General features: G+C 42.3%; 2 protein-coding genes across 3 annotated transcripts in view; one reads left to right on the top strand and one right to left on the bottom strand.

Annotated features, from left to right (window-relative positions):
• LOC308087442 (profilin-2-like) overlaps positions 1-7,962 on the bottom strand; it is an 11,591-nt gene extending 3,629 nt beyond the window's left edge. Inside the window, exons 1-2 of one of the 2 annotated variants that reach the window (XM_080431300.1) lie at positions 7,584-7,962; positions 2,409-2,601 (exon numbers count right to left, since the gene is read on the bottom strand). In XM_080431300.1, the coding sequence (XP_080287426.1) occupies positions 2,409-2,601; positions 7,584-7,712 (322 nt within the window). In that variant the 5' untranslated portion in view covers positions 7,713-7,962. The remainder of the gene's footprint in view (positions 1-2,408; positions 2,602-7,583) is intronic. The other variant, XM_080431299.1, reaches the window with a different exon arrangement.
• A 46,575-nt stretch (positions 7,963-54,537) lies between these two features.
• On the top strand, positions 54,538-116,384 carry tsc22d2 (TSC22 domain family 2). The gene is made up of 3 exons (XM_080430799.1): positions 54,538-56,893; positions 111,891-111,942; positions 113,592-116,384. Exons 1-3 carry the CDS (start codon positions 55,374-55,376, stop codon positions 113,922-113,924), a joined length of 1,905 nt encoding a protein of 634 aa, XP_080286925.1. The 5' UTR covers positions 54,538-55,373; the 3' UTR covers positions 113,925-116,384.
• The last annotated feature ends 27,795 nt before the right edge of the window (positions 116,385-144,179 follow it).

The raw sequence follows: 144,179 nt of genomic DNA, 5'->3' as shown, positions 1-144,179 counted from the left end.
TTGATACATCATTGGCTTTCAGTGTGTACCCTGTTCTGGAAAGTTTGACTGAAACTGCAAACGTTGTGCCATTTAAACTGGTTGAAGAAATATTGTGTGCCATCCATGAATTACATGAATACATGAATTAATTAACCAGATGAAACCTAGCGTCCCTATTCTAGGGGGCGAACATTCAGCAAAAATAGCAGATCTACAAGCTCACAACGCGCCGCAACACGACACGTTGTGAGCTTGTAAACTGGCTATTATCTGCGACGATATTTAGTGTAGATGGACAAAAGGAGGGAGCCTAGCCTACTGGTACAGACCCCTGTGGGACTCTGGTGAACTAAGCATTATACTGTAGGGTGTAAATAGTTAATAAGCAAGGAAAATGCGACTTTACCAGCGTGGCTGTTATATTGTCTCTGTCGGGGTGAAACCTCGAAAGTCCAAAACTCTTACTTTTCAGGATTCAAATTCAAAAGTAGCAGATTGACAAGATCAAGACGTGGCGCGAAGCAACGTGTTTCGAGCTTATAGATCTGCTACTTTTGATGCTTTTGTGTGACGCTGCAGTATGATCAAATAGGGCGTTAATTTACAAAAAAAACACAAAAAGCTAGAATATGGAGATAGGAGGTTTCAGCGATATACTTAAATTCACCAACTACTTTCACGTGTCTACCATTTTACAAGGTAGATGTTTAGAATGGAACAGGACATCTAAATAATGTCTGCTGACCTCACGAAATTGGATGGCAATACAGATGCCCTTACCAGCAACAGCAAAGTTTACTCTGGGTGCACTGTGCAGCTGTTAGCTGTTCATTTCCCCACCCTGTTCCACGATCATTCAAGTTGATTTAGTTGTTGTAATTAATTCCAACAGGGTAGAATGAATAAAAGGGTCAAGCCTCATCCTGTACTTGTTACAAATACAATATGCAACATGCCAGCAGCAGAAAAGGATAGGAAAGTGAATGCTTCTACTCACTACTATTTGCCATCAATTAAGCAAGCACACATACAGCAGCATGCTTGTGATACCTCTCCTCAATACATGTGAGAAACTTTGAAAGTGGCACCATGGTAAGTATAATTTAATACTCTACAGGGGGGAAAAAAGAGTAAATGTATGTGAGTTGGGGTGGGGGTAAGATTCACACTGTGAAGAGTTTGGTGTGAGGGTAAGAAGGGGGCATTAAGAACCAAGTAGGAGGCAGGGGGTACATGCAATTCAGGGGCTCAGGGAATTCAGATCAGAAAGTTGAGAGACCCAGGTTAGTGGGGGGAAGACGGAGTCGGAGACCCTGTCACACTGTCACAGACAGTCTCACCTGGACACAGCGGTCGCTGCTAGGTACAGAATGCTGTTTATCAGGGGCCCACATAGGTGAAATGAAAACTGACACAACTCGCAGGCAATTGAGTCCTTAGAAAGGGACTTGAAACTTCATTCTGGTTCTTAAGTGCTGGGTTTTGTGGATAAAATGTGGGGTTTTGGGATCATTTCTTACCCTGTTTGTAGGTCCACTAAAACAACAACAAACTGAACTACAAGGACACTGAAGGACAAATATTTAAGGAGCACAATAAATTGCAGTGTAAGCATACCATCATAATGAATCTAAATGAATTGTGGAAGTATGCCATCGTAATCCAATTCATAACACACTACGGCCCTATGAAGAACAGTAGTTTAAAATGTATGACTGATACTGGCACAGAGGGAAACAGATGTAATGTTTTTCACATGATGTCTTTGATTTGTTACATTGCAGAGAAGATATTGACATTTGAGAGAAGATAATCTATAGATATTAGCTTGACCAAATATTATGCATTTGTGTTAAAAGGAAGCAGCTCCACAGTTTAATCCTCAAGAAGAAACTGTTGGGGAGAGAGGACATTTTATTGGCCAAGAACATTTAAATATTAGGATCTGTGGGCAGCTATTGGACAGTGCCTGTGGAGCAGATAGGGGTTTCGGTGCCTTGCTCAAGGACACTTCAGCACGGTGCCGGGATGAACCCCGATTGAGGCACTGCTGCCCCAAAGGTTAAGGGGAGAACTGATTAGGGATGTATTCAGAGGAATGTAACCCTCATGAACATTAATCTGAATCCGTTGTGCGGCTACACCTACCTGATTTTAAAAGCATTAACGAAACAAGACAACATTTTGGTGTTGTTGTTTTTGTTGTTGTTTTGCCCTTACAGTAACATACAAATTAAACTTTGAACTTTGATTGCGACAACTAATATGTGTCATATATTGAGGAAAGGTGCATTCTATTATCTTATCTATACACACATGCACACATTGCACAGGGCTCCAAGTTGAAATCATACAAGTCTAAATGGCACTATCATCATCATCAAAGCAATTGGCTGCACAAGTTAGCCCAAACATCGAGGCTTTACCTTTGTTGGCTCTGCCTACAGTAACGTTGTATGTTGGCTCTCCTCCTTGACTCTTTGTCCTGATGTCCATCGTCCAGTCGGTGTCGATATTGAGGCTGTCTCTGATGACGGAGCATTTCTTTTGGCCTAAAGTCATCCCGCCCGTGAAGAACGCCTCTCGATCTTTCCCCACTAAGAGGTCAATTTCTTCACTCTGGGGCAGAAAGGGAAACACCATGCAGATGTTAGGATATGTGTGTAGGAAACTAGCTGTTTTGTCTGACCCAGTGGTTCTCAAACTGTGGGTCCCCAAATTATTTTTGGGGGTCCCCAGATGATTTGCTTAATATGCAACATTGTTTTCTCACTCAACAGTAAACAAACCAACATACAGTATAAGTGTGTGTATACAGGGTATCTATTTCTAAAGTGACAATTTAGGGACATTTAAGACCTTTTTAATACCTCTAAAATTATCAAATAAAATAAGACCATTACTGCATCGAAAGTAATCAACAAACTTGTCAAAATAGCCGAACGAAAAAATATTATGAAAATAGACGATCTACAAGCTCACAACACCTCACATTGCAAGACGTTGTGAGCTTGTAGATCGACTATTTTCACACTATCTATCTGTGGAACCAAGTCAAACTTGTCAGGGTGGGGGTCCCCAGTTCAAATATGATTATTTTGGGGGGGTCACGCTCTGAAAAGTCTGAGAACTACTGGTCTAACCGGCTAGGCGGCTACTATTTTGCACTATTTCAAGAGCCCAACAGGAATTTAAAAACAGCGTATAGCATCTCAAAGATGTCTGGTCACCTGCCAATGTGGCGAGTGGTGAAGGCAAATCTACAAGTAGGTACAGTTAAATATAGCTGCCATGCGGCTGGTGTTCATTTACTAGACGTTTCTAAGAACGTTTCTAAGAACTTTCTAAGAAGAAAAGGGGATTCTCAAACTATTTGCGCCTATAGCCTCTGGTTATATCGGATATGTGGGAGGCAAATTGGGCCTCTGACTGCTTTGGCAATGGCCCAAAATGATGAGCAGACAGTTTCATCATCAATCAAAGTTAAGCAATATTTGCACTTTCACTGACCCATAGGGTATAACAGAATCTTGCCATACAAGACAAACAGGCTTACAGACTATCTTGATAAATGGCACCGCTGTTCTGTCAGGCATTAAAATGCTATTACGGTCAAAATTCTGTTGTCAACGACACCTTATGCTGCAAAAATGTGATCTAATCGGCATTGCTGTCTGTTGTGCTCCCTTCTCACACCTCTCTGAGTAACACCATTCACACGTGTTTTGGTGTCTCTATCTCTGCTGCTTTTGTCTTTGCCTTAGTCATTAACCACAGTTACAGACACTGTAAACATAACATTTTAATGTTCAACAATGGAAAAAAAACATGTTTCTATTATGGGCCAGAGAGCATAAAAATAGAAGGTGGGAAACTTACATCATGTAACAAGGGAATTTCATTCTACGGGGGTGCAAACAAAACAAGTGCTAAGAAGCATTTCATCGAGACAACCTAAAAATAGCACAGAATAAATCACTTATTTTGTGCATTATACGCAACATTCCCAACATGCTTCTATTCTATGAGATACTGTGATTTAACAAGATGCAAACAAAACAAGTGCTTAGAAGAAGCAGTCGTTGATCGAGACAACCTAAAAATAGCACTGAACAAATCACTAATTTTGTGCGTTATATACTTTCCCACATGCTTCTATGGTGATACAGGACCATTGAGTGTCTATCTGTACCAAGTAGACCTCTAGACCTACTGCACATATAGAGCTGCTACCTTTAAATGCATTTTAAAATCTGAGGCTTTTCTGTATACTATTTAAATAGTTTTGAGAAAAAACGCTGCTAATTGTCCCAAAGTGACTGCAAAAGATTGCTGCTATTTGTTTCAAAAAAGCTTTATACCCTGTATATAGCATGCATAACGACACAATGTGACATAGCTCTGTTTAACACAATGCTGTACCCCCTCCAACTGTACATACTTTCCCCATTTTCTTAAGCTGTTTTTTATTATATTTTGACACTTGCTTTGGCAATGTAAACGCATGTTTTCTCATGCCAATAAAGCTCCTTTGAATTGAAAAAAAAAAAATGGATACAGTGATTCAACAAGCTAGGGCTGAGAACAAAAGGCGTAGCCCTGCAGAAGAAGTGCACAGTCATACAGCAAAGCAACCCCCAGTCCCTTTTCCTTCCGGGAAAAAGCGGAAAATCTGAAGGAATTCTGCCTAGCGGGCTTGCCTTGCATACTTTATCTGTGCGTCGGTGTCGCGCAGCACCCGAAAATAGCCGATCTACAAGCTCACGGCGCGTCGCTAGGCGACGCGCTGTGAGCTTGTAGATCGGCTATTTTCGGTGCCAAACATAAATCAGAGCCTTTTTAGCCATGATGCTAACCCAACCAGCCAGCACAACACGGTTAGATAAGAAAGAACTCAGTTATCGAGGCCAGGAGAAGCGGGCCCACCGCTAATACACACATTTTTACCGCACTTCTCGTTTATATAATTATTTAGCATAGTATTGTTGTATATTATTGTCATAGTCATTAAATGTTTCGATGATTTGAATACACAGGACCCTAATGGAAACAATGCCATAGTGCTTTCTTGGGGTTAATCCTTATAGCACCCTTTTGTATAGAACTGTACTTTCTGTGCTTTTTTTTGCAAACTGTTTATTAAGTATTCAATCAAGCTTCACGCACGCCATGGTTGGTTTTATGTCAATAATCTAATGATCATGCATGGTTGTAGAACACACCGCATCCCACCGGTCACGGGGGTGAAGCTTCATCTAGACATCACTCGTACGACCGTGTTGCTTGGTGAGAATTACTGACCTATACAAGCTGACAACACGATTTGGGCCTTCTTTACACAACTGTGTACAACAAACATCCCTTTCCAGCTCTTTAAAAAAAATCTGTATATATATATTTTTTTTTTTACAGCAAGTAGGTTTTTGAAAACCAACTGTTTTTCTTTCTTTTTCTGGCTATAGTTCTGTTCAACGGTTAATTTATATACTTTGTCGCTCCACAAAAAATGAGACCATAAAAGAATACGTGCTCACAACAGGCACACTTTCACTTGAAAAAAATAGTTTATATATCAATCAAAAGTAACGGACACACAGAGTGTCAGTCAACCTTCTGTTGACAGCTCAGCATGAAGCTACATCGTGTCAGTCAGTGCGTCTGTGTTACTTTATTTACATGACCGTTATAGCCAACAAAATGGAGGGTTTCGGGAATCACTGGAGTAGCCTAAGTTGCCTTGATAAAAATACATATTTTAATGTGTTTCAAACAGGTGGTGACGTGTAAACAACACCGCACATTGTCCAATACTTTAATATAAAGTTTGCTGTTTGTTTGGTGCAGACAGACAGACTGAGGCGTGCGCGGCGCTCACATCTTCTCCATTAGCGTCAGTAAGAGAAGAAACCTCGCATCTCCACGTTTCAACTTTTTTGTTATTTTCGAAAATCAATGCCCTACTTCATCACTCAAGAGTGTGGCGCAAAAGTAGAGAAAATAGGAGATCTACAAGCTCACAGCGCGTCGCATCGCTACCCCTTGTGAGCTTGTAGATCTGCTATTTTCGAAATATTCGTTTAAAATACCAAAAAAATGAACGGTTTTGACATACGAGGTTTCCGCCCGAGAACAAGCAGCGAAATCAAATGAATCAGAGAGAAAAAGGGGGAGTGGACGCATGATGCCGCCATCTTGGAAAAGTGAAGGGGCGGCAGCAGCCAGCGGCCCGATTCACTAACGACAACTACGGAAGCAGCGTAAGTAAGTAGGCACACATGCGCGCGCGCGCACACACACACACACACACACACACACACACGCACACACACACACACACGCACACACACACACACACACACACACACACACACACACACACACGCACACACGCACGCACGCACGCACGCACACGCACAGAGAACAGGGATGGTCCGTTATAGCTTTACGCAAACTCATTACGCCGTTAGCGTAGCTAATGATGTTCAATCTGGATGACCGGCATGATTTGAGCAGAGCTTCTTCTGAGCTAACGGTGTAGTTGTTACCTAATCAACTCCTTTAGCTCAGCACACTGCCAGACAGGGACACTTTAACGCATTTTATAACGAACAAAGTGAAATAATAAACTGTGTTATTTTTTTGCTCTAAACTAGTAAAAAAAAAAAAACGACAGTATTGTTCTATCTATCTGTCTGAGTCCTGGAGACATGTTGTGATTTACAGAATGGAATGGCAGGCTAACATCGCTAGGTAGCTTGCTCATCATAGCCTAGCTCGAATTACCGTTAGCTTGCGTTAGCGTTATATGCGCTACATTTAATTTAGTGTATAGGAAAAATAATAATTGTATGTACAAAAAAAGAAAATCATGAATTCTATGTCAGCAACAGCCATGGCCACGTCTATGTGAAGACATTAGTAAAGCATGGATAGTGCTGCTGGCTGCTGCTGGATGAAAAGGTGCACAAGTGTCAATGCATCTTGTGTGTGAGTGAGAATACAGGTGTTGTATCGATATGTGTTCCCCGTTTAGATATGTTCCCCCTGTACCATCATGTATCGTTAATAAACATAGCTATATACATAATAGTGTTATTATGCAGAATATCTTTTTCTTCTTATATAAAAACATAAACGTCAAATGGGTTAAAATTGTTGCTGCTCAGTTCATCTCAAATATAAAAGGAAAACATATTATTAAGTGTGTATGTTGTAAATGTACTCGCACATCAGTATTACAATTGTATCGCATAGATTTCGCATTTATTTCGCCTCATGCCGTTATATTCGTTAGCTAGTTATAGGCTGGTTATTGTGTCCATAATAATGCTATTTCCATTCCTTTCCTCCCGTATGGATAGCGGTTTTCTCCGTTCCGTTTCGTTTAACACGGGAAACAAATCTCTACACAACACCGGATAGATAGATAGACCATGTGTACCCCTGCACGGCCGATCGACCGTCTATAAGGGGGTCTGGCAGCCCATTCAACAAGGCCCTGCTGCTGCTGTATAGGCTGCTGGGTGTGCAGATCAAAGCCGCATCCCTGATCCCTCTCCTCCTTCTCCCCAATAACATCCATGATAAAACCCCACACTAACCGTTATGTTGACAAAGGTACCGCCGGGAAACGATGCCCACACGTATTTGGCGTCCGCGTACCCAACAATGGCCGCGTCCTGGCAGCTGCCATCAGCCATCAGGGTGTCCACGTAGGTTTGCCAGGACATATTTAGTGTGTGGATTTAGTTCAAAAGGGTTGGGAAGGAGAAAAAAAGGTCGATCGTCGCGGGTTAAAGTCACAGGTGTTGGCGGAGCGGTGGGTTGTAATTGTATTGTTCTGTCGGGTTGAAAGGCCTCCAGCAGATCCCCGGCTCTACCGTCACGTCCCCGCTTTCTTCTCCGGAGCTCTGGGCAGCAGAGACTAGAAGAGGAGCCCCTGCAATCGGCCAGCGCTTGGGTGTTGTCTGCATCGAATCACTCCGCGGCGCCGCGCACTACAGTCGTTGTTCGGTCCCCGAGCTCGTCCTCCTCAGCAACACGCAATGTGTGTGTGCGGCGGATGGAGAAAATCTGCTGTTAGATCTGAATGTGTGATATACAGAGCCTGAGTGTCTGGGTTTAAAGTGAACTTCTCTCTACGACTTTTGTCTGTTATAGCTGCGATTTCTTTGCCTTACTTTAAAGTTTTAAAAATAAATAAATGTGCGACCATTTCAATTCCAATCATGTTCTCTCTAAAGGAGAGAGGTGTGGGCATACGTCGTCAATTCTTGGATGAGGGATAAGGCAGGCTGTCCCAGTGATTTTTGTCTCCGCCAGGCCGAAAGGCATGGCCGAGACTGTTTTGCACCCTGTCAGACAGCTAATCTCCGGCACAGTTGGCTTGATCGCAGCGGAACTGTGCACACACACATTCCCTGGATGCCAGAGCAGAGCACGTGGGCCTGTTATAGCGCCACCAGATGGCCGATTTTTGCAAAACACATTTCTTGACAGTACTCATACAGATTTTGTCCAAACATCACACAAATCGGTACACAGTATCTCTATAGTCAATCATTAAACGAAACGTGTCTTTCAGATTTTTCATATTCCATCCTGATTGGCTAAGATTGGCGTCCAAAGTTTGCAGGAGTGCTCCGTTTTGAACAAAATGCCTCAAATTATGAACACAGCGTGCGATTTCCATGAAATGTTGCACACACATTCCCACTAGGCCGAGGAAGAAATGCCACTTGAACATTTTCAAATCAGCCTCATGGTGGCGCTATACTTTACTTTACTTTACTTTATTATGGATCCCCATTAGCACTTGCACTAAGCATGGCTATTCTTCCTGGGGTCCGACACACCCAAATACACATCATACATAACGAACATACTACAGATACAAACACAGACAAAGACAATAGTTCACCTACAAAAATTCAGAAATACATTTACAATTTTAAAAAAATTTACATTTCATGATCAAAGGGAGAAAAGGGTTACCCATACATTATTATTATTGTTATTATTTTTACCTTCTTTTTTTTTAAAACATACATTTCATGATAATAACAAACAAGTCAATAAGATGTCAAAGGTTAAACACAAAATCATTAAAGTTCATGAAATATTGGAAGGTACTGTTTTACCATAATTTTGAAACCCTCTTTTGTATTGGCTTGAACAATATAACTCGGCAATGAATTCCACCTTCCAATAGCTCTATACATAACAGTTTTCTGTATAACAGATGTTTTAACTTTGGGAAAATTCAACCTTCCTTCAATTGCATGTCTTGTTTGATATTCATGATGAGTACAATGTTTTAATAACCTTTTATGTAATATTTCTGGAGATTGTGTAACTTTTATGTTTCTGATGAAATTAACTAAACAATAAGTAGCCCTTTGACTAACAGACAACCATCTCAGACTGTCATGCATGTCTTTTACATTAGTTCTATAAGAGCAATTTAACGCACAACGTGCAGCTTTATTTTGAACAACTTGTAGTTTCTTAATATCGATCATTGAGGCACTAGACCAAATAACAAAACAATAATCAAGCTGTGACAGAACTAAAGCGTTTAAGACCTGTTTAATGACATCTGATGGCAGTCCCTTAGAAATTCTTCTTGTAACTGAAACAGCCCTTCCCATTTTGCTCACAGTATTATCAACATGATGGGACCATGATAGAGTGTTGTTGAAAGTAATACCTAAAAGTTTTGTCTCTTGTACCTGATCAATTGGAATGTTGTTTATATTCAAATTCAATTTTGGTTCAAATAACATCTGATACTTTGATCCCATTAATATAGACTTTGTCTTACCAATATTCAGTACAAGTTTATTACTCTTTACCCATTCTGTTACTAACTTTAATTCATTTTCCAAAATATTATTAATCTCATCTGTGGTCATTCCTGCAGCATATATGGTCGAGTCATCTGCATACATCGAAATTTGAGCTTTATGTAGAACTAACGGAAGATCATTTATAAAAATTGAAAACAATAGTGGTCCTAAACAACTTCCCTGAGGGACTCCACAATTAAGCCGACTGATCTTTGAAAAACTACCATTAAAGAAAACTGTCTGCTTTCTGTCACTTAAGTAACTATCCATCCAATTTAATGCAGTGACAGTGAAACCATATTGTTTAAGCTTATCCAGTAACAACAGATGATCTATCAAATCAAACGCTGCACTAAAATCAAGTAAAACAGCCCCCACCAATCTTCCATTATCCATCTCACATTGCCAATCATCGGTCATCTGTGTCAAGGCCGTGCATGTAGAGTGACCAGGCCTGTAGGCATGCTGATATTCTGTATTTAATCCATTCACATCAAAATAAAGTTGTATTTGTTGAAAGATAATTCTCTCCATTACCTTTCCTAAAGCTGGTAACAAGCTTATAGGGCGACTGTTTGTACCAGAAAAAGGTGCAGCTGTATTTTTTGTAAGTGGAATGATTTTAGCTATCTTCCAAGCTTGAGGACAGATGCATTTCTCAATGCTCAAGTTAACAATATGACAAACAGGGACAGCAATGAAATTAGAAACCAAACTAAGAAATTTAACATCTAAATCGTCAACCACTGGTGGTCTATCTTTACATTTATTAAGCAGGCACTCAACTTCATTAACGGTTACTTTTGCTAGTTTAAATTTACAGTTCTTATTATTCATTGAGTTTTTAATTAATGTAGTTGAGGGATTTATACTTGCATGTTGCATATTGCTCCTAAAACAGTTGATCTTAGAATAAAAATAATCATCAAAATAATTAGCAATGTCAACTGGCTTGGTCAAATATTTTCCATCCACTTCAAGATAAGATGGGCAAGATTTTGGTTTTCTGCCCATCATGTCATTTACAACATTCCACATTTTCTTTTTATCATTTTTCACATTTTTAATTTTGTTCTCATAAAACAATTGTTTTTTCTTTTTGTTTTGAGCCGTCACATAATTTCGTAGCTTCTTATAGATTTGCCAATCAGACTCAAAACTTGATAGGATCGCTGCTTGTTTTGCTTCATCTCTCAATCTCATTGCTTCTCTTAATTCATTATCCAACCAGGGTGATTTCAGATTTCTTACTGAGTATTTTCTAATAGGAGCATGTTTTTCAATAATTTGTAAAAATAATGTATTAAAGACTTCAAGTGCATCGTCTGGATTTTCCTTGTCTAATACTTTCTTCCAACACATGTTTTTAATATCATCTGTAAATACATCTTCATTAAATGTTTTCATTGATCTCTTATAAACAATTTTTGGTCCTGATTTGGGCACCTTTGCTTTTCTTATAGCTACTATTAAATTATGATCAGTACACCCGACTGGTATGGATAATGCTTTGGAGCATAAATAATTACAGTTTGTGAATATATGATCAATGCACGTTTCACTTTTACCACCATCTCTCCTTATCCACACTCTTGTTGGTTTTTCCACTATCTGAATTAAATTACATGTTCTAGCAGTTGATTGAAGCTTCTCTTTAAGTGGGCAATTAGATGAGTTCCAGTCAATATTTGTATCACCTAAAAAATAAATTTCATGACCAAGATCACATACTTTGTCTAACATAAAACAAAGTTGGTTAAGATAATCCATATTTGCACTTGGTGGTCTATATACACATCCTATAAGCAGGGGTTTTACATGTGGTAAATTAATTTATCTATAACAGTCCGATTCGTGTTTTTACCTACAACCGCACCGATCTGTGTAAAACTTTGTATTTTGCATTTTTCACATCTGCCTTTTATAGCACCACCAGGAGGCCGACTTATGTAAAACACTTTTTTTTAATTATTACTCCAGATTTTATCCAAATTTCACCCAAATCGGTACACATGATCTCTATAGTCATGTGACCAAGACGGATTGATCTGATTTTTCATATTCCATCCTGATTGGCGAATTCCTAACATTGCTGGCCCACAATAACCTACCTGACCTGGCGGAGACCTCCTTCTTCCTAAGGAGCACATGGGCCTGAATAGAACATTTTAGGAACACAACACACTAAAGGAATGCAACTAAAATGTTAATTCCAGCTCTGCAGCAGAAGTTGCACATATGCTCTTGTCTTTTTTATAACATAGTTTGGTGAATTGAATTTATTTCTAGGTACCTAATATTGCACAGTTAAACCGCTGCCCATAGCCTATCAATCTTGTTGCTCTCAGAGTGATGCTTGTGCAAAACACTGAATCTAGGCATCGACAGATGTCTAGTAGGAACTGTCTTTCGCCGATGTTGACAGAACCCTTTACATTAGTGTGTGTTGGGTTTCCTTTCTGATGAACTGACTGATGACAACAGCAACAACTTGACAACATATGTCTCTTGCAGACATTTCAGGAGCATTTCTCTCTCTCTGTGTGTGTGTGTGTGTGTGTGTGTGTGTGTGTGTGTGTGTGTGTGTGTGTGTGTGTGTGTGTGTGTGTGTGTGTGCGTGCGTGCGTGCGTGCGTGCGTGCGTGCGTGCGTGCGTGCGTGCGTGCGTGCGTGCGTGCGTGCGTGCGTGCGTGCGTGCGTGCGTGCGTGCGTGCGTGCGTGCGTGCGTGCGTGCGTGTATGTGACTCATTCTTTTAACTAGTCTATCACTCTAGAATAGAATAGAATACTTAATTGGCAACAGTTAAAAGCACAGTAACAATTAAATTAAAAGTGCAAATGGATTAAAACACACAAAAAAAAACGCTTGTTTCCGTTATGGTCCATTACAAAACAAACAACATCCAACAGATACTAACAACCATATGAAAACACAATATAAATACTAGTATAGACAGTACAGTAGCCTACACATAGGATGAACATCTTAACACAAGCACACAGAAAGAGTGAGCCATCTGTAGCCAAGGGGCAGCCCATGGATAAGTTCATCTACAATGTCCAATTAGTATTTAAGTGCTGACATGATTTAAGATCAGTTATGCTTCGGAAGGGAATTCAGGGATTTCAGAACTGTTGGCAGAGCATTACACAGAATACTGGCTGTGTAATGAAATGCATTCTTACCCGTGAGCATCCTAAACCAGGTGGGAAAGGTCAAAGGAACTCCCCGATCTTTGCTACTGTCCTCATCCAAGGGGAGAGGCAAAGTTGGCAAAGTATCTTCACATTAGTAACATACATACATACCTCAGATGACATGGAGCAGCCTCACTTTGCCAACCATCCATTGTCTTGTAACCTTTCTAGCCTATAGTCTTAGTCGAGGACAACATGGTGTATGGAAGAAGATAGCTAATATAAGTATAAACCAGTAATAATCCATGGGGTTATTCAGGTGTCATAGCTGTGTTAACACAGGAGAGGTATTATTAGGCCAGTCAAAAACTAATACCTGCAATGGGTCTCTCTGCACAAGTATCTATCTATCTAGCTATCTAAAATGTGTGTGTGTGTGTGTGTGTGTGTGTGTGTGTGTGTGTGTGTGTGTGGTGTGTGTGTGTGTGTGTGTGTGTGTGTGTGTGTGTGTGTGCGTGTGCGTGCGTGCGTGCGTGCGTGCGTGCGTGCGTGCGTGCGTGCGTGCGTGCGTGCGTGCGTGCGTGCGTGCGTGCGTGCGTGCGTGTGTGTGTGCAGTCTGTCAACAAGTATGTACAGAGCGACAGACTCAATCAACAGTGATAGTATATATATATATATATATATATATATATATATATATATATATATATATATATATATATATATATATATATATGCCAATTGGATCCTCAGATCCTCCAGGCTTCATGTCGATGTGTCCCTGAGCAAGGCACTTAACCCCTACCTGCTCCCTGGTGCGCTCACTGCTGCACACTGCTGGGTCAAATGCAAAGAAGGTACATTTCCCCCAGGGATCAATAAATAAATACATTTCTAAGTACATTTACTATGTGTAAGGCTTTTACATGTAATCTTCCCAGTTTACTTATAACGACAGAGTATGTAGAGTTAAGTGTGTTACTCAAGGACATGTTAGGGGACATACACCTGCCAGTGCACTTGATCAAGGCCTTTGGGCCAGCTGGTCCGAGGACACTGCCCAGTAGTTAGGAAGAGTATCGGATGGGTTAAATGCAGAGGACACATTCAAGGTGTTCAAATGTACTTGCAAATTAATGAAACAAAGAACCCATGACCTTGACGTAGCACAGTAGCATAGTTTGTCATTCAACCCGTCCTTGTATGCCTGCTATGGGTAAACCGTTCATAAGTCAGGCCTGCTCTAACTGTATTCCTCTCTTCATCACATCTCATTCTGGCATACTTCTCTCTCCCCTTATCTTCAGTGTGTGGTATCTGATAGTAATTAGCCTCACATAAAAGTCAGAGCATGTGATTTGTTACATTCAGTTTGTATTCCACAGATATCCAAAAGCGAGAGTTTTCTTGAAACCCTTGTTTCATTTGACAGCTTTATCGTTTTGTCTAGAATGTTACAGGGAATAATGGAATTCTAAGTTCTCTCTTTGTGCAGTAAAAGTGCTGAAAAAAAATACTCATTGACCTGAGGAATTGAGCGGGACACAAGCCGTGTCAATCAGCTGGCCACACCCATGTCTTATACTCCCATTGGACACTGCCAGTTTCCATGGCTACCTCTTGTTTTGTATTTGTGTTATGACAAAACAGTACCACTTAGAGCCAAACCACTCAGCCTGTGAGTCAGTCAGTAATATACAAAGAGTAAATCAACAGAAATTATTTTATTTATTTTATGATATAGAAATGGCTTAAATGAACCACTAAGCACCCTTAATGGCGAGCATGCTCTACCATGCTATTGCCTACAAGGTTAAAAATTAATGTTTTCTTGTAGTTTTTAAATGGCTATTTTTGGGTACTTTATTCTTTGGGCATCTCACTCTCTAAAATACTGAGTGTTAATTTAGAGGCAGAGATTAATTTAAAGGTAGTGTAAGAGATGTTTTTTGTTAAAGCAAAGTGTTTTTATTTTTTTCCTCTTTAGTTGAAGCTTTATATTCTGATAGTAGGACATTGCTATATAGATGTTTGTTCAATAACAGGGGTCTCTCCCGTCTATTCAGCTCTTTAGTAAACGCAAAATAATTATTTTATTACTCATTTAATAACCATTTATCAGCTTTAATATTTAAGTGTTCCAGTTCCAATTTTTGACTGATAATGTATTTGTGTCATCACTTCCAATTTCACTTCTTTATCCTGTACCCTGTATGAGTTCTCTCACCTGATTGGATGAAAGCTGAAAATGCATTTTCGGTTCATTAAAGAGCTGGTGAGACAGGAAGACCCCTGTTACAGAACAAACACTCTATAGCAATTATTTATATCAGAATATAGCTCTATTTGAAACACAAAAAGTTACCACAACTTTCTTTAACTGCACAAATGGAAACCAATGGACCTGTAAGGGTAGTTTTAGTGCTTTTCTCTACTTGAACTTTTACGTTTATCAGTGGAGTGAGTTTCGTAATACCCATGGTTCCTCGAAACTCATCAAAATATGTTTGGTGCCTGAACACACCGCAGGCCTGGTAGATATGATGGTATGGTAGTCCGCCTCTTAACAAATCTCAACAGGTACACATCTCACAGCCAAAGGCAGAGAGGGAACATGACCTAATGAAATTAGTTTGAGTAATTAGTTACCTGATTCCAATATGGGTGACTTGTAAACGTTTAGGAGAGAACTGTACTTTAACTCATGACTCATGAGGTATATACCTGGAGAGCAAGGTATAGCAACAGGACAACATTCACAATCACAATCTGTTCTATTACATATGAGCACACACACACACACACACCAGGATCCTGATGTGGTGTTTGGTTTACACGTTGGCACCGTTTGTAATATAGACAGACGTACAGATAACAAAGATAGATAGTCTATCTGTTATCTGCAGGATATTTACAACTACAGTGTATATAGCCTACACCCTGTAATATTACAGAGATCACCTAGTAGATTAAACATTAGACATAAGTCTACTGAAGACTAAAAGCTGTCATTCTTATACTTATGCTGACAATAGGGCGTCAACCCGCTCAGAGAGCGTTAGCTGTCTCTCATTGTTGTACTGTAATCAAGCCTGTCTGTTTTCTTGTGTGTGTGTGTTTGTTAGCAAGATAACTTGAGAGCAGATGTTCATGAAACAATATGGGAATGATCAGTAGTAAAAGAGATTATCTTGATTAATTTTGGGTCAAAAAGTTCAAAGTCACTCATTTTAGAATGCTTTAATCCTTCATATGATACAGAACATTTTCCACAAAAGAATCCCACTGGTTCTTCAAAGGTAGTATCAAGGGCCAGACCACCAGGTTTATGAACAGCTTCCACCCGGCTACCATTAGACTGTTGAACAAGGCATGACCACTGCTTGTCATCCTTGAACTTTTGCTTTCCTCATGGACCTACCTGTGGATTATATTTATACCAGTAAAGCAACCTTTTTTGGACTATGTGTTTGAACTTGACACTTGCCGATACTCTGCACCTTGATCTCATGTACAACGCACAGATACTCTTCTTGCACTAATGTCATGAACAGCATAATACAGCTGCTATGCTCGCGCAGACGCGCACCTTATTTCCAAACCTCATGTACATAATGTTTGGATTGATATGCTATGTGTAAATATATAGATACCTTGCTGGCACTCTTTTTTCATTCCTTCTATTTTACCCTTCCCTTGACCCCCCCCCCCCCCCCTCTTCTTTCTTTTCTTTCTCTTTCTGGAAACAATCAAAACGATGGAGCTTACACAAAAACATTTTACACCTGTAAATCTGTGATTCTGACTCAGTTTTTCTCCTTAAGACATTCAGTACATCACATTTAGTCATGTACTCCGTCTTCCCCTTTCCACTTTCTCTCCATGGTATCATATGATTGAATATGACATAAAATAAAATAAAAAATGCACCTGGGGTGCAAATCCTGCCCGCATCGATATTTCATACATCATCTCTCGATCGTGACCTTGACCGTTGACCATTTTGAACAAAAATGTAATCATATCTTCGGCGTAGCATACTGATCATTCCCTCCAAGTTTTATAAAAATCTGTCCAGATGTTCTTAATGTTATCTTGCCAACAACCAAACAAACATACAACATAGTAACCAGAAATAAAATTAATACAGTGCTGTATGTATGATTTAGCTGTTCTGTCTATATGCATTTTACTACTAGACCTGTGAGGTCCTTAATGAACATGACATAGTACTCTCTATCAGAAAGCCTAACACAATTATTCCCACATTCCACTGAAATGAAACCATCAGAAGACTTAATTAAAAACCTTTCTCCTGAATATTCCCTAGACCCTGACCCACATTATTACTAACTCTGCTAGGCCAACAGCCGGGAGGAGGAGATTATGTTTTCGCCCTGTGTGTGTGTGTTTGTGTGTGTGTGTGTGCGTGCGTGCGTGTGTGTGTGTGTGTGTGTGTGTGTGCAGGGCGGCCCTAGAATCTTGGTGGAGATTGTTTGTGGCTGGGGAGGGGGACACAGAGCAGGGGCAGAGGCCAAGATCGTGACAGCACCCGCCCTCCAAGGGACGGCTTCCAGACATCCACAGGACACCAACAGAGGACGCCGCTCAGGACCACTGGCCTCCGGAAAACGGAGATCCTCAGGAAGGCGGGTGGGGAGGACAGGGGGGGCGGGGGGAGGACTGCAAGGGCTCTGGCACAGGGAGGAGCAGAGGGCACATGCAGCAGGGGAAGGTGCCGACCGGACCGCCAACACCATTCGCCAACACCCCTGGAAGATGTAGGTGCGGCACGCCGGCCAGCCCGATGACTTTGGCAGCGCTGACAGGACTCCAATCCCATGTTGAGATCCGTGGCAAAACGAGTCTGGGCGAAAATCCCCTCTGGTGAAGGACCCGCAGGTTGGCCACCTGGGTCACTCAGACGGGACCAAGGCCAGAACGTCACAAGGGAGTAGGGAGTAGGCACGGAGGAGGACTACAAGGCTCTGGGAGCAGGAACGGAGGCCCTGTGTCACTGGACAGTGGGGGCACTGCGTCATCACCCGGGCAGCCTGGCACTCAAGAAACGGTCCACCTTGCAGGAACCCTGGCAACGGCACTGGTGAGGGCGAGGGACCTGCCAACCGTCACCAATCATCGAGGCGACGCTTCGCATTGTGGACCTCAGAACTTCTGGGCAGAAGTGGAAACCCGCGTCGCAGGACACAGGAAGGGCAGAGGGCGCAAGACCTCCAGGGAAGTCACATGATGCAGGGAAGCGACGAGTCCACGACGTCACTCACACAGTCAGACGGGTATGACACTCCAACAGGAATATGGGGGCAGAACGAGGGCGAGAACACACTGGGCACAAGGGCAGTCACATTAGGGGCAAACACAGAGCAGGGGCAGAGGCCAAGATCGTGACACATTGTTCTTAAATGTGCTGTAAATATACCATAAAGCCCAGTGGTGGACAGTAGCAGTGTACATTTACTTGAATACTGTACTTAAGTGTATCTTTTGAATATTTGTACTTTACTTGAGTATTGTTTTTTTTAAGTATCAGCTGTTGATACTCCAAAAAATGACTTAAGTACAGTACTCAAGTGTACTGTGACTGTCCACCAGGCGCTACGGTGGCGCATTGGTAAAGTCCCTGCCCATCACCACGTTGTGGGTCCGAATCCACCGTGATGCATCTGGCTTTGTAGTCTGTGCAAACACAATTGGCCCGTGTTCAGGGGAGGGAAGCAGAAAGGGGAAGGTGATGCATGTCACCGCATGTGTTCCTACTTTGACCAGGCTGATAATTCTCACCTGTCATTTGAGATACCGTTCACAGTCTATCTCAGTCACAGTAAGGGTTCAGGCTAATTGAGAATCTTGTGAACATTCAGGTAGAACATAGGATCACACTTTTTGATTGCCGGCGAGTTTGTAGTACATCAGATGAAACATGGCTGCTGCTCCTCTTGACAACATCATCACAGAGTTTGACGCCCAATTTACTTCCCTTCTATGAGTCATCTCCTCAACCCTGCTTGGGCTAGTTCCAATCTGTCTAGTGCCAGGAAGGTGTAAGAGCAGACATCTTCATTGGAAATGAATAAAGCTGATCTGCCATCACCAGAGATGACTGAACAGGAGCAGAAGTCACAGGAAGAAAGAAAGGCCAAGCTTTCTCAAGAAGTGTGATCTTCTGGGTGGGAAAACTCACAGGTTTCTCAATTAGTCTGAACAATTTCCGTGACTATGACAGGCTCCAGAGGTGATTTCACCTAGGACACAATTTTTGTTTTTGATTATACAGTGTGTGTGTGTGTGTGTGTGTGTGTGTGTGTGTGTGTGTGTGTGTGTGTGTGTGTGTGTGTGTGTGTGTGTGTGTGCGTGCGTGCGTGCGTGCGTGCGTGCGTGCGTGCGTGCGTGCGTGCGTGCGTGCGTGCGTGCGTGCGTGCGTGCGTGCGTGCGTGCGTGCGTGTTTGTGTGTGTGTGTGTCAGGGGGTGGGGGGTGGGGTGCCCCCGGCCCCCCTAGTGGTTGTGGCCAATATGCCAGTGTGCCGGTCCCGTATGTGTGTGTGTGTGTGTGGGCATGCATGCAGCTAATCTAAAAATAACACTATACCGATCAGCGCCAAACTTTACAAGCGCACTGCTAGTGGGCCAAGGAAGACACTCCACCCCAAATCTGTCTTATCCTCCATCCACATGTTAGTTGTCCTCCTTCAGCATGCACAAGACAGACATTATTACAACAATGGAGTTGCCTTTTACAGAGCTGTAAAATCTTTATCATGTCCTCAGGGCTCTGATAGTGATAACAGTGTTACTCAGCACACAAAAGGTCAACTCTTTGTTTCTTTGGCCGTCAAGTACTTTGAGGCATTATAGGCCCACTTCGACTTACAGTAGGTTTGACAGAAGAATCAGAATCGACTTTATTGTCACATCACAGGTTTACAGGTGCAAGCTCCATCGTTTATAGTTTTCAGGAAAATGGTGGGTGGGGGCAGAGAGAGGGAAAACATGGAGAAAACATTGGAAAGAAACAGGTCAGAAAAAAATCTAATATATATGCATTGAATACATACTGTATAGCATAAAAAGTAGCAGGTATGAACATGAGGTTAGACATAAGGTGCAGGTTAAAAAAGATAGAACGTTGTAGACATAATAGTCTAGGCCTATTGTGCTAGTGACATAGTCCGCATGAGGTTAAAAAAGAATTGGTAGGCCCACATAAGGTAAAACCTTAGGTAATAGTAAAGTGAAAAATTCAAATAGTAAAATTCCTAATATTATAAGGAACACATAAGAAACAATGCAAGGGTCAAAACAATTCAGCAGACTTGATATTTCTGCTGCTTGATATATTGTGTACTCCATCGCATGACTGTGTGGTTTGCAGACAAAAACTATTTTCAAGCTAACAACTTGTTACAGGACAAGCAAGCGACACGTCATACTGTTTGATTTATAGCTGATAAAATGAAATACAGGCCAGATTTTCAATCAACTGAATTGTTTTAATGCATCAATGACAAATCACAGTAGCAGAAAAAGTGATGACCATAGAGCCTCTGAGATCCTGTTGTAAATTCACATAAGGTCATCACAGGTAGTAGGTACAGTATTTCCTGCTGTTCAGCAGAGCTTGAGAGCAGAGCTGCAGTGGCTTGTAGGTGTCAGGTCGTGGCAGAGTGACCATCACTTACAAAGAACCATGTGCTAGTCGTCATTGTTCCTTCTATGAGCAGCAGCACATTAAATATTGAAACAACCCATGAGATAGGAGGAGAGCACTGGTGCTGCTCTGTTCTTAGAAAATGTCTCCCCGCTGCTGACTCTGTCACACAAAACAATGGAAATCAATAATAGACAAGGCTGCATGGGAACAACAAAACATTCAGTGGCTTGAACTGTGCACTGTTTCATTTTGTCGACTTAAAACTATGCCAAATTTTTTTCATCAACTATATTTTTTCACTGAAGAAAACTAAATAAAAACTAAGCTATGATGACTAAAACTGTGACTAAATATACTGACAATTTTGTCAACAAATAAAAACTAGACCAAAATGTTAGAGAGGGACTATTGGAGTAGAGATCCAGCAGAACTAAGACAAGTCATTTTATGCTTCGTTGTTGCACACCAGAAATAGCCGGTCTGCAAGCTCACAACGCGTTGCAGCGTGACGTGTTGTGAGCTTGTAGATCTGCTATTTTCAAAACAATCTTGAAATAAATCTGAAATAAATCTGAAATAAATCTGAAATAAATCTGAAATAAATCTGAAATAAATCTGAAATAAATCTGAAATAAATCTGAAATAAATCTGAAATAAATCTGAAATAAATCTGAAATAAATCAGACTCTGTCACACAAAACAATGGAAATCAATAATAGACAACGCCTGTGAACAACAAATCATTCATAATGTGGCCTGGACTGTGTGAGAGACAGACACACAGTATCATGTGGAATGCATGAGCTTTGAGGGATGTTGTCGACAGAAATCAATTTCACCGGCTGTTCAGGAGACACGTGGGAGTCCTTGCAAATCTCTGAATCCTGGGTGTTTCACAAAGCCGCAATCTCACGAGGGACATCGACTGGTGCCTGAACAGAGCTTGACAAATAACGCTATCATTTAATAATATATCCAGTAGGACAGCCGACACGGAATAATGCACACAGTAATAAGCCTGTCTGCCCACTGTAACCTTTGCCCTCCCCCCCGGGAAAGGTCACTGAATAGATCAAAGGTATAAGGCCATCTGCACTTGCCAGTGGAATGAGTCCTTGTGTGTTACATGTCCAGCAGGCCCTACAATGAGGCAGTCTGTTCGGTGGCAGTCCCTTGGCCTGCAACCCCGCCCCGCTTCTGTGGAATGAATCAACAACCACCATTGAGCACACTCATGACTGCAACGCGTGGATGTAGCACATGCACGCATACACAATTACTAAATATCTTAAAATTCCAATGTGGTTTTTACTACAAATGGCAGCAAACTTCACTTAACTTGACTTCAGTTGCCATTCATATTGCGCGCATGTGCATGTACGCACGCACGCACACACATGTGCACGCGCACACACACACACACACGCACACACACACACGCACACACGCACACACACACACACACACACACACACACACACACACACACACACACACACACACACACACACACACACACACACACACACACACACACACACACTCAATTATATTAACACCCGGAGGCAAAAGTCATAGTAATGCACATATATAAACACACACACAGGGCCATTCCAGGCCATCATGGACAGTTGTAGCATAAACGGGGGAGTGGATGACAGTAACTGACCGTGAGTCTGTGCCAGGAGAAAGCCCCCTCCCCCTCCCCCTCCCCCTCCCTCCTTGCCCCGCCACAGCAGGGAACAACAAGGGGAAGGGGCGGGGCTGTCAGAGCAGTGGGCCGATCTGGATTTCACCACTTCCGCCCATCTGCAGTCATAAAACCCACCTACAGGACATCTGCAGGCCCCCCCCCCCCCCCCCCGCCTGCATAATCTTGTTGCTGCCTGTCGGGCAGAAACGTCTTATCTCCATATTCTAACTTTTTGTGTTTTTTCGTAAATAGTAGCAGATCCGCAAGCCGAGCTTGTAGATCTGCTGCTTTTGCTATTTTTGAATTTGAATCCTGAAAAGTAACAGTTTTGGACATAACGAGGTTTCCACCCGACAGATACGATATAATACCTTTTATCTACTTTTCCAGAAAATGAATGACAACGTCCACTATTCCACTAAGTACTTGTTACTAAAGGTACAGAGCTACTCAACACTGCCACAGTTATGGACTATCTAGTGACTGGGAGCGCCATGGAGGACGGCCGCTTCCGTACTCGCTCCGTAACATCGCAACGTTTTTCCATCTTTTTAGTATTCTTTAGCCTTCTCTTTTTTCCCTACACCGTCGCGTGTCTAAGGAGTTATGACAGACAAGCACTTATGGACATCAGCACAGCGATTACACACAGAATTCCGGACTTTTTTGCCGAAAACCTTCCACCCAGCTGGGTGGGGGGAGGGGTTCCCTTTGTTCCAGCTGGATCAACAACAAACCCAAGGCGACGGAAAAGACCTGGACGACAAGGTACAAGAGCAGGTCTCCTCGTAAGAACAACAAAACGTGGATATAAACCTGCACTGCCTTCAATCCTGCTAGCGAACGTTAGATCTCTGTGTGAATCAAGAACAGTGACCACTATGGACGACCTACTAGTGCGCGTAAAGTATAACAGTGAGACAAGGAACACGTCCATTGTTGTTCTAACAGAGACGTGGCTAACGGAGTTAGCATCTGATTCTTCTATCACTCCTCCTGGCTTCACCGCGTATAGGAAGGACAGAGACCCTGTACTGAGCGGTAAGCAACGTGGGGGGGGAGTTTGTGCCTTGATCAACAACAACTGGTGCAAAGATGTTAAAATCCTAGATAGTCACTGCTCACCAGACCTTGAACTTTTAATCATAGCCTGCCGTCCTTTCTACCTACCACGCGACTTCAGCATTGTGATTGTAGCCGTTGTTTACATTCATCCTGGAGCTAATAAGGACACAGCTATGAGGGAATTACACCAGGCGATCAGTGCACAAGAAAATCGCCACCCGGACTGCGCAGTCATCTGCCTAGGCGACTTCAACCGGACAGACTTAAAAAAGGTCTTTCCCAAATTCCACCAGCATGTCGCCTGCAGTACCCGTGGTGACAATATTCTTGACCACTGCTACACGCCCTTCAAGGATGGATACAAAGCTCTCCGCCGCCCACCGCTAGGAAGCTCTGACCACGACGCCATCCAGCTGCTACCTGCCTACAAACAGAGGCTAAAAAGGGAGCCGGTCGTTGAGAAGGAAATCCGAATCTGGTCTGAGGACACAGACGCTATGCTACAATCCTGCTTCTACCAGACTGACTGGGGGATGTTTAAGAACGCCGCTGGGAATAACATCAACGAACTCTCAGACTCAGTCACTGGCTTTATCAGCAAGTGCATAGATGACATAGTCCCCAAAAAGACAGTTCGGATCTATCCCAATCAGAAACCATGGATGGACAGCGGAGTACGTGCACATCTGCATGAACGGGATGCTGGTTTCAAATCTGGCGACGTGGAAACGCGCAACACGACGCGCGCGGCCCTAAACAGCGCCATCAGGAAGGCGAAAAAGGCCTACACAAAAAAGATGCAAGACAAACTCAGCAATGGCGACATCAGGAGCACATGGCAGGCAGTACACACCTTGACAGACTGCAAAACAAGAACCAGAAGCGAGTTGAACCCGCCTGCCTCCCTCCCCAACGAACTGAACACTTTCTACGGCCGGTTTGAGATCAGCTCCAACCGCGGCAGCCAAGCGGGGCCATCAGCAGCACCAGCAGAGGAGAACCCTCTAACCATCTCGGAGAGAGAAGTGCGTACAGCCTTCACACGGGTCAACATCCACAAGGCAGCCGGACCTGATGGGATTCCAGGCCGGGTCCTTAAGACATGTGCAGACCAGCTGGCGGGTGTCTTCGCTGACATCTTTAACCTCTCCCTCTCCCTGGCTGTGGTCCCTGCAGGGTTCAAAATGTCAACCATTGTGCCCATTCCCAAAAAGGCCAAAGTGACATGCCTGAACGACTGGAGACCTGTTGCTCTCACCCCGATCGTCAGCAAGTGTTTCGAGAAACTGGTGAGGGAATACATCAGCTCCACGCTACCTGCCTCGCTGGATCCGTGGCAGTATGCATACCGCAAAAACAGATCCACCGACGACGCTATTGCCATGGCTCTCCACACCGTCCTCTCGCACATGGACAACAAGCTGCTGAAGGACAAATATGTACGTATGCTGTTCGTGGACTACAGCTCAGCATTCAACACCATTGTCCCAGCAATACTTGACAAAAAGCTCAGACACCTAGGGCTACACCCAAGCATGTGCGACTGGATACAGGACTTCTTGTCCAACCGACATCAGGTGGTGAGAATGGGCAGCATCACATCCGACCCCCTGACCCTCAACACCGGAGCACCCCAGGGATGCGTGCTGAGCCCTCTCCTCTACTCCCTGTACACGTATGACTGCATAGCCACACATGTCTCCAACACCATCATAAAGTACGCGGACGACACGACAGTGATAGGCCGAATCGTCAACAACGACGAGTCTGACTACAGAGAGGAGATCAAATCACTGGCACACTGGTGCCGGGAGAACAACCTCTCTCTTAACGTCGACAAGACCAAAGAACTGATCGTGGACTTCAGGAGGCCGCGGAGAGACCATGCGCCCATCCTCATCGACGGTGCTGCAGTGGAAAGGGTCAGCGAGTTCAAGTTCCTCGGAGTACACATCGAGGAGGACCTCAAATGGGAGACGCACTCCACACACGTGAGGAAAAAGGCTCAGCAGCGACTGTACTGGCTCCGCCGCCTGAAGAAGCTCGGAGTAGGACGTCGCATCCTCAGGCTGTACTACAACAGTTCTGTTGAAGGCATCCTAACAGGCTGTGTCACGGCCTGGTACGGGAACTGCACTGCCCGAGAAAAGATCAGCCTACAACGAGTAGTGCGATCGGCAGAGCGGATAATGGGAATCGAGCTCCCAGCGCTCCAGGAACTGTACAAAAAGCGGTGCGTGGTCAAAGCCAAGCGCATCATCAAGGACAAGCACCACCCAAGTCACAGACTGTTCAACCCCCTACAACGACCGCGACCGGGCAAGGGGCTCTACCGCAGTATCAAGAGTACCACCACCAGGTTTTGGTGTAGTTTCAATCCAGCTGCTGTCAGAATGCTGAATGGGGCATAAGCCTGGATGAGTTCAGCAGCCTGACAGCAGGCGGCGCAGACTTTTCTGGCTCTTCCTGAACACACCTGTGGATTATACCAGGGACAATGACTTGGACTTTAGCCCCCCCTCGGACACACCTGTGGACTACACCAGGTACAAAATGACTTTTTGTTGCACTCCCTCATGGAGCTACTTGCGGATTATACTAGGGTCAGTCCACTCTAGGTGGACACGCACTGACCTTTTGCACCTTAATCCCTTGTATAACGCACTGACTTTTTTTTTGGGTCTTTTTTTATTGTGCTCCTTTTCCTCTAAGCACCTTAACGTCCATTGTCTATCATGCACAGTATAAGTATAACATGCACAGTATACAATACATTGCTGCTATGCTCAGGCACCTTAGTTTAGTTTTTTTTAAGTTTTTATTTATTATCTCAGGTAATTTGTAAATATGTAGATAACTTGTCTGGCCTTCTGTTGCTCTCTTGTTTTGATCTCCTTCCCACCTGCCCCCACCCTCTTCTTCTCCCCCCCCCCTCTTCTTTCTATGGAAACTAACGTTGCGATGGGAACGATGTACAAAAAAGAATTTCACCCACTTTTTACCTTGTAAACCTGTGATGTGACAATAAAACTGATTCTGATTCTGATTCTGATTCTATCTCCACTGCACTCGCTCCTTCGGTCAGCCTTTGTCAACAGCAGGTTCCCTGCTCTCATTAGCAAAGAAATGCACATTGCTGTAATAGTATGCAGAAATGCCTCAGACCTAATCTGTGGGCCACTGTTACCCTGCATTGAACCACTGAAAGCACTCAATACATTGACCTATAACACCACAGCCCTGAGTGAGGTCTACAATCTAGGATGGTATGGTTACTATGCACAGTGAGACCCCCCCACCCTCCTCCACACACGCACGCACGCACGCACGCACGCACGCACGCACGCACGCACGCACGCACGCACGCACGCACGCACGCACACACACACACACACACACACACACACACACACACACACACACACACACACACACACACACACACACACACACACACACACACACACACACGGCTAGCCCTGGTATGATAATGTACAGTCTAGGGATAATGTGCCTCTGTTCTGCAGGGATGAATGGTCATGATTCATTAAATTAGTAATTTTACGATGGCGCCCCCTGCTGAAAATGTTGCTAACCTTTCGCTCCCTGCTACTGCCTTTGTTTACATACTGATTGACTGGCTTGAGGGTACTGCTGCATGAGCTTTATGTTTAGAGTTATGTTTGGTTGAGAAAGAGCCAAAAAAAAAAAAAAATGTACATAGCCACCATTAGAAGGATTCATCTATTCAAGATTGTGTCCTCGATATGAGGAGCAATTGTCCTAACTGGGCCTGTGAAATGTCCTTTAAGAACCTCTTAACAATAAGGCATCAAGCGACTATTTACAGAATCGGGATGCAAGTGTGTAAGCACCATACCATTCTTCAGCCCAGTTTTTACTCAAAGGATTATGACGTTTTCACCTTTTATTGATGACCAAAAACTCAATTGATCGTATTCATTCAAACTAAACATTTTGCTTTTACTTGGGGGTGTGAGTGTGATGTAAGTGAATATTACCAATGGGCATTTGTACTTTAGCACCTTGGGTATGACATGGAACCAACAACGTCTCCAGCTTCATTACCTGCAAAACTCAATGAGTAACACACTCCAGGGTTGTTGGTTCCATTACATTCCCTGTGTAGTTCAATATGAAGAGTCTGATTCTTATGGGGGCGACCCATACTAAAACTATATTCACACCTGGTTTTGTAAGGCACTTAAAAAAATCATCCATGGAATGTCACAATATATTACAAACATATGGCAACTGATTATATCATGATGCACATATATAGGGGCCTACTGCACTCTCTATATAGCCCAACATATAAACTGTTGCAGTTTAACTATGTTAAGCACTTACATTCATCAACAGTGTTGACAGATGGAATTTCCAGGAAAGCTACTGAACTGAACTGTACAGCAGCCTTCAACTTGTTTGTGGCTTTTTTTTTAAATATCGACATACATGTAGAACAGGGGTCTTCAACGACTTGTTTGACAGCACTGTCATCAGTGGATTCATGTTGATGTGTATTTTTCACACATTTAATCACTTCAATACTTAATAAACTTGACCTTTCACTCTGTACGTAGTCTGCTCTTTTCCCCTCAGCCAATCTACAAGTGTAGATAGCCGATCTACAAGCTCACAACGCCTCTCAGTGCAAGGCGTTGTGAGCTTGTAGATCTGCCATTTTTAGCTAAAGTTCTCCTCAGAATAGGGATGCTAGGGTTCAAATGGTTAATGTAAATTAAAAAAAATCATATCACACAAAGATTTGGTGGCCCCCCTGCAGTAACTCTGAGGACCCCCTAGGGTCCCGGACCCCCTGTTGAAGACCCATGATGTAGAAATAGAGGTTTTGATTGATTGATGTACTTTATTTAGTAAGACATGAGAACATCAGTACATGGAAGTACAAATTCACAATACAAGGTCTACTAAACTGGGAGACTCATTAAGCACTGAGCTTGTTTAAGATGAGATCCCCATGCACACAAATCATGATGACATATAAGAGACAGACAGATATACACACTACTATACAGAATGTCATACAATCAGCTTACAGGTTACTGTGGTATGAAGAGTGAAAAAAAAATGTACAAGAGAAGAAAAAGAAATAGGGGGGGTAGGTTAAGACTTAGACAGGGGCCATTTTCGAATTGCAGCCTCCTGAAGGTGTATCTTTAGGGCAGTTTTGAAAGTGAGTAGGGTTTTACACTCCTTTACTCCTTTTGGTTGGGCATTCCACATTTTTGATGAATAGCATGAGAACGAGTTCATTCCCTTTGTTGAGCCAAATCTGGGTTGCACATGATTTGTGGAGCTGCCTCTGGTGTTATGATCGTGGACTTCATTAACATTTAGGAAGTATTTAGACAAATACAGGGGGATCCCAATGTTGTGGTGTATCTTGAAGACCAGGCCCATAGCAAGTTGCTGTACTCTGTCCTCAACCCTAAGCCATCCAATCCTAGCAAAATGAGCAGGGGTTAGATGGGTTTTGTGATTGAGGCCAAGAAGTAGCAAGGTGACAGAGAGAGGGTTCAGTCCTGGAGGGGGAAAAAAATAGCAAATTAGGGGGCACACTCGTGTTGTGTTTGTATTAGCGCTCTTTCAATTACCCAATAAATAAACATATTTTGAAAGCTTTCCAATGGGCCACACACACATGACTATGAAAGAGAGGTTACCCATCGTTTCGGATGGATCGGCTCCCTGCGAGCCACAAAATTGATGCAGGAGTTATGTTTTCCATGCGCTGATTGAAAGTGATTGGACTCCCTTCTACTGCTATGTGTCAACACTTTAATGACTGTTTAAGCAGCCAGCCAGACCCACCTGTACCGATTACACGTGTTCATAAGTCATAACATGATGGAGGTGGGTGCACACATGCACGCGCGCGCACACACACACACACACACACACACACACACACACACACACACACACACACACACACACACACACACACACACACACACACACACACACACACACACACACACACACACACACACACACACACACACACACACACACACACACACACACACACACACACACCTTGCAAGTCTTGCAAGTCAAATGAATAATAAATGAGAGGCAGCAGCAGTGATGTTCACTCTACTACAGCATGGTGTTCAGAACTCTCCCAGCAGCTCCACTCCACTACAGCCTAGTCAAAACATTATGGTCTGACACCGGTGTACTGGCCTTGTCAGGCAAACACAAAACCACTCTGAGGTTATACAGTGACATACATGATTACCTTTCACACCAACACTGTAAAATATCCAGTGTAGGTGATCATGTACAAATACAAATGGAACCAGATGGACTTGTACTGTAGGTAGATTTCTTCTTTTTTTTTTTTTACACAGACATATTAGTACACACAGCCTAGTGAAAACATGGTCTGATGTTAAAAATGTGTATATTGGCCTTACGTCTGGCAAATACAAAACCATTTGAACATGAATATACCTTATTACAATCTTGATTAGTGGAAACGAAGATTCCGACGATGTTGAGAATAAAATTACTTTTGTAATAGTACATAACATTGATTGAATACTTTATTAACATTTTGCAAAAAGTACAGTGGTACGATTATACAATGATGCTAAAAGGATAACACAAAAAGCCACGAGGGCTTGTTTCCATTTTTGTCCTATGTATTCAATTCATCAAGACATTTAAAGACATACAATAACATACAAGAAATCATCAATACTAGGAGCAATACAAGTATGTACAGAAAACATTGGAGGGGGGGGGGGGTTCATGTCTGGTGTCAAGCTTAGAAGACTTGTCTAGGACCAGTTGCAAATTGCAGACAGGTGCTCTTTTATGGTGGTTTTGAAGGAGGGTAGGGTGTCACACTTTTTGATGGCATAACAGTAGAACGAATTTAACCCCATGCTTGTGCCGAATCTGGGTTGAACGAGATCAGAGATTGAACATAACCAGCGCCTTGCGGGTTAAAGTGTCCGCCCTGAGACTGGGAGGTCAGGGTTCAATTCCCCTGCGGGGTCGTACCAAAGACTATAAAAATGAGACCCAATGCCTCACTGTTTGGCACTCAGCATCAAAGGTTGGATTGGGGGGGGAGTAAGTGAAGTCCCTGTGACATACTAGCGTCATGTCCAGGGGGTGTGCCTGTACATCATGGCTGGGGAATGTACTTGTACATCATGCTGCCTCACGCTACAGACACAGGAGATAGGCTCCTGCCCTATGGGCCACATTGCTCAGGAACCGGTGGTTCGCAAGGCTTACTTACTAACTTTACCTAGCATGACAATTAACTGATGAATACTACAAATAAATATGTAGTTCTTTCATAATGTTCTACAGCAAAGACAAACATACAAGGCGACAACACAACAGACAATGTAATAGGCTATTATGTACTACATATACTATCATCAATAAACACAGCATACAGTTATTGATCGTATGCTGTATCATGTCTTGATGAGGGTAGCCTAATATTATGTGTAGAATGTGTGTTCTACTGTACAGTATGTAGGCTGTATATTTATTTATAGATAGACGCTCGTACACACACACACACACACACACACACACACACACACACACACACACACACACACACACACACACACACACACACACACACACACACACACACACACACACACACACACACACACACACACACAGTGTTACAATGTGTTGTAATTACACCATAATGTCTTATACTCTTCCAGCAGATCTATGCTCATGGAGAACTTTGAGGTAGACCTGCAGGATCAAAGCGAGGCCACAGAGTGGATGGTAATGGCATTAGTGGCAGCCATGCTGCCTTATTTGGACAGTATCCTTTACACATGACTCAAAGAGAAAGATCACGCTCATGGCTGCTGCGCTGACCACAGGCATTTCCCCATCACTTCTTTTAAAAGAAAAGCGGTCGGTTGACGGTTGGTCATAGTTATCTTGAGCCTGAGTTTGACTCGCTGGAATCTTAGGCTACTGACAGTGAGTAAAATAACACAAATGAATCTCTGGCAGCCCATATTGAATAAAGATTTGCAAACTTTAGCGAGAGCAAGAGGATAATCCTAAGTTAACTCAGTCATAGTGCTTTCTTGGGTTTAATCCTTTTAGCAGACCTTGTATAGAACTGTACTTTCTGTGCTTTTTTTTGCAAACTGTTAATAAAGTATTCAATCAATCAATCAATCAAACAACTGTACTTTGCAGACATTTCAGAGATTGAAAGGCCATTCCACTGCTCTGTGATGACACACAGTGACCACACTTTGCTACTGCGTCTATTATTTATTTTTGCAGAATGGGTAGGTAGTCATGAGCACAATGTAACATAGATGGTGCACAAGGACTGTTGGAAAGTGTAGGTGTGTTTACAAACAGTTGTATCTGTCAAACTCAAAACATATCAAAGGATTCCTAAAATGCGGATCACATCACACTCACTCACTTGGCTGGGACACGTTCCCAACTGGAAGCACTTCACACAGACAGGAGCAGTGTTCTTGGAAGGCACATACTGTATCATTCTGAATTTCTGATTGATAGAATGAAAGGTGTTTTTTTCTTTCACATTGAACATGTACTAGTAAAAAGTACCGACCTTGACAGAGTAATTTAGTGTAACTGTAGCACTTCCAGGACAGCAGCTTTAATAAGCGTCAACGGCAATGAATAAATCAATGTTCTGCACTGCAGAATGTGTTGAAATTGACGCAAGAAACAACACCTGAGTTAAGATTTCTCAAGCTGCCAGAGTGAGACATGAGGTGTCAGCAGTTCTCAAAGTCAAAATGACAAAATCTGAATCGAAGGACATTGAATTGATTTGCCTGATATGATCAGAATAATTCTGGTCATTTATACCTGTTTAGACAGCATATTATCTCTGTTGGGTGGAAACCTCATTATGTCCAAAACTGTTACTTTTCAGGATTCAACGCTGCTTCGCGCCCCATTTTGAGCTTGTGGATCTGTAACTTTTGCTACTTTTGTGCTGTAGTATGATCAAGTAGGGCGTTACACACACAAAAAAGTTACAAAAATAAAATAAATGGAGATAAGAGGTTTCTGCCCGACAACAATATGGTTTGCCTGACTGAATCAGCCTGTCTGCTAACAAGTTGCTCCCGGAGGTTCCCAATACTAGACTAAAAACCAGGGGTGACATTGCCTTTGCTGCTGCCGCCAGGCTCTGGACCTGCCCTTCCCATTAGAAGTGCTCAGACTATTGGGGGTTTTAAATCTCTCCTCAAGACCCATTTCTTTTCTCTAGCTTTTACAGTATGTATGTTGTTTGAGTCTATGTTGTTTCATGTTTAACTTTTTATTTTTGCATGTCCTGTGCCTCTCACACACCAGTGAGAAGAGTATCTCGAAGAGTATCTTGCTTGCCCTGGCCTGGGCAAGCAAGATATTAAATCATAAACAAAATAAAGATTATGTTAACTTAACTTGTACAAATGGAACAATTGGCTTCCATTTCTTCACTTGTTGTTAAATTAAATTACAGCTATGGATTGTACTGCTTAGTGTCATAGGGGGCCATAGTTGGGAGTGTAGAGGTCATGTTGGTGGAATTGAACTCTCAGTAGACACATGTGTCTGTTGAGAGGCTGCTGTAGTCACTACTAGGTCACTACAATTCCGTTGATGTTGAGCATGGCCTCTGTAGGACGCTACATTTGGGACTTCAAATCCCTTGATGTCTATCTAGTCGCTGGAAAGTTGGACACAGGTGTCTTGCATTGGCCATCAAGTGATGACAAAGTGTAGGTGTGTTTACAAACAGTTGTATCTGTCAAACTCAAAACATATCAAAGGATTCCTAAAATGCGGATCACATCACACTCACTCACTTGGCTGGGACACGTTCCCAACTGGAAGCACTTCACACAGACAGGAGCAGTGTTCTTGGAAGGCACATATCATTCTGAATTTCTGATTGATAGAATGAAAGGTGTTTTTTTCTTTCACATTGAACACTAGTAAAAAGTACCGACCTTGACAGAGTCATTTAGTGTAACTGTAGCACTTCCAGGACAGCAGCTTTAATAAGCGTCAACGGCAATAAATAAATCAATGTTCTGCACTGCAGAATGTGTTGAAATTGACGCAAGAAACAACACCTGAGTTAAGATTTCTCAAGCTGCCAGAGTGAGACATGAGGTGTCAGCAGTTCTCAAAGTCAAAATGACAAAATCTGAATCGAAGGACATTGAATTGATTTGCCTGATATGATCAGAATAATTCAGGAGACAGTCATTTATACCTGTTTAGACAGCATATTATCTCTGTTGGGTGGAAACCTCATATGTCCAAAACTGTTACTTTTCAGGATTCAACGCTGCTTCACGCCCCATTTTGAGCTTGTGGATCTGTAACTTTTGCTACTTTTGTGCTGTAGTATGATCAAGTAGGGCGTTAATTTACACGCACAAAAAAGTTACAAAAATAAAATAAATGGAGATAAGAGGTTTCTGCCCGACAACAATATGGTTTGCCTGACTGAATCAGCCTGTCTGCTAACAAGTTGCTCCCGGAGGTTCCCAATACAAGACTAAAAACCAGGGGTGACATTGCCTTTGCTGCTGCTGCCGCCAGGCTCTGGAACAGCCCTTCCCATTAGAAGTGCTCAGACTATTGGGTTTTTTAAATCTCTCCTCAAGACCCATTTCTTTTCTCTAGCTTTTACAGTAATGTTGTTTGAGTCTATGTTGTTTCATGTTTAACTTTTCTTTTTGCATGTCCTGTGCCTCTCACACACCAGTGAGAAGAATATCTTGAAGAGTATCTTGCTTGCCCTGGCCTGGGCAAGCAAGATATTAAATCATAAACAAAATAAAGATTATGTTAACTTAACTTGTACAAATGGAACAATTGGCTTCCATTTGTTCACTTGTTGTTAAATTAAATTACAGCTATGGATTGTACTGCTTAGTGTCATAAGGGGGCCATAGTTGGGAGTGTAGAGGTCATGTTGGTGGAATTGAACTCAAGTAGACACTTGTGTCTGTTGAGAGGCTGCTGTAGTCACTACTAGGTCGCTACAATTCCGTTGATGTTGAGTATGGCCTCTGTAGTACGCTACATTTGGGACTTCAAATCCCTTGATGTCTATCTAGTCACTGGAAAGTTGGACACAGGTGTCTTGCATTGGCCATCAAGTGATGACACTGCCGGAACCCTTGATTAGGCCAGTCGACACCAATACAACTCCACCAATAAAACCGTTTTAGAGACCGTTGCATCGGTCTGGACTGACCAGTTGCAGACTGGACTGACCAGTTGCAGACTGGTGCCATTTGGGGATAATGGTTGCAAGGAGTTGCATTGGTGTGGAGCTGTGGACTGCTGCATTCACTTGTCCTTGTATGCCTGGAGAAGGTCACACGACCGAAAGCTTGCATTAAAGTCTGGTATCTGCACAGTGTGCGGTTGCTGTTTGTTCGGTTATATACTGTGATTTTCAGCTCCAGCACCCCATCTAAGTTTTTAGTTGCGGAGATGGTTTATTAAACAGTGGTTTATTTCACCCTTCTGGTGGAATTAAACGAAAAATTTTGTTTTCTTCTTTTCATTGGGTTTGAAGGGATGCAGTCAGAGTCAGTGGGGGGTTGCGGGACTGTAACTCATTTTGTACACTCTCAGATGGGATTTTATAGTATAGATTGTACACTCTATCTATAGTTTAGATTTGTACACTTTCAGAGATAGGATTTTATAGTATAGATTGTGGACCCAGAGATGGAAAATGTTATCAAATGGGGGGGTCCGTGGCCGAATGCATAACAAATTGGGGGTCCTTGAAATTAAAAGGTTTGAGAAGCACTGGATTATTGCGATTTCATGGTTGCCACTCCTTGCTTTTTGATCATATTGGCTCTGTTGAAGTGCAGGGATTCAAGCACTGTCATCATCCCTATGGCCACCGGCTCTTTCACAGCAGAGATGAGATCTACTAAACAGATACTGGAAACTTCAAAGAGATAATACAACCCTGGATGTTCACCAGAGAACCTGGGGCCTGTTCCTCGAAAGGTGAATTAAATAAGCCTGGCCTCAAGCCAAATCCAGGCTTGACAAAGTCGGGTCCGAAAAGCCTCGTGTATTCCGTTCCTCGAACGCCAAGCCAGGCTGAAAAGGAGCGACTTTGTCGAGCTAGGCTATGTCAAGCCAGGCTGTTTCCAGCCAGGATAATGAAGCCAGGCTGAATGGGCGGCGATTCGCCGGTGACGTATTTCTATAAAAGACCATGAACTCGAGCGCAGATTCCTTGAACTTGACCAATCATGGCAGCGGGGAACAAAACTCGAGCAGCGTTTTTCTCTGCGTGTGTGTGTGTGTGTGTGTGTGTGTGTGTGTGTGTGTGTGTGTGTGTGTGTTTGCGACGGACGGATGTATATGTATGTGTTAGACATTTTTTATAATATAAAATAAAATGGTAATATATTATCAAACATCTAACAACAATATGAACTATAGTGTTAACAGAGTGACAATGACATATAACATGAGTCATTGTGAAACAATTATGATTCATGGTCACACACTATTTCAGTAATATAATTACATTGATTATATCTTATTGTATTGATTTCATTTTATTTGAATGCAGGGTCATTCAAATGAGTCCATATACAAACACATGTGTTGAATTAACTGTGGAAAAACTTGAAGAACAAAGACACTGGATTAAGTAAGCTTGGCCTGCTCCTGACCAGGCTAACTTCACAGCTAAATTGCCATGGTAACTAAGCTAGGCTTGCTTCAATTCTCTTTTGTGGAATCGGATAAGGCTAAACTTAGCCAGGGTGAACTGGCTAAACTAATCTTCAAGATAATTCAGCTTTTGTGGAACCGATTCAGCTCTAATCCTGGCTAAATTAAGCCAGGATAGGTGGTAAAGCCAGGCTTTAGCTCTAATTCACCTTTTGAGGAACAGGCCCCTGCTCTCAGGTGGAGAGAGAGAGGGAGAGCCGTGATTAAGCCTGTGTGTGTGTGTGTGTGTGTGTGTGTGTGTGTGTGTGTGTGTGCGTGCCTGCGTGCGTGCGTGCGTGTGTGTGTGTGTGTGTGTGTGTGTGTGTGTGTGTGTGTGTGCGTGAAATGCTGCAATAACATCACTTCCTTTTGGATTACTTTGCCAAAATAAATAGAAGTTCAGAACATAAAGTTAATTCATCCCCATGTTTGCAGTCAACATTAAAAACAAAACAGCATTATTAAGCATGATAAAACGGGGCCATAGCTCATAGTTATAGTCATTATTTCAAACTGTGTTAAATTAAGTGTATGTCTCACTCATCCAAATTAAACTCATGCTGTGATTACTTGCTGCTTTTTTGTTTTTCTCAAAAGTTATTGTCTATTGTCCATTGTGATATTTTGTCATTAGGGCCAACAGATTAATGGCTCCATGTTCATTCAATTATATTAAACTATTTAATTGCATTTACTCCAGTTAATCACTTCCTGGCTCTAAACCAAGATAATAAAAGTTCAACACTTCATTCAAGTCCAAGGCTTTTATTTGCAACAAAAGGGGAAATTTAATGGCAGAAAAGCAAGAGAAAAAAAAAACGGTATTACAGTTTACAATTCACATTAAATGTCCTCATTAGGACATGTGAAGATGATGTGGGATACACTTCTCTCTTGGCATCAAAATGGTGGTGAATCATAAGATAAGATCAGATATACAGTGATTGGCCTGGACCGCTGGCGTAGCGGTCCAGGCACAGCTCAGTGTAGCCTGACACCGTGTCGCGGGTTCGAGGTCCTAGAAAAGGTTGTTTACGCCCAGCTCCAGTTGTTTTTATCCACAAACAACATCCATGAAAAATTTCAGTCTGGATTTAAGCCTGGCCACAGCACTGAAACCGCTCTTTTAAAAGTTTTTAATGACCTACTCCTATCTGCCGACATTGGTAACTCTGCTGTTCTGGTGCTGCTAGACTTGACCACTGCCTTCGATATGATCGACCATAGAATCCTCCTACATCGGTTGGAACATTATGTAGGCATCACAGGCACCGCCCTCAAATGGTTTGAATCATATCTAGCTTCTCCATTCGTCTAGGTGATTACACCTCCACCAAGGCCCCTCTTACTTGTGGTGTCCCCCAAGGGTCGATCCTGGGCCCCATCCTCTTCCTGCTTTATCTATTACCCTTAGGGTCCATCATCGAGAAATATAACATATCCTTTCACTGCTTCGCTGACGATATCCAGTTATACCTGCCCCTAGAAACCACCTCCACAAATTAACGCCAACCCCTGCTTGACTGTCTAGCAGACATCAAGGATTGGATGGACCTAAACTTTTTAGATCTAAACGAAAATAAGACGGAAGTAATATTCTCGGCTCCGGCTCCTCCGTCCCTCCACCCGGCTCCCTAGGCCCCCTAAGTGCCAACATTCACTCCCACGTCACTGATTTTAAATTTGATAAACAGGTCAGCTCTGTGGTAAGTGCCAGCTTCTTCCAGCTGCGCCTATTGGCAAAGGTCAAGCCTTACCTCTCTCCCAGTGACCTCGAAAGAGCGATCCATGCCTTCATTTCAACCAGGCTGGATTACTGCAATTCCCTTTACATCGGCATCGACAAATCGCTCCTAAAACGATTGCAGCTTATTCAAAATGCCGCCGCACGCCTCCTTACCGGTACAAAGAGGCGGGACCATATTACTCCCGTTCTGGCTTCTCTCCTCTGGCTCCCGGTCCGTTTTAGAATTGATTTTAAGATTTTAATGCTTGCTTTTAAAGCACGCAACGGGCTAGCCCCCCCTTTCCTCAATGACCTCATCAATGACTATATTCCACCCAGACCCCTAAGGTCGGCTGATCAGTTACTACTGATTGAGCTCACAACCAATAAAAGGTCTAGAGGCGACGAGCCTTCGCTGCGGCCGCCCCGAGGCTCTGGAATAGCCTTCCTTTTAATATAAGAGTCTCTCAGTCTATAGACATTTTTAAATCACTACTAAAGACCTACTTCTTTTCCCTGGCTTTTGAACACAGTTAAACAGTTACACTACAATTATTGTCACTACCTCACTATCTTCTGCTACGCTTCTTAATCGCCGCTTGTATTTTGTATTTTTATATTGTATTGTAACATTGTCGTTTTTGATGTGTTGTATAGCACTTTGGTTGGCCTTGGTCATTGTAATGTGCTTTATAAATCAAATTTGAGTTGAGTTGAGTTGAGTTGAGTCCCGATCCTGATGGCCTATGCTGCATGTCACTCCCCATTTCCTGTCAGCCTATTGTCCTGTCAATAAAGGCATAAAACTTTTATTCATCCCTTTCAGGAAATTCAGGTGTTGTAGCATCAACAGCAGAAAGTGTGAAAGAATTTACAATTTAGGCATTTAGCAGACGCTCTTAATCCAAGCAATGTAGACACAAGGTAATACATCAAATACATAGAGATAGTAATCTAGGATCATAGCTAAACCAAGAACCTATCATCAGTCTAAACAGTATAATATAACAAATTAAACAAATCTGTACATTGAAACTATACAAACTATAGGATGCCAGGTCTACAAATGAACCTGGCATCTGTCTACATAACATGCTATCTATGTCAAACACAGGATAGGTACACAACACAAGAGTAGAGATGATAGTAAAGATAGTGAAAGATAGTAAAGTTACAATAGAGATAAAATAAAACAAATAGACTCAGAGACTAAAACTACATGGGACTGACTTGAGTTGATGAGTCAACTTATGTATATTCAGCAGGTGACGACAGAAAATGCTGCCGGGTCTTTCGGAGGCGTGATGGAAACAAACAGCATTTCTAACATGTCTGACCTGTTGACCTCTGCATGTGGAATGCCCTGTGGAGAGTAGACAGGAGGCATGTCAAGAGAAGTAGAATTACTGTATGATCTCTGTCGTTGTAGCATGTGACCTATTTCTGTCCTTGATTTCACAGCTTATCACTGACGCCCAGAGGTGATACCTGCAGGTCATCCGCATGTGCACACATCCAGAGACATGTACAGTAGATGCTCACACGTGCTATTTCACTCTCCCTCTTTCACTGCCTTTGTTTCTTTCTCTCTGTCTGTCTCTGCCTCTCTCTCTGTCTCTCTGTCTTCTCTCTCTCTCTCTCTCTCTCTCTCTCTCTCTCTCTCTCTCTCTCTCTCTCTCTCTCTCTCTCTCTCTCTCTCTCTCTCTGTGTGTGTCTCTCTCTCTGTGTGTCTCTCTCTCAATTACATTTTCAATTCAAAGGGCTTTATTGTCATGAGAAAACATACGTTTTAACGTTTACATTGCCAAAGCAAAAGTGAAACAAAGCAATCAAAACAGAACAATGTATGTACAATTAAATGGGAATAAAGAACTCTTACAAAACCATAGGAATTGTGCATTTTCTGTCAGAAATAGGAAAGGTTAGCTTGGGATAGATCTTTGATACAATTAACAGCAGTATTTCAATGTTTTGCTTTCACTTGGAATAAAACCTTTAGGGCAAATAGCAGCAAATTATTCAAATATATTCAAAAGGTATAGTTGCTCTGTTTGTATGTACAGTATTTCTATGTACCCATCAGGTCACTCGTGCGAACAGTGCAGGAATGCACACAATGATTTGTAGTTCTTAAGGTGGTTGTAGGCTATACTATCCATTAGACATCCTTCTCCTGTCACAACAGCTCTCTCTCTCTCTCTCTCTCTCTCTCTCTCTCTCTCTCTCTCTCTCTCTCTCTCTCTCTCTCTCTCTCTCTCTCTCTCTCTCTCTCTCTCTCTCTCGCTCTCTCTCACACACGCACAAGTGAGTATATTTGGGGCTGGGTTGGTTTGCAAGTTGACTCACAATTTAAAAGCTTCCATTGCCAAGTCCCTGTCTCTGGTCGTATATGCAAAGTCAGTGATTCCACTACAAAACAAGATTTGCATCATTTAGAATGATATAAATTATATTTTATGGATTCCCTTGGGGAAATCGTAGCCAGGTGTTGTTGATAACATTTGACACCTGTGCACAATGAATCACACCATGACTGAAATGATGACTAAAATCATTACATTATTATGTTTATTCATGTGTACAGGATTATTTGTCATATTCTGAGGCATGAAGACACATATAAACAGCAGCATATCTACTCGAGCACACATGAACAAATACAAGCACCCACACATCCACACTGTAACAATGGACCCATAAGGGTCCATATGGGTGAAATCAAATGTTTGTCAAAACAAAGCTGCTGAAATGAACAGGCACAATGTATGAGTCTAAACCTTCGGAGGAATGTGACTAATGTTTTGGAGTCAGGCTGGACGTTATTCCCTGGAAAAAGTATTTTCCACTGAAGCCGTTATGTTTCTTCATGTCAACTGGGTGTGTTAGATTAGTTTAGATTAGATTACCTGCTCTGTGACCAGGGGTCTATTCCACGAAACCTGGATTAGGGATAAACCGGGTTTAAACCGGGTTTAATCGGCTATCCTGGCTTAAATAATCCAGGAATCGGTTTCACGAAAGCTGAGTTAGCTCGGCAGATTAACTTAGCCAGTAAACCTGGATATGTTTATCCATGATCCTGTTTCACAAAAGAAAATTGAAGCAATCCTGCCTTAGTTACCATGGCAATTTAGCTGTGAAGTTAGCCTGGTCCGGACCAGGCTAACAGCCAAGCTTTATTAATCCAGTGCCTTGTTCTTCAAGTTTTGTGAAATAGCTGTTAGTCCAATGACTCCAATCATAAACCAATGAGTTTTTCCACACTTATTCAATTCTTATGCGAAAATCGAAGATCTACAAGCCCGAAATGTTTTTGTCTTATGGCGGCCGGTGGTCCCCGGCCCCCCGTGGACCCCCGCCCCCGTGTACCCCCGGCCCCCTGTGTACCTCCGGACCCCCGTGGGCCCCCACCCCCGTGGGGGTCCACAACCCCCGTATACCCCGGACCTCTGTTGGGGGTCAACGGGGGTCCGGGAGTACACGGGGGGCCGGGTACTCCCGGACCCCCGTTGACCCCCGGCCCCCCGTTGACCCCCGGCCCCCCGTTGACCCCCGTGGACCGGGGACCCCCGGCCGCCAAAAGGCAAGCTTTTCACTTGTAGATCTTTGATTTTAGAAATGAGAAATTAGAAAATTATTCTAAGTGTGTAATTATAATTCCAACATTCACTTAAACTCCTTATGTTTAAGCCTAACTGAATTATATATTTATGGATTTGTATATAAATTAATTGCATATTTTTGGACAACTTGTGCATTTAATTTGTCTGCAATACTTTGCCACGCTTTCTCCCTGGATCTATATTTATTGCGGCTGTGTTTCCTCTCTTGCTTATTATACATTTTACTTCCTTGTATGATTTCATGAGCTGCTGCAGTGCTGCTGTTCAGCCACAGAGAAGAACGCCGCTCTGGTTTTGGGCTCCATGATTGGTCAAGTTCAAGGATTCTGCTATCGACTTTCATGGTCTTTTATAGGAATATGTGAACTCACATTCAGCCTGGTTTAACGATCCTGGCTCGACAAACCTCTCCTTCTCAGCCCGGCTTGGCGTTCGTGGAACTGAATAAACCAGGCTGAACAGCGCAGGCTTGTCAAACCTGGATTTGCCTTTCAAACCAGGATAATTTAATTCCGCTTTCGTGGAATAGACCCCAGGTAGGATTACATTTAACATACGTACGTTCATACCTTCATATCAAACACGATATCTTTTACGATCTATCGCACCACGTCGATCAGCGCGTTCAAGTTTTATAACCAGCATTGACCGGGTTATTGCATAGTTGAAATAGGCTCTCTCCCTCTCTCGCCCTCTATTTCTCTGGTCCACTCTACAATGAGCCCCTCTCCAAATACACAGTTAATCCTATAGACCAACAGCTTGAGTCAGGCAGATTTATAAGGCAAACAGCCAGACACTGATAGCTCTACATAGGTCACTCAACCACCAACTAGTTTAGTGGCCAACAGCCAGACACTGATAGCTTTACATACATACATACATAGGTCACTCAACCACCAACTAGTTTATAAGGCTAACAGCCAGACACTGATAGCTCTACATAGGTCACTAATAGGTCACTAAACACACACACACACACACACACACACACACACACACACACACACGCACGCTTATGTTGCAATATGGGCAATGTGGGCTATTGGGCAAGTGCAATAATATCGTATCAAGTGGATGGTTTCTCGTGGTCTCCCCTTAATTTAAGATTTAAGATTTTTTGTTTTAAGATTATTATTGCATATACTATGGATGTTTTGTTTTGACAACAGGCTATGATGACTTGACTCTAACGGACTAACAGTTTATGGCATAATGTCTGTTTTTCTTTGTTGATGCTGCTATTTGTTTTTAAGTGAATGCACTAAACAGAATTACAGTGACAATAAACATCTTGTCTTATTTTATCTTTAGCTGCATGTATGCATGCGTACATGCATGCACACACACACCACACACAGTAGAGTATAATGCAGGGCAGGGGTCTTCAACGTTTTTCAGGCCAAGGACCCTTTAGCTGAGAGAGAGATGAAGCAGGGACCCCGCCACTATGTATTGTATAAAATTGTGTTTACATAGATTTCATAGATAGCTTCTTAGACTTGTTTGACAGCATCAACATTGTGTAAAAATCGTTGTGTAAATGTATGTTTTTTGGTTTGTTGACTTATCTTTTCTTTTAATATGTTGGATTCATGTTAATGTGTATTTTTCAAACCTTTATCCACTTAAATCTCTGCTCTTTTTCCCTCTACACTAAAACTCTCAAAAATTGCCGATCACATTTCTTTGTGTGAATTCCAATCACACAAAGATTTTGGCAAACCCCCCTGTAGTAACTCTGAGGACTCCCTAGGGGCCCTGGACCCCCTGTTGAAGCCCCATAGAAACAGTGAGAGATCAATGGATTGAGCGAAAGCTCAATGCACTGTATTTGAACCCACCACCCGCAAGAACAGCCCTGAGCCACCAGGTATATTAAGATTTGTATTACTAATAATTATCTTAAACACTCAGGGCTCTATACAAGTGTATTTTCTGTTTTGATTGATTGATTGAACACTTTTAACAGTTTGCAAATAGTGTGGTACGATTATGAAATGCAAAACACAAAAAAGCCCTGAGGGCTTGTTTCCATTGGTCCTGTGTACAAGACATCATCAACACTACAGTATATAGCAATAACAGTAAACAGTTGGGGGGGGGCATCTCTGTGTTAGGCTTATAGAAGACGTTACAAATTCCAGACAGGTGCTCTTTTATGGCGGTTTTGAAGGAGGGTAAGAAGTCTCACACACTGTTTTCGCCCTACATTGAATATCTTCACTGAAAATAGCCGATCATCAAGTGTTGCAGCGTGACGAGTTGTAAGCTTGTCGATCTGCTATTTTCTGCGAAAGTCTTTCCCACAATAAGGATGCTGGGGGTTAAGTGGTTAAACGGACCTTAGCTTAACCACTTTCAACCTGGCATTTGAGGCAAATATATTTTTAAAAATCAACATTTTCAACATTTTCGTACGCACACACACACACACACACACACACACACACACACACACACACACACACACACACACACACACACACACACACACACACACACACACACACACACACACACACACACACACACAGCTGTTTGAGTGACTATCGTGCAAATTGAAAGGTCACAGGTTTGATCCCCAGAGCCTGTTTTGCAGTCCATAAAGGTCCAAAGACATGGAATCTCTACCAGCTCACTTACTGTAGTTTCCTCTAAATACCTAATGTAATTTAATGTAGACAAAAATAATTTAAAAAATACCACACGCTCTTTAGCGCTGTCTAGTGGAAGCATAATGTAGCTCACATTATTACTCCAGTAGGCAGGGCCCTAGGCATCAGAATGGGCCCTAGGCAAAGCCCGTTTTCCCCCCTCCCACCCACGGTAGGTGGGCACCTCAATGTAAATTTTGTCAAAATGTAAAAAAATAAAAGTATGGTAAAGTATACATGATGTGAACATGCACAGTGCATCATTATCAGACTTAATTTTATCCTTCAACTTCTTCTTTATGTCCCAAAATTACAGGTTTTGTATAGGTTTTGTTTAAGCATGTTCTAATCATGTATACTTTACTTAAAATGTTCTTCCAAATATTGTATTTTTTTAAAACATTTTGAAAAGAATTGACAATTTAACACCAAGGTGGGTGCCCACTCTTCCTCGGTTCCCACCTATCCTATATCATGCACCGCACGCTAAGACTTCATTACGTGCAGACTTCATAACACACTATTAATGTCAGCTACCAGTACGCTTTAAAAACCAACAATGCAGGAAGTTTACTTCCACACATGTTGGCAATTAAGCTGTTTACATACGCTGTAGGCTCGTACATGCGTGCTGCTCAGTGCTCACTGACAGACAGTCTAAAACAACATCAACACAACAGTCCCCAGATTATCACTGTTGGAAAATCAAATAATACATTTATTGCACAGCTTAACTAACCTGACTGTCCACCTCGTAACTATATGGAACCATAGCACAGAACTGTGCAGTATTCTGAAATGGGCAAATGGAGACGGGCGTGCGTAATGCGGTAGGCTACTCAGCCTACTCTTTTGGAGACAGGTGACTCTTTTGGAGACAGGTGACACTCTTGCACCGCCTGCACTGTCTAAAGTTACGCCACTGCATCGTACACACATCCACTAACATGTCCGCAATGTAATTGCTTATTTAGTGTTTGCACTAACTGTAGGCTACAACATTTTCATGTATAATGTCGAAATCAGTCAGTTCAATACAAAACCTTTCATGGCTGGTTATATTACATTGCCTTGGAGTTGTTGGAAAAGGTGCTTTGGTTTTCACATTTTTTTCTCTTGTTGTAGTCACAATGGTAGTCTAAATGGCCACAGCATACATGTTTGTCAACTAAATACTTTGGACGTCCGTAGACAGCAGAAGCCAAGTTGTGAAGTCATGAAGGTAGGCTAATCCATTAAAGCTTAGCTAACTACATTGCGTCATTCTGTTGGCAATTTAGACACCTGTATGCGTCAACAAGCATATTGTTCTATTCTTTATCTCAGTAAACAATTGAAGACAACACGTGTCGTAGTCAAGTCACGGGCTACTCTTTCTTTACCTTCTAAAACAAACAAACTCAGCTGATGTGACCTCAGAGGCCTCGCTACCTCACCCACACCCCCACCTATTAGCCTTCTCAAGGCACAGCAAAATTGAGCATAAACAAACCGAGATTGAATCACTGAGCAGTAAGCTAAGGATAATGCCATTACTACGATACAGCCCGAAAATATATATTTTTAATTAAACAAAAGTTAGATTTCCCACTCCCAGTAGTCTGGTATTGTCTTTATTTTTACGGGTTCATTTCCAAGGCCCCGCCCAGACACTTGTCAATGCAATTACAGGCAAACTGTAAAGTATCAAAACCCACTTTGACAGTCATTGACATGTGACTCACAAGATCATTTGTACCTGATTTTGTGAAAAGAAATCATGTTTCTGCAACAAATAGTGACATTTGTAGCATTTATGGGGCCCCTATAGATGGAAGTGAAATTGCTTTTGGCTCTGCGTTGTTTAGAGCAGTGGTTCTCAATGTGGGGTCCGGGGACCCCCAGGGGTCCTTGAGGGGGCTCCAGGGGGTCCCCAGCAAAATGTGTTTACACAGCATCACAATTATTTTAACCACTTTATACATATTATTTTATACATTGGCTACAATGTATAAAATTGGGGGTCCCTGGCACAAAACATTTTCAGATGGGGGTCCACGGCCAAATACATATCAATTTGGGGGTCCTCAATATGAAAAAGTTTGAGAACCACTGGTTTAGAGATCCATAAATGTGTGACAAAATGTAGATGCATTTAAATGCATTTCCTTTATAGGAGATGCAGATGTCATTAATCCTGGTGGCCATATTTTCAGCCAATTATTATTATTATTATTATTATTATTATTAGGGCTCAAGTACGAAATCTCAGCCTCTGTTTTATTTATTTTTATCAAGTTGTTAGGGTGACCCTACATTTTGGGTCTCTTCTCGACCCCACTGGTTGAAAATGACTGCTGTAGGAATTTCCCAACAAGTGAAAAATATTGCAACACATGGAAAATACACCAGTTATCTAAAACTTCAACTCTATGAAACAGTCTCCCTGCATCCTATGTATCGGCATGTATCGGCCCATCCATTAAAGGATGTGTATCACTGGCCTCTTTCAAAATTGACCTGAAAAAACATAAGAAGGGGAGGTAAATGTAAAAAAGGTGTCATTCACTGCCGCCGTGTTTCCTTTTTTTCTTGTACATATAGTGTTTGTATTTGTTGATGACATGTACTATTGTGTTTATAATATGTTGATGAATTGAATACATAGGACCACAATATAAACAAGTCCCCAGGTTATCCTTTTAGCGCTAATGTCTTGTTGATTGATTGTACTTCGTGCTGTTTACATTTCTGACTAATAAAGTATTCAATCTGATTGTACTTCGTGCTGTTTACATTTCTGACTAATAAAGTATTCAATCAATCAATGCCTTCTGAGATTTCCCAGTAGCTTAAGCCTGCATTGAAACAAACTGGAACCCTTAAAGTCAACAGTTACATAATGTGTTCCTGAGGAAAACAAGTCTAATACACCCCCACACCCAGCCAGCATGCACAAGGCTCGTGAGCAAAATCATTATTTCAATTTTAGGAGAGGCCTGTCCTGTCCTGTTGGCCTGAACCAACCCCTTGTAACCTATTCTCAAGCGAAAGGCGTTTATTTAGCATGTGCTGAGTAATATTTGGTCAATCTATTTGTTCATAGCGCACTTAGCGGCCTGTGGTGCTTCTATGAAGGTCAGGGGTCAACCAGGTTGGCCTGGCAGAGACACAGCTGGCCAGAACCTTACACCGAAAATACCGAAAAAATACCGACAACCAGTCTGGTGGTGGGGCTACCTTGAAAGTTGACCCAGGTCAGAGCGTTAAACTCTGCACTACTGCCTGGCAGAAGTAGGTCTTGGACCTGTATAAACAAACATAAACCAGCTACACAAACACGGGCCAAGCCTACGAGAGCCCACGCTCATGCCGTTTTTAAAGCACCGACTTATTCGGCTGATGTCGCAACATTGTTTTTCCAGGATGTTGTTTTCAGGCCCTGATTAGAAGAACTTAATACCAGCCATATAAATTAAAATGAGCTAAACTGTTGTAATCCCCAAAAACTGTTTAGATATATCAACGATTTTCCCCCCTGTTTAATTGGTTGCTGCTGACCATTGATGTTGGATAAAATTAGTCAAGTGGGGCCAATGAAATGTTGGAAGAATTCAAAGACTATGTGTACTGCCCAGAAAACATGTTCTTTATGCTTGTTTTCTCATGATATTTTTTAGTATCTTTATAGTAGATAGTATCTACTATCAACCCATTCTTTTGAGAGGAGTTACACCATGTGTAATTACTGTGTAATTCTGTAGTTCATCTATTTTACATCAAGTTGTTCTCCAATACAAAACTTCTGCCCATTATAGTCTTATACATACATATTCAATCCACACAAACGCACACACACGCGTGCTCGCGCGTGCGCACACACACACACACACACACACACACACACACACACACACACACACACACACACACACACACACACACACACACACACACACACACACACACACACACACACACACACACACACACACACACACACACACACACACACACACACACAGTGGGCAGCTGTTTGGGTGGCTATCCGGCAAATTGAAAGGTCACAGGTTTGATCCCCAGAGCCTGTTTTGCAGTATAAAAGGTCCATAAGAAAGACATGGAATCTCTACCAGCTCACTTAGTTTCTTCCAATTACCTGATGTAATTTAATGTAGACAAAAATACCACATGCTCTTTAGCGCTATCTAGTGGAGGCATATTGTGGTTCATTTACTCATGTGGTCCTTCCATGCCTCCAGCATAATATACCAAAGAAAACTGTACTGTATTGTATTGCACTTAAACCTGGCTGTGCACTCATGTGAATATCTATCCTCATATTGAATTCATGTCTATACATGCATGACACACTCCACTCAGAATAAGACTTTAATCCACTGTGCAGGTATACATTCTCAGTATGGGTGGCTCAACTGAGAAAAGGAACCACTAATCCTGGAAGTGGCACACGCTCCCCCCATTGAGCTATAAGGGACCACACCACAGCCAGATGCCAAATATCATTTTTCATAATATCTCACCTGAGCTATTTCCGCTTTACTTGAGCCATAAAAAGTATATAATGTCAAACAAACTCCACGTAGCTGTATGTGTGTGTGATACCTGAGACTGTGTGTGTGTGTGTGTGTGTGTGTGTGTGTGTGTGTGTGTGTGTGTGTGTGTGTGTGTGTGTGTGTGTGTGTGCGTGCGTGCGTGCGTGCGTGCGTGCGTGCGTGCGTGCGTGCGTGCGTGCGTGCGTGCGTGCGTGCGTGCGTGCGTGCGTGCGTGCGTGCGTGCGTGTGTGTGTGTGTGTGTGTGTGTGTGTGTGTGCGTGCGTGCGTGCGTGTGTTTGTTTGGCTTCCACGCTGTGCTTTCCTCAGCTCACCTCTTTGGGCTTTAGTCCTGCCAGGGGCATGGGGCCCACTCCGTTTATTTATGACACCACTGCTTCCAATAACGAGGCCAGTCAGCGTGCCTGTACACTTCTCCCCTGCTGCATTCCTCCTGAACGGGCCTGGGGGGGTCTTCCTCAAGGTAGAGTAGATACAGCAGAGCAGTGGTTCTCAACCTGCGGGTCGGGCCCCAAATAAAAAAAGACCATTATACTGCATCAAAAGTAATCAAAAGAACATGCAATAAAAACTGGTCAAACATTGGCCAAATTGTCAAATAATATAAGAAAGAGGCAAAAGTTATGAAAATAGTCGATCTACAAGCTCACAGCGCCTCACGTTGCGAGGCGCTGTGAGCTTGTAGTTCGGCTATTTTCACAATATTTATCTGTGGAACCGTTACCAAGTCAAACTAATGCAATTCTAAGTGCTTGTCAGGGTGGGGGTTCCCCAGTTCAAAGATGATTATTTTGGGGGGTCCCCAGTTCAAATAAGATTCTTTTGGGGGGTCGCGGCCTGAAGAGGCTGAGAACCACTGCAGTAGAGTAGGCCTACTTCCAGGACCAAAATACAATGGAAGGAGAAAGAATATAGAAAGCAAACAAACAAACAAACAAAACAAAGAAAACAACATCACCCAAAACATTTTTGTTGTCAGAAAGGTGTAATAATAATAATAATAATTCTCTTATATCTTCACAGTCCATATATAACCATGTAAGCACACATACAGTAACACCAAGACAATACATGAAGTCCTACACAGAAACCATCCCATCAGCGAGGCAGTTTGCTTAATGCCACAATGGCTGAAGGGACAAAACTTCTTCTAAAACGAACGTTTCCCCATTTCAAAGTTCTGTATCTTCGTCCAGATGGCATGAGTCTGAAGTGACGATGTAAGGGATGATCAGTGTCATTTGCTATTGTGAGTGCTAAACGTGGCTGATATGAACAATAAACATGGCTTTATTGTTCATATCAGAAAGGTGTGACGGCCATCCTGTGTGTGTCATGAGTTCAACTTGTGACAGAGTGATTGAATGGCCTCTATAGCTCGTCTGATCATGAAAGATTCAAAACAGAATTAGAGTGAGAGAGAGGACTGGGAGATGCGGAAAGAGGGGAGCGAGAGACAGAGAAAGAAAGAGAAAAAGAGCTTTAGGCACAGAGTTGTTTAAGAAAGAACATCTACTCATCTCAACAATTATACTTTGGGACTTTGGAAAACGGCCACATTTATGTTATGTCATGCATCTGTTCCCACAAACAATCTCGCCGTCGGTTCAACAATGAAATTATTATTATTATTATTATGATTTAAGGGCTATGATCCTCTAATGTCTTCCATTGATTGAATCATGAGTGATGTTTTTTCCCGTATAACAATGACACTAATACAAACTAATCAGATGAAACAATCATAAAAGAAAAACATTCATTCAGTTCAGTACAGTTTAAAATGTTTGCTCTCCCGCAAAAGAAACACAGTCCGTGCTTTACAGGTGGGGAAGCACAGTGAAAACACATTACATACAGAATAGAGACAAATATCAGCTGACAAGACCCTGGACAGGGAGACCAACAACAACTCGTGTGGAGCAATTAAAAGTCACTGAACAGTGCAAAAATATTTTCAGCAATTAAACACTAGCTCCAACAAACATAACTGGATCTCACTCTCTCTACTTCTCTCGAATGTAGATACAGTATGTGAGAAGTTGAGCTATTCTTACTATCTCAATATATCACTGTTTCCCAAACAGTGGGTGGGGCCCATCTTTGGGTCACAGACTCATTTTTATGAGTTGCAAGTAAATATCCCCTTTTTATTTTTCTGTTTCCTATATTTAATATATATATATAATATATATATATTAAATGTAGGAAATTATATATAATTTCAAGATATTTTATAAAGTTTAAACAAAAAAAAAAACACACAATTTCATCAATTAAAAACAATAATTTTTTCCCCCAAAAGTATTTCATAAATAATATTTAAACTAGAAAATGTGCTCCTCGGAGCACAGGTCTCCGCCAGTACTGTTCCTGATTAATCCTGTCTTACCTATTTATATTACATATTGTCATGTGTCACTTGACCAATGTTAGCTTGACCAATGTTACCTCACTTCAAAAAGCATAAATGGCTTTTTGAAGTGACACACATTTATAGGATTTTATTTCGTCATGCGTCTCGCTAGCCAATCAAAAGCATTGGTGACAACATATTGTCACGTGTCACGTGAAGCTTGACCAATGTTAGCTTGGCTAGGGGGGGGGACACACAGCGGGACGGGAACAAAAACATACTCTCCACCTCTGGCGGAGACAAAAATCTAATAATTTCCATATATATATAAAACAAGACAGGAGACCTGGTTCTGCCAGACCCAGACTTCACATGACGTGTCAGCCTGTGTCTATGCCCATGTATGGACGAAAGGGGGACAGACTTTTATGGCTGGGGCCTAAGGACAAAGTGACCAAAACCTGTTTTTTGCCCATGTATGGAGAAAACAGGTACAAAACATGCCCATGTATGGACGAAAGGGGGACAGACTTTTATGGCTGGGGCCTAAGGACAAAGTGACCAAAACCTGTTTTTTGCCCATGTATGGAGAAAACAGGTACAAAACATGCCCATGTATGGACGAAAGGGGGACAGACTTTTATGGCTGGGGCCTAAGGACAAAGTGACCATGCCCATGTATGGAGAAAACAAGTACAAAGCCTCATGTAAGCCAGACCCCCTGGGTCCGGCAAAAATCACACCCAGTGTGAAGTGGGCGGTGGTCATCATAGTGATGGAAGCTCACTTTAAAAAAAATGATTTTTTTGAAGTGCATAATCCTATTTATAGGTTATTAATGTCATCATGTGTCTCGCTAGCCAATCACAGTGCTGAATAGAGTCAGCCAATAGGGTCAGCCAATCACAGTACAGCTAGGGGTGTACTAATGAGCCAATCACAATACAGCTAATGAGGTGTCCCAACCCCACTTATAGGGATAAGGATAAGGATAATTCCTTTTTTTAACAGGTCGTTCAATTAAGTCCTTGCGGTCTTGTTTCCAATGAGAACCTGTGATCAATTAGGGGTTAAGAGTCTTGCTCAGGGACAAATTTCATTTCATCGACACATATGCTGGCGTGGCCTGGAATTGAACCTGGGGCAACCAGGGCCCCTGGCTCCCTAGGCGGGCTCACTAACCACTCAGCTATGGCCGCCCCCGAGGGACTACACCGCCCAAAAACTGACAGTGGTTCAGTTAGAACCACTGTCCTAGGCTCCTATCCAACCTAAATTAGGCTAAATCACTCCTCTCCACTGGCAAATGCAACCAGTGGAAAAAAGGTTAATGTCATGCCCTTATCTGAGATTAATGGCATTCATTGAATCCTACTACCTGCCAGTTTCCAAAACATGAGAACTCTAGGTGTGAGTCACCCTGACGTGGGATGTGATGATGTTGATTAATGATGATCTGAGGTCGTGGCCAATGCTGATCTGAGGTCTCTTTCTTTTTCTCTCTCCATATAGGCCTAGTAGACTGACTGAACTTGATGCAGGTCTGTGCATGCTATAGAGGCTATTCATTTTTAGACTAAAAACAATGTCTAAAGTTGGCTGCAGCACACACTTAAACCACTTGCCATCCACTATTATAGGCTATGCCTTAATCATCAGGAATGATGATGCACTTATAAAGAATGTACCATGGCTAAAAGCCTATTCAACTGTGAACTGTCCTGACATTTCATTGAGACATATTTATATGATTCATTGAAAATGTTCCTATCAATGATGACTCAGTGGATTGAGTCATCACCCGAAGCCTTATGATTCTGACTTACCTACGTTTTTAGTTTTGTATTTTTCCTCACTTTAACAATTTGAATCATTTTTTATTGTGATTTGTAGGTAAAGACGCAAAATACTGTATATATATAAAAGGATTCTTTGACAATGCTTGTTGTTGGACCTGTATGAGTCAGAGTGAGTGACACATGAAACCCTCTTGATCGAAATGATTCACGTAGTTCCGTAAAAACGGAAATTCTCTATTTATTTTACGCAATAAGTGCGCAGCGCCTTCCCACTGTGCAGTTCACTCTTCTCGTGCGTCTAGTCCATATAGTTATAATATATCTAGAGGGCGGACTGCCCCGCACCTAGCCATGGTTCACATGACGCTTGTATACAAGCGTCATGGTGCCCTGTCCCCCTGGTCTAAAGTTTTGTTCGATTTTTTCAGATTGCCATCGCTCACATAAACATAAACGTTCAGATTTCAAATATAAAGTGCTTACCACCGAGCCACGGATGTTACAAGGCGATGTGGACCGCGATGAGTACCCGTATCTCCCGTATTGTTCAATAAAAAGCATTTTAATCCCATCGCCGTCCATTTTCTCCAAATTGTCTCCTATACTTTCAACCATGCGACACTAATGGTTGGGAGGTGTATTGCACTCTGATACATTACAAAACAAAAAAAAAGAAAAAAAGAAAATGGCCGGCGATGGGATTAAAATGCTTTTTATTGAACAATACGGGAGATACGGGTACTCATCGCGGTCCGCATCGCCTTGTAACATCCGTGGCTCGGTGGTAAGCACTTTATATTTGAAATCTGAACGTTTATGTTTATGTGAGAGATGGCAATGTGAAAAAATCGAACACAACTTTAGACCAGGGGGACTCGGCACCATGACTGTCATGGTATGACAGTCATGTTTCAGGGCTGCCCCGCACCCACCTATTCATTTCAATGAAAGTTGCTCACAAGCGCATAAAGCACCCGAAAGTACCTTTACTTTCTGGATTGGCTCCACTTTTGGAGCCAATAGAGCAGGCGCACTAGCGTTTCAGACCATAGAAGCATGCGCATTAGCGTCCCAAATGCGGAAGTCCTACAATACTAAATTTAGCCACCAGGCTTTTCTCGACCATCCTCCGCGGTTCTGGGGGCTCGAGGCTTCGGTCCCATCCCATTCCCCAGACGGTCACAACGTGATCGCTTGGTTGTCAGGCAAGTGGCAACCGCTGGTTTTAGTGCATTTATTAGTTTGGTTTACAGTACACAAAGTAGTGATTGATTGATTGATTGATTGATTAATTGATTGATTAATTGATAAATTAATCAATATATAGAACTCAATATACAACAAGTGCAATTATCTATTTATGTATGTATGTACGTACGTATTTACTTATTCAGATATGTGCATTGTGGAATGTTTAGGGCCGGGTTCACCATGCAAGTACACTTTCAATGAAATAAAATAAAAGTTGAAAATAATTGTTATTCTGACCATCCCCCTGACAACCAACGAGCCAACCACATCAAGGCAGTCCCTCCGGGCTATGGGTTGTAGAGCCTACCTTGGAGGAAGAGCGGTAGTTAGCCTGCTAGCCTGTTAGCTTGGTTCTCTGCTCTCATTGCCACAGTGGAGAAGTGGTTATCTGTCAGCTAGCCGCCGAAGGCAGCAGCAGCTCTGGAAAGTCAGCTATCTGGGACTGTCTGCGAAGAAGAAGCTAAACTTCCTTGAGTTTGAGACGTTTCACTTTCCTTATCGGCGGACATATTAGTTACACATTCCGTATTCTTTCGGAAAAAACGCCGATAATATGGAGTGTTCTGTGGGCTTGTTTACATCATGGAGTTGCTAGTTCCTGAGGTAAAAAAACTAAAGCTAACGTTGAGCTAACTTTAGCTTGGAGTTAGCCAGAGAGAGAGAGACTGCTGGTAGCTGAAGGGAGAGAGAGGACTGGACGGGCCCGCCGCACACACACACTATTTAAGTGCTGCTAGCAGCTGGGAAGCAACGACTGCGACAGCGGCCTGCTGGCAACTCCGGAGCCGGGATATAGGCAGTTTGTGACGGGGGGAAAGGTCGGGCAGAGCTAGCTGAGAACCGGCGGAGAAGGACGGAGGAGGAGAGAGGAGAGGGAGGCGGCTGTGTGGTGTGCTGTCACCGGGAGACTGGAGACTCTCAGCCCTCAGGCTGACTGACTGACTGACGGGGAGGAAGAACCAACGCAGCCAGCGGTCCTGAGTTTCAGAGGAACTGTGGCGTGTGGTGGCTTCACTTGTCACACTTGTCTGAAGACGAGAGAGACAGTGACAGAGCAAGAGCGAGAGAGACAGAGGGGGAGCTTATGAAAATGTCGCATACGTGTCTTGTTTCGTAGTTATTACCACCTGTGAATTGGGATCGATTGTGTGAATTTATCACACGAGCACTTGTTTTCGCTATCCGGAGGAGATAGACGACCACCAGCAGCCCGAAAATGTCGAAAATGCCGGCTAAGAAGAAGAGCTGCTTCCAGATCACAAGTGTGACCCAGGCTCAGGTGGCTCAGGCCAGCAGCATCACGGATGACACCGAGAGCCTGGACGACCCGGACGATCAGTCCCGGACGGAGGACGTGTCGTCGGAGATATTCGATGTCTCCCGCGCCGACCTGATGGGTGTGTGTGACCGGAGCTCGTCCGAGGAGACGTTAAACAATGTGGGAGAACACCAGGAGGGCCATCAGCCGGCGTCAACGGGTCCTGTCAACGGGGGCTTCTCTGTCAGAAGTGCAGGCTCTGGTCATGTCACTCCGCACTTGGCAGGGGGTGTGCCCGTGCCAACTGCAAGTCAGCCTTCCATTCCAAGCTCGACCACCACCACCCAGCCTATAGTCAACTCGGTCCCTCACCATGCGAATGTCCCCACTACTGTGGCTCAAGTAAACCCCGTAGCCACCAGCATCACAACCACCACCACCACCTGTAGTTCCCGTTTCAGGGTCATTAAACTTGACCACGGTACCGGAGAGCCCTTCCGACGGGGCCGATGGACGTGCACTGAGTTCTATGAGCGAGACTCGGAGGGCTCTAGTATGAGCAGAACTGTGGATAGTATAAAGCACGTTGTCGTCCTGGACCACAATGTGGACAGGGATAGCGGGCTAGGGGTCACCGGTGGCTCTGTGATCATCCCCAGTGCTGGCTCTGAGTCCAACGCTGACAGTGGCTATTCGATCGCCTATCACACTCATCCTCCGGAGTTTCTGCAGCACGGCTACACTTTAGTCTCCCAGACAGGGAACGGGGCAAGTGCCTTTCAGCCCACTGGCTATTCGACTGCGGTGCCCCAGCACCCTCAGCAGGCCAACATGCAGCCTGTTGTGCCACAAAACCTCCACCATAGCGGCCTCAATGGTGCACCACATGGTGCCATGCTGCAGAAATCTCCAATCATGCCACCTGCCCAGCAGTATGCCTATTCAACTCACGGCGGTGGCCAGCTGGACTACAGACAGCAGCAGTTTGCCCCCCTCCAGCCACAGGGCTCAAACACGCAAAACCACCTCCCCATGGCATCCCTCTCGGTGGGGCCTCCAGCTAGCCAGGGGCCCTCGCCTGCCATCTCCCCTGCAGGACCGGGAGCCCAGGGTCTGGGCATGGTGGCTCAGGGTGGGGAGGCATCAGCCTTTGCCACCACCACATACAACAGTGTCCAGAATGTGCCTGCCACAGTGCCCAGCAGCAACAACATCCCTCCAGGCATGCTGAACCATAGACCCAGCGCAGGAGGACTCGTCCAGGCCCAGGGAGCCTACGGAGGGGCCCTGATGATGGGTCTTCCTGTCGGCTTCAGCATGCAGGCGGAAGACGGCGGGCGAAAGTTTGACATCCTACCTCAGCCCAGCGCTGGCGCCCTGGCGATGAAGCCTTTTATCTCAGAAAGTGGCGGCCTGCCCACTCCCACCACTGTCAGCATCTTTGGCATCCCTATTACCATCGATGGGGATGAGGACAGGTAAGAGGCCAATGGAAGAATTGATTGTATGTGTTCTAGGGTGGTTGTGAAACAATTAATAATAGTTTAGCTTTAGCTATTGAATGATCAGTTTAGTGATGCAACTTGAAAAAAACGAATTGTGCTATTAATTATATATTTTAGCATTGGATACCTACAGGTATCTACAACCAAACTGTAAGTGCTGGTCCTTGTTTAATATTATAAAATTAAAGTTCTGTTTTTTAATGCGGATTTCATTTGATACTAAGCAATTTTAAGGGAGCTGTTTGGGTTCAGATAGCACGTGATGAGCATTTACCAGCATTTGTACTAAAGCACCTTATTTTCCATATTTTTTTTGTCTTAATTAGTCCTATAGGCTACTGAACTAATAACAAAAACAATAGTATTTCATTATTAAAATAATGCTTAGTTGCAGGTGCAGTGAGCCCCACTGTTTGTTTACTTCAGTATATCAAATCATGTTCAGCCTGTGCTCACAGGTGGTGATGCAATAATGTGCTGTGGCTGTCTGTGAGTACAACTCTCTGATGAAAACAAAGCTCAGATGTCTGCTTGGAGAGCAGTGCTGAGAGATTTAGGGAGTGAGAGAGAGTGAGTTGAGAATCTGGAAGTTTGCCCTCATGTTAAACATTCCCAGGGCATTCTGCAGTGGTGCGGTCATGCTCTGCGTCCTGGAGCAACCCGCCACCCACCCACCCACCCACCCCCCTGCTCCTGTCTACAGCACCACCACCAGCACTGGGTACTATGCTATTAGTGGAAACGTTTGGTGGTATGTTGAAAAGCAGGTCTTGTGCAGTTGTACTGAAAAAGAGTACATTTGTGCATTTTTGGGGAAGGAAGGGGATGGGATTGGGGGAGGGAGAGGTCTGGGCCAATGAGAACGTGCACAGAAGGGAGGAATTTTTCTGTGTTTTCCATTAATAGCACCCCCCCAAAAAAACTTGTAACCCACCTCTTTATAGACACTAGATGCCCTCCTCCTTTTTAAACCCTTTTCTTCCACCAACGAGACTATTTGGGTTAGGGGGGCGTTAACGAGCACGTGGGTAAATTACAACAAAGAAAGTGACTGTGTGCTTTTCTTTCTCTTTTTTCTTTTAGCTTTAACTTGCCTCCTAACACAGAGGTTTGTTTTATTATTGTTGACGTTGTTGCCCATCCAAGTTGGAGACGAGAGTGAAGCCTAATATATTATGCCTGGGTGACAGACAGTGTTGCTCAACGGGTTTTCAACTGGAAGAAAGTGGGTTGACACTTTCGTCAGTTGAAAATACAATGTCAGTCAACGAGCGACATGTTGAAAGGCAATTTGCTGCTGAAGCCTAAATATGAGTTAAAGAAATCTGGCCAGTGTCCACCCCCAGGCCCCCACACACTAATGTAACACAACTGTCTCTCTCCCCTCTCCTCTCTCTCTTCTCTCTCTCTCTCTCTCTCTGTCAGTCTCAGCGTGAGTCGTGACCTGAAGTTTTGCTTGCCTCTCGTTGCCGTTGTGAGTGGTGAACGTGGCTCTTGTCGAGGTGGTATCTGAGATTTGATTGTGGCCTTAGAAGATGACAGTCAACACACTCCACATGGCACCTCCTGCCTTGTACTTACGTAGGCCTGTTTATCAGCATGCTTCCTTCCTCGCTAGCACTAGCGGGAATGGAACGGGCAGAGGAGGTGTGTGTTTGTTTATACTGTATGAGAGAGATAGGCTGAGAGAGAGTGGGAGTGTGTTGTGAGTTCAAAATTGTGATTATGTGTCCATCCATACCGTCTTTTTGTGTCTGTGTGTGTGCGACAGGCAAGGCAGTTTTATTTGTATAGCACATTTCAACGACAAGGCAATTCAATGTGCTTTACACAGAACAACAAGCAAAGGAAACACAATTATACAATACAAATAACAGATACAGTGCAGAAGAGAAAGAAAAAAGGAAAAGTACCTCAATAAAAGGTAGTGTCAAACAGAAAGGTCTTTAGTTGTGTTTTAAAATAAATAAGAATGGCAGCAGACTTGCAGTTTTCTGGGAGTTTGTTCCAGATATGTGGTGCATAAAAACGAAATGCTGCTTCCCCATGTTTATTTTTGGTTTTAGGGACAGAAAGCAGACCTTTTCCCAGATGACCTGAGAAGTCTGGATGGTTCATGATATCACACAAGATCAGAAATGTGTTTTGGCCCTAGATAGACAAAGAATCAGAGTGGATACATGTTATTATGTGTGTGTGTGTGTGTGTGTGTGTGTGTGTGTGTGTGTGTGTGTGTGTGTGTCAGAGGGTAAAAGGGGGGTGATTTGATCTGCCCATGATATTCCTGAAGCTAATCATTGTTTAGCAGAGACTTTGTCCCAGCAGCATCAACAACACAGGGGCTTGTATGTATGTTGATGTGAGACTGAATGAATAGGACGGCGGAAGCACTGTGTGGTGTTCCCATTTGTGATGTCACTGGAGAGCAGCTACAGCCCGTTTCCTAATTGTTCTCGTGTGTGTGTGTGTGTGTCTCTCGCCCTTTCAGTATGTACGTCTGTGTGCAGTGACATCAGCAGCTGTCTGTGTAACCATAGTGATAGTGGCAGAGGTGGCAGTAGGACAGGATGGGACGTGTCAGATGTGTGTGTGTGGATGGGGGGGTTGTACAGACAGACAGACAGATGGGTAGACAGACAGACAGTGGTCAGCAGACAGACAGATGAACGTGTGTTGTGTGTGCGCAGTGATGTTAGTAGACACGTAACCCAGAGCCAGTGATGACCTGTCTAGATTGACTCAGACACACACACACACACACACACACACACACACACACACACACACACACACACACACACACACACACACACACACACACACACACACACACACACACACATGCCCAACTCACTCACAGTTAACAGCTGGATTTACTTATTTTGTTTTACCAGAAAACTAAGTCCCGGTAGTTTAACCATTTTCTCATTTATTTCTCTCATCTGTATGTACAAAACACCCATGTACCAAAACTTGGACAAAATATTGAGATGTTACATTAAAGGCCAGTCCACAACACAACTAGTTGCTACTTACAACCATTATCCCCAAATGGCACCGGTCTGCAACTGGTCAGTCAAGAACGCTGCAATTTCTTGCAAATGGTTGAGTTGCGACTAGTTGCATCGGTGTGGACTAAGGCTGTCACGATACTCGATACATGTATCGAAATTACCAAGGGAAGTCCGAGGCCCTATTGTTTATCTGTGCATTCCGCGCAGGCGTGCTTCCTACGGGGGGGAAATGAAGCCAGAGATGAGTTGACACTTGACAGAGAGAGAAACCGCTGGTAGTGTTGCATTGTAGAGTCCAGTGTCCAGTCTGTTATTACCTTACATTTCCCCATCTGTCCGGTAAAAAGATGACAGCCAACAATACCAAACTCCCACATAATTCGACCTGCGGGTCAGCGCACAAGAAATAACGAGCGCAAATGACATGCAAGCCTTTTCAGTGGCGGAGAACGTACAGATGAAGTGATGTTAGTAGACGCGTAACCCAGAGCCAGTGATGACCTGTCTAGATTGACTCGGGGGCAACTTGATGAGCGCTCTGGGGAGAGCTGTAAGGGGTTAAGTGTCTTAGTCGGGGTCATGGACACTTACACTGGGCGTACCGTTCAAACCGGTGACCTTCTCGACCCATTCCCAGACGGCCTCTCTACCCACTCAGCCACGGCCTCCCCTGCATGCACACACGCGTGCACGCATGCATGGATTAAAGTTCTCAGTTTCCCCGACTGATTTCAGTCATTTGGATTCCATAGAAGCCAGTATGTCTTCTAGGAAAGCATGTGGCGCACCGAAAATAGCAGATCTACAAGCTCACAACACGCCGCAGCACGATGAGTTGTGAGCTTGTAGATTGGCTATTTGATCATTAGTTATATTAAGATTAAAGACTATTTCAAGTGGTCAAACTAGCAATAGAAGACTGAAATTTCATAAAAGCTAAGCTTAAAGCCTCAACCTGTGATTTCTTCAACTGTTTGGCTGTATGTAGAACAGCAAGCAGCAACAACATAGGTTTAGAATGATAATACCTAAACATCATCATTACATTTTCAGTCATGATATTTTATTTTGCTTTATTCCATGACACATGTGCAGAACGATGGCCCTCTGCCACTTTGGCTAACCTTGAGGTGTGTGTGTGTGTGTGTGCGTACGTACATGTGTTTAGGTTTTGTTGGTAGTAGGAAGGGTTAATTTGAACCTTCATCACTTGTATTTAAGATGCCTCGTTAACTCACTCAACTGGCTTGTAAATCTCTTTGGGGGACAGAAGAACATAATTTCCAGGAAAACGCCCAACCACAGCTCCCCCATATCACCGTCACCATCACTGTGTGTGTGTGTATATAACATTTCATACTCCAGTCCCACAGTGAGGGTGTGCGCTTAGTTAAGCACATAGCACACATGCTCATTATCGTGTGTATGTGTGTGTGAGAGCGTGTGTGTGTGTGTGGGACCTGTTCCAAGTTTCATTGTTTAGCTGTAGTCTAAATTAGAGTACATCACAAAGTGGAAACAAAAGGTTTTCGAAGGGGTGGAGCCGGAGCGGCCGGCAGTGATGAGACAACATGAGGGCGAAGAGAGAATGATTCCTCTTCAACACCGGAATGCACAGCATCTCTGTTCAATGCATTCTGCCGCTGCCAAATAAAGCGACGGTGGCTGGCTCGCCCTGGGGACAAATTGGCTGCTGTCCCATATCAAGGCTTGGCATTGGGATCTTTTTGACTATATGAAGGGCAACGGAGAACCTCCCATAATCTGAAAGTAAACTTCCCACAACCTGAATAGAAGTTCTGTGTTTGTTTCCATGATAACCAGAAGCAACCGTGAAGGGGGGGGTTACAGTAGATCATTAAAAAAGTTCCCAGATACAAATATTATTGTTATTTAGGCTGTTTTCACAGATGGTTATACTAAAAATGGCAGTGTTGTGTTGCTTGAGCGTTGCTTGAGCAATCAAAAAGCAACAGCACAGAGGTCCTAGAACTCACGTTAGTAACATTGTGTTGCAGATTAAAAGTTTTATAGGTTTCATACTGTAGATGGCTACATAGACTTGTTTGACAGCAACCATCATCAGTGTGTGTTGGATTCATGTTAATATCTATTGGGCTAGGGTTCAAATGGTTAATGTAAAACGGTTTTCCTATCAAACAAAGATTCGGCGGCCCCCCTGTAGTAACTCTGAGGATCCCCTAGAGGTCCTGGACCCTCTGTTAAAGACCCCTGACATAGTGTATGGAAACAAATCCAGAACCTGCGATATATATGTTACACGGCACGTGTTCGTGTTACTTAATTTTTGTTGTTGAAATGAGCCATCGCTCTACACGTGGGACAGAGCTCGCTCTCTCTCACACACATGCATGCACACACACGCACCCTAACACAAACTTGCTCTCTCGCCATGCCCACCACCACTTTGCCCAGTACAATCTCAATGGAAAAAGCAAAAAGGGGCGTTTGCAGATAAACACGTTCCCATTAGTTCAGACCGCTGCTAAAAGGCTGTTTTATATACGCAGTATTACGCACACAAGGGAGCAGCTAGCCTGAGTGTTGAGCAATAATCCTGTCAAAGGAGCCAGCACCAACACACTACTACTACTACTGCTGCTGCTGCTACTACTCGGTCTGTGACATTTTCCAACCTTTTAAACATGATCCCCCTTATGAAGGAAAGTTGGAGAGGATGCTGTTTTCCATCTTGACAGAAAGAGTTGCTCTTTTGTGCTGCTGTGCATCATAGGACACGGTTCCACGGTTCCGGTTCCATGATAGAATATGTTGGTTTTTCTACTCATTAGTTCCTTATTATTATAATAATTATTACAGGTATCTTTTTACGGCATGGCTCTGCAGAGGGTCTGTCTGTGTGTATGTCGAGGGCTAATCCTCTTTTTCACATAATAGTCCAGGGGCCAACACTGATATTTTCACAAATTGGTACCACCTAAGGTAACCGTAAAGCTTTTGTATTTTTGTCTTCCTACATGTCTCTAGTTTATATTTTGGTATGATAACCCTTCCAATCTTGTAGCTTAATGGCAGTTATCACTACCTACTCCTACAGGAAAATGTGATGTGAATCATTTATATGACTTCTAGACAGTACTTTTTGGAAAGCAATGGTCTTATAAACAGTTGGCCCTAAGGTAATTTTACCAGTAGAATCCATTTCTGCTGAGGAAATGTTTGTATTGTGCATATTGAATGAGATAATTTGCATATTTGAACTCATTTGTGGAAATAATTAGTGACAAAAGTGTGAAATGTATGTGGGAAAAATGTGTGGAGATACGTCTGTGACCTGTGTGACCTACTGGAAATGTGCACAAGCAATTTGGTGCGGATCGGCCCAATGGTTTGCGTGATTAGCTAGGACAAACTGCTACAAGCTGTAGTTGTAATAGCTCAGAGGGAATATGTAAAACATCGTGACAAGTTTTAGATTTTTGGCATGGTGTTCGGTGAGGGTGTACGTTTTTCAAAAACCACCGCATACAAGTTGGGCTGGCCCACTAGTGGCCGGTATGCATGCAGAAACTCCAATATTAGACGGGTCAGTATGGTTGAACACCAATTGATACAAATGTATTTTTTCAATGGATTATGTTACTATTGGGCATGCTAAATAGCATACTAACAATCTAGGACATTTTAAAATCCGGAAAGGCGCCATTTTCAAGATGGCGTCCACGACGGCTGCCGGGAGCTTAAAATGGCTATATCTCAATTACTATTCAACTTAAAAAGGTGGTTTTGATGTCTAACACTAGGGTTTAGGACTCAAGGAATACAACTGAATCTGTGAAATTACTAACAGTTAATATCCTGGATTATAGCCAAATCCAAGGTGGCGTCCCAAGGTGGTGTCCCATTCTACTAAATTACTCAAAAACAACAAATTAACCTTTCTTATTTTTATGTTGTTATTGAAAATGAACATTTTAAATCAAATTGAATATAGTCAAGTAAAGTGCTTCCAAAAAATGTTTTTGGAAGCATATGTCTATTACTAACCACACAGTCGTCAAGGAATCTAGTAAGCCAGGTTAACCAGCCCATTATGCAGTAAGCACTTGTGTTATGCAGTCACTATTTATCATCATTCTCTGACTCCTCTGGAAGAAACTATTGTGGAATCGTCACATTTCCAAAGTTGACACAGTTCATAGACAAGTAGTGCAATTCAGAGAAGTTGTGTCCAAAGACAGTTTTAAAGTGTATAACATGGACCATTTAAAATAAATCCTCAGACATATCAAGTGTTCTCAGGGGATATTCATCCATGCTGTCACTGGTTGTGACACAACCTCTCAGATTTTTGGTGTTTGCAAAAAGACTGCTTTCCATAAGCTTGTCAAAGTTGACCCTCCTTCGGTCTAGGGTGGTCATAGCTGAATGGGTAGAGAGTCCCCCTGGGAAACTTAAGGTCCCAGGTTTGATTCCTGGCCCCAGCTATGTGTTGAGTTGTCCATGAGCAAGACACTTAACCCCTAACTGATCCCCAGAACCAGTCCCGGCAGCCATCGGCTGGGTGAAGCTGAAATCAATAATGAATGCTGCTCCAGAAGCATTCATTCAAGAGATCATTCATTGTAACTTATGCACTTCTTACAAGACACTCTGCTGCTTTTGTAGAAGATATGGACAACCATGTAGGCCTACTACTATCTGTGGACTGTGTCAACTTGAGGAATGTCTCAAGTCCACATAAAAAAGGAGTCAGAGGATGATGATGAATAGTGATTGTAGTTTGTATAATCCAACAAGTTCCTATAATGGGCTTGTACCTGCTTACTGGATTACTTGACAACAGTGTGGTTATTTAAGTAATTTTGTAAGTAAGTAATAGATATATCTTATCTTACTTCCCCCTTTCTAAGTTGAATAGTAATATAACCATTATAAGCTCCATCGTGGACGGCATCTTGAAAATGACGCCTTTCCGGAATTTACATTTTCCTAGATTGTTAGTATGCTATTTAGCATGCCCAATAGTAACATAATCTATTGAAAAAAGAGGTTTGTATCAATTATTTGGGGGTTCAACCATACTGACCCGTCTAATATTGGAGTTTCTGCATACCGGCCACTAGTGGGCCAGCCCAACTTGTATGCAGTGGTTTTTGCCAAAAATCTAAAACTTGTCACTAATTGCACAATCTTTATGATGTTTTACATATTCCCTCTCAGCTATTACAACTACAGCTTGTAGCAGTTTGTCCTAGCTAATCTCGCAAACCATTGGGCCGATCCGCACCAAATTGCTTGTGCACATTGCCAGTAGGTCACAGACATATCTCCACAATGTTGTTCTCACATATATACATCACACTTTTTGAAATATCTAGCTGTAATTGTATTTATCATGTAATCATTTCCACAAATGTGTTCAAATATGCAAATTATCTCATTAAATATGCACAATGCCAACATTTCCTCAGCAGAAATGGATTCTACTGGTAAAATAACCTTAGGGCCAACTGTTTATAAGACCATTGCTTTCAAAAAAGTATTGTCTAGAAGTCATATAAATGATTCACATCACATTTTCCTGTAGGAGTAGGTAGTGATAACTGCCATTAAGCTACAAGATTGGAAGGGTTATCATACCAAAATAGAAACTAGAGACATGTAGGAAAACTTTACGGTCACCTTAGGTGGTACCAAAATCTGGCTTGGCCCCTGGACTATAATCGTCACTGTTACTTTTCAGGATTTAAATTAAAAAAAAAGTCCTCAAGTCCGCTTCAGACGGCCCACCTCCGTCGTCGTAACAGTTTTTTGCCCAACTACTTAGCCCATTAAGACCTCGAACGCATCCGTGTCATTTTTTTATTTGAGCTAAAAAGGCATTATTTTACACTTTGGCTATTAAAAAATAGCAGATATACAAGCTCATAGCGCGGCACTCAAGCTTGAGCTTGAGCTTGATCCTAGAAGTAAGTGCTTGTAGAAGTGACAATAGTGACAAGAGCTAAGACAGAGTTGTAAAGGAGCTTTTTTTTTTTTATAGAAACCCAAGGTAACCTGGACCGAAAGGCTGAACATCTGTGGTGTAGACTAGAGTGATCTGATCTCATGTCATGTAGTTGCTTCTCAGTCTCTTGGTTAGCAGACCTTTCGTGCAGTTGTTTTATTTCTTACTCTTAAGTTCTGGTGTTAACCCAGTTCATCCGCACGCACGCATGCATGCACACACACACACACACACACACACACACACACACACACACACACACACACACACACACACACACTATTGTTGGGTTCATGATGACATGCAGGCACACTCTCTCTCTCTCTTCACATACTCATATTTTTACAATGGCTTATGTGTGTGTTCTTTTATTTATGTTTACTTTTGTTGCTCTGTAATGCACTTTGTGACAAACTTGTTTTGTACTTAAAAAAATTAATTAGATGTACTAGTTTGCCCCTTCCAGACAACAACACCTCTGGTGGTTTTCCAAAATAAAGATTGCAAGACAGTGGCTCAGATGTGGTTTCTCATTTTATTGAGATGCTAACATGTTTCGGCCGCAGCCTTCCTCAGAGCAGATTAGGTTAAAAAGTGATACTGGGGGTGCATGCCCTTATTTTAAACAAACACAAATCATCCCCACCTGTGTAGGGGGGAAGGTACTAGCTTGTCAATCAATCAATTACACAATATCACTGTCACAGTCAGAACAGCAGTTCACAACAATATCAGTGCAAAAGTCACAGATCATGGAATCACAGACATCGATTACATTTCTTTTTTGCGACATCACACTAGGAATGAGGAGTTCAGTCTGCTCTGAGGAAGGCTGCGGCCGAAACATGTTAGCATCTCAATAAAATGAGAAACCACATCTGAGCCACTGTCTTGCAATCTTTATTTTGGAGTGCCGCTTTTTTCCACTTTGGTTTTCCTTTGAGTTATTTACATAGCTGAGCACCCACTGCCTAAACTAAGAAGGCATCCAGAGGAAGCGCACCGGTTTTCCTTTCTTACCTCTGGTGGTTTTATTTGTCATTTATCGTCTCTGTCGGGTGGAAACCTCATACTGTATGTCCAAAACTGCTACTTTTCAGGATAAAAAATAACAGATCTACAAGCTCGAAAGCTTGTAGACTTTTTGTGATGCTGTAGTATGATCAAGTAGGGCGTTAATTTAATTTACGAAAAAAATTACGAAAAAACACAAAAAGTTAAATATGGACATAAGAGGTTGCTGTCCGCCCGACAGCAACAATATGCTCATGCAATTAAGTGCAGTCTTGGTAAGACCCTATTACAGTACCTAAGTGCTGCTGGTTTGACTCTTGTATACCTAACCTTACTATTATTGGTAGGTTAAATACGTTACTTTGCATGTATTGCACAGCGATTATTTTTGGAAGCTATATTTGGCTGGCAACCAACCTCCGTTGCATTAGTAGCTGTTTATCTATCTAAAGTAGTTTAGTACAGAAAAGGGGTCTCTCCAAGTCATGGTTGGTGCAACTGACAAAGTACCAGTTTCAGCCAACATATACAGTCTCTAACCCGATGTACTGTTTAAGAAAGTGGTTCATGCTTCCGGCGAGACATGGACACAAAGTGACAGACTAGTGATAGTGACCGCTGGTAAGTGGACGTATTATGGGAAGTCACGTGTCACATTTCGTGCTCAGCCATGAAACTGAAGTGACTCAGACCAGAACCACACACACACACACGTACTGTACGTAAATGCGTCTACATGGATTATTTAAAGCTCTGTCGCCACGACCGATTTCTGTCATTTGGATTCCATAGAAGCCAGCATTGTCTTGTCTGTAACTGCAAGAAAGAGTTTTCTTAATTTTTGTTTGGGTGGACATTGGACAGACAGACAGACAGACAGACAGACACCTTCATGGATGGCAAGTCTCTGCAGAGCAAGAGCTTGTACACTAATGGCTTAAAGTTCTCAGTCACCATGATTTCAGTCATTTGGATTCCATAGAAGTCAGCATGTCTTCTATGGAAGCATGTCATGTGTTATAACATATATCAAGATGAAAGAGCATTTGAAGTGGTCAAACTCGCGATAGAATGCATAAAGCCTCTCAATCTGCAGTTTCTTCAACTGGTTGGCTGTATGGCTACCAAAACATCCTAATTCTACATTTATTGTTTATTATACTCGGCTCTAGTGTGTGGGGGGCTCCTTTCACACATTTGCAGATTTGTGAAACAGAAACAGATTTTCAGCCGTGAGATTACATTTTTGCTTTAATCCATGTACACACTATAAGGCCAAAGAAAGCATGACTTCTAGTGGGGTGCTCTTCACCCTGCCTGTCTCTGTTTATCTGCTGGGTCCTGGCAACACTTACAGTCACAGATAAGACCCCTGCTGAAGAGCCTGCTTTAAACCATTCAATCCGGGAACGCATGTCAAAATAGCAGATATACAAGCTCATAGCGCTATGAGCTTGTAGATCTGCTATTTTTGAAAAATCTTGAACATTTGTGCAAATCTCCCTGGACCCCCCCCCCCCCCCCAGAAGAAAAGATTTGAGTTACAAATGTTCGCTTTAAAAATATATTTATTCAAAGATTTGCACACATTTTCACAATTTTTCTAAAACAGCAGATCTACAAGCTCATAGCGCTATGAGCTTGTATATCTGCTATTTTTGAATAACCAAAGAAATCTAAAATGACATATGTTCCCGGATTGAATGGGTTAAAGAGACTGTCTGTCTGTCACGCTCTCTCTCTCTCTCTCTCTCTATCTCTGTCTCTGTCTCTGTCTCTGTTTCTCTTTCTCTCTCTCTCTCTCTCTCTCTCATATTCATTCTCTCTGTCTCTTTCTCTCACAGCCTCTTTCTCTCTGTCGCTCTCTGTGTCGTCTGTCGTTCATTGTCTCTGTCACTCACTCTGTCACTCACGGTTTCTCTCTTTGTCGCTCACTGCATGGATAAAGTTCTCAGTCGCTTCCATAGAAGACGAATGTCTTCTATGGAAGCATGTTGCACAGCGAAAATAGCCGATCTACAAGCTCTCTCATTGAGATCATGGAGCAGCGAGACGCCTGCGAAACCTTTTCTTACACTAATTGTGTATGTTAAGTGCATGAAAACATTATTACAGCACCAACCTGCTTGACAAAAGCATTTACAGTACACCATTATCAAATGGATCACTTGACCCAAAACACTTTTATCTTGTTTATTGTGTTTGATCTGTTGCTGCAACAGAACATACACAATATGTCTGTATACTGTAGGAGCCAACATGAGACAGTGGGGTCTAGTAATGATGGACTCCCCTATGGTTGCATGGAAGCTCCTAGTTCTACATAAAGTATATAGTGAAATAGACATTTCACTGTAGTGAAATACACACACACACACACACACACACACACACACACACACACACACACACACACACACACACACACACACACACACACCCTCTGTCCTCTATTGCTGCATGTTTTGTGCAGCCCTCCTCAGTAGGTAGGCAGCGTCCTTAGTTTGTACACACTGGGGATGGTATGTACCTTGGCTGCTCATCCGTGTCCATCATATGAGAGCCTATATAAGAGTGTTCTTGCCTGCCGTCTTGGCAGGCAGAGAGGGTACAGTGTGGTGCTTTTCTAATCGTACATCTCTCATACATTCTGTTCCCAAATGAGAGAACAATGAAGCAGGCAGCTCACCTGCACTATGGGCCCACCTCCTTGTCAACCAGCTGCCATGGAGATGTTGAGCGAACCTTACATGAAAACATGCTTTGTAGTTTGATCAGTAGCGTACCGTACATACACGGGGGCCCGGGCTTCAGAGAGGGCTCTGCTCTGGACACATCTTATAGGCCAGTGGTTCTCAAACGTATTCATGTCAAGGACCCCCAAATTGATATGCATTTGGCCATCTCAAAATGTTTTGCGCCAGGGACCCCCAGAAGAGAAGTTTTATGTAAAGCACTAAATCAAAATGTTCAATAATTTTCTAAAAGCTTGCAGTTGGTCACATTGTGCCGCACTGCGAGCTTATACAGTAGATCTGCGAGCTTATAGATCTGCTATCTTTGAATAGCCAACGTATAAATGGATAGTGGTTAAAATGATTGTGATGCTACATTAACTATTTTGTAAGCTTGAATTTTGTAGTTATAATAAACTTTATTTATATAGCACTTTTTAAAAACAGGTTTACAAAGTGCTTAACAATACAAATACAATACATACACAGGGAATATAAAGGCAATTCAATGATGGAAAATGTAAAAACAAAGGAACCATACAAAAATAATAAGACCAAAAATAAGAGTGAAAGCAGAGAAATAGCTGACTATTCCTTCTAGCTAAAGGCCATTCTAAAGTAATGAGTTTTTAAAAGGTTTTTAAAAGTGGACACTGAAGTGGCCTGTCTAATTTGGAGGGGGAGTTGGTTCCACAAAAATGGAGCCCTAGCAGCGAATGCCCTGTCACCTTCCGTCACAAGGTTTGTCTGGGGGGGACAAGTAAAAGTTTGTGTGCTGATCTAAGATTGCAGGTGGGTTTGTGGGGAGACAGGAGGTCAAAAATATAAATAGGAGCAAGTCCGTTCAGTGCTTTAAAAACAAACAATGACATTTTAAAATCAATTCTGAACGCCACTGGTAGCCAGTGCAGTGAAGCAAGAACAGGGGTGATGTGGTCATACCTCCTGGTTCTTGTAAGAACTCTAGCTGCTGTGTTCTGAATTAGTTGAAGGCGATTGATTGACTTTTTGGGGAGTCCAGAAAAAAGTGAATTACAGTAGTCCAAGTGGTTAGTGACAAAGGCATGAATAATGGTTTGTGCGTCGCTAAATGAGATAAAAGATCTGATTTTTGAAATATTCCTAATTTGGAAAATGGCTGTTTTTGCAATGTTGGAAAAATGCTTTGTGAAGTTGAGGTCTGAGTCAAATAGGACTCCCAGGTTCCTTGCTTCTTGGGTGCACTGTAACCCCTGTGTGTGTAGTAACTGCGTTACCATGTCTCTACGGGTTTTTGGACCAAACACAATGATTTCTGTTTTGTCATTGTTTAGCATAAGATAATTATTTGACATCCAGGATTTTATGGCAGAAAGACAGGCAATCAAAGGGGAGACAAGAGAAACCGGAGAAACTGTGGTAGGGTCTGATGGGTCTAAGGAAAAATAAATTTGTGTGTCGTCAGCATAAAAATGGAAGGAGACGTTAAAATTGCGAATGACTAGGCCTAAAGGAAGAAGATAAATACAAAATAATAACGGACCAAGGATTGACCCTTGGGGGACGCCACAAGTGACATCTGCATGGCTAGAGGACGCATCGCCAACTGAGACCGTGAAGGTTCTGTCGCTCAGGTAGGACCTAAACCAGTCCAGTGCAGACCCAGTCACACCCACCCAGTTTTCTAGTCTGTCCAGTAAAAAGTTGGTAACTGTATATTATTTTCTGGAGTTTGCCAACATGACATGTTGTAGTCGTTTTGTCCTGTGTTACTTGGAAGTATCTACGATACGTACGTATGCCATTACTGTGTTGAAGCTAACATCTTCAACCATAACAGATTACTTATTATATTATTTTATTATTGTTGTTATTATTCATCTTTTCTAGTGAAAGTTACAGGAGTTCTTTCTGTATGGTGTGTGATATGAAATGTGAGCTTAGCATAATCACAGTAAACATCATTGTCTTCAATCATATTCAAGGGCAAACAAAACACTTTCAGTTCAGCACAGCTGAGGGGAGGTGTGCGTGTTCAGCTGATGTTATCGTTACTTGCATCAAGGCAATTATGTTGTTTCTGCATCAAATAGAACTACACCTAATCTAATACCATCAAAGTCGAGAGGTTTTACAAGCGACCCTCTCTGGTATTATATATTTTTTTGTTTGGGCTGGAAATATCTAGGATTGAATCGTGAGATAGCAGAAGATTCACAGCCCTAATATCTATATATAAAATTCTATTTCTTCCCCACATAATCTCATTTGACTCTGAATGTCCCCTGGACGTCAACAACTACCCCCCACCTACCATTCAGCCTCCTCTCTGCTCCACCAGCCTGTCAGTTTGGGGTTTGCTGTTTACCTCCAGGCGGTTTGAGGCGCCCACTCTTTCTTGAAAGCTGCTTTTCAGCTTTTCCACGTTTCAAAATGAGTAATTGGAAATCGCCTCCGAAATGGCACTTAGTTAGACAAGTTTCAGGGTTGAAGTGAAGCTTGACATGACTTGACTCATTTGTTGATCACTGTAACGAGGTTTGCACCGAGGGGAAGGTATTGCGTGGGCGAGGTAGGAGGTGGAGGTACTGCAGCATGCTAGCACTGACAGCTCTCTTGGTCACGTGTTAATCAGTTACCTAGAACGGTGGTTCCCAAACCTTTCTGCTCGAGACCCAAAAGAGAAATGTTATCGACTTAAGACTCAAGAAGTTGTGAGAATAGCACATCTACAAGCTCACAACGTGACACGTTGTGATCCTGTAGATCTGCTATTTTCACTTCTTCTTACGTTGTTGTTTTTTATTTAGAGAATTTCTTAGATTTATTTTTGAGATTTTATTTTAATTATGAAATTATTTAGAAAAATGATGGCATTTTTTCTTAATTCATGAAAAATGTAGCCTTTTTGTAATCTTTTGAAATAATAATATATATTATTGTTTTAAATGTAGGAAAGGGGAAAAAAGGGATATTTACCTATACAAATGGGTCCAGAAAGAAACACAAAGAAACAAATCACGCCTTAGTTAGTCTCACATGGATCTTCAATACTGAAAAGAGTTTTTACCATTATTTACCCAGGGAAGGGTTTCACTGTGCACACAAGCTCTTTCACTTCTTTAATATGTAGTTACATATGATCACACCTGGGACCTGCCCAGTATAACCATAGTGTTCTTTTGCGGTCGGTTGGGTCTCTTGCCTGAGGCCTCCTCCACAGGAGCTGAGCTGAGCTGAGTGAGTGAGAGAGGGGAGGGAGGCTGCTCACTCACTGACTTCACAGACTCATTTGTCTTGAATTATCTACAATCTGAGCATCCTTCTAGATCAGTGGTTCCCAAACCTTTTAGCTCGAGACCCAAAAGAGAAATTTGATGTCTCCCCGGCACCCAAACTAGTGAAAATGTATGACATTTCTTAGATTTTTGTATTCAGTTATTAAATTCTTTTGAAAAAAGAATGTTTGAATTAGCTTTTTATTTATGAAAATCCTTATAATAATAATAGTAATTCAAAACTGAATCTAGGAAACAAAAAAAACCAAGGGAAAGGGAATGTTTACTCGTCGTGACCCATAAAAATGGGTCGGAGACCTACAAATGGGTCCAGACCCAGTGTTTGGGAAACTGTGTTCTAGATGGAATTTAGAGATCTCATGGAGCCCAGGTAGAAAACGGCCACATACCCACCTCTCAGTCAGGGTTGCAGACAAGGTGAGGAGTGGAGAGGGGTGTGTGTGTGTGTGTGTGTGTGTGTGGGGGGGGGCAATTGTGGAGTTTGGTTGCCACGGGCGCCTGGAAACAGAGGGAGCAGCTCATTTTCCACAGATAGCTGACCTGCATGAACTTCCAGGGGACACATTCCAGGAGCGCCCTGAATGGCTGTGATTGTGGAACGCCCCGGCCTGTGGATGTGTCTGTGCACGTGGGTTTGCGTGTGTGTGTGTGTCCGTCCGTGCATGCGTGCCTGCGTGCCTGTCTGTGCAAGTGTGCGAGTGTGTGTGTGGAGAGATGACCAGTGGCCGGCCAGCCTTTATGTCCGTCTGTCTGTCATCTGGTTCCCTGCTCTAATTTGACCATTAACCATCTTTCTGTCTCACTTTTGCTCTCTCTCTAGCGTTGTCGTTTGTTTAATGTGGCAATTCCCAGTCTCTGTCTCTCTCTCTTCGGTGTCTCCCTCTCTAATTGGATTGTTTGCTCTATTCTCCTATTCTCTCTCTCTTGCTCTCTGGTGCTGTCTGTCTTGATGTCTCTGGTCTCTAATCTGATAATTCACTGCCTTTCTGTCTCCTCTCTGTCAATTACATTCTGTAAGTGTTGCCTGACCTCCTCCCTCATCTCTCTCTCTCTCTCTCTCTCCCTCTCTCCAATTCAATGGAGCTTTATTGGCATGAGAAAACTATAGAAATTGTGCATTTGCTGTCAGAAATATTTCCAGACATATTGGAAAGGTTAGCTTGGTATAAACCTTTGAAACAGTTGACAGCAGTATTTCGATGTTTTGCATGTACTTGCTATAAAACCTTCGCGACAAATAGCAGCAATTTATTCAAATGTAATTTGAATAAATCTCACACTCACTCACTCACTCACACTCTCTCTCTCTTTCTCTCTCCACATCCTACTCGTTTAAGATCCATTCTTTGGAGCCTTAATCAACCACGTTCTCAGTTCATACACACAGACTTCCACTGCTCTTAAAACACCCAGAACTCACCAGCAGTGTGCATGGATTAAAGTTCTCAGTCACCATGACTGATTTCAGTCATTTGGTTTCCATAGAAGCCATAGAAGTCTTCTATGGAAGCATGTTGTGCAACGAAAACAGCCGATCTACAAGCTCTCAATGCGACATCATAATTCTACATAATTATTGTGTTCATTATTTCACACCGTTTCGCAAATGGCGGTGAGTGTGTACTACCATGCCTACTGAACCAAAGGGTTGACCTTGTGACTGACAGTTCAACAAGCCCTCCCTTTCCCTAGCGAGGCTGATTCACCAACATCTCCCACCAACAACCCACCCACATGGTGTATTCCTACAAACAGCATTGTTTTTCTGCTTCAGAGCCTGAAGGAGGAAGTGGGTTTATCTATTATTATCTTAGTTTTTTTTCAAAAGACGTGAGTGACTCGTTGTTGGCTCAGAATGTCATTATATTTTGACATTATTTGCTTTCAAACACAATTTCGAAGATCAGATGGCAGGCCATCGATGTGGTTTACAAATCAAGTTAGTGGGAGGAACAAGCCCAGCCTGTTGTTTCAACTGATAATATCTGTACCTTCGATATTATGGATAGGAAGGTGGGGTGAGGAGAGTGTGTGTGTGTGGTGGGGGGGGGGCGTTTCCCCAATTAGAGTGGACCTGCCAAACCAAGTAAACAGCACGGGTACCGGCCAGGCCTGCCTGTTATAGCTTAACCCAGTTTGTATTGGAAAGCCTATTGAGTCAGCAGCGTAGTATGTCACAGGCCCCTTCCAGGAACGGTGACCAACCAACCGTCCGCCGACTGTGTGTGTGCAAACTGAGCTGCTGCCTGGCTGGCTGGCTCTATTTATCTTCTGTCAAATATCTCTCTTGCTACAGAGCATGTTACACCAGTGGTTCTCAACCTTTTCAGGTCGCGACCCCCCCCCCAAAATAATCATATTTGAACTGGGGACCCCTCCCACCCTGACAAGCACCACAAATAAATATTGTGCTCGTTGTGAGCTTGTAGATTTGCTTTTTTCACAATATTTTCCTCTCTTAGGTAATATTTGACAATTTGGCCAATGTTAGATTTCTTTTTAAAGTATAGATTGTTGATTACTTTTGACGCAGTAATGGTCTAATGTTTTTTTTCTTTCTTCATTTTATAGTTATTAAAAGTAAAAAAATGACACATTATAAATGATGTGCAGATACCCTGTATACACTTATACTGTACAGTATGTTGGTTTGTTTGCTGTTGATTGAGAAAACAATGTTGCTCATTAAGCAAATCAGCTGGGGACCCCCCCAAAATCATGTGGGGATCCCCCTGGGGTGTCCGGACCCACAGGTTGAGAACCACTGTGTTACACTAAACCCACACCCCCACCACCCATATTACACATATATGCGCACACCTCTGCAACATACCGCCATAAGCCCACTCTTCTCGACTGTATGTAAACATGCTGCCTGTTCTGTCTCGCTTTCTCTGTTTCTTTTCACACACACTCTTTTGGTTGGTTACAGTACGTGAAGTATGTACCGTCTCATTTCGAGGGAAGTCCCAAGACCAAAGATAACTTGTTGTCGGGTCTTTGTTATTGTTCGGTAGCTGCGACATGGAGATGGGTCATAGCCAGATTGGGCGATGTGTGTGTGGGTGGGTGGGTCGGGGGGGGGCTAGGTAGTCAGTGGTTACAAGGACAACAGATCGACAACTTTTGGCACCCCTCGCTATCGGAAAGTTCAAAGTTCAAATATGCTCGGTTATCTGCAGCCCTCGGGGACCCGCTAGGGCAGTGTTTCCGAAATACTGGGTCGGGACCCATTTGTGGGTCGCGGACACATTTTTAAGGGTAAATATGTATACAATTGTTTCAAAAGATTAATGAAAACATATAAGTAAAATCAAAAATGTTCAGAGACGAGAAGAATTTGAAAAGAACTTCATATATGAAAAAAAGATAAACTTTTAAGGAGTAGCCTATTTTCACTAGTTTGGGTCCCTGTGAGACATCAAATTCCTCTCGAGCTAAAAGGTTTCTGAACCACTGCACTAGGGGATGTTTAAATAGCAGGTTAGGTTGCAACATGCAGTGAGAGCTGGTGTTTTTTACTAAACTCACATCAAAGCATGACATCTACTTCATATGGAATGCTGCTGAAGGATACAGAAATAGCCTAATAATAAGCTAAACAAGTTTGTCACTAATTTCCTTGAGGTTTGTGGCATGTGAAATATTACCACCCACACAGTTGAACTGATGTGACCCATTAGGTCAAAGCAAATTTCAGGAAGTAAAGCAGCATACCAGTAAAGTATACCGTTTGTGATGCCATGCTTAAATAGTGGGACTGTTGCCAGAATGTCATCTAAATTACATTCTCCAGTGGGAAAAGAATCTATCCTCTTTAAAATAACCTGTCTAATTTTCCAATCTCTCCGGTTCAGAAATTACAACCAGCCACCAAGCAATCACTCATAGGTTTGAACTGTGGCTGATAAGGATTTCAATACTTAAGTATGAAATACCCAATATATTGGAAAAAATTCGATATATATAATATTTGATTGCTTTTGGCCTATAACGACATGCGGATGCTAGATTGAAAATGGTTAAAATCTTAAGTTAAAATCTATTCTTAAGTCTTTAGCTAAAATCCAATCTGGGAACACATTCGGTAAAAAAAAGAAGTAAAAAAAGGTTTTCCCCCTTTGCCTTTGGGAGCACCACCTCCTTTTTTGTGTAGAAACAGGAACTCGCTTTGTCTCCTCCCCTTTCTTAATCCACTTCCTCTGGGTGCTTCTGTGTTTATTCCTACTAACAACACGTTTATAGCAGTGGTGCTGATACAGATTCTGCTAACAGTAGAATCTGTTTTGAGAGATTAGCTGCAATCTAACTAACCCACAGATTGCATAGTGAAGACAGAGGCATGGACCAGGATTCTGTCACTCCGCTACCCAGTTTCTTCATTCACCTGCACTACAGGGGATCTCAATAAAAAACAGAAATGTACAGCCTTAATGAAAACTAGTTGGTTAGCAATCGTGAAAATCGCTGAACTTTCTGTGAACTTCCTTTGGCCCAGTGGATAAGAAAACGTTAGTTCCCTTTGTGTGACAAATCTTAACTCAAAGGGAAATGGCAAACTAAACCTCCGGTGTGTTTTTATGGAACCACATCTTGAAGTTTTTTTGAATGAAGGCAAACTGACAAGAGAGTGGTGAGCATGGTGGCAATAATCAACCTCACAGAGCTGTTGCTATATGCTGCTGTTGCCATAGCAATCTGAGCAACCGGTTATCAGGCTAGTGAGAGATGTGCATCATTGGAAGTCACTGTACTGAATCAACAGAACCTTCACATTTAAAGCTAAGGGTGATGACTCTTTTTGGCAATTTTCTGGGCAACGTCAATGGGCAACACTCCCAGTGCTAGATCAATTGAAGTTAATTTGAATATTTTCCTGGAAACAAGATGCTCCAAGATGTGACTATAAAGCAGTACTGTGCTGAGGTGACTCCCCAGGCACTTTGGCACTTCACAGTTGGCATAGAAGTTGCCCTGTTTGTTAACCAATGCCGTCAATAGTGGGGCTGTCCAGTTAAGCTTAGAAATATAATAAATGGTCTGCATTTATTATTTGCCGTCAGTACTCTCTGTTTCCCTTAAAAGCCCTCTCTCTCACGAGAGGCAGTTTTATTGCTACAATCACCAAACACAGCCCTTCAGCAACACGGGTGAATCTGATTTCAATCAAGGTGGCTAGTGCGCTCCTGTCCCGAGTTTGACAAGAGACCCTTCAAACTAAAAGCACCGAAAACCCCATGCGATGATACTAACGACAAAATAAAAGTATAATGTAAAGCAACTGTGGGTATGTTGCATTCATAGGGCACAAATATAGTTGCAATACTGACCCTACTCCAACTTCCGAAATGTAAGAGGACCTTCTGTGTGTGCGTTTCCCTGACGGTAGGAAAGCTAGGGAGACGGGATGGGGAGACACATTTCAGAAGACTTGAATGGGATTCCAACCAATCTGGGAAGGGGGCATGTGTGGTTTTGATGGGCGTTGCAATTAGCCGCCTAATACAATGCATTCTTTCTGTTGGATAATCCCTTGCCCACAAATCAAGTCGCATATCATTCAGAAAATCACGTCTTATTAAAATCCCACACAGACCTACTTTAGAGTCACTCCAGAACTGTACATTGGATTTACTGTAAATGTTGGAAGTTGGGTTGCACAATAAAAGGAAGTGGATTAGAAATCAGCTGGTCAGCTCGACTCTGTTCCTGTCAGCATCTCTTTCCTCACCACGTCAGATGAGGCCGCAGATTCCGGGCAGCGGGGGTCACTCACTGCGTCAATGGTTTTATATATTCTAATTCCGCACGAGACCATAATTACAACTTCTCGTGAGTAGTCACACAACCCAGTACAAGAGTAGTTAATGCAATGTTCCCCCGTCTGAGGTGCTTGGGTTGAGTCGTCACTAGACTCCTAGGACAGGGGTCTTCAAGGTTTTTCAGGCCAAGGACCCCTTAGCTGAGAGAGAGAGATGAACCCACTACATATTGTATACAATTATGTTGCAGATAAAACGTTTTCATAGATTTCATAGATGGCTTCATAGTTTGACAGCACTATCATTAGTTTTGTGGAAATTATTTAATGTTCTTGTTTATGTTACACTATCTTTTCTATTAATATGTTGGATTCACGTAAGTGTGTATTTTCAGACATTTAACCACTTAAACCCTCAATACTTAGTAAACTTGACCTTTGGCTCTGTACTTGGTCGGCTCTTTTTTCCTTCTACACCAAACCTCTTCACCAGAGCTTGTAGATCTGCTATTTTTGTCCAAGTGGTTAATGTAAAAAAAAACAAGAAAAGTTCCTATCACACAAAGATTTGGTGGCCCCCCTGTAGTAGCTCTGAGGACCCCCTATGGGCCCCAGACCCCCTGTTGAAGACCACTGTCCTAGAAGTTTTAGAAGGGCTAAGTAAGTAAGTAGTTGCTGTTAAAGCTGTGCGTTGCAGCAGGCATTCAAGCCCTCACTGGAAGGAGTTAGGAGTCTTAAACAAGGGGGTTTCAGTGCACACACTGGGCCCCCTCAGAGCTGGAGATGTCTGAATAGTGAGTAATGAGGATGTGTGGAAAGCATGGCAGGCAGCTGCGTCTGAGTCACCCGTCCACCCCCCTCCCCCTCTCTTTCTCTCTCTCTCTCTCTCTCTCTTATCTTTCTATCTATCTCTCCCCCCATTTCTCTCTCCTCTCTGCCTCACTCTCCCTTGACCTCTCTCTCTCTCTCTCTCTCTCTCTCTCTCTCTCTCTCTCTCTCTCTCTCTCTCTCTCTCTGGACCCCTCCCTCACTTCTCTTTCTCTCTCACTGTTTCTCTCCCCTCTCCCTTCCTCCCTCTCCCACTCTTCCCTCACTCTCAGTTCTCTCTCTCTCCCCCCTTTACCCCCTCATGATCAGGCTCACTGATGCCTGTAAGTGTTCATCTGCTTCTCACTCTCTGTGTGTGTGTAAGTCAGAAACTTGGTGGTACTGATTTCTATTTATTTGCATGTGCTTGTGTCATGTTACTGCAATTTCTTAAGGTTAGGCATGTATCTATCCGTTAGGATTAGATCGTTATATACGTATAGGATTAGGGTAAAGGACAGAATTAATTTTAGTCTATGAAATATCCTGAAACATTAGCTAAACCTGTGTGTGTGTGTGTGTGTGTGTGTGTGTGTGTGTGTGTGTGTGTGTGTGTGTGTGTGTGTGTGTGTGTGTGTGTGTGTGTGTGTGTGTGTGTGTGTGTGTGTGTGTGTGTGTGTGTGTGTGTGTGTGTGTGTGTGTGTGTGTGTGTGTGTGTGTGTGTGTGTGTGTGTGTGTGTGTGTGTGTGTGTGTGACACAGGAACAGAGACTGTCTGTGGAGGCTCAGGGAGAATCAGGGAGACAGTTTGAGACGCAGAAAGAAGAAAGCTCTTTTCAGTGGAGCTTTTCTCTTGTCTTTCTCAATGTCAGGCTCTTTAAAGTGGGTCTTTTTTTCTCAGCACACTGCATGTCACTGTGTCTATCCTTCTGTAATTCCCCCCCAGGGCTTTAACTTGTCTAACTCTGGGCTATCCAACACACTGACTGATTAAACTAGTTTTCATTACAGACTGAGATAAGCACCTTTGGAACAATTTAACACCTAATCTTACAAAATTTAGTTGGCACTTGGCACATAAGTAAAAAGATATTTAGATATGAAACAGCCGCATTGTTGAGGGCTTAAATAACGGTGTGACTGAGAATTAGAAAGGAAATAACCGCCGGGCGAATCTTTTGATTTGGAAATGGATCTAGGCCATAGGTGTCTATGAGTTAAGTTTCCCAGTGTGGTTATGCAGCATTTTGAATGACACCTGCTCTCTGACCCAATTATCGCAGATGTGATGGAGAACTTAATTATGAGATGTTAAGCGTAAGCCGAAGCACCCTTTCTCTTTTTAAAGGCTCAATGTAAATCCAAGTTATTATTATTGTTGTTTAGTAAGTCAGTGATTCTATACTGCTTGTTGGCATTCTAGCTGTTGAACAGCTAAAAGGCAATTAATTACCTGATATGATAGAATCTATGCATAAACTGCAGTCATTTCCCCATAACTTTGTTTGATTGGCTCGGCAGCAGATCTGACCTGGAAACACATGGTGAAGGATGGTGTCATATGTTGTCCAAGACAAAAAAGAAAGAAAGACATGCCATCTCCGGTTTACTTCCCGGCAGTGGACGCCTTTTTAGGAGACCAGAAGCAGGTTGGAGTCTATTATTTGCAATGGGAGAGTGAACGTGAACACAGCTTCTTAACGAGTCTTTACCCCATGGTCACTGAACTAAGTATTAGAGAACGAAAAAAAAATAAGCTGGGATTCTTCTTGGAACATTTTAAATGCATAAATCTTGTATCCCTGGTACAAAATATTTTCTGATGAAATACATAGAAATACATAATACATTAATTTGGGGGGTCCTTGGTATGAAAATGTTTGAGAATCACTGGCTTAAACAACATAGGAAGGAAGCCCAAATAAGCAACTACACTTTAGAAACAAACCCCCAAAAAACGATCTACAACTTTGTAGATATGACGTACGGTACAGCAGAGTATTTGTTGGAATTTAAGGTGTTCCCAAACTTTTCAGGCCGTGACCTCCCAAAATAATCATATTTCGGACTGAGTTTGTTGGTTTGGCTTTTTGCGTGATAATGGTCTTATTATTGGTTAATTTCAATTGGTTTCAATTGGTTCAATTGTCACTTTAGAGATGTGCAGATACCCTGTACTGTATACACTTAAAGTATACTGTATGTTACGCAAAATCATTTGGGGACCCCCCTGGAAGTCCCGACCCACCGTTTGGGAACCATTGTCTCAGAATAGAAGCTGTGCGTACGTGCAGCCTCGGAGGACCAGGTTGTGTTTTAGCAGAACAATGGAATCACCCGAACCCTAGAGAGAAGGCTTCTCACAGGGTCACACCGGGTGAGCACAGCTCTGACGAGGGGAGACCAGCTAAACCTATGGAGGCCAGCTGAGATCCCATCTGTTCTGCGATGTGAAATTGGCATGCAGGGCGTGTGCAACAGGGTGTCTGCGGTTCAGATGGTGAGAGGGGTGCACAGAAACATCGCTCTCTGCCTTTGGCTGTGGTGTCTGCTTTCGTATTCAGTCAAACACATCCTCTGTTGTTCTTTTTTGTTTTTGGGGGGGGGGGTTTCCCTTTGAGAAAGCTCTGTGTTTGGTGTGTGTAGCCACTTGTCAGCTCTAGGTTTGACTCTGTCACAATTATTGCCTAATCGCAATTATAAATATATATATTGAGAATCATCATAATCATTGCCATGTTGAAAATTTTTCATAAAGTTTCAAACATTTTCCAAAATAGTGGAAATAGCCGATCTACAAGCTCACGATGCGACGCGTTGTGAGCTTGTAGATTAGCTATTTCCACTATTAATGCTTTTTTGAAAAGTATAATGTTATTAAATATGTCAGTCATTTCTTTGTATATTTTGGTTATTTGCCACATCTGCCCTGTGACACTTCAAAGCCTAAAAGCCAAATAGAAATGTAATTTCTATTCATGCTCCCAGTAGGGCTTTCACCAACTAGTCGACTAGTATAACCACTAGTCGACTCTGTTGGTACTAGTCGAATTTGTTTTAATGCCATAGTAATGGCCCATCTTACTATTATTATCATCCTCCTGACTTTATCTTTTATCAAAAGGGGGTCAAAAGTATGCCCAATAAAAGCCTATTATTGGGCAATGGGGATCCTTGGAGACGCTGCTGTGGTAATGTGCTGCTGTGCCAGAAGCGCTTCCCTTAAAACGCCATAAAAATAAGGGCAGGAGGATAATAATAATAGTAATATAGTAGTAGGATGGCATTAAAACAATGCCCCCCCCCCCTAAAAAAAAAGAAAGAAAAAAAACTTTTTTTATTTTTAATGTAAATTTCGACTAGTACTTGGTCAAATGAGTCGACTAGTAAAAATCATTAGTTGTGAATGCCCTAGCTCCCAGTGTTCAATGACAAAAAGTATTATTTGTGTGACAATTAATCGTCATTATATAAAATGTCATAATCGTGTCAGCCCTAACAGAACATCGCTCTCATCGCTCGCTGTCGTATTTGGTCAAACACATCCTCTTTTCGTTGCCGTCGGGCAGAAACCTTATCTCCATATTTTAACTTGTTGTGTTTTTTTCCCGTAAATGAACGCCCTACTTGATCACTCTACAGCGTCACACGAAAGCATCAAAAGTAGCAGATCTACTTCGTGCTACTTTTGCTTTTTTAGAATTTGAATCCTGAAAAGTCACAGTTTTGGGCATATGAGGTTTCCACCTCAACACATATGAGTGTTGTTCTTTTTTCCTTTCCCTGGAGAAAGCTCTGTCTTTGTGCTGTATTAGGCAAACGGGACTTCTTCCGTTCACATCCGTGAGGAGGATGTGAATCATAGTGACACAGCACAGTGGTAACAGTTTATTCACTCCTCCGACATGGTGGTGGTTAGAAAGCAGACGGGCACCTAGGCTCCTTATCACTGAATCAGTTTGTGTGTTTTTTGTCATCCACATAAAGGTTTTACCATCTCACACACACACCCTAGTGTTTCACATGATGATCGATGAGCACATCCAGATGATGTCAGTCAGATTATGATGCCATCTGTTTCATGGGAACTTAGATTTGGCAGTAAAAACCTTATCTGTCTTTATTCAGTGGAAGCATGGTAGTAGGCCCTATTTCATTATATGGCAGATTAAACGGATTTCCTGTTTGCTGTCTTGCTTTTATCTGTCGCCCAAATTGATTTCATCAACAAAAATACCCATACACTATGACATACTAAAAGTGCTGGCATTGTATTTATTTGATGTAGATATGAATCCATTTTCCAATGTAGTCTGTTGCATCTCTAGTGGAACAGTGTTATCTAACAATGTGGTGTTTCTGTGACTTTTTGTGGCCTGCTGATTTTACACTTTTACACTTGGCAATCCATGCGACTTGTATCCATCACTTGTGGTGAATGCTATTAATTCACTTTAAGTTTACATCTATTATCAAAAATATAACATGGATCTTGTTTATCGTCGATCTGTGTGTTCAGAGGGTGTGGGCGGTAGGCATTTCCAAGTATCCTAGAATGGTACCTGGAATGGTTACGTTGTTGTTATTGAAGCATTATGTTGGATTAAGTTGAAAAGGTATGCTAAGACATGCCAAATCTTACAACCTAATCGCTGTGCATTCAGCATGAAATCCCTCCTTGGCTTTCTGCGTCATCCTTTTCATCCATACCATAACTGCAGAAATGTAAATGGGAAAGGATGTCATGTCAGTTTTATAAACCAAATCATAACAATCTCATGAGTCATGACACTTGACACTTAACAGTATAGAACAGGTCAAGACCATAATCTTTCAAAGCACACTAAAGCTTCATTTGAGTGATTAGTGTTCTGCTCTGCAACAGGCATAACAGTTTTGCTCAGGGCAGCTGATGTGCGGTCCAAAAGGAGGCACACCCCGGAGTATGTTATGTAAAGAGAGGTGGCTGTGATTTGTCACAGGGAACTGCTAGCACTTTGTGCTTTCTGTTGCACTTGCATGGCTCACAGGGATTAGATGGGAACACCTCCCCGTGGCACCTCATGTCCTTTCAAACAAACAGGAGAAGGGCGCACACCAGTATTGCTGAGGTGCTGCTGACCTTGGTACAGAAGTCTAAAAGTGAAGAAAAGGCCGGACCTCATGTCCTTTCTACATAGTGTAGCCTAGGTTTAGTGGATGCCATTGGTGTGTTCTGTTGAGAGGTCGTGAAAGCAAAACTATTGTATTGGCCCATTATTATCTTAAAACAGTTTTTCATTGTGTCCAGCACATGAACTCAGGACGCAACTCGCCATATAAGTCTGTCTGCTTGTAGATCTGCTATTTCCGGCAAATCTTACCCCCCAGAATAGTGATGCTAGTGTTCCAAGTGGTTGAGTTGATACATAAAATAAAATAATTTCTTTACAAAATGACAGTCAAAACATTGATAAACAGTGGTCTACGTCTAGACCACTGTTTCCCAAACAATGGGAGCTCACAGTTGCGAGCTTGTAGATCGGCTAGTTGGGGTCCCAGGGAGACATAAAATTTCTCTTTTGGGTCTCGAGGATAGGATAGGATAGGATAATCCTTTTTTTAACGGGTCGTTCAGTTAAGTCCTTGCGGTCTTGTTTACAATGAGAACCTGTGAGCAATTAGGGGTTAAGAGTCTTGCTCAGGGACAGATATCATTTCATCGACACATATGCTGACCTGGCCTGGATTCGAACCTGGGGCAACCAAGGGCCTCTGGCTCCCTAGGCGGGCTCGCTAACCACTCAGCTATGGTGACCCCCAAGCCAAAACGTTTGGTAACCAGAGGTCTAGCCACTACAAAATTGAGACTTTCCCAAGACTTTTCGGCTAGTTGGGGACCCAGGGAGACATCAAATTTCTCTTTTGGGTCTCGAGCCAAAACGTTTGGTAACCAGAGGTCTAGACACTCCAAAATTGAGACTTTCCAAAATTGGGATCGGCACCGGACCCAGAAATCTGGCATGGGCCGGGCTCTAAATAAGGCTGACTGTCTGTCTGTATGTATACGTTACTTTGTCTGCTAATTTGTCCGCCGGAGGGTACGGAAATGCCAAAACAAACTATAGCAGACACCTCGAATGAACAGCCCAACTATGTGAACCTCTCTGCCGTCTGTCTTGTTTCACGTTTGGTTCATACATATTCGTGAGATAGACTGGTATCAACCCGCATATTTGCTATTATTACACCCCTTGGCTGTAACTTCACGCTATGGCAAGTTTATGAATTTAAGTTTAGCTGCTATGAAGTAACGTTTCATGCGTTTAATCACATTTAAAACATTATTTTTTTTACAACAGCTACAATAGTGCTTCATCGTGTTAACCAGTTTCTCTTTTCATTGCGCTCCCACCTAACTTCTCAGTAATGTATATCGTCTCTGTCGGGTGGAAGCCTCATATGTCCAAAACTGTTACTTTTCAGGATTAAAATTCAAAAGCATCAAAAGTAGCAGATCTACAAGCTCAAAACGTGTCGCTTCGCGCCACGTTTCAAGCTTGTAGATCTGCCTCTTTTGATGCTTTTGTGTGACACTGTAGTATGATCAAGTAGGGTGTTCATTTACAAAATAAAAACACAAAAGGTTATAGTGTGGAGATGAGAGGTTTCTGCAAGGCAGCAACGATATACTTGCTTCAGTTCTCACCAGGCCAGCCTGAACATTACACCCCAGGGAAAGTCACCGGACAGTGACGGCACAGCTTGTTGTTAGAGAGAGAAAGAGCAGTGCTGTCTAGCGGAGCCAAGCAAGCAGCACAGACCTGAGGAGGGGGCGGCCAGCGGCAGAGTTCAGACGGGTCAGCGTTACGCTTCAGGACCCAATTCAGAGCTTTATTTAACCGACTGCAGTGAATGAACTTGAACCCTGATTAGTGAAATCGAGCAGATAGAGGGTGGCCTTTCAGCCCCCTCTGGGCTATCTGTTGCTACCCAGCTTGAATGGACCACCCCAGACTCGGTGTTGCCAGAGTGAAATAAGCAACCAGGTCTATGAAAACGAGCCCAAAAGAAGGGACTAACGCATGAGTTTTTAAACCTATATGTGTCCTACAAGCTCACAACGCACAAAAGATCTTGGGGGAAAAAAGTGTATTTAGGAAAGAAGCCCAAATAAGCAACTACACTTTAGAAACGAGCCTACAAAACGCAAACGACCCTAAGCAACTACCAATACTTATCAGCGACTTTAAAGAAAAACAAGCCCAAAGTCGCTTATAATAAGCGGATATGGCAACACTGCCCTAGACTGTGTGTTTCACTGACTCACACAGTGTCAGTAACAATTATTTAGTAACATAAGATGTAAATTCACACCCTTTTCTTTACCGGAGGGCTTCAAGATCAGTGTGAATTTTTTTTCATTCATTTTTCCACCAAGTTGGCTTTTTCTGCTAGCCAGTGCAGAATTGCCAGAGAGCGTACATTTGAACTGTATGAAGAAGACTACTGTAGCTTTGATTTCATTCACAGCGCTCTGTGCATGTGAGTCACCCACACGCCCTCCTCCTCTGATTTCCTCGAATCCGTCTAGGTCTAGATGTTTGGCGAGATGCCTACCCACGGCATTCCACTGCAACCCTCCTGCATGCTTGAACCATGCCTCCCTGAGGAGAGGACCATGGGGGTGGGGGTTGTCGGAGGTAATTGAATTGCACAGCTGGGACGTTAGCTGAGTCACTTTTGGCTGCGGGCTTTGGTCTCATGCTGATTGGTATGGCGGCTCCTTTTGCCATCCAACTTCCTGACCTATCCCCCAGAGCAGATCATACACTGTGCTCTAGGTCATGGGTTACCAAACTTTTCAGCCCACGACCCCAAAATAATGTGGCCATTAACTCGCGACCCCACCTAACTGTGGAGGTAATTTATGCACATAAACTTGCACGTTCGGTGCGCATGCATTTGTAATGTATTTTTGTATGACTTTTGACTGTAGGCCTACTACTTGTACTGTTAATAATCTTGTTAATATAGAAATCAATCAATCACTTTTACAGTACCTAATGAGATGGGTAAAATGTACTATTTGTAATCTTTTCTTTTTTTTTTTACCCCCAAAAAAATGTGCGACCCCACCGTCGGTGTCCCCAACTTTGGGAACCCCTGCTCTAGGTAAATGTAAAAAAGAAAGAGAAAAAAAAGCTCTCGGTTTACGTGTGAAACATTTTTGGACCGACCAACAGAATACTGTTAATACTAGTTGCATTCTACCTCTCTCCTTTGCCCAGGACTTCTCTGTCATCGTTGTTCTAAGATCAGAAATATTTGGTTACATATTTTTGTGGGTAAGAATAATAAGAATAAGAGTACATTTATGCCTAAATGATCAACCTTAGAAGTTCCCGAATCCCCCATCCTCACTGCTGTGCAATATTATGTCCCACATCCAGCTGACGTGATCAGATCCTGTCTCTGCTTCCTGCTCAGAGGAGGAAACCATCCTACAGACTGCAATAATTAGCAAATCCAAAAATTCACCATCCGCTTATTTTTTTACCAGCTAAGTAGTTTTTTACAATAGCACAGGACCCCTGAATGATGGTTGGTGGTCTGGTCGCCTACCAAAACACTCACAATAGGAGTTGGCAAACTGAACCAGCTGCAACCAATGATTGAAAAGCATTTTATTCTGGTGCTCATTTCCCACCCCTCATCCTGCCTCTAGTCTGCCATAAACCTCTCTACACAATGAGTCTGTGTGGTATGAATGACATATTGTCATATCCGTTTATGGATACATTCATCCTTATCCTGTTTGAATGCTTAGCACCGCGATGAGCCAGCTATGCAGGATAAACGATTTCAGGAAGACAGAAGGGGCCTCAAGGTTCAGTATGGCCCTTTCTCTACAAGTACAGGAACTGTCATGTTTTCCTGCCCGGACCTTAAGTGTCGTCATGTTTCAAGCTATTTAATGGAATTTTTGGCGTAAAAGGGTCAGCACTCGGCTGACCTGAAGTGACCTAAAACAGTGGTTCTCAAACTGGAAACCGGAACCCGAGAACCAATGAACTTAACGATTTTCATAGCGCTGCTGTCGGGCGAAAACCGTTGCAAAACCATTCCTTTTTTATTTATTTTTAAATATAAGATCTACAAGCTCACAAACGCATCGCATCGTGACACGTTGTGAGTTTGTTGATCAGCTATATCCACTATTTTTGTGCAACACTCTTGTATGATGAAGTATAGGACATTCATTCACGGAAATAACAAAAAGTTGAAGTATGGTTAAAGGTTATGCTTTATTGTTACATCTTTGTTTTCACATAAGAGTAAAACTTATTTTTGTTCGGCTTCCTTCAGACAATGCAGCAGCATAGGTAATAATAATAATAAAACTGTAAAAAATATTTAAAAAAAGAGAGCATCATTTCAGCATATGCACACGTGCATATGATCTTGGTATATTATATACACCAACAGCATTTTTTCAGTAGCTGCCACATTACTTAATGAAAACAACTTCACAGTAACTTCTATACTTCTATATACAGCAGTTTAGGTAGGAGCAGTTCAAGCATATTTAAGTGCAAGAAAAGGACAGGAGAGGTGTGAGGGAGAAACCTTGTATCTCGTATTCGCGAGATATGAGGTTTCTGCCTGACAACGACGATATATCCATTCCATTTGGGCCTATCTGTTCCTGCAGCAGGCCATTGTAGAGAAGTAGTTTTCACAGGCGAAAATCCCACTTGAATCTTTGTTATTGCACTTTGTGAGTTTTGTCATCAGTGCTGACCCGGCCGCACCACAGTGCTTTCATGAGCCACGTTTTGTTGTTTTGATAAGTTTCTATTGCTCAACAACAGGGTGTTGGCTCATCGTTAAACAATTGCCATTACATTGTTTATAATGACTGACTGTGATTCATCCTTTTTTTTTTGGATGACTATTTCTGTGCTGAGGAGATGGTCATCGTAAATCACATTATTATGATATGAGCCTGAGCTACTTACTTACTTACTGACACTTGTTTTGTGTGCTGCTTGGGTGACATCCTTAACTCATTAAAACTGGGAAAGCATCTGTGTCATTTTAGATTTTAGTTATATAAATATTATATAACACGTTGGTTCTCAAAGCGGGGTCCTTGGGGGGGGTACCAGGGGGTCCCCAGCAAAAGTAGTTAATATAGCATCACAATTATTTAAACTTTGAAAAAACTTGGCATGTGCAAATCTTTGAATATATGTATTTTTTTAAGCGAAGATTTTTAACTCAAATCTTTGCTTCTCGGGGTCCCTGGAACAAAATATTTTGAGATGGGGGTCTGCGGCCAAATACATATAATTTCGGGGGTCCTTGACATGAAAAGGTTTGAGAACCACTGATAGCATATTGAAAGTATAGTTTCTTCAGAAAACTGTTTGGATTTAGAAGACATTTGTAGAATCGGCCTCAGGTCTTATTGGGTTAATGGCTTTTCATGTGTGACGAAGGGCTGTGAGCCTGTGACAGGGTGACAGCTCGCTGCTTTATTGACAGACGTTCAGGTTTCTAAATCCTCTTGTCAAGCGTGGATCATGAGACTTAGAGAATGGCACTTCTGACAGGATGATGATGGGACTCTGGCTCCAGGCTAATGACCCAGTATAAGACCTAGTTTTCTTACCCTCCTTTATTCAAGGTGGATCATATCTTTATTATTGTTATTATTATTATTAGGCTTTTTTTGCTATCTAGCACAATGGATAGAGACAGGAAATGAAATGTCAGAAGTTATAACACCTGACCTTGTATCAAGCCTTCAATGATCATGGGGCTATGCAGTATTTTACTTAAAACCCTTTACTTTAAAAGACTTCTGGAGTAATTTTAATGTCTACTCTGGCTTTTGTGTGCACCTCACACAGGTTTTTAAGTTGCTTGATTCAATATTTAGATATTTGATATTCATTTTATCATTTAAAGTATTTTACAAGAAAGGACAAACGTTTCGTCTGTCCAGCATTCGTCAGTGTCTATTCATTTTATCAGGCACTTTTATCAAGGGTGTGTGCATTTGTACCTTGGATCACTAATCATGATCATTAACTCTGCTAATGACAAGATGGTTAATAGTTGTAAGGAAGCAGAAATGTCACCTGCAACTTCATATCAACAAGTTTAAATTACATTCTGGGTATAGTTCAAGTAATATTTATCCTTTTTTCTTTTTTTTCTTGCTTGGCATATTTGGTTAGCTTGAGGGTGTAATTTCAGCGGTAATGCAGTTATATGAAGTAGGAAAAAACTGGTTATGATATTTTATGTTCATAGTACATTAGCCCTTATGCATCCTGTAAAACAGAGGATGTGAAACAGAGCAAGTGATTAGACTTAACAGACGTGTAGGCTCCACTGTCATCTACCTGTGATCCTGACAGCACTTCTCCTTCAGATCACATGGATAATCAACAAGCCGTTGCCTGAGCTCGGGAGCTGCAAGGTTTTTCTCATCAATCAGCTAATGTAAGACAAAACCCATGCATGCTCCAGGTGTGACTGAGAGACAATCACCTGTAGGTCAAGTCTAATCACTTAACCTGCACAGCACTAAAACACTATAGATAATCTATCATGTCCTAGTTTAATGCCAGAGGGATGAACACGCAACACCTCTCCTCACGTTTACCAGTACGACTCACCACTTGCAGCTATAGGTCACACAGAAAAGAAGTGAAGGCCTTTTCTTTTTCTTCGTATCGGCAGTGACCCAGCTTAGCAGCATTCCAACCCTTACCTTTGCACACACTTAGGAGCTGATTTGACTATAAGCACCAGTCATTCACCCCCAGGCAGGATGCAAGCTCCATCCACTAAAATAGGCCATGTTTGTCAAGCTTGGAATGAAGCAGGGTTTGTCTGTCTGTATACATGTGTACAGTATCTACAGTATGTAGGTTATGCCCCGTCCCTCAATAGTAGACCAGTCATGTGCATGACGTCACCAAAAAACAGAACCGCCTTTGGCCTTTGAAGGTCTGACATGCCTGGTTGAAGTACAAGCGAAACCTATGTGAAACAAGGGTCATCATAAACCCCATTCAGATATACAAGATTTGCAGGCAATGTGTCTGCATATTTGATTTTGGTGTCAGGTGTGAACGTGCACAACATTTTGAGTGTTGGCAATCTTGTTTCGGCATTTATGCCTGCTTGGGACCTACAACTTTGCCAAAGTCTTCACCGCTGAACACAGCGCATTGTGATTTATGTGACTTTGTTCATAAACTGCAGACATTGTATCGGTAGCTAAGGATTGAGAACATGCCGTTATATAGACTATTTTTTCTTTTCTTTTTTTAAGATATGTTTTGGTATTTTCTGCCGTTTTTGTTTTGATAGTACAGTGGAGACAGGACAGGAAACGGGTAGAGAGAGACCAGGACTGACACGCAGCAAAGGTCGTCAGGCTCGGGAAGCCCGCGACTCAGGCTTCATCAGAGCCTGTGGTATGAGCCTCAACCACTCGCCCATCGGCGCCCCCCATTATTAGATTCTGTCAAATTCATTAATTACAGTTAGTAATTAATGCTTTTATTATCATTATGACCTTTCATTGAACCAACAAACAATTCCCAGTTACACACCATAAATCAGTGATTCAGGAGCTATTAAGAGAACTCCAGATTTTGCTCTTGTTTAAAGCTTTACATTCCAGAGATAAATGTACAGAGATTCATTTACGCACCTCCGAAACTTTAAGAATCTCTGCTGTTATTGTGTATGTATCTGAGTGTCTGAGTAAAGAAATCTAAATGACTAGTCTTCAAGAGACATAAAGGTGGCCGCACACACTGGTAGCCAAAGTGCCAATATTGTATAATGGACGCAGAGGAATAGAAACCAGCTAACTGCCTTCTTCATACCCTGAAGAAGGCAGTCAGTTATCTGCCGAAACATTGATTTCTATTGCTCTGTCCATAATAAAATATTGGCACTTTGGCTGTGCAGCCACCTTTATGTCTCTTGAAGACTAGTCATTTAGATTCTTCTGCTGTGGGCCCGCACAACTACAAGGACTTTGATGTGCGTGGAATTCCTGTGCATAGTGCGTAAATAAATCTGTCACACATTTAGGGAAAGTTACTGCTGTATAATAAATCAACCCTGACAAGTTGTCTGTTGTTAATATACAGTAGCAAGAAGGCTGATGACCTTGCTTTTCAAGTTCTTATTATAAACAATAGCAACTATTTATAAATCCCTTATCAAAACAAGGTAAGTACTATACATAAGAAGAAGATGATAGTGCACGCACTTCCGTAGGCCAGGTGCAGGACAAACAGGATTATCACAAGAAGAAATGAAGTCTGCACACTGGTAATGCTGCAAAAGCTCTGCTGTATTTTTATTGTTGTCAACATTTCGATCACTCTGTGATCTTCATCAGGACTTTAAGATCACATACTGATCGAAACGTTGACAGCAATACAAATACAACTGAGCTTTTGCAGCATTACCAGTGTGCAGACTTTATTTCACCTTGAAGTACTATACATAAAACTGAAGAAATAAAATCGGAACTGAATAAAATAAAAAAATGTTAAAAAAGCAAAATGCCCAAATGTCTTAAACTAGTGTTCAGTGGAATTCTCCATGTTGTACTATTTTGTTTTTGCAGAAAGCACACTATTTTTTGTCTGCGAACGTTTTTCTTGGTTAACTTTTGGCAGGTCACTATTAATGTACAGTATTGTTTTGCATTTCTATTCTAAATGCTATGAACCAGTTTTTCAGGTAGAGTAGTGAAAGTGACCGATGGTAAACTCGTAAACTCTACCTGGTACTGTGGCTTGTGGACAAACAAAACGTAATCCTGTTGCTCTGGTTAGCTTGGACAGTTGGTGACCTTTTAACACCAAATGTTTAGTCAGGATTTATGTCTGGGCCTTCTGTTTCTTGATGGGTCAGGACTCAGGACGACCCCCAAACGGGATGCATTCCTGTGTGTGGTGGCTGAGAGAGGAATGCTCATTTCATTAGTCCAAGCCAAGGGCAAGGTTAATTTGATGTAGTGTTGTTGGACACAGGTAGGCCTGTCACAATTATTACAGAATTGCCTAATCTCAATTATTTGAGATAATCGCAAAAGAACATTTTCACAATCGTCATGATAATTTCCATGTTGATTTTTTTTTTCATAATATTTTTTAAATATTTGTGGAAATAGCAGATCTACAAGCTCAAAACGTGTCGTGATGCAACGTGCTATGAGCTTGTAGATCGGCTATTTCCACTATTAATGTTTTTTTTTAAAGGTTCTGTGACATTCATAGAACCTGAGAATTTTATGACCTCAATTAGACCCATAAAACCTGAACTTTGAACATTCAGTGGATTTTCTGTGGTCTGGGGCTTTCTGAATAATTAGGCTGAAAAGTAATCTGTGATTGGCCCCTGGACTTTGATGTCACAGTCCATTAAACCCGCCACCTCTCTGCCCCTCCCCTCCCCTATCCATTCCTTTGGGGGGGGGGGGGCGGAGCAGAGGCGATGATTGACAGTCAAAATGCCTCAACAGCGACACCCGCAGGCAAAGATTTCTTTTTTCATTGCAGTTGAAAAAGCTTTAGAAATCCTGCCATGGATCACTGGAGTGGATTTTTCAGTTAAAACTTTGAATACACGTTTGAAGGACCATGATAAATACTTTTAATGTGTTGTAAAACTGAAAGTCATGAAACCTTTAAGTTACTAATTATGTAAATTATATTTGTGATATCTGCCTTGTGCAACTTTAGTTTACGAAGCCTAACAGCCAAAACAGAAATGTAATGTCTATTCATAATGGTCCAATTAAATCGTTAATGTTCCAATGTTCAACAACAGAAACAATTCAATTAGTTAATCGCAATTATTTGAGCGACAATTCATCGTCAAGTAAAATGTCATAATGGTGACAGCCCTAGACAGAGGCTGAGATTGTGGGCCAGTGTTACTCAACCAGAGGCTTGAGGCTACCTACATGTTTGTTAGTGAAAAGTAAATCTTTTTGACAAAAGTGTGGTGTACAGCAGTAATTACTGTAGTTCTCAAAAAAAAATTTGAGAACCTACTAAAATTGCCAAGGACCCCCACATTGATATGTATTTGGCCGCAGAACCCCCCCACCTGAAAATGTTTTGTGCCAGGGACCCCAGAAAAGATTTATGTAAAAAAAAAAGAAAAGAAAACATTTGCCGATCTTGACGCGCTGTGAGCTTGTAGATCAGATTTTTTTGAATAGCCAACGTATAAATGGATAAAGTGGTTAAAATAATTGTGATGCTATTTGCTTTCAAGTATACCCATACTGTATGTACGTCGCCTGATGTAGGTTGTAGTTCTGTCTCACAGTTTGGCACTCAAGGTAGACTCAATTTAACTTGCACAATCTGACTAGGTTGAAAATCCCCCAAAACGTACCTTAATACAAGCTTAATGCAACAAGCTTAAGATGTCATATAAATACTTTGGCATGAATCCAGCCACTGTCTAGTCAGCCTGATCTCACAGAACACGGTGAAATAGCACAGATTGACAATTCCGTAAATAGACGACTAGACAACCCGAAAACCCGTGCATAGGAGCCGCGAATCCCACGGTGAAATAACATGGGTTGCAACCCGGAAGCAGAGCAGTCCCCACAACATGATTTACGATTCTGTGCCTATCGGTATATAACTCGGACGGCGCTGAGTAGGCTCAAGCGAACGTCGCAACATTCGGGACGGCAACTCGCTCGCTTTAGCTCGCTCGGTGGTCCCTCTCGTGGCTCCAGTTCGCTTGATACTGCGCTCCTCCGACATGGTCCAAAGCTTTTTGGGGTTTTCTAGTCGTCTATGTACGGAATGTCAATCCGTGCTATTTCACCGTGTTGTATGAGATCGGGTTGGTCTAGTGTCTACCAATCTAGAAACCCATTTGGTGAAAAATATACGTTATGTTTGTTTTTGCCTCTCCTTTTTTTGTGTAGAGAGTAGAGACAGGAACTCTGTTTGGTTCCTCCCCTTTCTTAGTCCACTTCCTCCCGGGTGCTTCTGTGTTTATTCATACTAACAACAACCCTACATGTTTAGGGCAGTGGTGCTGACAGATTCTGCTGTTAGCAGAATCTGTCTTGAGAGATAAGTGTCTACAGATAAACAACTCCATCTGCGTAGCCAGACGATCATCAGGGATGATGCCTACTGATGCGTCTGGGGAAATCTAAAATACTGAACGGGCTTGGACGGCAGAGAAGACCAGCCCTAACAAACCTACACCCACTGCTTTGAAAAACCAATCCTGATACCGTTATGTGAGGCTACACTTACAATGACAACATATATACTTTTCATTTTGCTTCACTCAGACACATCGCAAACTGTCGCTGTATCTAGCTAGAAATGCACACTGTTCTCAGTGTGACATTACAAGCTTGTTCAAATAGTGCATTTTCATCACACACAAAAGTTGGTGAAAGATCTCTGACGCCAAACTCCTCCTGACTAGACAAATCTTGTTTGCTAAAATGCCCTGGCTTCGCCCCTTTTATAATATATTGGGTCCCGACTTTATGGCATTTCAAAACAACACCAGTTGCTGTGTCGTACACTTTCATATGACCTGGACGATCATCACCAGCCTCCACCAGACTCCATCTTCTCTCTGTGGTCATGTTTCCTTTCACTCTCTTTTCAGGCACATCTTATTTCTTTCACTCATGTTTGTCCTCTGTTTCTCCTATCCCCCCTCCTCCCCCCTGGTGAAATACAGGAACCCATCTACAGCTTTCTACCAAGCCTTCCCACCTAGCAGGTCAAAGCCCATCAACGATAGGTATGAGCCTGGGTGTGTACTACATATCTCAGTGTGTGTGGCCTGGCCTGGCTAGCTAAGCCGAACCCATTACGCTTCACCGCCCCTATCCCCTCCTCCAAACCCCCTGACCCTAGGTGTTCATGCATGGAGCGAGCATGGCGGCACGTTGGCAAACTCTGGGCAGCAACTCGGGACTCGTTGACACTTTTAAGTGTGTGAAATTAGTTAGCCAGTAAACAGTTAGTGGCTAGCTAATTCAATTTGTTTCCAATTAGCATTGCTACAAAAATGCTAAGAACCTTGAGATGTGCGATATCAAATAAATAAATACATTTTCCAGAACACATATTGCACTAAATCCCCCCCCCCAAATAACGACCAACAACAAACTAAAATGTTTTTAATAATTGCATTTATTTATTATTATTATTATTTTTCATACATTATTTTCAGCGGGTGCTGCAGCCCCCCCAGCACCCCTACTTCCCGCGGTACTGGACATAAACCTTGCAGCTTTAATGTTTGGGTAGTAGGTGACATTGATCATGATCACGCATGTGAAGGGTACTCTATAGAATACAAGGACACTCGCCCCAAAACACACTCACCCCGGGTCAAATTCGTCGACCTCGGAACGGTCACCACCATGTATTCCTAAACGTAACCTCAGCAAAACTATGCCTAAACCTAACCTTATTCCTAAACGTAACCTCAGTAGAACTATGCCTAAACCTGACCTTGTTTTTTGGGGCGAGTGTTCTGGTTACCTTCCTACATGCTGTGATATGAGCATACAGAGTGTTTGATCCAGTGTAATAAACCTACTCAACATTGTACTAGGTAGCAATTGTTATTATGGATCATTTAAAGGAGGCCGGTTATATGTTATCATGAAATCATGAAAAATATATGCGTTATTTGAATTGAGAGATATCAACCAGATGATTACTGAAATCTGAAAAAGAAAATTCGACTGACATCACTACTTGACACAAAGATTGGCATTTTGGTGACATGCAACCCAGTAAAACCTCTTAAAACGTGTTCCCTAATCGACAGTAATGTCTTAATTACCATGCTTGAAACGAGGGTCCTGCCACCACTACTAGCAAAATAATTAAACGACGTCTCTATCATAATCATAAAATTGGTAGTTTTGGGGATAAACATATGTGTTATATGGTGGCAAGTGGCATTCAATGCCAAAACCAAGATAGCTCATAGTTGCATGCAATAGATTCATATTGCTGTTGGTTTGTTTCTCTGGCATTTGACAATTTATGTGCAACAGAGAACATGTTTGTTCCATTTCATTACATAACCAGTATACGGTAGGATTAACCGTATCGTATTTTTTTCCCGTCTACACCAAATCGCTCCCACAACGCGGCGCTTCTACTATTTTTGCCGCATGTTCCCCCCCAGAACAGGAGGCATGCTGGGGTTCAAGTGGTTGAGGAGTGGTAGGATTTTTGCCACTGTCTCTGCGTCTGAGCTTCTGCATGATGAGTTGGATAAGCCTCTACCGGAGGCTTAGAGCACATGTCATCAATCATAAGAACATATTAAAAACTGTAAAATTGCATGGACTATACTATACGGAATATCGTTGCTGTCGGGCATAAACCTCTTATCTCCATATTCTAACTTTTTGTGTTTTTTTCGTAAATTAACGCTTTACTTGATCATACCTACAGCGTCACACAAAAGCATCAAAAGTAGCAGATCCACAAGCTCGAAACGCGGCGCAAGGCAACGTGTTTTGAGCTTGTAGATCTGCTACTTTTGCTCTTTTGGAATTTGAATCCTGAAAAGTAACAGTTTTGGACATACAGTAAGAGGTTTCCACCAGATAGACAATATTCAAAACTGTAAAATTGTATGGACTATACAGTATATTTAGTTACTCATATTCACTGTTGATTTCCTGTTCATATATACATAATGGGTTATAAATGAATATTCATGCATATATTATCTTGTGGTAGATTGTACAATGCTGCTACAGCACCTGAATGTCTGTCTGTCTGTCTGTCTTTCTGTCTTGTATGAAATTCAGCGAGGCTACAGTACATATTTGCAAAGATGGGTGCATCTTTCACAATACTGTTTGGCTAAGTCCTCAATCCCTAAATCAATGGGCACAATTGTACCATCTTTAGTTCCCACATTTGCCACTAAATATCCTCCGGCCTGTTGGCACATCAGTACCAACTGGCTTTGAAGTGCTGTAAAGATGTTTACATGGTTCGTTACAGAGGATTGTGTTAGTCACTGTGTTTGAGCATTTCTGTGGCCTTACCTGCAGAATGTGCTGTCTCATCGGAGGCGGCCCTTTTTGTGACTACCTTCAATTGACAATGATAGACAATGAATACCTTTGATAGTATTAAGCAATCAGCAGCACTCAATCACAACCTTCATCTTGAAGATGCCATAGACCTGCCTTGGCATGAAAAGGTTATTCTAAGTCATTTAAGTTGATGCTACTGGATGTGAACTTGTTGTATGGCCAGGGCGGATGCATTGGGCAGAGTAGGTTTATCGTGTATGCCAGAGTCCTCAAACAAATCCGTCCGAGACCCGCCAAAATAATCATATTTGAACTGGGGACCCCCACCCTTTCAAGCTCTTGGAATTGTAGGAGTTTAGGCATTACATTTTGTTTGTAGATCGGCTATTTTCACAATATTTATCTGTGGAACCGAGTCAATGGCTATTTTCACAATTTCTGCTCTTTCTTAGATAATATTTGACAATTTGGCCAATGTTTGAATCTCTTAACAGTAGGCTATAGTTTCTTGATCATTTTTGACGCAGTAATGGTCTTATTTATGTTTTTATTTTAGAGGTATTATAATGGTCTTAAAGGTCCTTAAATTGTCACTTTAGAAATGTGCAGATACCCTGTATACACTTATACTGTATGTTGGTTTGTTTACTGTTGAGTGAGAAAACAATGTTGCACATTAAGCTAATCTTCTGGGGGACCCTGGACCCCCCTCCCCCCCAGTTAAAGAACCACTGGACTGTATGCTAGTGTTCCAATCTACTGTTCTGATTAGACACACTGAATCCCGGGTCGTTTGTGTGTTGTTGTTGCTGCAGCAACACCCTCCGTTCATCACTTGATTAGATTAACATTAGTTCAGACGCTGCAATGCCCGACAGCATGTTGAATGTCCCCCGTGTTGATTTATGCGGGCGTCATTGGCAGTCACATCTGCTGGCCTGTGACCTTTATCAATTCGCTAAATGTGCACGTGTGTCCACGTGTGTGTGTGTGTGTGCGCGTGCACATGCTAGGCGCACGTTGTGTCAAGCGCGAATGACGTACACTACGGTACCACCCTCCACCTACATATTGCTCTTTAAAGCGAAGCCTGTCCCGTTTAAAATGTGATGTTTGCGTAAGCGGGCCTGAAGAGCATAAAGAGCTACTGTTTGGTACAGTGCCTCTGGGGCCTTGTGACAAAACAGCAGCGTCTCTTATTATCAACAACTGTTTCAACTAAACCACAGGTAAAGCTGATGGGAGCCTCCCACAAATCCACCTCCCTTTGTCTCTCAAGCCAGCATCTCCGGCATGGTCAGACTTGTTGGAGGTGGCGAAGAAGGCACTCCAAAACAGTTTGAGGGCAAAGCAGGGAGCATTCCAGAATATTATTGTTTGTGGGATAAAAAAAAAAGTGTAAACGTCAGGGAGGTGCCGCATTACTAGAATCGCTTGCGGTCTCTGTGTGTGTCCCATGTTGGATTTGGAGCAGGTTTCTGCTAAGTTGTGGGGGATCAAAACCAAGCTTGCCTGTTTACCTTCTCTATGCCACAATAGCAATAGCACTATACAGGATGGAGAGCAGCAGTTTTGAACCGAACGGCAGCAAGTGAGAGAGGTCTTAATTTCTGGTGGCCTAACAAAGTTACACATCGCTCTCGTTGCTCGTTTGTAAACATTCCAGGAAAGGCTACCGGTCGGCCCGCTGAATGTGATCGCTGTGAGGCTGTGATTGGCTAGCTAGCTTAGGCAGCGAAGGCCCTTTTACTGCCTTCCAACCTAGAATGAACAACTTTATGATTATGGACAATAAAAGAAAAGGCAGATTTATATGCCTCTGATCACTGGCCCCGGCGCTCGGCCCCCAGCCTTTACCCAGACCAGGTTTAATGCTCGTGTTTATGACGTGGAAACAAACATTGCAGTATTTGGAGAGGAGGAAGGAATTTGAACGTGGGAAAGCAGGGAGTTTCATTTACTGATGTATTGTTGTCAAGGCCTTTCCTAGAGCTCATAGAAGCCATTGTCATCTTACTTAAAGTTTACTCAATAAAGTGATGGCTCTTGTAGTTAAACTGACCTTAGGCCATTGATGTAACGTCTCAAACAGTTTGGGACATAAGAGGTTTCCACCCGACAGACGATATACTGCCTTTTTGGGAACATGACCCCCACCCACCCTTGTTATTGTATAGTAATAATTGTCTACTGCCTGTGGGGCATATCCTCTTGAGCGTCCAACCCAATTCCATTTCAGGTTATCACTGAAGAGCATAACAGAAAGCACGTTATTTAAAATGGATTAGTCAGTTGTTCCACTGGAGGCCATCCCTCCCTTTCAGCTAAAACGTTGAATATGGGCCTGGATGGACGTGACGTGACTTGACATTATACACAGTTTTGTCCACAAGCTTTTGCCGTGCAGGGTGGAAGACATGGAGAATAACCAGGGCTTAATTTGTGCCAGAGCTGGCCGGAGCCGAGCTTTTCCATTCGGTCAAAAAGATATGGTTCTTTGCACGTATGCCGAGCATGCCATGCTTTTATTTTATTATTTTCTTTTTTCAGGTTCACTGCATCACAGTTTCACACTTCGGTGCTGCTGCTGACCACTTTAATTATTGTTTGCGACTGAACAGCTCCACCGGACCAAATACGGGACAAGGGCCTTGCTCATGGGCAAGTCGATGGTAAATGCTCACAGGAAACAAGAGTTTTAAGGCCCAAACATACTTACACAAATTGCCTGAAATTCTTAACGCAACGCAAGAAGTGCAACCTGCATTGCAGAGAGGCAACAAGAGGATCTGTGTTCTTCCACTTCTGCTCTCTCTCTTTCACAATAGGATATAGTTTCAAATGTAACTATGCAGCTTTATTACCGCCATAATGTTATGAGAAGTATGTATGGGCCAAGTGCCGTCATTGCATCTTGTGTGCGTACGTACATCAAGTATGTTTCTGTTTCAGGCCTACTTCTCTCTGCCTGTCCAGATTTTCCCAACTGGTCCGCGGATTCAAACGAGCGACCTTTTGATTAATTGATTGAATACTTTATTGGTCAGAAATGTAAACAGCACGTGGTACAGTCAGACATTAAGGTTAATAGGATAACACAAAAACTTCCTGGGGGCTTGTTTCCATTGTGGTCCTATGTATTCAATTCATCAACATAGCATAAAAATGTACACAAGAATACATGTCATCAACAAATACAAAACATTGGCACAGTGGTGTTTGATCTTTTTGCTCCTATAACCTCCCCCACTTTTTGTGTCCTATGTCAAACCACCAAAGAGGCCAAAACTGTGGTTAGGTTAAGAACAAAGCCATGGTGAGAACTACCAGATGAGACCTGTATCAGCCACAGCGGTTCACAGTATGCTGCCCCCCCCCCCCCCAACATTAAATGTAACCCTGGCTGACCTGGGCCCTCCACTGCAGAGGGGAAGTCTAAATGAGGCTAAGCTCTTGATCCCGTGATAAATGCCCGGCTGAATACAGAGGCTCATTAACAGTGAGGTGCCAGGATTCTGCCATTAAGCCAGAGGGTGACACTATTACCTTTTAACACATTCCAGTTGGGGGTCTCTTTAATCCAGCTCAAGCCAAATGAGCCCCCCAGAAGGAAACAGGAAGAGTGGGCACCTCGATGTAAAATTGCCTATTTTGCCCAAAATGTTACAAAAGGGTCATAAGTCATGTATACATGATTAGAACATATTGAACATTCGGCAATTAAGGTCTAATATTTCCACAATTGCTACAAATTGCTACAAAACCTGTGTATCCAGTAATTTTGAGCATAAACAATGAGTTGAAGGATATATTTAGGTCTGATAATGATGTACCGTGCATGTTCACATCATGTATACTTTGTATTACTTAAGACCATTTGAAAAAAATACATTTAGTTACATTTTGGACAAAATAGACAATTTTACATTGAGGTGGCCACTCTTCCTTAGCACCAACTCTTCTTGTATCATTCCCTACAATCAGGTAGGCAACACTGCAAAGATAAAAGTAGTGAAATAACGACGCACAGGTATGGTACTGCACTGGCGTTGGAGATCGGGTTCGGATCGAGTGCCTTCTTGTGGCAGTAATCATTTAAGACTGGAGATCTCCCGTCCTGCCTGCCTCCCCTGTTGTGTTCACATATGGAGTTTTGATGGTAATATTACACTTGGGCTTATTACCGTCTCCAGGTCATCAGAGGCCTGGGGGGGGGGGATCGGTCGAGTCATTTAACAAGCTTCCCAGCTGGAAGTTATTTCAGCCCCCCAACGAACCCAGGCTAAAATAACGGGAGTCTCCATACGCACTAAGAGTTAACTGTGGCTGGTGATAAACAAAACACAAACCAAATTTCAGCTTCTTTTGTCACATCACAGATTTACAGGTATCGTACAAGCTCCTATGATCACAGTTTTCAAGAAAGGGAAGAAGAATAGAGATGGAAAGAAAACAAGGAATATGTGTCAGATCTCTCTGAATTCATGCCTCCAGTTCTTAACCCTGCATGCATTTAGTCCTTGCAGACCCATAGCCATTCTATTCGGGTTGAGTTCCATCCCCCATTGGAACAGTAATCTTTGCAGTTGTATCCGGTTTGGCATTACATTAAGAATACATTGGGAAGAAGGTGTGTTTACAACAACAACAACAAAAAGATGACAAAGTATGTAAGAAAGTGTTTTTGTGGAGTTTTGTGGGTACTTTTTTTTAAAATATTTTTTGGGGCCTTTTCTGACTTTATTTATAGATATGGTGGAGATGGACAGGAAACAGGCAGAGAGAGGTGGGGAGAGACATGCAGTAAAGCTCGTCGGGAACGGTACTCGAACCCGCAATGCACTGTCAGGCTACATAGGAGCCTAGGTGCCCGGACCGCTAGGCCAACGGGTACTTTTTTAATGAGAAACTGGTTACTGGCTAAAACCGGATTCAGTTACAGACAGTATTTCCGGCCAGCATTGCAATGGAGAGCCGCCGCAAGGCATTATGGTCTATGTAAAACCACACTGAATACACTCCAGCTTGTAGTTAATTAGGCCCACCAACTGAGAGCCCCCCTGTGGTGTCCACGTGTTGAGGAGAGGACATCAGCAGCTAGAGAAAAGCTGCATGTAACACCACAGGCTGAGGAGGTTATGCAACTGGCGACGGAGAAAGAGCTGTGTTGCCAGATTTTGAAAGAGAAATAAGCAACCAGGTCTATGAAAACAAGCCCAAAAGAAGCGGCCAGATGAGTACTTTAAACCTATATATACATCGGCTGTTTGAAAATAGCCGAGCTCACAAAGTGTTGCAATGCGACGCGTTGTGAGCTTGTAGATCTGCTATTTTCTAAGAAATCTTGGGGGGAAAATATTTTAAATATTTTTGAAACATTTTAACAACAAATCCAGGTCCAGGTCCCTGGCACAAAATGTTTTCAGATGGGGTACGCGGACAATTACATATTCATTTGGGGGTCCTTGACATGAAAATGTTTGCAAACCACTGGTTTATACAACAATTAGGATAAGCCCCAATAAGCATCTACACTTTAAAAACGAGCCCAAAAAAACCTAATCCGCAACTACCTATATTATTTACAAGCAACTTGACAGAAAACCAAGCCCAAAGTCGCTTATATAAGCAGACTTGGCAACACTGATGGAGCGTGGGGTGTGGGGGCTGCGGGGGGTGGCAGTTCCTTCGGACTGTTTACAGGGAAACTTGGTGGCAGCCGAGGCACTCTGCTCAGGACTCTGATGTAGCCCTGGAAAAATAACCCACGTCCCTCATTCAGCTTGCATCTCTAGTCTACCAGACCGGGAGAGTCTGAGTTTGTTGTTTTGGGGAAGCTTTTCTTTCGTTCTTTTTGAGTGTTTATTTTCCCTATTGTGTCAACACTACATCACGCCGCCCAGACATAGACTACAAGTCCCGACAATATTATGGGAGAAGGAGAAGAAGAGAAACACCCTTGTTCATCAGAGGAACACGTTAAAGCATTTCCAACATCCTTCAATTGTAATCGTTGTTGGGAAGATGACTGCCCTGCTTTATAGAGCAGGTCGGGAACGGGGGTAGATATTTTAGTCAACATTTTTCTTTGTGTGTGTCACAGTAACACAGAAATATTTCCTTCCAAGTATTTGGAAGGAACTTGAAGCATGCAATAATCCGCCTTTAAAGTTTACCTTGCTTATCGCGTCATGTATCTCCATTTCCCTCTCATGTCATGTCATTCCTTTGGCTCAGTGGCAGCCCCTGTAACTTGGATGGTGGATGTGGCCTTTTAAATTTCCTCGAAACCTGCGACATGATACGGCTGTTATTTCACAGCCTGGCGCACTTGTTATCCAATCTGTGGCATTGGTCACACCTAGCAGGGGAAAATAAAATCACAACAAGGAAGAAGATTACATTCACTGCTGGATCCCCTCAATCGTTTGATTAGAAACTTCACATGGCAAGCGCACCCTGCCAAACATATTTCCATAGCAACATTGTATTGACATTTTGTTTTGGAGTGCCAAGTTCATATAAATACAACATGCTCGGTTTTCAAACCCAATGTGTGCGTCCCTTCCCTCTATCCTTACTATCCTGTCTCTCCTCACTGTTCAAAGCAAAAATAACTTAAAAACTATCCTTAAATTTGGTGTTGTGATCAAATCTTACTACTTATAAGAAGTGGAGGAAACATCTTCCCAGTGAAATGATTCAATTTAATTGTCTATTGCTCTTGAAATAGACATCATTAGCATCAAGATCATGTCACTTTATGAGATGACTAAAAATGTGGCTTGATTCAGACAAACAAAAAAAAACACAAGTACAGTCAAATGACATTGTCAGATTTACATATTAGTTTGAAAATAGAGTATTGAACAAGATTAAATCAATGTCTGATCTGATTATGTAATGTTCTAATGTAATGTAAATGTTGTAATTTATCTAATTGGATTAGGTGTTGGATAACATTGAGAGTGCCTGCTTCCAGAAAATACACGTCTCTTGGTGTTTGAGGCTCTTTTTTTATGCAGTCAAGGTATGATTGAGGAAAAGAGCAAGAAAGACCCAGCATTGCTAGTTTGAATATTTACCTGTTGTTAGGTCACTTGGAGTTCATTTTTTGACTATTATTATTATTATTATTATTAATGAGTCAGAGCTTCCTAGTTAGACTTCTGTCAGTGGAAAACTCTCTACTAAGCATGACAATGAAGTCATTGTAATCGCTAAAGGAAGAAGTGACCTAATTCTATTCACCTATGGGGGCTTTTATGCTGAAGTTGTGAAGGATTAACTACTCTGCCTCTGCTGACCTCATCTGGTTTGGTGACTGTAGTGCAGCTGCTGAGATGAATGAAGCGAGAGAGGAGGGCCATTGTGTTTGAACCAGAACCAGGTCTAATCAGGTCTCTGCATTTGAAAGAGCCTAGATGGCCAATTCATCAGTCGGTGCATTCTTCTGTTGTTGTTGTTCAAGCCCCCTCGCCGTTGTTTTGAGATCCACTCACAGAGGGTGGTTATCGGCCAAAGTCTTGAATGTGATTTATTCAGCTGCCCGTCCCCCGCCGTGTGTTTGTGTGCACTGGGGACTAGGGAAGTGTGCCGGTACATCTGTTGGCCCTTAATGGAGAACACATTGGGTTTTGACTTTGTTAGAAGTGTCATGTGATGAACTTGGACAGAGATTGAGGAGACCACACGTGTCTCCTATTTTTATTTGTTTTATCCGTCAGTCCAGTACCCCCAAACTTGAGCTTTGTGACCTTTTTTGGGGGGGCAGCTGGTTCCTTGTTTTGAGGGAGTTTGAATGATTGATTACTTAATTAACAGCTTGCAAAAAGTACAGTTATAATAATGCTAAAAGGATAACATAAAAAGCCCTGAGGGCTTGTTTCCATTGTGTGTGTATTCGACCTGAGTGTGTCTTGTGTGTCCCAGTGTTTTGGCATTTAGCAGCAACAATGACATACATTTGTGTCACAGTTGTTTGGTCTCTGGAGACGGTGGGTTTTTGGGGAGGTTGTGTGTAGAGATTGCAGCCCTGGGGACCGTGTTGGGGGGTGGGGGGGTGGGGGGTAGCACGTGTGCACAGTGTGGCTGTCAGCGGGGAAGAGGGCCCATGTTGTGGGTGACACCCAGCAAGCAGTCCTTATGCAAACCGTCACATGTTGGCCCTCCTGGAATAAAATGTACAGCTTCAATTTGTTATTATTGGATGCAGACTGCCAACGAACCACACTGACTGCTGATGTCTGCCCTGGCCTGCTCTTATTCTAACCCCTCCACGCCAAATGTCCCAATGGGTCGACAAGTTAACGTGACCTGGCCGTCTGGCTGTGTTTGCAAAAAAGAAAAAACATTCCGTCCGAGGTTGTTGGACATTCTTGTATCTCTTTTGTCCCGCATGTGTTAATGGACAGTTCAAACAGGAAGAGGAATGTCTTGTACTTGTCTTTGTTTATTAGCCCTGCTGATCACAATCAAGTGACTTCCTTACTTGTGGAATGCAACTGCTTTGACTGGTCTTATCACCTTAACTACCACCATGTAATGAGAGGACAGAAGAATCACCCATGTAGCTTCCTACTGATGCCAAAGAGTTCACAGTTCAAGTGATGGTGCTGCTTATTTTAATGTGCTAATGTGTCATGAGATGCTGAAAAGATCCCTGATGATGTCAAACTGATCACATCAAAGGTTTGATTACTTAGAAACGGAAAGCATTCGTGGAATAATAACACCATTAGCATTCGTGGAATAATAACCCCATTAGTAAGATCTCTGATGATACTATCTAATACACCTAATGAGACTTTGTCCCTTTTTAGTCCCAGTCACAAGTAGCCCATCTTAATACATTACAACTGTGATCATTTGACATTTTAAAACGGGTAACAGCAAGAGTGGGCACTAAGGAAGAGTGGGCACCTCCGTGTAAAATTGGCTATTTTGTCCAAAATGTTAAAAATTGTCTTAAGTAATGTAAAGTATATATGATTAGAACATGCTTGAACATTCCACAATTAAGGTCTGATATTTCTACAATAGCTACAAATTCCTACAAAACCTGTATATTCAATCATTTTGGGCATAAACAAGAAGCTGATAAGTAAGTTTAAGTCTGATATTGATGAACCGTGCATGTTCACATCATGTATAATTTACTTTACTTAAAACCATTTATCAATTATATATTTTTTGACATACCCTATTATCCAAGGACAATGGCATAAGATATTGACTTAAAATAATGTGATGATCACATCGAATAAATATTGGATTACCCTTTTCATAACCTAAAAATTGTTTCATCTGTAATTTTAAATTGTGTATGTTTTATTTATTTTTAATCTGGACCACGATTTCATTATTAAAGTTAGAATCTAATTCAATAAAATAGCTCTTCTATTTGCACTCAGGCATTCCAGAAATGCATATACCACTAAATACCACCACAACTACTAGGAAAAGGAGTTTCCCTAGGTTGAATAGGGACAGAATACAGTAGCCTACATTGTAAATTGATAGACTTTCACAGTACATACTGGGTCACTTATCACATGCAGGGATAAGACAGGAACTACAGTACGTAACAGTGTGCTTATATCGTATATCACCAATAACAACTTTAGATGATTAGATTTAGGAACCCATAGTTTGTAAATAAAGACCTTATCTTCTATGGGGCTTGGCAGCATGAGTAGATTGGGGCAGCTTGGGTAAAGTAACTAAGTAAAAATTTGAGATATTTTTTACTTTACTGGAGTATTTCCAATTTTCAGTACTTTTACTTCTACTCCACTACATCTCAGAGACAAACATTATACTTTTACTCCACCACAATTATTTGAGAACTTTAGTTACTTTGTAGATTTAGATTATTATTACAAAACAACTACTTCAGCACCATTACTACTAACTACTACAGTTCGGCCATTTGAAAAGCCCGGCTATTTTCAAAATATTTTTTATACATTTTAATACATTTGAAAACTTGTGAAATGGGACATTCTACATAATGAGTACTTTCTACTTTTGGTACTTTCAGTACATTTTGATTCCAATACTTTTTGTACTTTTACAAATGTACTCATTTTAAACGTTTTATTCTGGACTTTTTACTTTTAACAGAGTATGTCTACATTGCATTATTGATACTTTTACTCAAGTAATAAATGGGAGTACTTTTTCCACCACTGGTAGTAGTTTGGGGGCAGAGTGAAAGCAAAACTCCTCCCTCCTAACATTTCTCAGGGAGGAAAGAGTTTCTCTTTAAGGCCAGCGGTTAACACATTGGCTCTCAGAACAAAACACCAGGGATCCTCTGAGAAGAAGAGTTAACTGCAGCTCAACTTACTGGGAACATTTTTGTTTCTAGAATATCGTAAACTTTATTTATTTTTTTTATTTTTTTGAGACATCATGCGCTCCAAAATGAGCTACAGTCTGCCATGCTCCCCTGTCTGTTCTCCTACTTACTCTGGACGTTTGATCGCTTACAGAGCGAGATGCATCAGGTATATATACACACATTATTATTATAGCCTGGTAATTTATATTATATGTATTAATATTGTCTTCGTTAATAATGCAAGTCGTCCGGCTACTATTTTGTGTTATAAGAATTGTTATAACAAAAGAACAGGAGGGCAACATGTTCCGATCAAACTCGAGAATGGATCTATATGGTGTTTAACTCTAGTTGGGTGAAAACCTGAAACCCCATTATTATGTCCAAAACCGTTCCTTTTTATTATTTAAAAAAATATATATATATCGAAATGGTGAAAACAGCCGATCTGCTATGTTAACTACTTTTGTGCGACACTCTTGTATGATGATGAAGTAGGGCATTACTTTACGAAAAACTAAAAAACTAATTCGAAACATAGATGCGAGGGTTCTGCCCGATAGCAATGTAATGATGTCGTCAGGCCGATGCATTAATACACCAACACCTCTGTATTGAATTCATAACATGCATTCTTCTGTGCACCACCTCCATGTGAGTGTGGTGGTCTCAGACTAGAGACGAGCCCCCCAGGCATCCATCCAGGCACGTTTCTCCCAAATTCTTTGTTGACGTGCTCACGTGTCAGCGCGCACGCAGACCCTCGCCTCGCATCAAGGCGGTCTCTCGTATGTTTTACAGCAGTGGTTCCCAAACTTTTTTAGCCCAAGACTCAAAGTGAGGAATTAGACGTTTGCCCGGGATCCAAACTAGTGAAAATAGCAGATCTACAAGCTCACAAGCTTCGCTTTGTGCCGCCTTGTGAGCTTGTAGATCGGCTATTTTCACTGCTTATTTAACATTCGTTTTAAAATGTTTTTTCTTAAGATTTTTGGCATTTATTTATGAAATTCATGAAATGTTAGATTTTTGGGGGGGACATTTTGAAAATGTGAAATAGGTTAATTAATTTTAATAAACGGTCGGGACCCATATAAATGGACCCGCGACCAAGTAATGGGTCCCGTCCCGACCAACTGATTTGGGAACCAGTGTTTTACATAGCCTTAAGTTGGCACGCATTGTGTTGTTAACTTGAACATCAATTCTGGTCGACAAGCGACACAAAATAAGATGGATAGAAAGAGGATAAATGAGTATTTACTTTCCCTCAAACATGCTCGTTGTTGATAAATGAGCGGTTGTCGAGTCGAGTGGCCCGAACTGGATGCTTACCGTTTGATTTAGAAGACAGTTTTTTAATAATAACTGACTGTTTGAAACAACTTTAATAAACTTCAATCAAACTATAGTTTAGACTTGTGGCTGCATGTAAACGGTTCCCTTTTTTTTTTAAAGCAGGTCGTGGTGTTTTTCCATGTCAGACCACTAGCGCTCTCTAGCGGTGTGTTTGTTTTACACCCGCAGAAAGCTGTAGCAGGGCGGTGCTGCTGTGCAACATTCACCGCGAAGTGTCTTCCAAACTGGATACACAATCATACCAATTATAAAGCTTTTTTTGCATATTTTTCTCGAATGAAATTGATATAATGTGGCGTTAGGACAAGCCATCCACCGCTGCAGTAAGTAGTAGCCTACTTCGCTTCTTTAAGATGGGGCTGAGATCTTTGTTGAACACTTTCTTCGGTTTCTTCCGTCGTCTTTTATCAACAAAGCATGCGATGGGATGCACGGCGAAGCGTTATGTTTGTCTTTGTAAACGAAGTGTTCCTTTGTTCCAAGACTTGTGTTTTCTTTTCCATCTGTGGGAGTCAGTCAACAATGAAAAGAAATGGTTAACAATGCGCTGCTGTTCAGTCCCGCTTGGGTGCGGTTGATAAGCAATCTGCATTGATTTACCACACACATGCGTTATTTCAAATAACTTATTTGAATCAATACACATGTCTCAGTCTCGGTGTCTCAGTGTTGTATGCTGCCTAGACAGTTTATTATTAAACTGTTTGTTTGCCCCGTAGAGGTCCATGCTACTTCTTTAATTGATTATTTCCGTTTTTTTTTTTTTTTTTCCTCTTAGAGATTTTTTCTTTTCTTTTCTTTTCTTTTTTCAGACTAATGCCTGTCTTGTGTCAAATCCTCAGTGTTTTACACTTGAGAGTGAGTATTGGCTACAACCAGCAAGGGTCCATCCACGGTTCTATTTGTACACTCAGGTTTAAATGCACACTGAGGATTTTAGTGTGTGCTGCTGACATGCCCATGTGAGCTACTGTGTTCACTGCCACTGGCTTCTTAATGATGATTTGCATAGTGCACTTTTGTTTTAAGTGTCAGATGATGTGGTTGTGTACACACAATGAGATCATGCCATTTTTGCATAAACTATAAACCTGTGTTCTCCTCATGACTTGACATGCCTCTGCTCTTCATGTCTCAACAACAGCACTGTTTACTTGATGTTTTGTAAATAATTGCCCTGGATAAATCCATAATAACCCAGATGATATGAAGCCATTGAGAAACAATTATATTACATAAACGGTGACCTTCTCTCACCTAATGTAAACAAACTGACACACTTTTGGTTTGTACAGGGGCTTGACAAGTATTTAGGATATGATCCCTGCTCAGCCAATTGTTTTTTTTTAACTGTTCAAGTAGGATGACCAGAGAAATCCCAAGGTCATTCCCGAGCTTGTAGTCACTGTTACTGTTTGTTATGGGAACCCATAATTGGGAGGAAGTGTTTTTTTAGCTGGTCATCAGCATGGATGGCGGGGGGAAAAGATGATATCGCTCAGAAGAATGCAGTCAGTCCCTTATCTCTGTAGTAACTCTATCCTTCTTCCTCTATTCACAGTGCATCTGGTGCCAGCGTTGTTGCCATCGATAACAAGATTGAGCAGGCGATGGTGAGTGTTTGTGTGTCATGTTATGAATTATATATTATATATAATGATTTATCTGAATAAAACCATATACACTTGATAGTAGAAAGGGCAGACAGACTAAGTGTCTGCCTCTCGGATACATGTGTGTGTGCAACAGTGACTCTGCAAAGTCTAATTAAAAACATGTCATGCCACTGACCAGAGACAGGGTCAGTAAAGCTGACCCCTCACCCACTCTACTGCTCTCCCCAAGTCACAAGTTGAAGTAAGAGCACACCTGGAGCTATTTAAAGACTCATTGCAACATGCAACTGACCACTACAGTAACAAGAGAAGAAACTGACCATACGAGTGAAGTGCATGACTTGTGACACAGCACAAAATAGATTCAGACATTGGGACATCCCAGCCTAAAGGCAACAAGGTTACTTTTAGAAGAAGACCTGGCAAGATGAGACAGGGTTTCCCTGCTTGACCAGTGAGTGTGACATAAAAAGGTCAAAGCTCTCAGATGGGTAAACTGTTCTAATAATAACGTTAATGAATGTACTTGGATTACACTGTGACGACATTCATCTCATGTATAAAGACACCCTGAATCCTGTCTGCTTCAGCTTGTATATGGGCTTATGCATGGCTAACTATTTAAATAAACTAATATGTGATTAGAACTCGTCGTTGTCTGTCGATAACTTTGATTAATAAGTTAACAATCACAATTCGTTTTTTCTGTCCCATCTCAAGTGTTGATGAAGAAAATGTCGCCCGAAAAGTAATGAACCACTTAGACCCCATAACAAGGTTGACCGGAGTCTCTCAGGGCTCTGTACTAGTGTACTACTGTTTTCAGTTTTTGTGGGGAGGAAGGCTTTCCCTGAAAATAGCTGATCGACTGTGATGCGTTGTGAGCTTGTCGATCTGCGAATACTTTATTAGTCAGAAATGTAAACGGCACGTGGTACAGTCAGACATTAAGGCTAAAAGGGTAACTAAAAAAAAATCCTGGGGAATTGTTTCCATTGTGGTCCTATGTATTCAATTCATCAACATAGCATAACAAATTTACAGAATAATACATGTCATCAACAAATTGTTCTAAATTTGGGTGGTACCAGATCATAATGGTCTAATGTTGTGGCTGTGGGTGTCACTCACTTTGGAGAAGTAGTTAGAGAAGACCAGATGTTACAGAAGACAAGACGCTATGTCAGATTTTCACCACAAGTACTCTTCACAATAGAGTGATAGTTGTCAGGTTAAAATCTAGTGATTAAGATGACACTAATTACTTGAAGGGCTATTACTATACAAAGAAGAAGATCAAATATGACAAATATTGGTTATTCATGAAGAACAAATAATGCTACCTTTTTTTTAAGTAGCAGTTGAGCTCATTCAGATTTTCAAAGTGACTGTCGCCACTCGGCAGTTATCAATTGGATTTAACATGAATTTGATTAGCTTTTCGGGCAAGTGGGCATGACCTTAGGGCAAGTACAACTTGGCCTGTACTTACCCAATGGGCAAGTGCCTCTGAGACTTAGTGTCAACCCCAACATTAACAATTACATTTACTTCATTTAATTTATCATCAAGCAGAAATTAAGTTAATCAGAAGCGTTTCTCTGGCTAATTCCAGTGTCTCATCCTCTCTTCTCTCTCTCTCTCAGGACCTGGTGAAGAGCCACCTCATGTACGCTGTGAGGGAGGAGGTGGAGGTGTTGAAGGAGCAGATCAAGGAGCTGTACGAGAGGAACTCTGTGCTGGAGCGCGAGAACGCCGTGCTCAAGTCCCTGGCCAACACGGAACAGCTCAGTCAAGTGTCCAATCAGGTCAGCCCGGCGGGGAGCATGTCACCACCGCAGCAGCAGATCCTCCACCACCACCCGTCTGCCGGCGCCGTCAACCACAACAACAACAACTCACCCAACGCCTCCCTCGCTCAACATGACGGGGGGCAGACGACGGCGCCCCCCCATCAGCCCAACGTCACCTCAGCGTGATCCCGCCCCCCCTACCCCACTGATCAGACACTAAAACAATCTCGCATACACCTCCACGAAACAGAAGAGGAGGAGAACCCTGTAATAAAAGCAGAAAAATGACATCTACTACTATACCGCCCCTCTCCCTCCTCCATTTAGCTCCTTATAAAGCGAAAAGGCTCCAGTCACACCGTGTGAAGAAGAGCCGTGCTTCAGTATGTGAGTGGCTGTGTTGTCAGGGCCTTCCTAGTATTAAGACAAATCACACTGTCCTGTGAGAAGTCTTCTCCTGGTTCAGGTGCTCCTATGCAGGGAGAACGGGACCGGGCAGCGAGGGAGGGCGGGGACGAGGACAGCAAAGAAAAGAAAACCAGAGTCCTGTCCACTCTTGTTCTGCAGTAAGGTGGGTGATATGGGAGGGGGGTGCACAAAGAGCTTGGTGTAGGTGGCGGGGATCAGCAGTGAAGCTGCAAAGTAAATCCGAGTAGGGGGATTGGAGGGTGGGAAACCCCCTCCTCCAAATCCTGGAGGGGTCTTGGAATGTCCTATCCCCCCAACCCACCTCAACCTACTGCAGGGCCATAAGAGGCCGGAGGGAACGATGGGGGGGAAGGGCAGAGAGAAAGAGACAAGAGGATTTGCCTCCTGGAGCAACTGGGGAGGGAGCCTTGCTTAGTTCATGCTGCAGCAAAACATGTGTGTTGTTTCACCCATCCCCAGAGCTGCCACCATCTTTACTTTGACACAAATCAAAACAAAAATACCTTCATTAGTTCAGTCTTTACTGTTCGCATTTATTTATTTCAGGGCTGCTATTTTCATAATGTAAATGAACAATGTCACAGAAAAAAACCTTAAATCATTCAAAACAACAACAAAAAAAACTTTCTCTTTGGTTCTTTTGGTATGTTAGAATTGGTCAGGTTTTCAAATGCTAGTCTTATCGCGGCAAGTAGATCCCAAGTAGGCAATAAGTTATATTACATTTAAAGACTTTGTTTATTCTCATGGAATAGTGCTAACACTAAACGCAGAAGTTGCATTAGATGAAATCCAGCTTGAATGTACATTTTGTAAAGTGTAAAGTATTAAAGCGCAGAGGGTTTGTACGGGAGGAATGCCTTGTTCTTCAGATACGAGATGTTTGCTGCGATGTTTTGATGAAGAAAACTATGAAATTAATTTTTGCTATAGTTTCTTTGTCAAGAATGAAATATGAATGAAAAATGAATTGCCATAATTCCCCAACCTTTTTAGGATTCTACTTGTGCATATATATATATATATTTTCTTTCCGGGCTGGGGGTGAAAAGCTGTGAAAAATTGTTAGACCTACTTTATAACCAAAGACGCAAAGCTGTGTAAGTCTTTTTATTTTTATTTTTGTCAGTTTCATTTTTTTTTAAATGCACACTCATATATTTTTTTCCTACTTTCTCCTTCCTTTCTTTTTTTTGGTCACTGTTTAGCATGTTCTGCATGATCTATAATAGTCAAACCACTTTTCTTACCTCACGTTTTTAATCCAGCACTCTTTATATCACTTTTGTCAGTCTGTGAACGATGGTAAAAGAGAGATATTATGGAGAAGGCTGGAGGAAGTAGTCGGAGACAGAAATGGGGGTAGGAAAGGATCGTGTGAGGGTGGAGGGAAAGGTCTAGTGTGAAACCCGCTGTTCAGAAAAGGAGCCATCTTTGTTTTTTTCATTCATGTAAATGCTGTTTTTTTATTTTATTTCATATACAGAAAATGTAAGGTTTTGTTACATTCTTGCAGATTTTGATGTATTTAATGAATGCAAAGTTTAGATTTTCAGATTGTAGTGTACCAACACATACTGTACTTCGCTTACGCACGCGCACACACACACACACACACACACACTGAAACAGCAGCCAGGCAAAATACCTTAAAATAACATAACAAAAAGACAACCAAACGTAAATTGTTGTACATTTCACAGCTCCAGCTTCTTGAACCCGGTCGATTCATTCATTTACTATGGGATGTCCTGTCTGTGTTACATGTCGTTTGTGCCTCCTGTACCATCGCTCCGCTGTGGCTGGCTGTGGGGCGAGCAGGTTAATATCGCCGTGGCTTAAAGAAAAAACCAAACCAAAATGGTCTGTACTTGTACAATCAGTCATCTTTTTTACAGGATGGACTTTGATTTTCATTTTTTGCAGCTGGGTTTATTCTTCTCTTTGTTCTTTTTACTTTTCTTTCTTTTTTTTTCTTTTTTTTTGAAGGAGATGCCGTGTACATGCCAAGTGTACTGTATGAAAGTGATCACTGAGCCTTGGAGAAAATATCTTAAATGATGCCCTTGTAATGTGCTGTTCGAAACGATTTTAGTTTTCAGTCAAAAATAAATTACTGTTTTATTAAAAGCGTGCCTCTGGCTTCTTTTGTGTTTAGGGTAAACTGTTGCGCCCTTTGTCTATGGTTCAGGGTTGACTGCAGCTGCGGTGGTCTCAAAAACACTCTACAAAAACTTTTAAGGAAGACTCCTTAGACAGACTTAAGAAAATATATATTTATTGTCTCCATACTCTCGCCATGCCTTTCAGCCTGGCGAGAGAGTATGTTTTACACCCTGTCCGTCCGTCCTTCCGTGTGTGCGTGTGTCTTTCTGGCTGTGTACAGCTAATCTCCGGCACCGTTGGCTTGATCACAACGAAACTGCACACACACTCCCTGGATGCCAGAGCAGAACCTCTGCCACAGAACCTCCTCCACGGGTAGGCTGATTTTGGTGAAACATATTTCTTGACAGTAGCCTACTCCTACAGATTTTTAGCCTGATTGGCTTTGATTGTCTTCCAAAGTTTGCAGGAGTGCTTCGTTTTATACAAAATACCTCAAATCATGAACACTGCTATTTCCGTGAAATGTTGCACGCACATTCCCACTAGGCCGAGGAAGAAATGCCACTTGTTGCCAAATGTTCTAATCAGCCTCATGGTGGCGCTATAACAGGCCCGATATGATCGAAATTTCACACAAATCACATACATGTACACATGATCTCTAGACATGTGCTCAAGACAGATCTTTTAGATTTTTCCTATTCCATCCTGATTGGCTAAGATTGACATCTAGTTTGCAGAAGTAGCTTGTTTTGAACAAAATGCCGCAAATCATGAAAGCAGCGTCCGATTGCGGTGAAACTTTACACGCACATTCGCACTACGTTGAGGAACAAATGCCACCCTTTTAACATTGCCCTATTATAGCGCCAACAGGAGGCCGATTTTTGCAAAACATAATTTTTATATTACTCCAAACATCATGCAAATCGTTACACATTATCTCTTTAGTCAAGTGATCAGGACGGATCCGTCCGATTTTTCATATTCCTCTCCTGATTGGCAAATTCCGAACATTGCTGGCCCACAATAACCTACCTGACCTGGCGGAGACCTGTGCTCTGATAAACACTTTTTCTAGTTTTAACATGCTCTGTGCTAAAAGTGAAAGGTGCAAAAAGCACGAAAGTTTCGGTTATAGGATCTCCGCACTTCGATACAGCACTGACGATCGGCCAAAAAAGTTTAGTGTTTCCAAAATCTGTGAGTTATTTCCTTGACCTACTGACACACAAGAAATGTGACTATTGGTCCAGCGGTTTGCAAGATTAGCCCCAGACACTCGCACACTCACAGACCCTCTTCAAGACAACTCGGCCACAAACTTGGGTTTGTGATTTGAACATGTTCTTCAGCACTCAGCAGGGAAAGAAAAATTCCACCTGCCATGTATAATCTATATAACCTTAAGCACCTCCCTGTCATTGTTGGGAAATAATTACCATTGCACTTTGTTAAAAAAGACATGCAGGCTTGACATGTAGATTGATATCCTACTCTTATAGTCACAGTCAATAAAAAGGCCTGTGGACCCACTCGGTACTTTATGGATTATTGTTGGTGGTGCTCTCAAATTCTAAATGTTTGTTTTATTATCAGAGGCAAACTTTATGTTTTTGTTTTGCTTATTGAGATTTGAATTTGATTGAATGATTGATTGAGCCAGCCACCTGTGTAATGGGTGTGTATTGGGGTTCATTGGGGTGTGTTCAATAAAAGAGTCTCACTGCTGAGTGAGATCAGCTCGTGTGAGCTGTGTGAAGCAAGGTCATGTCTCAGTCTCAGTTTTTTATTGTTTTTAATTCCCCTGCAGTTTGGTGCTATAATGTTTTTACCTGGGTTTTCACGCAAGGATAGTTGCAGTTTTAACCATACTGCAACAATTATAACATTGGTTCTCAAACTTTTTCATGTCAAGTATTTGGCTGCAGATCCCAATCTGAAAATATTTTGTGCCAGGGACCCCCATCTTTCTGTCACAAGACAAAGAAAATAGCTTTTTTTTTAAAATAGCTGATGGATACACACAGGGTGAAAGTCATTCTTAAACTCATTTAGCTGGGGACCCCCTCAAGGACCCCTGGGGCTCTCAAACGCCACTTTGAGAACCACTGGACTATAACGTGCCTTGGCACATTGACATTATAAGGCTCACTGAACTGCTTGACAATGACAACACATGACAACACATCTAACACCAGTAGTATAGTTCCTGTTCGATTTGGCAAGGTTAAAAAGATCAAGTCTCAGTTTTGCCCTTAAATGAGTGGTACGTTGTCATAGCCAACAATACTTGCAGGAGGAAAGATGTTGGAAGACTTTTTCAATATTCATAGTCACATAGTTCCGTCTGTCTGTCTATCTTTCTATCTAAGCACAGGCATGCCAAATACAGGTTTGTCAGTGGTTGATGGAGCCTACAGCAACAGGCGAGGCATTTACCTCAGTGTCTGACTCACTCAATTGGTGCGGCAGTTATCCTTGTTTATATACATGCAAATGACCCGTGCAGGTATGAACCTAACAGGGCTGCGTTCAACAAAGGCTCTGACATGTTTGTCACATCCTAAATCAAAGCGAGAATGTCATATCGTGGCAAGGCAAGGCAATTGCTGCCATGGCCCCGATATAGCACATTTCATACACCAAGGTGTATTCATAGTGCTTCACATAAAACAGACAAAATAGACAATAAAATAATAAGAAAATATATATGCTTCTCACTGGAAAGACATGCAGTACATAGCCTACTGTATCACTGATTTGTCAGTAACTCATAACTCATCTTAATACAGGGGTCTTCAACGTTTTCAGGTCAAGGACCCCCTAGCTGAGAGAGAGACATAATAATACAAATCTACAAAGTAACTAGTAACAAAAAAATTCAAATAATTATAGTGGAGTAAAAGTACAATCCTCTGAAATGCAGTGGAGTAGAATTAAATTCACCAGTAAAGTAATACCTCAAAATTGTACTTAAGTACAGTACTTGAGTAAATGTACTTAGTTACTTTCCACCACTGGGTGTGGGTGTCAGTATTTCTTGGAATGTCGGCTCCAGTGTTTATATGTGTGTGTGCTGTGACTGCTGTCATGTGAATCCAGTTTCCCTGCGGAGAATAATAAAGCTAAATGCAATGTGACCTAATTTGTTTAAGTTGAAAGACATAAATCTAATCTTGTCACGTGTAGGTGGCTACACGTGCAGCTGACATGGCGCCTACACGTGTAACTGACTAGGCACCTACACGTGTAGCTCTGGTCTTAAAGTCTTGTAGGGGATCTGTTTTACTTTGTGATATACTTTATGTTGCTTGGTCCCCCAATTAGAAGGAAAATTTCCACCAAGCATTAAGCACATTGGTTCTCAAAGTGAGTCCTTGGGGGGGGGGGGGGGGTTCCAGGGGGTCCCCAGGGGGTCCCCAGGAAGAGTGGTTAATATAGAATCACAATCATTTTTACCACTTTCTCCATCTATATTATGTTGGCTGTTCAAAAATAGTAGATCTACAAGCTCGCAGCGCGTCACCACAGTGCGTCACTTTGTGACGTGCTGCGAGCTTGTACATCTGCTATTTTAGAATGTTCTCTTCTGGGGGTCCCTGGCACAAAGCCTTTTCAGATGGGGGTCCGTGGCCATATACACATCAATTTGGGCGTCCTTAGCACGAAAAGGTTAGAGAACCACTGCTGAATGTATAGCCGCTCCATTGTCAATGGAATTGAAAATAATTGAATGGACTCATATGATGTGGTCTGGGCTTTTACAGCCATGTAATATAACTTTTTTTAGTGCTCAATATATCCTCATCTACCATGCATTAATATATTGGATGCCGGGTACTTGCTACTCCACCTGTACACATTGTGAATAAAATTACAATGTTATCTTACTTCCATGACCCACCTAATTCCAACACACTTTTTTTGTTTGGGATAGAGGTCTTCTCAGGGTAGAAGACAGGGTTAAGCAAATATCACTAGTGATTGGTATTTAAGATAGTCTAAGAGACAGTGCCCTCATTACCCTCAATACCCTCATACTGTTGAACTACTTCTCCAAAGTGAGTGACACCCACAGCCACGACACTAGAGGGAGCGACCATGATCTGGTACCAACCAAATTTAGATTAACATGGGAAAGTTCTCATTCTACTGCTCCATTAAAGGATGTGAAACACTTTCAAAATTGGCCTGAAAAAGCATCTATCAGGAGACCAAAAGGGGAGATAAATGTAATTTTCCCATATCTTTTGCACATATAGTGTTTTTGTTGATGACATGTATTATTGTATTAATTTTGTATGCTATGTTGATGAATTGAATTAGGACCACAATGGAAACAAGTCCCCAGGACCTTTTTGTGTTATCCTTTTAGCCTTAATGTCTTACTGTACCATGTGCTGTTTACATTTCTGACTAATTAAGTATTCAATCAATCAATCCTCCATAGAAAGCAGTGCGCTGTGTCTGCAGTGTAATAATGCATGGCCCCCTGTCACATGTATGTCCTGGCTGTACTATCCTGTCACACTAGCCTGAATCCCATATGTACAGTATGTACGTATTATACTTCTATAGTATTGTGTTCAGTTGTGAAGTTTAATACTTTGTCGTATCAACAGTTCAACACCATATGGTGTCAAAGAAAGCCTTATGCCACGGCTTATGCCAAAGCCATGTCCTTACATGAACCATAGATTTATACTCTCACCCACACACCAAAATGCATGCGCGTACGTGTGCACACACACACACGCACACACACACACACACACACACGCACACGCACACGCACACACACACACACACACACACACACACACACACACACACACACACACACACACACACACACACACACTTTAGAGTATTGTGCAATAAATTACAACAATTCAACAGTGTACCACCACACCTACTGTTGAAATGAGTGGCTTTTCTGAACACTGTTTACTGTAGAGAGATTCATTGACCGACCATCAATATTGACTTTTTGATTCAGATTTTATGGCTGTGCTTTGGTTAATGAAGATGGATGATGAGCAATGAAAACTTCTGTCTGCCATGTTCTGTCACGTTGACAGTATTGAGACTGTGTTGAAAATTGCACATATCAAACATTTCCCCATGATATAAAACTGAATAATTCAATAAACTTTCCCTTTAACCCATTAAAAACGGGAAAGCATCTGTGTCATTTTCGATTTTAGGGTTGACTTTAAAAAAATAGCAGATCTACAAGCTCGCAGCGTGGCACTAAGTGACGCTCTGTGAGCTTGTAGATCTGCTATTTTTGCACATCTTTGAAAAATCTTGAAAGTGTTTGAACATTTTTTTAATTCATTTTAAACGCAAATCTTCTCTTCTGGGGGTCCAGAAGAATCTTTTCAGATGGGGATCCGTGGCCAAATATATATCAATTTGGGGAGTACTTGGCACAAAAAAGTTTGAGAACCACTGATTTAGAAGGCATTTGTAGAATCGGCCTTAGGTCTTAAGGGGTTAAGACAGTCAATCCATGATTTCCCCACACGTTTGACACAGCATAACCTGCTTTCAGTTCGTCACCAGTGTGTGCGTGCTGAAACACGTCTCCTTCTGTGAATCATCTGTGAGCCACATAGAATTGCTGTGGTGCGTGCTGGGCGTGTTCTCCGCGTCACTGTGACCAATTACAGCCTTTTAAATGCAAGGCGTTGACTGAGGTTTTAAAACCAAAATCAACATTTAAATTTATCTCGCTGCTTTACTGACAGCTCAGGCGTGAATGGAATTTCAGTACTGTACTGTAAGTGAATGAGTAATGATGACATGGGACATGTATTAAATACACACTGTATGCAAGACAGAAGAACAGCGTCTGAGCTATAATAAGCTATAATCCAGCATTTTGCCTTTACCCCAAATCAATGGTTCTCAACCAGTGAGGGCCTACAAGTGAGTCATTTCTTGACAGGGTGGCAGTCATATAGAAGTTTATCTTGGGTGCTCGGGTGGCGCAGTGGGAAAGTTCCTGTGGTGGGTTCGAATCCACCGTGGTGCATCCAGCTTTGTCGAGCATCTATACGAACACAATTGGCCTGTGTTCGAGGGAGAGAAGCTGGGCGGGGAGGGTGAATCGGGTCAGCCGCTCTCACACGCAAAAAAAAGAAGAAAAATCCAGCCTGATCTCCAAGAATTTAGTATACATTGCATGGATCCAGTGCACGTCATTCCGTGCATAGTCGCCTAGAAACCCCGAAAATCCGTGCATATGTACGGCGAGTCCCACGGTGGGCGTAATCGTAGTTGCAACCCGGAAAAACCCGGAAGCAGAGCAGTCCCCAAAACAAAATTTACGATTCTGTGCCTATCGGTACATAACTCAAACAGCGCTGAGTAGGCTCAAGGGAACGTCGCAACGTTCGGGACGGCAACTCGCTCGCTTTAGCTCGCTCGGTGGTCCCTTACGTGGCGACAGTTCCCTTGAGACTGCGCGCCTCCGAAATGGTTTAGTCACAATGGGGGAGATGCGAGGCGGCTATGCACGGATTTTCGGGTTTTCCAGTTGTCTATGCACGGAATTTGAAAAACGTTCAATGACAACGTTTCCTCTGGCGATCGGGTTGATCATATGCTCTTGTTTTGTCTATATTCCTAATAAGAATAAGAATAATAACAATAAAACAGTTTGAATACACTTGGGGTGTATACTTGAAGATTATTTTCTAACCTTGATTTTACAGAATTATAGGTACAACCCGCAGGGCTCCACCCGCCCCGCCATAGATTTATATATGGGTTCATGGGGCGGGTTGAGGCGGGTTGGGTTCCGTGGCGGGGCGGGGCGGGGCGGGTCATGAAAAAACCCGACCCGCGCATCACTAACACATACACTTTACGTTGGTTTGTTTACTGTTGAGTGAGAAAACAATGTTGCACATTGAGCTATAATCATCAGGGGACCCCCCCCCAAATCATGCAAGGATACCCCTGGGGGTCCCGACCCACAGGTTGAGAACCACTGCTCTACACCCTGTGGAGCAGTAGGGTGAAGAAATGGACTGTTTACTCTGTTAGTGTCTGGCAAACAGTACTGGAGCAATGCATTGGTCCTCAACAGGTTCAGGGATAGCTTCTGTCCACAGGCCATAAGAATTCATCAAATGTGACTCATGCCCAAATAATAGGCTATGCACACAGTCTTAGTCTTGACTGTCCGCTGCTCTCCCTCCCACTCACACACACACACTGACACACCCAAAACACACTAACACACTGTTTGTTTATTTATTGTAGCGCGTGTCTTTAGCGGCTGAGAGGACAGACTTCCCAGCATGCCTTGGGAGCGTGCCAATACACGTTTAGTGTTCCATTGTTCCGTTATTTTGTCATTGGCCATGGGAAATGTGTCTGCGGATTTCATGTGTCATTTGTGATTAATGTTGTTGTTGGTTTGTGTTCATTTGACAATTTGTTTGAATGTTTTGTGCAAGTTTGTGGGAAACTGTGCGGATAGGGTCGTTCGCTACAGGGAGCACCCTCCTCCCAACGTCAGCCCAGTGGTCCCCGGATCTAGCCACTCAGCTTCACTGACAAGGTGCCATTGGCGTCACCAGGGGTCCCCATGTTCAAACATCACGCAAATTCGGCACACATTATCTCTATAAGTAGACGAATCTACAGACGCGCTGCCTGTAGGCAGCCATGGCTGCGGTGTCAACGCTCTGCACCGCGACACCGCAGCAATGGCCGCCTACAGGCAGCTACAGGCAGCTACAGGCAGCGCGTCAGTGGATTCGTCTATAGTCATGTGATCAAGACGGATCTGTCCGATTTTTTATATTTCATCCTGAAAGTTTGCATGAGTGGCTCATTTTGAACAAAATGCTTAAAATCATGAACGCAGCGTTTGATTGCGGTGATATTTTGCACCCCACTAGGTCGAGGAAGAAATGCCACCCTTTTCATATTGGCCTATTATAATGCCACCAGCAGGCCGATTTTTGCTAAACACATTTTTTTATATTAGGCTACTCCTACAGATTTGACCTGTCTGCAATTTGGAGATGGTCCTAGAAAAGCCCTCTAAGCTTAAAGAAATAGTTCACCCAAAAAATTACTTATTTTATATCGATTACTCACCCCATGGAGACTTGAATTCATGGATAGTTTTTGTCGCATTCATAAGCCAATAATTTGACGACCTGCAGTGGTTCCGGTAGGACACACAAAGGAGACTCTTATATGACTTTTGTCATTTTGGGGGTGAACTATCCCTTTAACATCATAACATCATACCCCCCCCCCCCCAATGTTTACTGTATACATTCATTGCTACTAGTGTTGATTATATCTTGTTTATTATTGTATATTATTGTATGTCTTCAAATGTCTTAATGATTTGAATACACAGGACCATAATTGAAACAAGTCCCTAGGGCTTTTTGTGTTATCCTTTTAACAATCACATACTAATTGCAAACTGTTAATAAAGTATTCAATCCATCAATCAATTTTGTCCAAACATCACACAAATTGGTACACATGATCTCTATGGTCATGTGATCAAGGCGGATCCGAACATTGCTCGCCCACAATAACCTACCTGACCTGGAGGAGACCTGTGCTCTGAGGAGCACTTTTTCTAGTTTATAATCAGGTTTATGACTGTAACCTATATCACATAAGTAGGCTCGTGCATTTCATTCTGGGTCGGTGGTGAAAATCAGCACGGTCCTCCTATAATATATATTCCATCAGTGATGGAAGAAGTACTTACATGTTTTACTTAAGTAAAAGTATCATTACTGCAATGTAGATATTATTTAGGCTTCTCTGTTACAAGCAGAAGTCCCGTTTTCAAAATGTGCTTGAGTAAAAGAACAAAAGTATCGGCATCAAAATATACCTAACCAAACATACCAAAAGTAAAAGTACTCATTGTGCAGAATGTCCCATTTCAAAATGTATTAAAAATATTTTGAAAATATCTGATATTTTTTCAAATGGCTGAAATATAGGGCTGAAGTGTGATTTTTAATAATCAAAATCTACAAAGTAACTAGTAAATACAGTTTTAATATAATTGCAGTGGAGTACAATGTTTTCATCTGAGATGTAGTGGGGTAGAAATACAAGTATTGAAAAGAAAGAAAGTGCATTAAAGTAAAAAAATAACTATATAACTATTATAAGTAATATATAGAACTACATTATATCATATTATAATACAGGCCTCACTCTGGTGGCCTGGGTTGGGGTCCTGTCAAGTAGTACTAGACGTCATCACACTGGTGTGATGATTGTCTCGCGCTTGCCATTGGACACACATTTAAAGCACCGCGCCGTGCAGCTGGGCACGCTGCGCTCTCATTGGCTTCATCAAATTTTAGCACCGGATTTAAACGAGCAATCTGGCGCTCCCTGCTCCAAAGCACTTTAATTCTGGAATGGATTGATTGGAAGAAGTAACAGTAGTTGTGGTGGAGTCTGCTGGACCAGAGAGCGTGTTGTGTTGCATGGAAAACTAGGAGGCTGTTTTTTGACCACTGAACACGAGGTAAGACTTTTTTTTTAAAAATACAGCATGATGCAGCTTTATATGTATTTGGTAGACTAGAAATACAGCTGGTTCATATCGTGTCCACAACTTAAACTCAACTCTATGCTTAAGCTAGGTTACTAGCAAGCTAATGCCACAGCCAGTGTTGCCATATGTCTGCTTATTATAAGCTACTTTGGGTTTGTTTTTATGTGAAGTTGCTTGTAAATATTGGGTTTTTTTGGCCATGTTTCTAAAATGTAGTTGCTTATTTGGGCTTTGTTTCCTAAATGTTTAACCCGCTGGTTCTTAAACATTTTCATGTCAAGGACCCCCAAATTAATATGTATACTATGTCGCCTAGTTTTTGCGCCAAATTAATACCACACCAAAACTTGTTGTAGACTAGAATGTTGCACATTTCTCTAGTAGAACATAACTAGAGGAAGTGGCCTTTATATTTCAGAATACACATGTATGGGTTCTGGCATTGCGACTAGTTTAGCCAGTAACAGGGTAGGTGGGCACAAGGAAGAGTGGGCACCTCAGTGTTAAATTGGTAACTTTTTCCAAAATGTAAAAAACAAATATTTGGATAATGTTTGATAGTAAAGTATACATGATTAGAACATGCTTAAACATTAGACAATTAAGGTCTAATATTTCTACAATTGCTACAAAACCTGTATAAGTTATTTGGGGGCATAAACAAGAAGTTGAAGGATAAAATTAAGTCTGATAATGATGTACCGTGCATGTTCATGTCATCATGAATACTTTACATGAAGAAATTAATGATTTATATTTTACATTTTGGACAATATAGCCCATTTTTCATTGAGGTGCCCTGATGTCCCTAGTGCAAACCTATCCTTTATCCGTTCAGCCTACATGAACGGTGTCGTTCAACTTGATGTAACAAGTCTACTATGTCTCTTGGCGCCTAATATACAATTTCTGTTTGCTTTTCCTATAGGGGTGTGACTTCATGATTTTGTAGATCTCCAAGTGAACTGATGACTATGAAGTGTCCATCTGGTTATGAGGAGGCCAGGGCTCCATGCGGCAACATGGAGAAAGACTTATCTGCTGCAGCTACAGCAACTAAGCAAATACTCAACACCACCGAAGCCTCCCCATTGAAAGAACACATCCCAGCCAAACCCCAATTCACATCCATGGATGTGACTGCAGAATTGTTTTCTCTCAACAAGGGGCCAGTTGACGACAAAGAAAATAATAATGGTCACAACAAGGGAGAGCCGTTGATTCCGGGCGAGGTGTTGCAGGACAGCGGCTACCTGTCCAACAGCCGGAATGACGTTGAACATGGAAGTGAGGAAGAGCACTCCACCCCGACAAAACTCTGTCGATTAAAGTCAAGATCACCGGCGACACGTTCTCAATCTAACTGTCAGGCAGCCGTTGCCCATTCTGGGACTGTGTGGACTTCTTCGCCTAAAATGTGCAGCTGGAAGAAGCGGTCACAAAACGCTGTGGCGTCCACTCCTCTGTCCCAGAGTGACCACCACAACCTGCTGCCCATAGTGAAGTTCCAGCAGGCTGTGTGTGAAGAGCTCGGGAAGAGCTTCCAGAAAAGCAAGAGGTACGGTCGCATCACTCACTTACAGCAGCAGCAACAATATAATCTAGCATGTCTACATTAGAGATGTACCGATAAACAATGTCCTTCCCGATACAGATTTCGATACCCATAACTCGCGTATCGGTCGCTGGAACCAAATGGTCCTTATGGTTCCATTTGTACACTCCCTCAGTTATGGGGGTCCTTGAAATTAAAAGTTTGAGTGCAACATCAACTGAAGCATTCAAAATGCTAAATAAGTGATTACTGTAAATGATATATCATCATGTGATACATTATGTGGCATCTTAAAGGAGGAGTTCACCCAAAAAAAATCTTCTTTTCTATCAATTACACACCCCATGAAGCCTTGATTTCATGGATTTATTTTTGTTTTTGTGGCATTCCTAAGACAATAATTTGATGACCGTGTGTTTCCGGTAGGAGACACAAATAATCTACTTTGTGTCTCCTACCGGATACATTAGCCGGTAGGAGACTGGAATCAAATTATTAGCTTAAGAATGCGACACAAACAAAAAAGAATCCATGGATTCAAGGCTTCATAGGGTGTGCAATTGATAGAAAATAAGTACTTTTTTGGGTGAACTCCTCCTTAATGTCATAGACTGGCATACTCGCCCATACCAGTATTTTAGGCAGTATCGGCAGCTTTCCCAATACTGGCATCTGTATCGGAACGACTTTAGTCATCACTGGCATAAAACGATGGATATTTTAAAATGTTGTGGATGTAACTTTTAACTCGCTGCTGATCTCGATTTGTGACATTGCAGGTATGACTGGAGTGTGGTGGGTAAGGTTGCAGAGGACCACCTTTTGGACAGGGTGATTGGAGGGCACATGGGGAGGGAGTATGTGGATGTGTTCTCCTCTCTGCTGTCCAGGAACATGAGGGCGACGCTGACCAACCTACTGGCTTTCCTGCGAGACATGGACCTCATCAGGTAACAGCCGGGGCAACTGGAAATATATGATTAGTTGCTTTGAGTGGAAAATATGGCTAGCTGACAGACTTTTGTGGGCCCTGAATTTGAATTAGATAAATCAGCCAATGTTCAACATGCAGAACAAAAACTCAATAAACTAAAGTACAGATGTATTCTTTATTAAAAGCATAATCTTTATTCTAATGCAGTACTATCATTAAATTGTTTGAGCTGTATTGAGGTCAGAAAAATGTGGACTACAACTGTTGCGCCGGACTGGGGAAAACATGAGCGCTGCGTGAAATATCTCCCACTTTCCCACACCCCCTTGAACTTAACATAACTGATCCAGTCCAAACAAATGGATTGTTATTCAATAATTCAGGTAGCATAGGCATCAGTGAGCACAGCCAAAAGAGTTTAACGGAAAAGAGCGCGAGATCAGTATCTTAAAAAGTATTGCTGCTAGAGTAGGCCTACAACACAATGTTGATGTGACTCATGATGTTTTGGCTAGTGAATGATCCAGTTTAGCTAATGGTGCATATTTGTATACCTGGTCCATCCACATCTTGTACTGCAATTTAACCCATTCAAACCAGGAAAGCATTTTAGATTTGAGCTAAAAAGCATTATTTTATACTTTGGCTATTCAAAAATAGCAGATGTACAGAGCTGCAAAAAAAATGATATTGTGACATTTGAACGTGCATTTGCCAGGCGTACAAACGTACCCTATATTATTATGCAATTAATGTTGAGGGGCCCTTTGTTTTGGTGTAGCCCTGAGAGACCTTGATCCAGGCCTGGTTCCATGTCTAAATGGTTTAATGTCATGTTTTTGTTTTGTGTGCATGTTTTCCCAGCTGTTACCAGGTGAGCAGGTCATGGAGGAAAATAATTAATGAGGACACAGCTGCTCTCAACAGGTGTCAACAGGCTCAGGCCCTGCTGAAGGTAAGGACACAAATTTACTCCATCTTTTTCGAGTGGATGGTCATGAGCGACTCATGCGTCTGTTTAAGTACACAGAAAGGAGTAGACTGTAGGTTTTCCATTCTTGCATACTTTAGTCTCATGTAGCGCTGTTCCGATACAATACCAGTATTGGAAAATCTGCCTAAAATGCTGGTATGGGCGACTGTCAGTCTATGCTATTCCGATGCCATGTAATTTATCACATATGTCGTTCAGTCATCAATTATATTGACTGCTTCAGTTGATGTTGCACTACCTGTTTTATACTCTTTAACTCTTACTGTACTTTTTACATTATTATTTTACTAACTTGTAACTGCACTTTAACAATTAATGGATTTTTTAAATTCATTCCTAGATCAGTGGTTCTCAAAGAATTGAGGGGGTGTCCTTGCAATTAAAAAGTCTGTCTTCTGTAGGAGTCGAGAAACTCTTCAGGACAGGAGAATTGGTGCATTCTGACCAGAGATGTCACCCTCTCCAGGGTAGTGTTGTCCAGCATGCAGTCTCTTGTGTCCTCTACCCCTTCCTCATCAGCCACCCCCAACTACAGGGCTGGCAGACCAGCCCCTTCCTCATCCTCTACACCGGCCACCCCTAACTACTGGGCTGGCAGACCAGCCTCATCCTCTACACCGGCCACCCCCAACTACTGGGCTGGCAGACCAGCCCCTTCCTCATCCTCTACACCAGCCACCCCCAACTACTGGGCTGGCAGACCATCCCCTTCCTCATCCTCTACACCAGCCACCCCCAACTACTGGCCTGGCAGACCAGCCCCTTCCTCATCCTCTACATCAGCCAACTACAGGGCTGGCAAACCAGCCCCTTCTTCCGCTCAGAAGTCTGATTCTCGCGTCGGTGAATACATGCAGGTGAGTTTGGTTGTAGTTTTGTTTATATGGTTTTGTTTTTTTAAATCCCCATTTGTGCGATATCTGGCCCCAACTGATAAATGAGGCCAATAATGCCGTTTTCAAAACTGGGCATGTCATAAGGTGAACGCAATCTATAAAGCGCGCCTATTTTTGCTGAGTTTTTTTCCTTGCGGCTTTGCATTGTGAGCTTTTATGACAGCAATTTTCGACACATGACAATGAGTATGAATTGGCCATTAGGATGAGCAGAAACATGCAATGCGAGATACGGTCTAGCAGCACCAACTTGGGACTCCTGAATTGCTGCCCTCTACACTCTCCTATCTAGCATCAGGGTCTACAGTGTTGTTAGCTAAGCTGTCGCGCCGCAGTGGGTCTACGTAGGTGGTGCGCTTCTTGCCTTTCCAGGCTTTGCCCTGGTTTGGCTCCCATGGTGTCAGTTTGCTTGTCACTAGTCCGGGTGCCTGACAGGGCTGACGCAGTGCCCTGCTAGCATCATCCTTCTCTCTCTGACTTTGTCTGTGACCCGTGGTAGGTCACCGTAGAGGACCACATTTGTGATGTGGTCTGTCCATGTGACATCTAGTGCCATGTCGGAGCAGAAACTAATCACAAACCTGGTTTGGTAGACTTATGGCACAGTGGAAAACAAATCTGCCTGTTCAGAAAAGAAATGTGTTCGCGTTTCATTCATTGCACATTTCACTCACTTTTAAATTGTGCGTTCATTTTCCCTTAACAGGCGGCCAGCGATCTTAAGCAGCACGAGTCTCTGCGTTCGTGTATACGCTGTGGCTCTCCTGCCAAACACCTGGTGGAGGCACAGAGGGCGACATGCACGCGTGCCGGCTGCGGCTTCGAATTCTGCACCTGCTGCCACGAAACGTTCCACGGCTCAACCCCCTGCCGAACGGTGACGCCCCACATTGCTCGACACTCCAAGACGTCAGCTAGTATTCTCCCAGGCAGTGCTCGCAGCAAGAGAAATGTAAGGCGCCTGTGACGGGACAGAATGTGGTTTTATTCAGTGACGTTTTTAACCAAAAATAAAAGCTGCTTCATTGCATTTTAAATTGGTTTTTAATGAGTTATGTTTTATGGCAATGTTGTAAATATGTATACGTTTTCACGTGTAAATAAATGTATTGTCAATTTTTATGTCAATTGTATTTGTATCATTTTATGTAATACAGAACATTCATAAACTCAACTGTTTCTTCATTGGTTTGTATATATTGTGCACAACACATCATCCCCACCAGTGTGTAAAGTATGGATTAAGAATTCAGAGATCTTTCTGTTTGGGAACTGAAAATAAGTATGGCCTCTGACAACCTGATTAGTGGCATGAGTTCAAGCCCATTACATGACGCCTGTCATCCTTGCTGCTTCCCCTTTCCTGATTCTAAATTCTTTAAAACAAGGTAAACTTATGAGTGTTTTACTAAACCATATGACTAGGGCCTACATGGACTGTTCTGCTGTAGGTTGTGGCAAACATATTTTACTTGCATTTGCTACGGTTGATCAGACATTGAACTGACTAAATCCTTGAGAAATTGTAGATACTTGCTGCTGTAGCTTGAAATGGACAACTGTAGGAGACCTGTATTTTGTAAGCTCTTGATGTGCTGCTGGGCAAAGAGATGGGTAACTTGGCAACAATCACATATGTAATACAATGTCTTCTCCAGTAGATGGCAGCAATTTGAGAGTCGTTGAATCGCTGGTCTTCACTATTTCTGCTCATTTTCTTCAGTCTTCTGACCATTGAGCTTTAATCACCATAGGAGTTTTTTGTCCTTAATTTCTCAGTAATGTTACACCTCACCAGATAAATCGGTAGATCATTTTGTTCTCTCTCCCTCCTTGCCCCCCCCCCCTTTCTCTCTCATGGAACTAACAAACGATAGAGCTTGCACAAAGTGCTTTCAAGTTGATTCTGATTCACCTCCTTGATAGTGCACTGTGTTCATTCAGTAGTGCTTCTCTACAATAACTGAATAACTGGAATTTAAATCACGGAACAACTTGGCCACATTTCTTACATTTATTTTATTCCTGATATCAAGATTTGTGATTTAATTAGCAAAATACTAATGTTTTTTCATGAAATAGTTTCTCTGACCCACGGTAATAAAGGAGGCATCCCTTATGGGAGTTGTAGCACCCCTGGAAGATGAGGACTGTTACTTTTGCCTATACTTGCACCTTGAATTGGGTAAGACGGGTGCTTTCAATAAAAATTAAAAGTGACAAACATGGAAAATATTTATCAGATGTAAGAAGCCATGAATAGTACTTATGACTTTTCCAGAATTACCCACTTCACTCTTTCTCCTCCTTTCACTCACTGTCTATTCTATGTCAACTGGACAACTTCACCCATTTTCAACGTATATTCATGCTCACTAATGCTTATTAAAAGATGGTACTATTTTTGTATATAGAGAAAGGCTGCAGTTCCAATTAGCTTGGAATCCATATCTATGTCACTGGTAGGCAGGTTTCTGAACTATCAACAGCCCTCTGAGACAGTGAGTAGACAGTGAAAATAGTCGATCCAAAAGCGATGTGTTGTGAGCTTGTAGAGCTGTTTTTTTTTATTATTTTTTTCATTTATGGGCGGTGTAGCCGCCCCTATAAGTGGGGTTGGGACACCTCATTAGTATTAGTTTCCTGCACTGTGATTGGCCCACTTGGCCCACTTTCCTGTACTGTGATTGGCTGACTCTATTCAGCACTGTGATTGGCTAGCGAGACACATGATGACATTAATAACCTATAAATAGGATTATGCACTTCCAAAAATCAATTTTTTGGAAGTGAGCTTCCATCACTATGATGATCACACCGCCCACTTCACACTGGGTGTGATTTTTTTCATTTTTTTGGGGGGGTGGGGAGGGGGGGGGGGGGTTTATTAAATACATTCTAAATACAAATCAGTCTGTGACCCAGAAATTCAATTCTCGAAAATTTGTTTTGTTTTATGTTCTAACATATTTTATTTTGATTATTTTTTTCCTAAAATTTAAAAAACGTAAAAAGGGGGACCCATAAAATTGTTTGGGAACCCCATTTCATCCTATCTTTGATACCTTGCTTTTTAACTGACACTTTGCGCTTGATTCCCCCCATTGTTTTATGTTGGCTATGCACAGCACCTAGACAGACAATGGTTCTCAAAACTTCATTTAATTTAATTTAAAGGACCCCCATAACCCTTAGAGTTACAGACCTGTAAGGGTCCATTTGGAATCCGCCCACAGAACCCAGAGGGTAGACCCCACTTTGATAACCACTGACATAGACAGATACACATCATGCCTGACATCACAATACTGACTTCACATCATAGACTGGCCTCGAACAATCACGCAAAAACCCGGGCAACACTGTGTGTGTGTGTGTGTGTGTGTGTGTGTGTGCGCACTCCTAGCCAATCAGGCTCTTTCAATTTGCAATAGCCAATCCGTGATGGTCTGGACAATCACTGCCTCTGAACCTGTCATTCTCTTAAAGGTAAGCATTGTAAACCCATAGACATATAAAGGTAGACGCCTCATTCGGCTCTGAAGCGTCTGTATCTCGGGCGTGCTTCCTGCTTCCGCAGGGCTGCCGTGTGCGTCACACACGCGGAAGTTCGGTAGGCCAATCAGAGGCAGGTGGGGGCGGGTCTTTTTGTAACCCAGCTCTTAACCCAGCTCTTAACCCTTTGAGAGGCAGCAGCTGACAGCTGTGCGCAGCATCTAGTTAGTTGGAACTTGGCAAACTCCACACTCTATTTGTGAAATTCAAATAAGAGACATGGTCCTTTTTCATATCAAGGTCCATTATTTATTCAGCATTTGAGTCACGGAACACCGTTTGATAAGCTTTAGCCTCTCACACCCAAAACGTAGAATATGTTATCGTTCGATAAGCTGTTGTCAAAATAACAATTGTTTACGTTCTCTAATTGTGTACTTGTTTAGTAAGTAATGCAGATGTTTAACAATTTGACTCTTGACAGTGTGAAATGTTATACTCAAGATTTAAAGATCTATAAGGGTCCATTTGGTTATTATCAACTCTCCATCATTTAGCTGGGTACCACCTGGAACCCCCTCAAGGACCACTGGTGGTTCCCGGACCACTGGTTGAGAACCATTGCACTGACAAGTCCCGGAAAAGACGCACTGTGATTGGCCAGTAGTCAACGCACTGTGAGCGCTGTGATTGGCCAGTAGTCACTTTGAGTGACAGGTTCCCTGCGGAAGACGGAAGAGCCGCCGTGTATTGCGATACAAGTCGCCCCAATGAACTGCAGAGGCCAATGAGGTATCTAGGTTTCTAATATCTATGTTGTAAACCCACCTCCCATCTCCACCATGTTGAACCCCATTGTCCAGGAGTTCAGCATGAAGAAGGTTTCATCTTCACCACCACCACCACCACCACCAGAGTTTAGACTCCAGAGGGGTTCTCTCTCTCTCTCCCTCATCCTCATAGGCTCATCATAGCTGTAGTGGAGTCTAATCGCCAAAACTTGCAATCTTTATCTCTACACTTTGTTATACTCTCAACTTGATCTTTCCTTAGTGAACTGGCATCATAGAGAGGCCTCAAAGTACTGTACCTATGGGTACCAATGATCAGACAAGCTGATTGACACTTGGTGAAGCAATGTGTTGTCAACTTGTATACAAGGCTCGCTCCAAAATACACTCGACCCATTTTTTACGCTGACCGGTCACTAGGGACATTTTAGTTTGACTCGGTTCCACAGATAAAAATTGTGAAAATAGCTGATCTACATGCTCACAACACCTCGCGTTGCGAGCATGTAGATCAACTATTTTCAAAATTTTGGCCTTGGCCTAATATTTGACAATTTGTATAGTTTGTTGATGGTATTTTTTCTAACATTTTTTCAAGTATTAAAAAGGTCTTAAAAGTCCTTCAATTGTCACTTAACTATCATCTGGGACCCCCCCCAAATATCATGTGGGGAACCCCTTGGGGGTCCCGACACAGGTTGAGAACCACTGAGTTAGTGTACCGACCATATCCTTCCTTGTGAATTGCTAGGACCCACAGTTCAAAATCGGACTCCACAGTTCCTACTATATCCGACGCAGAGACACTGAGGACTCCGAACCAAAGTAGAACCCATGAGGGTTCAGTGAATGTGGACTGGAAGGTGTGTACAGGTGGTAAAAGGACAGAGTGACAGCTGGCCAGTCTCTGGACACACTCCTACTCTGTTGGAGTCAGAGGGACCTACAGGGAGTTCAGTTTTCTTGCTATTGTGTACTTCGCACCAACCTCACGTTCCAGACTCTGGGACTTGTCATTGTTTCCAAACAGGCCTTAACATACTCTGCTGGTCATTGCTATACAAACCCAGCCATTCCACTTTACCACCCAGTAGAGTCAGAGCCTCTCTACACAGGATGACGAGGATCGTACTGATTAGCTCTCATGCGTCAACGTTCTGATACACTCAAACAGAGAGAGGTTTGCTTTGATTGGGTCATGTGATGAGAAGTTCCTTCTTGACCATGACCTGCTCAGCAGATAGAAACGTTTGTGCCAAAGCCTCTTAAAGAATCCTCCTGGAGGGAGGCAATCTCTTCTTGAACATCCTCCATCTCCTCTCGCAATTGCAGGACATTCTCTGTTATCACAAAGCCACGCTTTGAACTATCCCGTCCCATCGGTTCCTCCACTCTGTAATCTCCTCCATCTGCTTCTCTTCTAATTTGCGGACCTTGGTCTCTTTTTCTTTGATCAGTTGGATTATCTGTTCCATTTTCTGGATCTTGACCTCTAGGGTTTTAACCTCTTTCTTCGCGTCTTCAGTCTCCTGCTTTGCAGAGCGGACCTTGGTCTCTTTGTCGTTAATCAGTTGGAGTTTCGCCTCCTCATGTTTGTTCCTCTCCTCCCTCCTCTGGTTATCCATGTCTCTAATCTTTTCTTGCTTTTTCAGGATCGTGTTCTCTGTTGTCTTCATCTGGTTCTTCATATCCTGCCCTAGAGAGAGTACTGTTTCTGACAACGTCTCCTTATCCTGCTCTAGAGAGAGTACCTTTTGTGACAACGTATCCTTTTCTCTATCAAGTTGACAGATTTCCCCCTCCCATTTGTTCCTATCCTCCCTCTTCCTCTCCTCTGAGTCTTTAATCTTCTCTTCCATTGTCAGGATATGTTTCTCCGCTTTTTCTTTGTTCGCTAGGAGTAATCTCTTCATTTCCAGGATCTTGGTCTCACCGATCTTCACCTCGTTCAACAGATCTTCTTTCTTCTGCTCCGCAGAGCACAACCTTCCTGACAAAGCATCCATTTCTCCCGCCCATTTGTCCGCCAAAGCTTCCTTTTCTCCAATCAGTTTGAGTCTGTCCTCCTTCCATTTGTTTTCTAAAGCTTCCTTCTCTTGAGACAGCTTGAGTGTCTCATCTTGTTTCCTCTTCAGTTCCTCCTGAAGGGACGTGTTCTCTTCTCGAACGTCTTCCATCTGCCCTTGCAATTTCAGGACGTTGTTCTCTCTTGTCTTGATCGCGTTCCTCAAGTCTTCAGTCCTATTCTCTGCCGTGAGAAACTTTTGTGACAAAGCGTTTCTTTCTGTAATCAATTGGAGTTTCTCCTCCTCCCATGTTTTCATCTCCTCCTTTAAGTGTCTGATCGTCTCTTGCATTTTCAGAAGCTTGTTTCCTGTTGTCACCATCTGGTTCTTCATGTTTTCATCGTTCTGCTCCGCAGAGAGCACTGTTTGTGTCAACTCCTCCTTTTCTCTAATAAGCAGACTAGTATCCTCCTCCCACTTGTTCTTCTCCTTCCTCCTCCTCTCCTCCGTGTCTGTGATCGCCTGTTGCATCTTCAGGAGCTTGTGCTCCGTTGCCGTCATCTCGTTCTTCACATCTTCGGTCTGCTGCTCTGCGGAGAGAGACCTTTGTAACAACGACTCTTTTTCTCTAACCAGTTGGAGTCTCTCCTCCTCCCGTTTGTCCGTCTCCTCCCTCCTCTCCTCTTCCATGTATCTAATGGTCTCCTGCATCTTCAGAACTCTGTCATCTTTGTTTTCTCTGAACAGTTCAAGCATCTTTTCCAGTTTCAGGATCTTGAACTGTTCGGCCTTCATCTGGTTCTTCAGGTCCTCGTTCCTCTGCTCTGCGGAGAGCAATGTTTTTGACAAAGCTTCTTTTTCTCCAACCAGTTGGAGTCTGCCCTCCTCGTATTTGGCCCCCACATCTTCCATTCCTTCAATCACTTTAACTAATTTCCCCTTCTCACTCCCCAATCTCGCCTGGAGGGACGCAATCTCTTCTTGAAAGTCATCCATCTGCTCCTGCATCGTCAGGACGCTGGCGTCTGTTGACTTGATCACGTTGTTCAAGTCCTCATTCTTTTGTGACAAAGCCTTGTTTTCTGTAATCAGTTGATCTCTCTCATCCTCCCATTTGTTAATCTCCTTCTTACTCATTTCCTTGAAGACTGCAAACGCTTGGTGGTTCCTTTTCTCCTCTGCTTCCATTCTCTGTATCTTGAGCTCTCGAGTCGTCTGCTCTTCCTCCAGGTCTTTAATATTTTCCATCGCTTGGTGGTTCCTTTTTTTCTCCTTTTCTTCTACTTCTTTCAACAACTTTTCCATTTTATGGATCTTGAGCTCTCGAGTGGTCCTCTCTGCCTCCAGGTCTTTAATATTTTCCATAGCTTGGTAGTTCCTTTTTTTCTCCTTTGCCTCCACGTCTTGCACCACCTTTTCCATTTTCTGGATCTTGAGCTCTCGAGTGGTCCTCTCTGCCTCCAGGTCTTTAATATTTTCCATAGCTTGGTAGTTCCTTTTTTTCTCCTTTGCCTCCACGTCTTGCACCACCTTTTCCATTTTCAGGATCTTGAGCTCCTGAGCAGTCCTCTCCAGCTCCATCTCTTTAATTCTCTCTTCCGTCGCCCGGTAGCTGTTCCTTTTCCCCTCTGCTTCAACTTCTTGCAACACCTTTTCCATTTTCAGGATCTTGAGCTCTTGAGTCGTCCTCTCTTGCTCCAGGTCTCTAATGGTCCTTTCCATTTCCAGGATCTTGGTCTCTGCTGTCTGCAACTCATTTTGCATGTCTGCATTCTTCTTCATCAGTACGACATAATACCCCTGATATATATACAGCCCCTTGTTAAAGATATTTTTTAAGTCCTCTAAGGCCAACATTGTTGTAATGCTCACCTCTCACCACAGGTACAAATAGGTAAAATGTCAGGTCTCTGTTGCTATCTGTCCTCTGTTGCTATCCGTTCTCTTCCACTGTTTGATTCTGTCTGTTGCTCTGTCCATTGTACAGTTATTTATATAAACAAACTCCCAAGTCTGTGCATCACAGCTGTACACTGATTGGTCAAAGTAGTTTGATGACGTTGGGGTTGTCATAGTAGCAACTTTCTTTGAATCTTGAGTTTCATCACAAAACAAAGTTTTGTAGGAGATGTTAATTAACGGCCCGATAGCCCGATGCAGCTTGGTGTGTAGAGACCTTAATGCGCAGGAGAGTTTGGGGATCTCCATACTGTATGGGCAGAAAGTGGACACAAAAAAGAGGAAAACGTGCTGGTCATCTGCAGGGATATTGCAGAATTGGCCAAGTGCCAGAATTGGCCAATATATATATACATATATATATATGCAGTTAAGTTTTTGCCAGACCCAAGGGGTCGGCCTACCCCTGTTGGTCGGTCGGTCGGTCGGTCTGTCCCTCTTTTCCTGTCCTGTCCCTCTTTTCCTCTGCACACACGTCATGCGAAGTCCGGCCATTCAGATTTCAACCACTAGGGGTCTGGCAGTACCAGGTCTCCTGGTTCCCTTGTTTTCCTAATAAAGTTGTTTTCTCCTTTCCCCTGGCCCCCACACACATGTAAAGCGCTTTGAAAATAAAGCGCTATATAAATTCCAGGTATTATTATTATAGGTACTAGAGGTTTGGGCCGCTTTGCGGCCCTCACATCTAGATGTTAAACAAGACCAGGAGACCTGGTTCTGCCAGACCCAGAATGAAGTCCTAGTATGTAACACACCTACAAACCACTTTATAACTGAAAAGCATAAATCATTTTATCATTTTTGTGACATAATAATGATGTCATGAATAGTTCGTGACGAAAGGGGACGAAAGGGGGACAGACTTTTTTGGCTGGGGCCGGGGGACAAAGTGACATACCATGTATGGAGAAAACAGATACAAAGCCTCATGTAAGCCCGACCCCTTGGGTCTGGCAAAGATAGATAATACTTTCTTCTCTCCTTTCTTCTCCTCTCCTCTCCTCCCCCTCCTCTCCTCTCCCCCTACCCTCACCCCTCCCCTCTCTCCCCTCCTCTCTTCTCCTCCCCCTCCTCACCTCTCCTCACCCCCTCCTGTCCTCTCCTCTCCTCCTCCTCCTTCCCCCTTCTCTCCTCTCCTCACCTCCCCTCCACGTTATGCAAAGCCCTGCCAATCAATTAGAGTAGTAGGATAATACAATTTATAATACTAGAAAATGTGCTCCTCGGAGCACAGGTCTCCGCCAGTACTGTTCCTGATTAATCCTGTCTTACCTATTTATATTACATATTGTCACGTGTCACTTGACCAATGTTAGCTTGGCTGATGGAAGCTCACTTCAAAAAATATAAATTATTTTATATTTCTTCAAAAAATATAAATATTTTTTTGAAGTGACACACCTATTTATAGGTTTTTATTTCGTCATGCGTCTCGCTAGCCAATCAAAAGCATTGGTGACAACATATTGTCACGTGTCACGTGAAGCTTGACCAATGTTAGCTTGGCTGAGACGGGGGGACACACGGAAGGACAAGAACGAAAACATACTCTCCACCTCTGGCGGAGACAATAATATAAAATGATAACAATGATTATTTATATTATTATTTATTATTATTAATTATTATGAAGGTCTGATTGGCCTATCAGGGGAATCAGTCAAGCTGAGAGTCTGATCACGGATCAAGGTGGCCTAGGTATTAGCCAGAGCTCTGATCAATAGTATGTGGCAAGTTTGGAGGCAAGTGGAGTGATCCTGTGCTGACCAACAGAGTAGTATATATATATAAATATATATATATAGGATAGGATAGGATAGGATAGGATTATGCAAACTTTCAAAACATCAAAGAATATTTATGTAAATTTAGGAAACTATTCAATGTTATAGTTGAAAGGCTACAAATGTACTTTGTGTGTTCTCTGTCAGTGTCCCTTTATGCCCATACTGCATGGAGATCCCATAACACTCCCAAGCTGATTGGTTGAAACACTCGCTCATGGCAAGGGTAATATGTGTCTATGTCTATTAAAGCATATAGCAAGGGGTCTCTCCGCAGTTAAAATCATCATAACTTGCTGAATTTTTAACCAGCTTTCAAGTGGTTTGGTTTGTTACAATAGTAACAGAGTATTGTGATACAGGATACTTAAAAAATAAACATACAAAATGTGGGGTGTCATACCAAAACACCTTATCATAATATCATAGTTATTATGGTTATAAAACAGAAAAAGTTGTAGTCTCAGGTAATTATATACTGTACAACTCAGGCATATTTCTTGCAGTTGAGTAATGGCAAGTTGACCGTGCCAATATTGTGGTGAATCTGGTGATGTTGACCTACGACAATCCAGTGTCTACAGATTATATGTCATGGTATTCAAAAGGTCAGCGGTTCGCTGGCCGGCCTATCCATTTCTATGTGCTGAAGTGTCCCTGAGCAAGACACTAAAACCATGACCATCTGATCAGGGTTAGGGTGAAGTTGGGTGAAGCGGAAACGGAAATTTCCTCCACCTTATTAAAGGTGCTGTAGGCTATGTTATAATTATTTGTTAGAATAAGTTTTAAATAGCTCTATATTCCCATATTAATCATTGCTATAGTATAGTGGGTCTCCCATTTCTCCAGCTGTTCAGTAAACAGAAAATACATTTTCAGGTCGGGATACCAATTTTATCCAATCAGGAGAGAGAACGCATACAGGATACAGGATAAAAAAATCACACCCAGTGTGAAGTGGGCGGTGTGGTCATCACAGTGGTCATCATAGTGATGGAAGCTCACTTCAAAAATAAAATGTTTTTTTTAAAAGTGCATAGTCCTATTTATAGGTTATTAATGTCATCATGTGTCTCGCTAGCCAATCATAGTGCTGAATAGAGTCAGCCAATCACAGTACAGCTAGGGGTGTACTAATGAGCCAATCACAGTACAGCAAATGTGTACTAATGAGGTGTCCCAACCCCACTTATAGGGGTGGCTACACCGCCCAAAAGTGAAAATGGAATTGAGAAAAAAAAATAAGAAAAAAGGAAAACTGGCACATCTGACCCACCTGAAAATGTAGGTCTATCTTCTATTTACTAAAGAGCTGTGGAGAAGGGGGACGGTGACCCTGTTACTGAACAAACACACTCGAGAGAGTTCTTGTGCTCTTTTAGCACAAGAACCAAGGGAGGATACAATTGGCCTGAAGTGAAGGCCCTGCAATGACACTGGAGTTCATGCTGACCATATTTTGAAGCACTATTGAAATAACCAAATTGAAAATGGCACTCATGACATCCAGAGGCTTAGAATAATTTGATGAGTTATGCTTCCTGATAGCCATAATAATGAGTGAACCATTAATCAGCTTTCCCATTTACCCTGAAAAACATGCACACAATCACATTCCCGTCAGCCCTACAGTCCATATACACACACATACTTTCGCAATAGTACTGTCTTGACCTCATGGAAGGAAGTAAGTCTTATGTAATCACTTTTGTTACATTTTGGCCTCAAATGACCATGCCCATATGTGTGTGTGTGTGTGTGTGTGTGTGTGTGTGTGTGTGTGTGTGTGTGTGTGTGTGTGTGTGTGTGTGTGCGCGGATGCACGCACACATGTGCAGACAAGGAATGACATTATATATTGTGTGTGTGTGTGTGTGTGTGTGTGTGTGTGTGTGTGTGTGTGTGTGTGTGCGTGTGCGTGCGTGCCTCTGAGTATTATGCAATTACAACAATTCAGCTGTCTACACCACACCTACTCTACTGTAGAAATGAATGTTTACAGTAGACCAGAATAATTGATACAAGCTGTCTGAATCCATTGACTCGCTAGCGCCATCAAGTGACAAAACCTTTTAACACAAAACCTTAAAGCTGCACTATGTAACTTTTTTTAATTAATAAAATGTAATTTTGTCCAATCTGTATGGAAGAGTATGTTAATAATACAATATAACTCATACATGGTGGTTGTACTTTGTCTCCCTGCTAACTGTCATGTCTCACCTGTCATTGCTCCTCCTTACTCCCAGATGTTGTACATCATCATTAGTCAATGTTTGTGTATATATAATATATATACACATATAAATATTATAATGACAGACAAAAGCATCATATTATGATGCTTTTGTCTGTCATTATAATATTTGCCTGATGAAGACCTAGAAGGTCGAAACGTTGCATAAATAAAAAAAGTGAGTTTCTTGGAGCTTGAGAACAGTGTGCGGACTTCCTCCTTCTTTTTCTTATGTCTCACCTAGACACAGGATCTGACAGGATCTTTTACCTGATAGTCAAGATTCCACACTTTTGCAGGAAACCGGGTTCAAATCCGGGGTAGAAGAGGAAAGTTGCACTGCTGCTTTAACACTAAATTACTAAATAAAGTCGCCATCAAGTGGCCTGGTTGCCTGGTGGAGATGGGGGGAACTGGCCACTTTTGTGAAGTGGGTGGGCCCAGGGGTGAATTGGCCACTATTGCTCATGATGAGTTAATAGAAATGTTTTTTTTTAAACATGTTTTAAAATGTAAAACGGGAAATGGGCCCCCGGGCCCAGTCCCCCTCCCCTCTGGGCTATTACTGCTCAGTACTCATATTTTACTGCCTTTGCCACATAAATAAATATATTGAAATGCTCTGTTTTTGAGCGGTGCAACCGCTCCTATAAGAGGGTTTAGGACCCATCCGTGGTGAAAGTTTTTCTTTCCGTCGTGAAAATTTGTCTTTCGCTGGACACCATCAGGGGCGTAGCACCAAATTCTGGGCCCTGGGGACAAAGATTCACTGTGGGCCCCCCTATGATATTTTTTCTTTAAAGAAGACCAAAAAAATACTTTTGGGGGGGGACAAATAATACAAAGAAATGACTGGCAATGACCGGTACCAATAATCAAAATAAATAATGTATCTATGGGAAAACAGGCCCTGCATGTAATAATTGTATACAGAACACCATATATGTCTGTGACTGACAGTCTATTTTCCCTCAATGACAGCTTGACCAGAACAAAACTACAGTTACTTGCTTGTTTCAGACAGAAACAGACATTTTGAAACAGAGATTTTAATATGGTTCTTTATGTAGTTATCTAAGGTAATACGATGTAAGATGTTAGCTATTGCAAGGGTTCCCAAACTTTTCAGGCTGTGACCCCCGAAAATAATCATATTTGAACTGGGGACCCCCTGCACCCTGACAAGCACTTCACACTTTTAGGAGTTGAGGCATTACATTTAGTTTGACTTCAGTTCCACCGAAAACATTATGAAAATAGCCGAACTATCTCACAACTCCTCGCAATGCAAGGCATCGTGAGCTTGAGGGTCTTATTAGTTATTTCCCCAAAAGGTATTAAAAAGGTCTTAAAAGTCCTTAAATTGTCACTTTAGAACCCTGTATACACCTGTACTGTATGTTGGTATGTTTACTGTTGAGTGAGAAAACAATGTTGCACATTAAGCTAATCATCTGGGGATGATTAGCCCCCCCCCCCCCAAAAAAAAGAAAAATCATTTGGGCACCCGCCCTGGTCCCGACCCTGGTCCCGACCCACAGGTTGACGACTGAGCTATTATGTTGCAGCATCATGTTTGGGACAGCAGGTGGCAGCATCATCAACAGGTTTGATTGTGAACACGTGATGGTCAGATCCTCTGGGTTTTCATCTAGAAAGTCCCTAATTTAGTTTGCCAT

This window comes from Gymnoscopelus braueri, assembly GCF_963280865.1.
Source record: "Gymnoscopelus braueri genome assembly, chromosome: 6".
NCBI classification, from domain to species: Eukaryota; Metazoa; Chordata; class Actinopteri; order Myctophiformes; family Myctophidae; genus Gymnoscopelus; species Gymnoscopelus braueri.
Note: the sequence above shows the minus strand (reverse complement) of the source record. Positions and strands in the feature narration are given on the sequence as shown.

Bases quoted from the DNA above. Each gene is read 5' to 3' on its own strand.
- tsc22d2 (XM_080430799.1), top strand. From the start codon at position 55,374: ATGTCGAAAATGCCGGCTAAGAAGAAGAGCTGCTTCCAGATCACAAGT. The intron at 56,894-111,890 runs GTAAGAGGCCAA...CTCTATTCACAG, and splicing joins ATCGATGGGGATGAGGACAG to TGCATCTGGTGCCAGCGTTG. The intron at 111,943-113,591 runs GTGAGTGTTTGT...TCTCTCTCTCAG, and splicing joins ACAAGATTGAGCAGGCGATG to GACCTGGTGAAGAGCCACCT.